At 42.2% G+C, this 144,179-nt stretch overlaps 1 protein-coding gene across 2 annotated transcripts; it reads right to left on the bottom strand.

The window, feature by feature from the left end:
* Nucleotides 1-55,507: 55,507 nt before the first annotated feature.
* SLC39A8 (solute carrier family 39 member 8) lies at nt 55,508-133,741 on the bottom strand. 2 transcript variants are annotated; one of them, XM_089680542.1, is made up of 8 exons: nt 133,154-133,741; nt 109,935-110,085; nt 88,651-88,820; nt 84,558-84,680; nt 84,295-84,435; nt 75,208-75,415; nt 63,658-63,842; nt 55,508-56,618 (listed from the first exon to the last, which is right to left on the bottom strand). In XM_089680542.1, exons 1-8 carry the CDS (start codon nt 133,382-133,384, stop codon nt 56,469-56,471), a joined length of 1,359 nt encoding a protein of 452 aa, XP_089536668.1. In that variant the 5' UTR covers nt 133,385-133,741; the 3' UTR covers nt 55,508-56,468. The 2 variants fall into 2 exon arrangements, with proteins under 2 accessions (XP_089536668.1, XP_089536667.1); XM_089680541.1 differs by having other exon boundaries at nt 84,277-84,435; nt 133,154-133,740.
* Nucleotides 133,742-144,179: the final 10,438 nt, after the last annotated feature.

Raw genomic sequence — 144,179 nt, 5'->3', positions numbered from 1 at the left:
GTCTTCCTGCTGGAGCTGCAGCTGGGACACGGAATGTTTTAAACTCACATTATCCTCTTCCAGGACATGGACATATTGCATCAATTCATCAAACTTAGACTCAAGGTGGTCTGTGCGGTCTCCAAATTGGGTAATCTCCCCCCTAAGCTTCTGAGCTAACTTCCCAATTTCAACAGAGATTTTGCGGGTAAGATTGTGTGAAAATAATTACAGTTTGTCCTCCAGGACATCCACAGTCAAAGATGGGACCAGCAGGGTGGAAAGCAAGGCAGCAGAAGCTTCTGTGTCTGTTTCCTCCATGTCCTTGGATCCTCTGGAGCACTCACCCGGGCCGCCACTGCCAATCAAGGTCGGGGATGCAAGCCTAGTGAAAAATCGATCTAGTATGGAAGGCCGAGGGTCCGGAGATGGCGGAATGGGTGGCTTCCAATGCCCTATTTTACCCATATGTGTGCCTGGTGTTGCCCCGAGTCATGGGAGAGCTCTCCCGAATCTATGTCAACTGCAGAGGGCTGTGAACATTGAGGGATGGCAGAGCTCAGCTCACACACGTCCGCCATATTGGATCGCCGCGCATGCACCCGGATTCATTTTTTAAAGCTTTGAACAAAAAAAAAAAAAAGATTTCACTTTAGCCTTCCAGGAAGGTGCATTTGCATTTCATACTGTAACACATCATCATAGTTTCAATTCCATGAACTGTGCTTCTACTTTAATTAGGAAGTTTTTTAAAAGAAATTTGTTGTTCTTGCACAAAATGTGAAGCCATAATTTTGTGCAAGAACAACAAAGAGACAAAAAGAAGTTGCACATCAGCAGGATTAACAGGTGAAGAGGAATGTGAACAGCCTCGGCCTTGAGGTCATTCTGAAGCAGTGCCATAAATTCAAAAGTTCTAGCATAATGGACAATAAATGAGCTACAAACAGATATTGCTAAAACTTCCTTTGTAACTCTTCTAATAAATGCATCCAACCATACACATCAGAATTTCTTCTTGTTCTTGCCAGATATATGAATGTAAGCAGACAGGCTAGCAGAAGCAAGGTTTTGGTGGAAACCAAGCTAGTTAATTTTTTGAAATTTGAGAGTGACACCTCTGATATTTTAGCATCTCAAACCCTCAAAGTAATACCAGATTTTTAATTGGACAAGAAATAATTGGGTTTTCTGCTGATTACACAAATTTGCATATTTTATGTCTTCCTTTAGAACTGCATACTTGACACTGTGTTCTATGACCATCCATGAACTCATTTAATGGGATGATAATTAGGTAGTGAATATGTTAAATATCCCTTACAAATGCAAGGAATTAAAGATAAGTAAAAATGGGAAGTAAAAATAAATGAAAACAGTATTCACAAAGAAGCCATGTGTTTTATCTAAACACCCCTGTTATAGTCGCAAACAAACAATAAAATTGTGGGGGGAAAAAAATTGTTTATAAAAGAACAGTACCTTGCTCCACGACACAGTCCCTGGTCGGTTTCTATTAACAAAGTATGTAGACTTTGCTAAAGATGCTCTATAGCCATTTATTAATAATGAATCTTTTATAAGGATAGCAAAAAAAGAGTATGTGTAGACTAAATGTAGAATCATGAAACTTTTGAAAGTCATAGAGGAAAAAGTTAGAAAGAAAATGAACAGAATACACAGAGAAGGAGAAAAGAGCTGCCAGAATATATACTTTCCAACTGAAGTCCAAGTAAATTTCTTCTTTCACTCTTCTATGACCAGCTCATACCTATGGAGTAGATAAATTTTACCCATGGTGTCCAGGCTCTCCAAACTTCTTTGTAGGTATTATTAGAAATGACTTTTTCATGATTCACGCAGCTCATAATTTTATTAACTTCCTGAAAGTTAAGATTTTGATATTTCCAGGCTTGTGCAATAATGCCTCTCTGATGGATGTTAATATTTAAAGAACTATTTTTGTTGCTCTTTTATTGAGAATGATTTCCTGTGAGTTTTAACTTATTGCTGAATTGTGTTTATTGAATGACATACTCCAAACCAAGCCATTATATTCCATTTCACCAAACATGTTGCATGGTGATTATGACAAGACAGCTCCTGAAACATCCTAAGAAAGAAACTGTTACACATTTGGCCATAACTTGAAGGAATATGAAGTCATAAACAGTAATGGTTTACTTACATATTTGGTGGCTTATAATCGATCTACAGCAGAAATCCAATGTTTTGGCACCACAGAAAGTCACTTTGTCAAAATGTAGGTACAAGTGAAAGGGGATACTCAGCAGTCCTTAAAGCTAAAGTTTAAGTATGCCAATTTTTACATGGTTACATTGGTGTAGCCTGGACCAATGAAGGTATGCATATACCATACCTGTAGGATCCTTGTGGAAGCTGGAAATCACCATAGTAGCCATAACTCCAATGATCTCCACTAGCTTTCAGGGCCTGTGCAGAGCAGCTGCCCTGCTGCACTGTGAACACAGGAGGTGACTTGCTTGGCGAGGCCAGTTAGGGAACATTTTGCATTTTTACAATCAATGCAAAGTATTCTCTGATTGGACCAGGTGGAGAGGTGAGTAAGAGTGTATGTTTTGACTTGCTGAACAAAGTGGAAGCCTAACTGGTTCCCGACCGCACTATAGCCAAAAGACGGCTACAGCACGGTCAGCTAGTTCTGGGAGGGCGTCCATGGGGCATGCACCATGCGCAATATGTGATTGCTGTGTCCTTCGGACACAGATGATCACATGTATAGGTAAAGGGCCAATCAGAGCCGCCTTTTACCATGTGATCAGCTATGTCCAATCACAGCAGATCACAGCGTAATTAGGAAATGCTGGTTATCGGCAGTCCTCTCCTCACGCTGACAGAGCATGAGGAGAGGAGAGACGGTAAGCAGCATTTCTCAGGAGTGCCCTGATGATCAGTGTAGCCCCATCAGTGCTGCCAATAGTGCCCATCAGTGCTGGCTGTCAGTGCCCATCAGTGCTGGCTGTCAGTGTCCATTAGAGCCACCTATTAGTGCCCATCATTGCTGGCTATCAATACCCATGAGTGCCACCTATCAGTGCTGCATATCAGTGCCCATCAGTGCCACATATTGGTGCAGCCTCATCAGTGCCTCCTCACCAGTGCCCATCAGTGCAGCCTATCAGTGCCCATCAGTGCAGCCTCATCAGCGGACATCAGTGAAGGAGAAAAATCACTTATTTACAAAACTTTATGACAGAAACTAAGAAAACCTTTTTTTTCAAAAATGTTGGTTTTTTTTGTTTGTTTAGCAAAAAATACAAATCCCAGTGGTGATTAAATACCGCCAAAAGAAAGCTCTAGTAATCTGAAAAAAATGATACAAATTTAGTTTGGGCAAAGTGTTGTATGACCACACAATTGTCATTTAACCACTTCCCGTCCAATCCATGTACATAAACGGCCGGACAGGAGCAGTGCAGGGGCAGGTGGCCATTTATAAATGTCCTCCCGCTTCCCTGCCTGTGAGCGTTCCTTGGGAAATTTTATAAGAAAAACACTTTTTTTTCAAAATGTTTGGACTTTTTCATTTATATAGCAAAAAAATAAAAATCCCAGTGGTGAATAAATACTACCAAAATAAAGTTTTATCTATCTTAAAAAATTCATATGGGTACAGTGTTGCATGACCGCGCAATTGTCATTCAAATTGTGATAGCACTGAAAGCTGAAAATTGGCCTGGGCAGGAAGGGGGTGAAAGTGTCCAGACTTGAAGTGGTTAAAGTACGACAGCAATGAAAGCTGAAAATTGACCTGGGCAGGAAGGTGGTAAAAGTGCCTGGTAGGCAAGTAACTTGGAATTAGAGAATTAGAGAATTTTATTATGAATTGTTCAAATTGAATTAATCAAAATTTTCCTTAATGCAACTTCACTGAATATAAACTTCACTGTTATAAAGTTTTGTTTATAAAAATATACAAAAGATATCAGAATTGTGAAGGTAACCTTCTGGAGGTTCCTCAAAAATATTCTTTCTATTCTATCAGGCTTTTTATCCAGGACAATATCAAAGTACACCAAGGCATTCATGTTGATAGGAACTTACAACACGTAGATTGTTTCACAATAATGCTCTGACATTATATTTACCATAAATTCCTACTTAAGAAGAAAAAAGATCTTCTCTAAGTGTATTCACCAGTTAGCGGAAAGGCTGCATGCATGCATGTGAAGGTTCACCTGAGAATGATGCAAGATGTTTAAATCCATGGCAGATAGAACTTGAATTGCAAAGGTAAACCAGGCCGTAACAGATCCCACTGCAGATCCAATGGATACAAACTAAAACATCGCTTCCTCTTTGTGAGTAACAAAATGACAGACTTGGGGCCTGTTCACAGCTATATGAACAGGCCCCAGGAATTCCCCCTCCCCCATGAACTTACAGACCTCAGATACAGCACGGCATAGGAGATGTCCTACCTCCCAGGTTCCTCTTCTGACTCGAGGAAGAGCCTAAGGGAAGCTTCCCTTGGCTCTGAAGTGAATTTCTGTGACCGACAGCTGGCAGGGAGAGATGTCAACTACTGCAGTGACAGAAGATTGTGGCATCAGGGTCCCAGGGTGCCCCACAGATTAGTGGCATGTACCCTGTGTGCCCAGTGGTAGTGACACCCCTGGTACAGACAAAGACATTGTGCTTATTGAGCTACAGCAGAGTGCTTAGAAATCCATCTTCTTACTTTTTTGTTGCAAATCCTGCTTTATGCCTTGCCATACCTCCATAAACCCATTTTGTCTAGATAGTATGGTCATCCACTAACTTGGCACCAAGCACAGGCAGTGTACTCCCTAATCAGACACAGAGGTTAATAGTTTTACTTTGAAGTACAGTACAGAGGATATTTTTCTAGTCTTTTGAAGTGTAAGAAAATAATGACTTCCTAAGCCTGTTTCTGTGAAGAATTAACACTGACTGAGGAAATATGGAAGAAACATGGAGGGTCTAGCTAGGAATGAACTAACTAGCACTAAACAGAAGGGAGGTGGTTTGGAAAGAGGAAAATACTAAATAACATAAGTTGTATTGGCCCTAAACCACCATTAGATATTAGCATACATCAGAACGATAGTAACCAGATACAGTTCAATGCAATAACTCCAAAAAACATATAAGTGGGCCTGAAAACTTCTATCATTCTGTGACCTTTTTGAATTAAGAAAATACATGCAGTGAAAAAGCAAAAGGATGTGTCGCATGATGGAGCAAGGTGTGTATCTATCACCTGCGCCCCACCTAAAGCATTCTTTGGCAGCTTTAATGTGGCTAGCATTGTTTGCAGCACAATATAAAAGCTAGTTATGTTCTCTACAGATGCTCCATGATCTCACCATAGCTCAGTGCTGTATATAGTACAACCTTGTCTTCTTTGTTGGTGTTACCACTTCAATGCAAGACACTTTCACCCCCTTCCTGCCCAGGACGATTTTCAGCTTTCAGCACTGTCGCACTTTGAATGACAATTAATAATCATTGTAAAAGCAACCATTGTTTATTAATTAAATCCATTCATTCAGTGTGTACTATTGTTATTAGCTGAGATTGGCCACAGCTAATCACATGGTACAGAAAGGCTGTGATTAGTCCTGTCTGTACCATGTGATCTCTGTGACCAATCACAGAGATCAACACAGTAGTAAACAATGAATGGTTATAAATAAAAAACATTAATTGTGAACAATTGCCATGTGATCTGCTGTGATTGGTCACAGCAGATTACATGGTTAACGGCAGTGGCCCACTACACTGATCTGTCATCCGCTGTGTCTGGCAGGTGACAGATCATGGCACAGCTCGGCAAGTCATTTACGTCCACCCAGGATAAAATTGCTTCCGTCTGGCCGTCATTCGTCTATAGGCAGGGCAGAAGCAGTTAAAGGACCATCAGGTTATGCTCATCAGTACCCTATTTACTGTGTTAGCATACTTATACAGCTGCTGTTTACCTGCACCATGTCTCCTGTACTGCACTAAATAACTCAGCAAATAGGGCTGAAATCAAGAACATAAAATGCAACTGAGGCATTTATCTTTATATTCAATCGAAAATTACTATTTACCCTTTCAGTTCCAGATTAATGTTTCCATTGCAGCACCCTGGTCCTGTTAGACTAAAGTTAGTTATTGGCTCTACTGTAGTCAGTGGAGAAATGATCTGCTTTTTTTCTGGTCAGGATTTCCTAAGCTGGGTGATTGATTGCTCCTGCCTGTTTCTGGAAGGCTCAACTACTCAGTGCCCAGAAGGTGGCTGTGGAGGTGATTAATGTCTGGTAGACATGCTCAAAGGGTTCTTGTTTCTCTGCAAGGAGGGTTCCAGCTCTCCTGGGGCTGCTGCCCCTGGGATGCAGCTATACTGAGACAAGAATTGCAGTTTAAGCTTCAGGAGATGCTGAGCTGATGGCCTGGAGAAAACTACTCAAGAAAACCTCTGAAGCGCATTGCTTTGGGAGCCCTGGTCTGGAGAAAGATTATTTTTGTCTCCCTCACTGACGAGTGCCATATGGAAGCTGGGTGGCAGACAGGTCCTGGGACATCGTAAGACCCGAGTTTGGAACTTTCATGTGTGCCTGATAAGAATTTTGCCCTCCTCTTGGTTTCTGATATCGTTTTAGAGTATCCTACACCATTATTTTGCTTGCTGGACCTTCGACTAAGTGGACATTTGATAAGTGACATTAAAAAACCAGAGTGGAAACCAGTAGATTAAAACAGGAGTCTACTAACCTGTAAGTGACACCTGATATTTCCTATTAATATTGTAACTGGGATAATGTGTGCTAGCAGGGTGGAAGGTTTTGTGCAGTGCACAGTGTGCCGCATGTATGCAGCAATGGAGCAACAGCTCCAGGATGGATACCGCTGCGACAGATGTGAGCAGGTTGCCCTTCTGGAAACTCAGGTTAGAGATCTGGAGGAGCAAGTTGCAACACTGGGCAGAACCGGCAACCTTGAAAGGGGTCTTCTGCTCTCTGAGCAGGTAGCTAATGGGATTGATGTGGAAGGCGGTGGGGCTAATCAGGATTATCAGGTAGGAAGATGGGTTACTGTAATGAGAGGGAGTGGTAGGGGCTCACAGAAAAGGAAGGCCGGCCCTGGGTTTGTGCACCTAAACAGATTTGCCAAGTTGGGGTGGCAAGCTCAGGGGTGGCAGCCCTGGATGTCACTACTATCCCTAACAGCCATCTGGGAGGGGTGGTGAGGGTAGTGCAGGAAGGCCTAGACAGCTGGCAGTAGTAGGGGATTCTATAATCAGAAGAACTGATAGAACAATTTGTCACCAGGATAGCCTCAACCGAATCGTTTGCTGTCTCCCTGGTGCTAGGTTTCAGTATGTGGTGGGCCGGGTTGATAAATTACTGGGAGGGGCTGGGCATGACCCAGCTGTCTTGGTCCATGTTGGAACCAATGACAGAATACATGGAAGGTGGAGGCTCCTTAATAATCAATTTAAAGAACTAGGCTACAAGTTGAAGGGAAGGTCCTCCAAGGTGATAGTCTCTGAAATATTACCTGTGCCATGCGCAACTCAGGAAAGACAAGGGGAGATTAGAGAACTCAATGCATGGCTAAAGACCTGGTGTAAGAGGGAAGGACTTATGTTTCTAGAGCACTGGGCTGACTTTTCATTGGGGTGCAACCTATATGCTAAAGATGGTTTGCACCTAAATATAAGGGGGCCTGCTGTGCTGGGGGGAGAGGTTTATGGGAAGGCTGGAGGATATTTAAACTAGGATCGAGGGGGAAGGAGAATTAGATTATAACAGGGTAGACAGATCAGACAGGGGTCAGTACTTATTGGTGGGTGGAATGGGGAAAGATGGGGGGAAGGCTATGGCATTTGATAAGTAGGTTCCCATGTTACAAACAACCAGTGGAATTGGTACCATTTGTATGAAAATAAAAAATATGCAAAACACATGGGAACAAGGTGTCAATGAATTAAAGTGTTTGTTCACCAATGCCAGAAGTCTGCCAAGCAAAATAGGTGAGTTGGAAGCTTTGGTGCATGAAGAGAACTATGATTTAATTGGTATTGCTGAATCTTGGCTTCATTCTTCACATGACTGGGCCATTAATATTCCTGGTTATGTTCTATTTCGGAGAGACAGAGTATATAGGAAAGGTGGTGGTGTCTGTCTTTATGTGAGAAGTGATCTCAGAGCGAGTGTGAAAGAGGATCTAGTTGATGGAGAATGTGATAAGGCTGAAGTATTATGGGTGGAACTGCACATGGGGGTGCGTACTACAAAGGTAATCATTGGAGTTTGTTATAGGCCTCCCAGATCGAAAAAGGCTGCAACAGCTGGGACAGTGATAATAATGGGGCATTTTAACTACCTGGAAATTGACTGGAGTAATGGTACTGCAGGAACAGTTAAAGGGCAACATTTTTTAAACCTACTACAGGACAATTTTATGGTACAGTTCATAGAGGCCCCAACTAGGAATGATGCTCTGCTGGACCTGGTAATCTCAAACCATGCAGAGCTTATTACGAATGTCCATATTAAAGAACATCTGGGTAGCAGTGACATAACATGATTTAATTTATTGTTAGCTGTAAACAGCAAGCACGTACAGGAAAAATAAAAACGCTCTATTTTAAGAGAGCTAATTTTCCAAGTTGCTCTCCAAGACATAGCCTGGGAGGGAATATAGGCATCAATGAACACAACATAGAAATGGGAGTTCTTCAAAAAGACTGTATGTGAACACACTGCAAAATATATTCCCATGGGCAACAAGTTTAAACGGCTAAAAATCAAACCTATGTGGCTTGCGGCCAAAGTTAAAAAATCTGTAGATAATTAGAAAAGAGTCTTTATTAAATGTAAAATGAAGGAACACTATCATCATTTAAACATTACAAAGAGTATAAGAGAATATGCAAAAAGGAAATAAAGGCCGCAAAAAGTGAAAACGAACGACAGATTGCAAAAGATAGCAGGACCAACCCCAAAAAATTCTTTAAATATATTAATAGTAAAAAAGGTTTGGTCCAAGCATGTAGGCCCTTTACAAAATAATCTAGAGTGGGTGACTGGGGACAAAGAGAAGGCAAATGTATTAAATACCTTTTTCAGCTCTGTGTACACAAAGGAGCATGGGGGAGCTCTTGTCTATAATGGGCATGGTATTGACACAGCTCCAGATCATCCACATTGGTTCACAATTGAAATGATCCAAAAATATTTAGACAGAATAAAAGGTGAATAAAGCACCTGGACCGGATGGCATACAGCCACGGGCCCTTAAAGAATTGAGCTCTGTCATTTCAAAGTCATTGTTCCTCATTTTTAGGGACTCTTTAATGACTGGCATAGTACCACTGGATTGGCGTAAGGCCAATGTGGTGCCAATATTTAAAAAGGGGTCAAAATCTTTACCAAGTAATTATAGACCTGTTAGTTTAACTTCTATAGTTGGGAAGATACTTGAGAGTTTAATAAAAGACCACATAGATGAGTTCTTGCTGGAAAAAATTATTTTCAATACCGTGCAATTTTACACCTGCCTGCCCAGGCCATTTTTCAGGTTTCAGCGCTCTCACACTTTGAATGACAATTGCGCGGTCATACAACACTGTACCCAAACTAAAATTTTATCATTTTCTTCACACAACTAGAGCTTTCTTTTGGTGGTATTTAATCACCGCTGGGGTTTTTATTTTTTGCTAAATTAACAAAAAAAGACCAAAAATTTTGAAAAAAAACCACATTTTTCTTTGTTTCTGTTATAAAAGTTTACAAATAAATAATTGTTCTTCATAAATTTAGGCCGAGATGTATTCTGCTACATGTCTTTGGTGAAAATAACCCAAATTAGGATGTATTTTTTAGTTTGTAGGAAAGTTATAGAGTTCACAAACTATGGTATAGATCTGAATATTGATCAATCCTGAAGTACTGACAGCCATTTTAATTTCTTGAGGTCCAAGAATGTCAGAACAGTACAGATATCCCCCAAATGACCCCTTTTTGCAGAGTAGACAGTCCGACGTACTTCATAAGAGGCATGGCGAGTTTTTTGAAGTTGTATTTTTTTGTCATAATTTTTCGGAAAATTAAAAAATTAAAAAAATTATTTTCACTATTTTTTTTTTTACATACTGTCACCAGTGCAGTACAACGTCATCATATAACTGGCATGGCGGTTAACAGGGACACTGACTGGTGACAGTATGAAAAAAATATATATATATTTTTTTTTTAATTTGTTTTTATTTTTTTATTATATTTAATTTTTTATTACATTTTTTTTATTTTTTTTAAGATTTTTTTTTCATATTTTACTATGACCAAAGTAGTACAATGTTACCATAGTAACATTGTACTACTTTGGGGAAGTGATCAGTATTTTTTTTTTTTGCACAATTTGCTTATAGCAAAGAATTACTTTGCTATAAGCAAGCATTTACCTGAATGAAATCGATTCATTCAGCTTTTTTTTTTTTTTTTTGTGCTTAGCTGTGATTTGGTCACAGCTAATCACATGACATGTGCATGTGATTAGCTGTGACCATTCACAGCTAGGCACTAGTATACAATGGATGGCATCATGAATGAAGCCATCCGTTGTATACAACTGTCATGTGACCTGCTGTGATTGGTCACAGCAGGCCACATGGTACCAGCAACGGGAGCCGGTACTCGGATCTGTCATCGGCCATGTCCGAGGTGCACGGCCGGTGACAGATCGCACTGCTGCGCTGCTCTGCATTAGCGCAAACTGCGCATGTGCGGGAGCACGCCAGATGGCGTGCACCCGGAGTGCAGAGACACATTTGAAGCCGCCAAACGGCCATTGGCCAGGCGGCTAATGGTTAAGCAACAAACAGCATGGATTCATGAAAGACAGAAGTTGTCAAACAAATCTGATTTCTTTTTATGAGGAGGTGAGCAAAACCGTGGAGGGGTGGTAGTGGACGTGGTATACTTGGATTTTTCAAAAGCATTTGACACAGTTCCCCACACATGGCTAATGTGTAAGGTAAAGTCTACAGGCTTGGAAAAATCTGTATGTAAATGGGCAGAAAACTGGCTAAAATATCGTATTCAAAGAGTAGTGGTTAATGATTCATTCTCTGAATGGTCTAGGGTTGTCAGTGGTGTACCCCAAGGTTCAGTGTTTGGACTCTTACTTTTTAATATATTTATAAACAATATAGGGTCTGGGATTAAAAATCCCATTTCAGTCTTTGCAGATGACACCAAGCTGTGCAGAGGAATAACGTCCATACAGGATGTCTGACTTACAAGCCGACCTCAATGCACTGTTTAACCGTTTCAATACCGTGTGATTTTACACCTTCCTGCCCAGGCCATTTTTCAGGTTTCAGCGCTCTCACACTTTGAATGACAATTGCGCGGTCATACAACACTGTACCCAAACTAAAATTTTATCATTTTCTTCACACAACTAGAGCTTTCTTTTGGTGGTATTTAATCACCGCTGGGGTTTTTATTTTTTGCTAAATTAACAAAAAAAGACCAAAGATTTTGAAAAAAAAACCACATTTTTCTTTGTTTCTGTTATAAAAGTTTACAAATAAATAATTGTTCTTCATAAATTTAGGCCAAGATGTATTCTGCTACATGTCTTTGGTGAAAATAACCCAAATTAGGATGTATTTTTTAGTTTGTAGGAAAGTTATAGAGTTCACAAACTATGGTATAGATCTGAATATTGATCAATCCTGAAGTACTGACAGCCAATCTAATTTCTTGAGGTCCAAGAATGTCAGAATAGTACAGATATCCCCCAAATGACCCCTTTTTGCAGAGTAGACAGTCCGACGTACTTCATAAGAGGCATGGCACGTTTTTTGAAGTTGTATTTTTTTTGTCATAATTTTTCAGAAAATGAAAAAATTAAAAAAATTATTTTCACAATTTTTTTTTTTACATACTGTCACCAGTGCAGTACAGCGTCTGGCATGGCGGTGAACATGGACACTGACTGGTGACAGTATGAAAAAAAAAAATTTTTTTTTTTTTTTTTTTTTTTTTTTATTATATTTAATTTTTTTATTACAATTTTTTAAAGATTTTTTTTTCATATTTTACTATGACCAAAGTAGTACAATGTTACCATATAACATTGTACTACTTTGGGGGAGTGATCAGTATTTTTTTTTTTATACACAGTTTGCTTATAGCAAGGAATTACTTTGCTATAAGCAAGCATTTACCTGAATGAAATCGATTCATTCAGCTTTTTTTTTTTTCTTTTTTTTTTTGTGCTTAGCTGTGATTTGGTCACAGCTAATCACATGACATGTGCATGTGACCTGCTGTGACCATTCACAGCTAGGCACTAGTATACAATGGATGGCATCATGAATGAAGCCATCCATTGTATACAACTATCATGTGACCTGCTGTGATTGGTCACAGCAGGTCACATGGTACCAGCTACGGGAGCCGGTACTCGGATCTGTCATCGGCCGTGTCCGAGGTGCACGGCCCGTGACAGATCCCGCTGCTGCGCCGCTCTGCTGTGCCGCAAACTGCGCATGTGCGGGAGCACGCCAAATGGCGTGCACCCGGAATTTAGGAGCGCATTTCAAGCCGCCAAACGGCCATTGGCCGGGCGGCTAATGGTTAATTGGGCAACTATGCGGCAAATGAGGTTTAATGTTGATAAATGTAAAGTTATGTACTTGGGGGCTAAGAATATGCATGCATCATACATACTAGGGGGAGTACAACTGGGGGAATCAATGGAGAAGGATCTAGGAGTTCTGGTAGATCACAAGTAGAGATGAGCGAATCGAAGTATCCGAAGTGGAATTCGAGTCGAATATCGGAAAAATTTCGATTCGTGCCGAATCCGAAAAATAGCCTAATTCGGACGCGCGAATCGAAATTTTACAGAAAATGGCGGCTGACATGTGCGGCGACGGAGCAGGGATGTCTGGGAAGGCGCGCAGACAAGGCGCGCTGACCCATAATGCATTCCTCAACTACATGTGATCGCATCAGCCAATCAGCAGCCAGCCAGCCAGCACTGTGTAATGGTCGAGCTATAAATAGCGGCCATTTTGGAATTCTTCATTTGCCTGCAGTTATTGAACAGAGGCAGACCGCTCTGTACTAGGGACAGGGACAGAGTTAGGGCCACAGAAACGATAATTGGGGACAGAGAAAAGTTACTTAGGGACAGAGAACCATTACTCAGGGACACAGACTTGTTAATGAGGGCCACAGAATCGTTATTTAGGGACAAAGAAACGCTAGTTAGGGCCACAGAATTCATACTCAGGGACAGACAGAATTGTTACTCAGTGCCAGAGAATTGTTACTTAGGGCCACAGAAACGTTATTAGGGCCACAGAATTTTTACTCAGGGACAGAATTGTTACTGAGTGCCAGAGAATTGTTACTCAGGGACAGACAGAATTGTTACTGAGTGCCAGAGAATTGTTACTTAGGGCCACAGAAACTTTAATTAGGGCCACAGAATTTTTACTCAGGGACAGACAGAATTGTTACTGAGTGCCAGAGAATTGTTACTCAGGGACAGACAGAATTGTTACTGAGTGCCAGAGAATTGTTACTTAGGGCCACAGAAACTTTACTTAGGGCCACAGAATTTTTACTCAGGGACAGACAGAATTGTTACTGAGTGCCAGAGAATTGTTACTCAGGGACAGACAGAATTGTTACTGAGTGCCAGAGAATTGTTACTCAGGGCCCCAGAAACTTTACTAAGGGCCACAGAATTTTTACTCAGGGACAGACAGAATTGTTACTGAGTGCCAGAGAATTGTTACTCAGGGACAGACAGAATTGTTACTGAGTGCCAGAGAATTGTTACTTAGGGCCACAGAAACTTTACTTAGGGCCACAGAATTGTTACTCGCACAGACACAGAATTGTTACTCGCACAGACACAGAATTGTTACTGAAGGCCACAGAACTGTTACTTAGGGCCACAGAATTGTTACTCGCACAGACACAGAATTGTTACTCGCACAGACACAGAACTGTTACTGAGGGCCACAGAACTGTTACTTAGGGCCACAGAATTGTTACTCGCACAGACACAGAATTGTTATTCAGGGCCACAGAACTGTTACTTAGGGACAAAGAAACGCTAGTTAGGGCCACAGAATTCATACTCAGGGACAGACAGAATTGTTACGGAGTGCCAGAGAATTGTTACTCAGGGCCACAGAAACTTTACTTAGGGCCACAGAATTTTTACTCAGGGACAGACAGAATTGTTACTGAGTGCCAGAGAATTGTTACTCAGGGACAGACAGAATTGTTACGGAGTGCCAGAGAATTGTTACTCAGGGCCACAGAAACTTTACTTAGGGCCACAGAATTTTTACTCAGGGACAGACAGAATTGTTACTGAGTGCCAGAGAATTGTTACTCAGGGACAGACAGAATTGTTACTGAGTGCCAGAGAATTGTTACTTAGGGCCACAGAAACTTTACTTAGGGCCACAGAATTGTTACTCGCACAGACACAGAATTGTTACTCGCACAGACACAGAACTGTTACTGAGGGCCACAGAAACTTTACTTAGGGCCACAGAATTGTTACTCGCACAGACACAGAATTGTTACTCGCACAGACACAGAACTGTTACTGAGGGCCACAGAACTGTTACTTAGGGCCACAGAATTGTTACTCGCACAGACACAGAATTGTTACTCAGGGCCACAGAACTGTTACTTAGGGACAAAGAAACGCTAGTTAGGGCCACAGAATTCATACTCAGGGACAGATAGAATTGTTACGGAGTGCCAGAGAATTGTTACTCAGGGCCACAGAAACTTTACTTAGGGCAACAGAATTTTTACTCAGGGACAGACAGAATTGTTACTGAGTGCCAGAGAATTGTTACTCAGGGCCACAGAAACTTTACTTAGGGCCACAGAATTTTTACTCAGGGACAGACAGAATTGTTACTGAGTGCCAGAGAATTGTTACTCAGGGACAGACAGAATTGTTACTGAGTGCCAGAGAATTGTTACTCAGGGACAGACAGAATTGTTACGGAGTGCCAGAGAATTGTTACTCAGGGACAGACAGAATTGTTACTGAGTGCCAGAGAATTGTTACTTAGGGCCACAGAAACTTTAATTAGGGCCACAGAATTTTTACTCAGGGACAGACAGAATTGTTACTGAGTGCCAGAGAATTGTTACTCAGGGACAGACAGAATTGTTACGGAGTGCCAGAGAATTGTTACTCAGGGCCACAGAAACTTTACTTAGGGCCACAGAATTTTTACTCAGGGACAGACAGAATTGTTACTGAGTGCCAGAGAATTGTTACTCAGGGACAGACAGAATTGTTACTGAGTGCCAGAGAATTGTTACTTAGGGCCACAGAAACTTTACTTAGGGCCACAGAATTGTTACTCGCACAGACACAGAATTGTTACTCGCACAGACACAGAATTGTTACTGAAGGCCACAGAACTGTTACTTAGGGCCACAGAATTGTTACTCGCACAGACACAGAATTGTTACTCGCACAGACACAGAACTGTTACTGAGGGCCACAGAACTGTTACTTAGGGCCACAGAATTGTTACTCGCACAGACACAGAATTGTTACTCAGGGCCACAGAACTGTTACTTAGGGACAAAGAAACGCTAGTTAGGGCCACAGAATTCATACTCAGGGACAGACAGAATTGTTACGGAGTGCCAGAGAATTGTTACTCAGGGCCACAGAAACTTTACTTAGGGCCACAGAATTTTAACTCAGTGACAGACAGAATTGTTACTGAGTGCCAGAGAATTGTTACTCAGGGACAGACAGAATTGTTACGGAGTGCCAGAGAATTGTTACTCAGGGCCACAGAAACTTTACTTAGGGCCACAGAATTTTTACTCAGGGACAGACAGAATTGTTACTGAGTGCCAGAGAATTGTTACTCAGGGACAGACAGAATTGTTACTGAGTGCCAGAGAATTGTTACTTAGGGCCACAGAAACTTTACTTAGGGCCACAGAATTGTTACTCGCACAGACACAGAATTGTTACTCGCACAGACACAGAATTGTTACTGAGGGCCACAGAACTTTTACTTAGGGCCACAGAATTGTTACTCGCACAGACACAGAATTGTTACTCGCACAGACACAGAACTGTTACTGAGGGCCACAGAACTGTTACTTAGGGCCACAGAACTTTTACTTAGGGCCACAGAATTGTTACTCGCACAGACACAGAATTGTTACTCGCACAGACACAGAACTGTTACTGAGGGCCACAGAACTGTTACTTAGGGCCACAGAATTGTTACTCGCACAGACACAGAATTGTTACTCAGGGCCACAGAACTGTTACTTAGGGACAAAGAAACGCTAGTTAGGGCCACAGAATTCATACTCAGGGACAGACAGAATTGTTACGGAGTGCCAGAGAATTGTTACTCAGGGCCACAGAAACTTTAATTAGGGCCACAGAATTTTTACTCAGGGACAGACAGAATTGTTACTGAGTGCCAGAGAATTGTTACTCAGGGACAGACAGAATTGTTACGGAGTGCCAGAGAATTGTTACTCAGGGCCACAGAAACTTTACTTAGGGCCACAGAATTTTTACTCAGGGACAGACAGAATTGTTACTGAGTGCCAGAGAATTGTTACTCAGGGACAGACAGAATTGTTACTGAGTGCCAGAGAATTGTTACTCAGGGCAACAGAAACTTTACTTAGGGCCACAGAATTTTTACTCAGGGACAGACAGAATTGTTACGGAGTGCCAGAGAATTGTTACTCAGGGCCACAGAAACTTTAATTAGGGCCACAGAATTTTTACTCAGGGACAGACAGAATTGTTACTGAGTGCCAGAGAATTGTTACTCAGGGACACATAATCGTTGAATTAAAGAGTATGTCAGACAACATGCAGAGGAGTGGCAGAGGAGGCAATTTTTTAGGAGCGAGCAGACGTGGCAGCAGAGGAAGGGGTCGAGGCAGCACTATTCGCAGCCAGAGGCCAGTGCTCCCGGTGTCATCCAGCGGTCGTGTCTCCACCGACAACCCTGCCGTCATTGATTGGTTGGCTCGGTCATCTTCCTCTTCCCAGGTCACCTCTGACACCTACAGCCAACGGTCGGTGGGTACGTCAGACACAACCGTTAGTTGGCATGGCCCGGGAGCAAGCCCACTGAAATCACATGTCCTCTACCTGCCCCTGTCCTTTGCTGTTCCCTCACCAAGCGAAGTATCGCATGCTGTGGGCTCAGCCCCACTGTACAGTGAGGAAGAGCTAACAGAGGGCGGTCAGGAACGGGGGGAGACATCGGCCTTTTCAGCAGCCAGGCGAAGAAGTACTGGCGAGGAGAGTGACATAGGGTGCTGGCAGATTACGGACCTCCCATAGCTGCTGCCAGGCCCCTAATCTGCCATGGGCCCCTATATACCGCCTCCTCATGCTGCTGCCAAGTCCAGAGTCTCTCATGGGTCCCTGTACGGCCTCCCATTGCTGCTGTCTCCATCGCCACACTCTGCCATGTGCCACTTTCAGGTCTCCTCACACACTGCTGGTGTGTAGAATTTTTTGACATAGGGTGCTGGCAGATTACGGGCCCCCTATAGCTGCTGCCAGGCCCCTAATCTGCCATGGGCCCCTATATACCGCCTCCTCATGCTGCTGCCAGTTCCAGAGTCTCTCATGGGTCCCTGTACGGCCTCCCATTGCTGCTGTCTCCATCGCCACACTCTGCCATGTGCCACTTTCAGGTCTCCTCACACACTGCTGGTGTGTTGAATTTTTTGACATAGGGTGCTGGCAGATTACGGGCCTCCCATAGCTGCTGCCAGGCCCCTAATCTGCCATGGGCCCCTATATACCGCCTCCTCATGCTGCTGCCAAGTCCAGAGTCTCTCATGGGTCCCTATGCGGCCTCCCATTGCTGCTGTCTCCATCGCCACACTCTGCCATGTGCCACTTTCAGGTCTCCTCACACACTGCTGTTGTGTTGAATTTTTTGACATAGGGTGCTGGCAGATTACGGGCCTCCCATAGCTGCTGCCAGGCCCCTAATCTGCCATGGGCCCCTATATACCGCCTCCTCATGCTGCTGCCAAGTCCAGAGTCTCTCATGGGTCCCTGTACGGCCTCCCATTGCTGCTGTTTCCATCGCCACACTCTGCCATGTGCCACATTCAGGTCTCTTCACACTGCTGGTGTGTTGAATTTTTTGACATAGGGTGCTGGCAGATTACGGGCCTCCCATAGCTGCTGCCAGGCCCCTAATCTGCCATGGGCCCCTATATACCGCCTCCTCATGCTGCTGCCAGTTCCAGAGTCTCTCATGGGTCCCTGTACGGCCTCCCATTGCTGCTGTCTCCATCGCCACACTCTGCCATGTGCCACTTTCAGGTCTCCTCACACACTGCTGGTGTGTTGAATTTTTTGACATAGGGTGCTGGCAGATTACGGGCCTCCCATAGCTGCTGCCAGGCCCCTAATCTGCCATGGGCCCCTATATACCGCCTCCTCATGCTGCTGCCAAGTCCAGAGTCTCTCATGGGTCCCTATGCGGCCTCCCATTGCTGCTGTCTCCATCGCCACACTCTGCCATGTGCCACTTTCAGGTCTCCTCACACACTGCTGTTGTGTTGAATTTTTTGACATAGGGTGCTGGCAGATTACGGGCCTCCCATAGCTGCTGCCAGGCCCCTAATCTGCCATGGGCCCCTATATACCGCCTCCTCATGCTGCTGCCAAGTCCAGAGTCTCTCATGGGTCCCTGTACGGCCTCCCATTGCTGCTGTTTCCATCGCCACACTCTGCCATGTGCCACATTCAGGTCTCTTCACACTGCTGGTGTGTTGAATTTTTTGACATAGGGTGCTGGCAGATTACGGGCCTCCCATAGCTGCTGCCAGGCCCCTAATCTGCCATGGGCCCCTATATACCGCCTCCTCATGCTGCTGCCAAGTCCAGAGTCTCTCATGGGTCCCTGTACGGCCTCCCATTGCTGCTGTCTCCATCGCCACACTCTGCCATGTGCCACTTTCAGGTCTCCTCACACACTGCTGGTGTGTTGAATTTTTTGACATAGGGTGCTGGCAGATTACGGGCCTCCTATAGCTGCTGCCAGGCCCCTAATCTGCCATGGGCCCCTATATACCGCCTCCTCATGCTGCTGCCAAGTCCAGAGTCTCTCATGGGTCCCTGTACGGCCTCCCATTGCTGCTGTCTCCATCGCCACACTCTGCCATGTGCCACTTTCAGGTCTCCTCACACACTGCTGTTGTGTTGAATTTTTTGACATAGGGTGCTGGCAGATTACGGGCCTCCCATAGCTGCTGCCAGGCCCCTAATCTGCCATGGGCCCCTATATACCGCCTCCTCATGCTGCTGCCAGTTCCAGAGTCTCTCATGGGTCCCTGTACGGCCTCCCATTGCTGCTGTCTCCATCGCCACACTCTGCCATGAGCCACTTTCAGGTCTCCTCACACTGCTGGTGTGTTCAATTTTTTGACATAGGGTGCTGCCAGATTACGGGCCTCCCATTGCTGCTGCCAGGCACGTAATCTGCCATGGGCCCCCGTACCGACTCCTCATGCTGTGACGTTGCAACAAGGTGGAATTCAACCCTACATATGTTAGACCGCCTTTACGAACAGCGAAAGGCCATCACAGATTTCCTGATGTTAAAAGCGGATAAAGGTACTCCCTGTGTAACTTAGATGTCAGCCATTGGCAGCTCATGCGTGACACCTGCCGCTTGCTCAGGCCCTTTGAGGAGGCCACGCTATTCGTGAGTCGGCAGGACTATGGGATGAACGACGTCATTCCTCTGTTGCACGTCCTGGAACAAATGCTGTTAACAATGGCTGGTCAGGGTGCGGTAGACGTGGCGCACAGATCTCAACGCCACATGACCCCTGTGGGGGCAGGACAGGAAGAAGAGGAGGAGGTAGAGGAGGACATTGGTGCTCAGGAATTATTGAGTGAAATGGGTGGTTTTTCCACTCAGCGGACAGGAGTGGAGGAGCAGGAGCATCTGGTAGAGGAGGAGGAGGAGGAGACAGAGGACCCAGACGCACCGTGGCAGTATGCTGTGGAGATGGAGGCAGGGAGTCCCTCGCATTCCTTGGCACAAATGGCCCATAGCATGCTCGCTTGCTTGCGTAGCGACAGCCGAATAATAACCATCAGACAGAGGGATGACTTTTGGCTGTCCACCTTGTTGGACCCTCGCTACCGGTCCAAAATGGTGGCCTTTTTCACACCTGCTGAGAGGGAGGCCAAAATTACGTACTATAAAAACCACCTATGTAGTCAGTTGGTCTCTGCCTTTGTGCGCCAACGTCCATCCTCAGACACTGTGGGCCCTGTGCGCTCGCGTTCCGCTGGCATGGCAGCAGGGGAGGGGTGGGGTGGTAGGAGCAGTGGCAGCTCCACCAGCAGCGGCTGCCTCAGTCTGCAGTCGATGATGAGTAGCTTTCTTCACCAGCGCAGTGAGGAAACTACTAACCAGCCGCAGCAGCAGCAGCAGCAACAGGTGGACCTGGAGCAGGAGCTCAAACAACAGGCTTGGGCCTACTTGGAAAGCACCCTGCCAACCGAGGTAGACAATCCCCTTGACTACTGGGCAACGAAACTTGACCTTTGGCCCCAACTAGCTGAATTTGCCCTTGAAAGGCTGTCATGCCCGGCCAGTAGCGTGGCATCGGAGCGCGTGTTTAGTGCGGCAGGAGGTATTGCAACTCCGCGGAGGACACGACTGTCCACCCAAAGTGTGGAGAGACTCACGTTTGTGAAAATGAATCAGGCGTGGATTAGTCTGGATTTCAAACCACCAGTTCCTGACACAACTGACTAAATCCGCCATGAATCATGCCTCAAACATGTGCCACTTTCAGGTCTCCTCACACACTGCTGGTGTGTTGAATTTTTTGACATAGGGTGCTGGCAGATTACGGGCCTCCTATAGCTGCTGCCAGGCCCCTAATCTGCCATAGGCCCCTATATACCGCCTCCTCATGCTGCTGCTAGGTCCAGAGTCTCTCATGGGTCCCTGTACGGCCTCCCATTGCTGCTGTTTCCATCGCCACACTCTGCCATGTGCCACATTCAGGTCTCTTCACACTGCTGGTGTGTAGAATTTTTTGACATAGGGTGCTGGCAGATTACGGGCCTCCTATAGCTGCTGCCAGGCCCCTAATCTGCCATAGGCCCCTATATACCACCTCCTCATGCTGCTGCCAAGTCCAGAGTCTCTCATGGGTCCCTGTACAGCCTCCCATTGCTGCTGTCTCCATCGCCACACTCTGCCATGTGCCACATTCAGGTCTCTTCACACTGCTTGTGTTTTCAATTTTTTGACATAGGGTGCTGGCAGATTACGGGCCTCCCATAGCTGCTGCCAGGCCCCTAATCTGCCATGGGCCCCTATATACCGCCTCCTTATGCTGCTGCCAAGTCCAGAGTCTCTCATGGGTCCCTGTACGGCCTCCCATTGCTGCTGTCTCCATCGCCACACTCTGCCATGTGCCACTTTCAGGTCTCCTCACACACTGCTGTTGTGTTGAATTTTTTGACATAGGGTGCTGGCAGATTACGGGCCTCCCATAGCTGCTGCCAGGCCCCTAATCTGCCATGGGCCCCTATATACTGCCTCCTCATGCTGCTGCCAAGTCCAGAGTCTCTCATGGGTCCCTGTACGGCCTCCCATTGCTGCTGTCTCCATCGCCACACTCTGCCATGTGCCACATTCAGGTCTCTTCACACTGCTTGTGTTTTCAATTTTTTGACATAGGGTGCTGGCAGATTACGGGCCTCCCATAGCTGCTGCCAGGCCCCTAATCTGCCATGGGCCCCTATATACCGCCTCCTCATGCTGCTGCCAAGTCCAGAGTCTCTCATGGGTCCCTGTACGGCCTCCCATTGCTGCTGTCTCCATCGCCACACTCTGCCATGTGCCACATTCAGGTCTCTTCACACTGCTTGTGTTTTCAATTTTTTGACATAGGGTGCTGGCAGATTACGGGCCTCCCATAGCTGCTGCCAGGCCCCTAATCTGCCATGGGCCCCTATATACCACCTCCTCATGCTGCTGCCAAGTCCAGAGTCTCTCATGGGTCCCTGTACGGCCTCCCATTGCTGCTGTCTCCATCGCCACACTCTGCCATGTGCCACATTCAGGTCTCTTCACACTGCTTGTGTTTTCAATTTTTTGACATAGGGTGCTGGCAGATTACGGGCCTCCCATAGCTGCTGCCAGGCCCCTAATCTGCCATGGGCCCCTATATACCGCCTCCTCATGCTGCTGCCAAGTCCAGAGTCTCTCATGGGTCCCTGTACGGCCTCCCATTGCTGCTGTCTCCATCGCCACACTCTGCCATGTGCCACATTCAGGTCTCTTCACACTGCTTGTGTTTTCAATTTTTTGACATAGGGTGCTGGCAGATTACGGGCCTCCCATAGCTGCTGCCAGGCCCCTAATCTGCCATGGGCCCCTATATACCACCTCCTCATGCTGCTGCCAAGTCCAGAGTCTCTCATGGGTCCCTGTACGGCCTCCCATTGCTGCTGTCTCCATCGCCACACTCTGCCATGTGCCACATTCAGGTCTCTTCACACTGCTTGTGTTTTCAATTTTTTGACATAGGGTGCTGGCAGATTACGGGCCTCCCATAGCTGCTGCCAGGCCCCTAATCTGCCATGGGCCCCTATATACCGCCTCCTCATGCTGCTGCCAAGTCCAGAGTCTCTCATGGGTCCCTGTACGGCCTCCCATTGCTGCTGTCTCCATCGCCACACTCTGCCATGTGCCACATTCAGGTCTCTTCACACTGCTTGTGTTTTCAATTTTTTGACATAGGGTGCTGGCAGATTACGGGCCTCCCATAGCTGCTGCCAGGCCCCTAATCTGCCATGGGCCCCTATATACCGCCTCCTCATGCTGCTGCCAAGTCCAGAGTCTCTCATGGGTCCCTGTACGGCCTCCCATTGCTGCTGTCTCCATCGCCACACTCTGCCATGTGCCACATTCAGGTCTCTTCACACTGCTTGTGTTTTCAATTTTTTGACATAGGGTGCTGGCAGATTACGGGCCTCCCATAGCTGCTGCCAGGCCCCTAATCTGCCATGGGCCCCTATATACCACCTCCTCATGCTGCTGCCAAGTCCAGAGTCTCTCATGGGTCCCTGTACGGCCTCCCATTGCTGCTGTCTCCATCGCCACACTCTGCCATGTGCCACTTTCAGGTCTCCTCACACACTGCTGTTGTGTTGAATTTTTTGACATAGGGTGCTGGCAGATTACGGGCCTCCCATAGCTGCTGCCAGGCCCCTAATCTGCCATGGGCCCCTATATACCGCCTCCTCATGCTGCTGCCAAGTCCAGAGTCTCTCATGGGTCCCTGTACGGCCTCCCATTGCTGCTGTCTCCATCGCCACACTCTGCCATGTGCCACATTCAGGTCTCTTCACACTGCTTGTGTTTTCAATTTTTTGACATAGGGTGCTGGCAGATTACGGGCCTCCCATAGCTGCTGCCAGGCCCCTAATCTGCCATGGGCCCCTATATACCGCCTCCTCATGCTGCTGCCAAGTCCAGAGTCTCTCATGGGTCCCTGTACGGCCTCCCATTGCTGCTGTCTCCATCGCCACACTCTGCCATGTGCCACATTCAGGTCTCTTCACACTGCTTGTGTTTTCAATTTTTTGACATAGGGTGCTGGCAGATTACGGGCCTCCCATAGCTGCTGCCAGGCCCCTAATCTGCCATGGGCCCCTATATACCACCTCCTCATGCTGCTGCCAAGTCCAGAGTCTCTCATGGGTCCCTGTACGGCCTCCCATTGCTGCTGTCTCCATCGCCACACTCTGCCATGTGCCACATTCAGGTCTCTTCACACTGCTTGTGTTTTCAATTTTTTGACATAGGGTGCTGGCAGATTACGGGCCTCCCATAGCTGCTGCCAGGCCCCTAATCTGCCATGGGCCCCTATATACCGCCTCCTCATGCTGCTGCCAAGTCCAGAGTCTCTCATGGGTCCCTGTACGGCCTCCCATTGCTGCTGTCTCCATCGCCACACTCTGCCATGTGCCACATTCAGGTCTCTTCACACTGCTTGTGTTTTCAATTTTTTGACATAGGGTGCTGGCAGATTACGGGCCTCCCATAGCTGCTGCCAGGCCCCTAATCTGCCATGGGCCCCTATATACCGCCTCCTCATGCTGCTGCCAAGTCCAGAGTCTCTCATGGGTCCCTGTACGGCCTCCCATTGCTGCTGTCTCCATCGCCACACTCTGCCATGTGCCACATTCAGGTCTCTTCACACTGCTTGTGTTTTCAATTTTTTGACATAGGGTGCTGGCAGATTACGGGCCTCCCATAGCTGCTGCCAGGCCCCTAATCTGCCATGGGCCCCTATATACCGCCTCCTCATGCTGCTGCCAAGTCCAGAGTCTCTCATGGGTCCCTGTACGGCCTCCCATTGCTGCTGTCTCCATCGCCACACTCTGCCATGTGCCACATTCAGGTCTCTTCACACTGCTTGTGTTTTCAATTTTTTGACATAGGGTGCTGGCAGATTACGGGCCTCCCATAGCTGCTGCCAGGCCCCTAATCTGCCATGGGCCCCTATATACCACCTCCTCATGCTGCTGCCAAATCCAGAGTCTCTCATGGGTCCCTGTACGGCCTCCCATTGCTGCTGTCTCCATCGCCACACTCTGCCATGTGCCACATTCAGGTCTCTTCACACTGCTTGTGTTTTCAATTTTTTGACATAGGGTGCTGGCAGATTACGGGCCTCCCATAGCTGCTGCCAGGCCCCTAATCTGCCATGGGCCCCTATATACCGCCTCCTCATGCTGCTGCCAAGTCCAGAGTCTCTCATGGGTCCCTGTACGGCCTCCCATTGCTGCTGTCTCCATCGCCACACTCTGCCATGTGCCACATTCAGGTCTCTTCACACTGCTTGTGTTTTCAATTTTTTGACATAGGGTGCTGGCAGATTACGGGCCTCCCATAGCTGCTGCCAGGCCCCTAATCTGCCATGGGCCCCTATATACCACCTCCTCATGCTGCTGCCAAGTCCAGAGTCTCTCATGGGTCCCTGTACGGCCTCCCATTGCTGCTGTCTCCATCGCCACACTCTGCCATGTGCCACTTTCAGGTCTCCTCACACACTGCTGTTGTGTTGAATTTTTTGACATAGGGTGCTGGCAGATTACGGGCCTCCCATAGCTGCTGCCAGGCCCCTAATCTGCCATGGGCCCCTATATACCGCCTCCTCATGCTGCTGCCAAGTCCAGAGTCTCTCATGGGTCCCTGTACGGCCTCCCATTGCTGCTGTCTCCATCGCCACACTCTGCCATGTGCCACATTCAGGTCTCTTCACACTGCTTGTGTTTTCAATTTTTTGACATAGGGTGCTGGCAGATTACGGGCCTCCCATAGCTGCTGCCAGGCCCCTAATCTGCCATGGGCCCCTATATACCGCCTCCTCATGCTGCTGCCAAGTCCAGAGTCTCTCATGGGTCCCTGTACGGCCTCCCATTGCTGCTGTCTCCATCGCCACACTCTGCCATGTGCCACATTCAGGTCTCTTCACACTGCTTGTGTTTTCAATTTTTTGACATAGGGTGCTGGCAGATTACGGGCCTCCCATAGCTGCTGCCAGGCCCCTAATCTGCCATGGGCCCCTATATACCACCTCCTCATGCTGCTGCCAAGTCCAGAGTCTCTCATGGGTCCCTGTACGGCCTCCCATTGCTGCTGTCTCCATCGCCACACTCTGCCATGTGCCACATTCAGGTCTCTTCACACTGCTTGTGTTTTCAATTTTTTGACATAGGGTGCTGGCAGATTACGGGCCTCCCATAGCTGCTGCCAGGCCCCTAATCTGCCATGGGCCCCTATATACCGCCTCCTCATGCTGCTGCCAAGTCCAGAGTCTCTCATGGGTCCCTGTACGGCCTCCCATTGCTGCTGTCTCCATCGCCACACTCTGCCATGTGCCACATTCAGGTCTCTTCACACTGCTTGTGTTTTCAATTTTTTGACATAGGGTGCTGGCAGATTACGGGCCTCCCATAGCTGCTGCCAGGCCCCTAATCTGCCATGGGCCCCTATATACCACCTCCTCATGCTGCTGCCAAGTCCAGAGTCTCTCATGGGTCCCTGTACGGCCTCCCATTGCTGCTGTCTCCATCGCCACACTCTGCCATGTGCCACATTCAGGTCTCTTCACACTGCTTGTGTTTTCAATTTTTTGACATAGGGTGCTGGCAGATTACGGGCCTCCCATAGCTGCTGCCAGGCCCCTAATCTGCCATGGGCCCCTATATACCGCCTCCTCATGCTGCTGCCAAGTCCAGAGTCTCTCATGGGTCCCTGTACGGCCTCCCATTGCTGCTGTCTCCATCGCCACACTCTGCCATGTGCCACATTCAGGTCTCTTCACACTGCTTGTGTTTTCAATTTTTTGACATAGGGTGCTGGCAGATTACGGGCCTCCCATAGCTGCTGCCAGGCCCCTAATCTGCCATGGGCCCCTATATACCGCCTCCTCATGCTGCTGCCAAGTCCAGAGTCTCTCATGGGTCCCTGTACGGCCTCCCATTGCTGCTGTCTCCATCGCCACACTCTGCCATGTGCCACATTCAGGTCTCTTCACACTGCTTGTGTTTTCAATTTTTTGACATAGGGTGCTGGCAGATTACGGGCCTCCCATAGCTGCTGCCAGGCCCCTAATCTGCCATGGGCCCCTATATACCGCCTCCTCATGCTGCTGCCAAGTCCAGAGTCTCTCATGGGTCCCTGTACGGCCTCCCATTGCTGCTGTCTCCATCGCCACACTCTGCCATGTGCCACATTCAGGTCTCTTCACACTGCTTGTGTTTTCAATTTTTTGACATAGGGTGCTGGCAGATTACGGGCCTCCCATAGCTGCTGCCAGGCCCCTAATCTGCCATGGGCCCCTATATACCACCTCCTCATGCTGCTGCCAAGTCCAGAGTCTCTCATGGGTCCCTGTACGGCCTCCCATTGCTGCTGTCTCCATCGCCACACTCTGCCATGTGCCACTTTCAGGTCTCCTCACACACTGTTGTTGTGTTGAATTTTTTGACATAGGGTGCTGGCAGATTACGGGCCTCCCATAGCTGCTGCCAGGCCCCTAATCTGCCATGGGCCCCTATATACCGCCTCCTCATGCTGCTGCCAAGTCCAGAGTCTCTCATGGGTCCCTGTACGGCCTCCCATTGCTGCTGTCTCCATCGCCACACTCTGCCATGTGCCACATTCAGGTCTCTTCACACTGCTTGTGTTTTCAATTTTTTGACATAGGGTGCTGGCAGATTACGGGCCTCCCATAGCTGCTGCCAGGCCCCTAATCTGCCATGGGCCCCTATATACCACCTCCTCATGCTGCTGCCAAGTCCAGAGTCTCTCATGGGTCCCTGTACGGCCTCCCATTGCTGCTGTCTCCATCGCCACACTCTGCCATGTGCCACATTCAGGTCTCTTCACACTGCTTGTGTTTTCAATTTTTTGACATAGGGTGCTGGCAGATTACGGGCCTCCCATAGCTGCTGCCAGGCCCCTAATCTGCCATGGGCCCCTATATACCGCCTCCTCATGCTGCTGCCAAGTCCAGAGTCTCTCATGGGTCCCTGTACGGCCTCCCATTGCTGCTGTCTCCATCGCCACACTCTGCCATGTGCCACATTCAGGTCTCTTCACACTGCTTGTGTTTTCAATTTTTTGACATAGGGTGCTGGCAGATTACGGGCCTCCCATAGCTGCTGCCAGGCCCCTAATCTGCCATGGGCCCCTATATACCACCTCCTCATGCTGCTGCCAAGTCCAGAGTCTCTCATGGGTCCCTGTACGGCCTCCCATTGCTGCTGTCTCCATCGCCACACTCTGCCATGTGCCACATTCAGGTCTCTTCACACTGCTTGTGTTTTCAATTTTTTGACATAGGGTGCTGGCAGATTACGGGCCTCCCATAGCTGCTGCCAGGCCCCTAATCTGCCATGGGCCCCTATATACCACCTCCTCATGCTGCTGCCAAGTCCAGAGTCTCTCATGGGTCCCTGTACGGCCTCCCATTGCTGCTGTCTCCATCGCCACACTCTGCCATGTGCCACATTCAGGTCTCTTCACACTGCTTGTGTTTTCAATTTTTTGACATAGGGTGCTGGCAGATTACGGGCCTCCCATAGCTGCTGCCAGGCCCCTAATCTGCCATGGGCCCCTATATACCACCTCCTCATGCTGCTGCCAAGTCCAGAGTCTCTCATGGGTCCCTGTACGGCCTCCCATTGCTGCTGTCTCCATCGCCACACTCTGCCATGTGCCACATTCAGGTCTCTTCACACTGCTTGTGTTTTCAATTTTTTGACATAGGGTGCTGGCAGATTACGGGCCTCCCATAGCTGCTGCCAGGCCCCTAATCTGCCATGGGCCCCTATATACCGCCTCCTCATGCTGCTGCCAAGTCCAGAGTCTCTCATGGGTCCCTGTACGGCCTCCCATTGCTGCTGTCTCCATCGCCACACTCTGCCATGTGCCACATTTAGGTCTCTTCACACTGCTTGTGTTTTCAATTTTTTGACATAGGGTGCTGGCAGATTACGGGCCTCCCATAGCTGCTGCCAGGCCCCTAATCTGCCATGGGCCCCTATATACCACCTCCTCATGCTGCTGCCAAGTCCAGAGTCTCTCATGGGTCCCTGTACGGCCTCCCATTGCTGCTGTCTCCATCGCCACACTCTGCCATGTGCCACTTTCAGGTCTCCTCACACACTGCTGTTGTGTTGAATTTTTTGACATAGGGTGCTGGCAGATTACGGGCCTCCCATAGCTGCTGCCAGGCCCCTAATCTGCCATGGGCCCCTATATACCGCCTCCTCATGCTGCTGCCAAGTCCAGAGTCTCTCATGGGTCCCTGTACGGCCTCCCATTGCTGCTGTCTCCATCGCCACACTCTGCCATGTGCCACATTCAGGTCTCTTCACACTGCTTGTGTTTTCAATTTTTTGACATAGGGTGCTGGCAGATTACGGGCCTCCCATAGCTGCTGCCAGGCCCCTAATCTGCCATGGGCCCCTATATACCACCTCCTCATGCTGCTGCCAAGTCCAGAGTCTCTCATGGGTCCCTGTACGGCCTCCCATTGCTGCTGTCTCCATCGCCACACTCTGCCATGTGCCACATTCAGGTCTCTTCACACTGCTTGTGTTTTCAATTTTTTGACATAGGGTGCTGGCAGATTACGGGCCTCCCATAGCTGCTGCCAGGCCCCTAATCTGCCATGGGCCCCTATATACCACCTCCTCATGCTGCTGCCAAGTCCAGAGTCTCTCATGGGTCCCTGTACGGCCTCCCATTGCTGCTGTCTCCATCGCCACACTCTGCCATGTGCCACATTCAGGTCTCTTCACACTGCTTGTGTTTTCAATTTTTTGACATAGGGTGCTGGCAGATTACGGGCCTCCCATAGCTGCTGCCAGGCCCCTAATCTGCCATGGGCCCCTATATACCGCCTCCTCATGCTGCTGCCAAGTCCAGAGTCTCTCATGGGTCCCTGTACGGCCTCCCATTGCTGCTGTCTCCATCGCCACACTCTGCCATGTGCCACATTCAGGTCTCTTCACACTGCTTGTGTTTTCAATTTTTTGACATAGGGTGCTGGCAGATTACGGGCCTCCCATAGCTGCTGCCAGGCCCCTAATCTGCCATGGGCCCCTATATACCGCCTCCTCATGCTGCTGCCAAGTCCAGAGTCTCTCATGGGTCCCTGTACGGCCTCCCATTGCTGCTGTCTCCATCGCCACACTCTGCCATGTGCCACTTTCAGGTCTCCTCACACACTGCTGTTGTGTTGAATTTTTTGACATAGGGTGCTGGCAGATTACGGGCCTCCCATAGCTGCTGCCAGGCCCCTAATCTGCCATGGGCCCCTATATACCGCCTCCTCATGCTGCTGCCAAGTCCAGAGTCTCTCATGGGTCCCTGTACGGCCTCCCATTGCTGCTGTCTCCATCGCCACACTCTGCCATGTGCCACATTCAGGTCTCTTCACACTGCTTGTGTTTTCAATTTTTTGACATAGGGTGCTGGCAGATTACGGGCCTCCCATAGCTGCTGCCAGGCCCCTAATCTGCCATGGGCCCCTATATACCGCCTCCTCATGCTGCTGCCAAGTCCAGAGTCTCTCATGGGTCCTTGTACGGCCTCCCATTGCTGCTGTCTCCATCGCCACACTCTGCCATGTGCCACTTTCAGGTCTCCTCACACACTGCTGTTGTGTTGAATTTTTTGACATAGGGTGCTGGCAGATTACGGGCCTCCCATAGCTGCTGCCAGGCCCCTAATCTGCCATGGGCCCCTATATACCGCCTCCTCATGCTGCTGCCAAGTCCAGAGTCTCTCATGGGTCCCTGTACGGCCTCCCATTGCTGCTGTCTCCATCGCCACACTCTGCCATGTGCCACTTTCAGGTCTCCTCACACACTGCTGTTGTGTTGAATTTTTTGACATAGGGTGCTGGCAGATTACGGGCCTCCCATAGCTACTGCCAGGCCCCTAATCTGCCATGGGCCCCTATATACCGCCTCCTCATGCTGCTGCCAAGTCCAGAGTCTCTCATGGGTCCCTGTACGGCCTCCCATTGCTGCTGTTTCCATCGCCACACTCTGCCATGTGCCACATTCAGGTCTCTTCACACTGCTGGTGTGTTGAATTTTTTGACATAGGGTGCTGGCAGATTACGGGCCTCCCATAGCTGCTGCCAGGCCCCTAATCTGCCATGGGCCCCTATATACCGCCTCCTCATGCTGCTGCCAAGTCCAGAGTCTCTCATGGGTCCCTGTACGGCCTCCCATTGCTGCTGCCAGGAGGCAGCAGGGTCGCAGCAGTGTCAGTGGAGGCAAACGGCCACGGAGTAGAGCACCAGCTCCACTGCAGCCTACCACCACGGCCAGTAGTGGTGCCGGTGTGCACGGAGGAAGTAGCAGTCAGCCAGTGAGGAGTAGAGGAGGCAAAGTTTCCTACTCTGCGGTGTGGCAATTTTTCGTCAAGCCGCCCGAGGAAGTAAACGTAGCCGTATGTCGACTATGTGGCCAGAAAGTCAAGCGTGGCCAGGGGGCCCATGTTGGGACTACAGCGTTGCGTCAGCATATGCAGCGTCGCCATTCGGTGGCCTGGGAAAACCGTGATAAAGATACGGCGGTTCTGCCTGCCCCAGCCCAGGGTTCCATTTTGTCATAGGGTGCTGGCAGATTACAGGCCTCCCATAGGTGCTGCCAGGCCCCAAATCTGCCATGGACCCCCGTACCGCCTGGTCACGCTGCTGCTGGGCCCACAGTGTGACCTGGGTCCCTGTACCGCCTCCCATTGCTCCCACTCTGCCATGTGCCACTTTCAGGTCTCCTCACACTCCTGCTGGTTTCCATTTTGTCATAGGTTGCTGTATGGCCTCCCATTGCTGCTGCCTCCACCGCCACACTGTGGCTCCAAACACTGGTTTTGGCCCCGTGACTGGCCAAATGAGTGAAGTGTGCGGTGATTCTAAGATCGACGGCACTCATCTGCATGTCATACTGAGTGACAGTATTATTTCTCTTCCCCAGCAGACTCCAAGGGCATTTAAATTAAAGGTACAGTGTTCTGCACTAATATTAAGTCTCTCTGAAGCCTAGAAACACCCTTTTTTAAGTTAAATTCACAGCGAATTTATTCGACTCGAATCGAATATTGTCCACGAATTCGCCGAATCAGTCGAATCGAATTTTTCATTTCTTCGCTCATCTCTAATCACAAGCTTAATAATGACATGCAATGGCAAGCTGCAGTTTCTAAAGCAACCAAAATCCTCTCTTGTATTAAAAGAGGTATAGACTCCAGAGAGAGAGATATTATTTTATCCATGTGCAAATCTTTAGTAATACCTCATCTGGAATATGCAGTTCAGTTTTGGGCACCAATTCACAAAAATAACATTGGAGAACTGGAGAAAGTACAGAGAAGGGCAACCAAACTGATAAGAGGCATGGAGGAGCTCAGCTATGAGGAAAGATTAGAGGAACTGAATGTATTCTCTCTTGAGAAGAGGAGCTTAAGGGGGATATGATAACATGTATAAATACATCAGTGGTTCATATAGTGAACTCGGTGTAGAGCTATTCACCCTGAGGTCATCACAGAGGACAAGGGGGCAATCTTTGTGTCTGGAGGAAATGAAATTTAATCTCCAAACAGGGAAAGGTTTCTTCACAGTGAGAGCTGTGAACATGTGGAATAGACTCCCTCAAGAGTTTTTTCCGGCCAGCTCAGTGGATTGCTTTAAAAAAGGCCTGGATTCTTTCCTAAATACACAGAATATAACTGGATACTAACATTTATAGGTAAAGTTGATCCAGGGAATATCTGATTGCCTCTCGGGGGGGGATCAGGAAGGCCATTTTTTCCCTGCAGGAGCAAATTGGATCATGCATTGCTGGGTTTTTTTTTTGCCTTCCTCTGGATCAACTGTGGGTATAGGATTATAACTTGTTCTTTTTTAATGTTTTACTGGATGGACTTTTGTCTTTTTTCAGCCAGACTTTTCCAGTTGTCTACCCTGATATACTGTAGTCTAATGTGCTCCAGGGTTCACAAAAAAGAAGGAGGCAAGCGGCAGCAACATGGAAAAAGGCAGGAACAACAGGTAGCGTTGGTAACGTAGGAGTTAGTAGAAACTTTCCAAATATAGCAAAAAAGATATAAAACTGGTTAAAAACTTACAAACCTTAAACAAAATGTAAACTTACACTGAAACAAAAACATTACAAACTACCCTTAAGTGGTTGCTTCCTCAACCTTCCTGATGGTGCTTTTGCTGGCTTTCTGGATAAGGAGTGGACTGTCTGACAGCCCTGTGTTTAAAATTCTATTTATTCCATGATCATCTAATAGTTTATATTTTAAAGCTCTACTGTATTTGCAGGTTTCATTTATTTCTATGCCAGATATGCATATGTCTACTAAACTAAGGGAAGAGAACAAGAGAGTGCATTTCTATTGTCAATAACTGTACATTAATTTTTATTAATAAAATTATTTCTTCTCTATACTAGTAATACATCTAAAGGCGTTTAATATGCTTTCATTAAAAAAAACAGACAGCATTTTAATAAGGCATCATCACAGAATGGTGTGGTAATTTATAGAAATAATTCAGATCAAAGCTCTTTACAAATATTGCTTTTAATAATGGAATGTCTAGAGGGATATTATGAAACACCTAAACAGGACAGAGTTGCTTCACCAGCACTTGCAGAGGAAATTACTCCATCAGATAAAAACATCCATATAAAAAAATAGCTGAAGCCTACAGATCTTTTAACATCATAAATGTCAGCAGAAGTCAACAAGTAATAGGTATGGGGACAGTGGCAAAACTAATCATTTAACTGCCAAGAAACTTCAATAGCTTCCACAGATTTAAAAATGGTGCAACAAAAAGCAAAATGGAATCTAATAAACTTGAGAGTCAAGAGGAAAGAACTTTTCCAATTACTTAGAAGTGCTTTAAAGTAATGCTTGACTTTTTGGCAAGCACTTTTTAGATATAATTGAGGGAAACTGCAAGGAGCAGTTAAACTCAGACATAAATAAAGCAATTAAACACCTAAACACTATGACTGAATAGCTCAATAGGAAAGTGATGGCAGTATAAAAATATTATCCTATTAGCTGGAAAAACAAGACAAACATACATTATGTGAATAACTCATCAAATATGATGACCAGAAAAACAGGATGAAAATGATGAACATAAGCAGGGGCGGACTGACCATTCGAGCACTCAGGCACTGCCCTAGGGCCCGGGGTCAGTAGGGGGCCCCATGAGATGCCCCTGGTACCTTTCATTGGCTTTTTCATAGGCTTTTTTGGGTGTTGGCGAGGACACAGGGGCCCCAGGATCCCCTATTGCCCCATGAGTTGTCAGTCCGCCCCTGAACATAAGTATTCCAAAATGAATTCAAAGTAAAGGTCATGGATTTTTTTTCCAATATTTATTTCACTATTATTGTTGATTTAGGAAAACAGGACACAGGTGGAATAATTTGCACTAGAAAACAAGGTCTAATTTAAGATTTTATCTGTATAATCCATCACAGGCGATTACTGTAAAAAGCATGGTTAGTTAAAGAGATATAAATACAGTAAATATCTCCTAAAAGGGCACAGTTTAGGAGATATTTACTTTAGTAGCAGCTGGTGACATCACCGATGCATGCACATTGTGCTATCAATGGACAGCATACCATCCACTGAGAGAGCTGCGCCATGGTTGTGACTATTGCACATATGCACAGGAGGGATCAGGGGTGGACTGACAACTCATGGGGCCCCCAGGCAATAAGGGATCCTGGGACCTCTGTGCCCTTGCCCAAATTCAAAAAAGACTATGAAAAAGGTACCAGGGGCATCTCATGGGGCCCCCTACTGACCCCGGGCCCTCGGGCAGTGCCCCAGTTTCCAAATGGTCAGTCCGCCTCTGATCAGGGCAGAGTGGATAAGATCTATGACTTGGAAGGTGTTGTCACTAGCTTGTCATTGTAGAGTAAAGACGACTTGATCTGCATGAATAATTGCATGCTGATCAATTCTGTAGGGTAGGGTAGGAGTCTGCTAAAATTTTGTAGAAAAGTTTTCATTCAAAATTCAGGACAGTGATAGGTCAATAGCTACGATAATGGGTAGGGTTTTGGTCCACTTTAGGAAGTAACTTGCTATATACCCTGTGTTAGGTGGGGAGTAGTGACCTTCTGTAATTGAATTATAGGACCTCAGAAAGTATGGCAAAATGGGGTCTTGAAAGTTTTATAGTAGTTGAGGGGTAGACCATCAGCAACTGATGCTTTCCCAGTCTTAGAAGAGGCAATAGCTTGAATTCCTCCTGGGTAAGAGGTTCTTCCATTACTCATTGCATGCTGAGGTAACAGTGAGAGGCCTTGCATGTTGCTATGTTTAGAGAACGTTTATTTCCCCCACAGTATTTTACTTTTATCAGTGTAGTATACTAGAGAGTTTAGTCTTTCCCATTGGGCCTGTAGGTCTTTTTATGTTGAAATAGCTTGTTACTTTTCATGTATAGCCTCTAGGTTTCCTGTGACCGTGCATGAGTGGCCAGTGCGGGAAGATGTACTGGTATGTCCAACCGCATCAGTGCTACTCCTTTCCAGCCAATGTAGATAAGCAACCTGACAGGGCTCAAGATGATAATGTATATGTGAACCCTTCCATTATAAAACAACCTGCTCTGTTTAAAATAAAAATGCAAGGAAATCCATTTGTGTATACAATATATATATATATATATATATATATATATATATATATATATATATATACACAGTGGGGATCGAAAGTTTGGGCACCCCAGCTAAAAATTTGTATTAATGTGCATAAAGAAACCACGGAAAAATGGAAAAATCTCCAAAAGGCATCAAATTACAGATTAGACATTCTTATAATATGTCAACAAAAGTTAGATTTTAATTCCATCATTTACACTTTCAAAATAACAGAAAACAAAAAAAAGTTTGGGCACCCTGCAGAGTTAATATCTTGTACTGCCCCCTTTGGCAAGTATCACAGCTTGTAAACGCTTTTTGTAGCCAGCCAAGAGTCTTTCAATTCTTGTTTGAGGTATCTTTGCCCATTCTTCCTTACAAAAGTCTTCCAGTTCTTTGAGATTTCTGGGCTGTCTGTCACGCACTGCTCTTTTAAGGTCTATCCATAGATTTTCAATGATGTTGAGGTCAGGAGATTGTGAAGGCCATGGCAAAACCTTCAGTTTATGCCTCTTGATGTAATCCCCTGTGGATTTCGAGGTGTGTTTAGGATCATTATCCATTTGTAGAAGCCATCCTCTCTTTAACTTCAGCTTTTTCACAGATGGCATCAAGTTACCATCCAAAATTTGCTGAAATTTTATTGAATCCATTTTTCCTTCTACTCGTGAGATGTTCCCTGTGCCACTGGCTGCAACACAACCCCAAAGCATGATTGATCCAACCCCATGCTTAACAGTTGGACAGAGGTTCTTTTCATTAAATTCTGTGCCCCTTCTTCTCCAAACGTACCTTTGCTCATTCCGGCCAAAAAGTTCAATTTTAACCTCTTCGGTCCACAGAACTTGTTTCCAAAATGCATCAGGCTTGTCTATATGTTCATTTGCAAAGTTCAAACAATGATTTTTGTGGTGAGGACGTAGAAGAGGTTTTCTTCTGATGACTCTTCCATGAAGATCATATTTGTACAAGTATCTCTTTATAGTGGAATAGTGTACCACAACTCCAGTGTCTGCCAGATCTTTCTGGAGGGATCGTGCAGTCAAACGTGGGTTTTGAATTGTTTTTCTCACAATCCTGCGAGCTGTTCTGTCTGATATTTTTCTTGGTCTTCCAGATCTTGCTTTAACTTCCACTGTTCCTGATGACTGCCATTTCTTAATTACATTCCGAACAGAGGATATTGACATCTGAAAACGCTTTGCTATCTTCTTATAGCCTTCTCCAGCTTTGTGAGCGTCAACTATTTTCAGTTTCAGTTTTCTAGACAACTGCTTAGAAGAACCCATGGTGCTGATTGTTGGGGCAAGGTCAGATGAGTCTGGGCATTTAAAACCTTTGAGATTGACATCACCTGGTCTTCCCAGACGATGATTGAGAACAATCCATGACACTGGCAGGTCTCAGCTTTGCAAAGGGGGCAGTGCATGCTATAAATTCTGCAGGGTGCCCAAACTTTTGCAGATGACATTTTTTTGTTTTCTGTTATTTTGAAAGTGTAACTGATGGAAATAAAATCTAACTTTTGTTGACATATTATAAGAATGTCTAATCTGTAATTTGATGCCTTTTGGAGATTTTTCCATCTTTCCTTGGCTTCTTTATGCACATTAATACAAATTTTTAGCTGGGGTGCCCAAACTTTTGATCCCCACTGTATATGGCAGCACAGTGGCTAAATGGTTAGCACTTCCACTTGGCAGTGCTAGGGTCGTTGGTTAGAATCCCAGCCACCGCAACTCCTGCCTGGAGTTTGCATGGTCTCCCTGTGCCTGCGTGGGTTTCCTCCAGGTTCTCCAGTTTCCTGCCACACTCCAAAGTCATGCTGGTAGGTGAATTGGATCCTGTCTAAATTGTCCTTAGTATGTGTATGTATGAATGTAAACTAGGAACCTTAGATTGTACACCCCTTGAGGGTTAGGGACTGATGTGAATGTACAATATATCTGTAAAACACTTCGTAAATTGATGGCGCTATATAAGTACCTGAAATAAATAAATATAATTATAACTACTCTTCCTTCTGTTAATATCAGTGGCATAAGGGGCTGGGCGGAGCCTGCATAGGTTGCATAAGGTGGGGGTGGAGCCTGCAGGGGGGCATATCAGCAGGATGCAGAGTAATAGCAGTACTCCAATCAGAAAACTAATTATACTGGGATGGATTTGCTTCCATGCCCTGGTGTGGTCAGTTTGAAATAGGAAAGCAGGGGGAATTGCAGGATCACCAGGTATTTCACACAAAGCAAGAAATTAAAAAAGAACATTACACTTTTTAATACAAGTTGTAACGGAACCGGTACCCGACCACTCTTGGGTATATTCCGTTATCCCGCAGCTTCCGCTGTCCGAACACCATCCACGGACCCCACCCTGAAATCCCTCAGGAAAAAGACAGCACCCAGCTCTTCTTGATATAGGAAGCCAACTCTACTTTATTTTAACCCAAAGCACAGGATATATACAGAGGGCGGGGAAACACAACCAAGAACAGGAAATACGTCATCACCCCTCCTCATCCCACCAAGACACAGAACAATGGGATGAAGCACATGGCAAAGGACATTGACCAACCCCCACACCAATACACAAACAGTACATCCCATAATAGTTGGCTGGCCAGCAAGGCACAGCACAATGGGGGGTAGCACATGGTAAACAAACAATGGACAGCCATGTGGGCTAGACAAAGGAAAACACACAAATGCACAAGACTGGGACATTCACATACACACCCTGTACCCTTAAACAGGCACAGGGTGGATTAAACATAATGATTTGGGGAGATGATACAGAGGTCCCCCACCCCCAAAAAAGTACATGGTAACGCATACACAAATCAGGAATATGAAATGTTGGGGTAACATACACTAAGAAAATAACCAACCTTTCAATATGTGCATTAATCACTGCATCATCATGTCATACTTTGTATAATGCAGTTTTTTTTAGCTCACAAGAAATGTCCACTGTCAGTAAAAGGCCTGTTGGTTGTGTTTACCTCCAAAGTCCTTTAAAGTATAACTAAAGGTAAACTTTTTTTTTTAATTTTGGACAGAGTGAAAATGGATTAGAACCCCTGTCAGTTTTTGCTGCTTTTTGTGCCCCTGTTAAGGAGATTCTCCCTCTATTAGTCCTGTTTACCATTATCATTGAAAGTGAAAGTAAAAGAAAATCCCACATTATGGGTTGACCCCAGAAAAGTAATAGAGGGGGACACTAGTTCTGGTGACCTGGGGGTCCCCAAAGAATTCCCTTAATTTGCAGGGATTTCCTCTCACTTATTGTTGGACTATGGGACAGGAAGTGAAGGGAAATCTCCACAGATTGTGAAAAAAATCTGACTGGGATCATAACCTTCACTTACACTATCCAAAAAGAAAAAAAATGTTTTGCCTATAGTTCAACTTTAGCCACTTGTACGTACCTCCGTACATAATTTCTGAAGTAATATTTTAAAATGGCACTGCAGAAATCATGCTCAGATGGTCAGTGCACCCTTTAATGGCTGTGAACCAAGCTATCATTGGATGACACAGTTCACAGACACAATGTACAGATTTGATCTGAGCGACTCTGTACCATGTGATAGCTGTGATGACTAGTCACAACAATTACAAATGTAAAGAGGTAAGTGTTTATATTGCACAGCCTGCCCATTCCTCTTACAACAGATGAAGAGAAAAAAGGCACAATTAATGAATGAATGGCTCAATCATTCATTAGTTCCAAATCAGCATATTAGCATATCCTAAGGTTGTGGGATAATTTTCAACCATTTCACCAACCTCCTTTCCAGTGTATTTCAGTCCTAACCTTGTCTCTGTAGGGACCTATGTATTTACCATGCTACCTCCCTTATTATGTCTGTACATTAACCTCTTCACCTCCATCCTCCCACTGTATGTAACCTGTACATTAACCCCTTCACCTCTACCTCCTTTTGCAAATGACCTGTACTTGTATTGTATCTACTGTAGTACACCATTACCAAACACAATGTTTTAAATCCCTAAATACCAGAATGTTCCTCCATTTCTAAAATACTGAGATCACCTTGGGTTATTTAACTTCCAAAAAAAGGATTATTTGGGGGTGTCCATACTGTCCTGGCATTTTTATTTGAAATGTTTTCTAACAGAAAGTAAGCAAAACAATAATTTTTTTCAACATTTTTGGTCTTTTTTTTTTACATTGAATGCAACCTTCCAGTGGACACCGTGGACTTCCTCGAACCATGCCTGCTACCTACCTGGTTTTCCCCAGCTTCTACTCTCTGAGATATGGAGGTCACGTTACCATTGGGTTTTTTATGAGCCTGTAACCTTACTTCACCATGTAAGTTGCTTTATTTTAATTCCATTAAAGTTGTGGGAAGTCTACATGCTGGCACTGTTGCCTTCTCCTTCTGTTGGTTGTTTTGATGCTATATATAAAAGTACATAAAAATACATGTATAAACAAATGCCACATAGTGACATTAGGATTAATCTGGCTCAACAAACACTGCAGTTTGCAAGTTCACATAATAAAATTTGCACTAAATTGTATAGGTTCTTTCACACTGGCAGTAATGCACAGTGGTTAGCAAGCATTCAAGGATGCTACTGAGACCTATTTTATTTTTACTTTTTTAAAATTGCCAAATGGCAATTTTACATTGTGGACCTGCACTGCAACTGTGAGCGAAGTGTTTGACAGTTGCAGAGCGGAACCATTGATCTCAAAAAGCAAATCGTACTGGCAGTGCCATCTGTCAAACTGTGCAGCACAATTTAAAATTGCCATGGCCAAACAAAGTATTATAGTTGTGGCATGCATATAGCCCTGTTAGGTTGTAATGTTAGAATGGTGGTGGGAGGCCATGGGTGTTAAAATAGTGGCTCAACCACATGGTTTTTTGTTTGCGGTTTTAATAAATATATGAAATGGTTTTACGCTATGGGAGGATCCTTCTCCCCTTTTTTCCTTATGAGTGAGAGAGGTATATCATTTTAAGAAGTCAATGAAGAGAGGATTGCGGGGTGCAGACCGTTATGCTCAGAGTAACAAGTGCTTATGCTGGTCTATAAGATCACCATCATATCTCTCTGGTGAGTTGATCTAATTCATCTGGTGGTGGATAGAGCACTTTTTGGTGCTGTCATTGACATGATGGAATTTGCACAACAAGTAGCACTTTATTAGTAAAGAATTTCATGTATTGGATGGACACAAGGAGTTATGTTGGACTTTGTGATGATGTGACTATGTCTAAAGCTATATAATGGACACATCCCTTGCACTTTATTTATTTGATTGCACTAGTCACTTTAATAATGAATAATATTGTTTTATACATTATATTGTACTTATACTGTATGTGAGTTAGAGGCACAGGTGGGTTTGTTATATGTATACAGTGTTAGTTTTTACACTTTCTATTCAGGGGGATAATTTTAATATACATTTATTCTTTTGAGTTATGGATTAGGTGCGCTCTGAATGCCAATCATAGCCCTTGCCACTAAACAAAATGGTTAGCTTACAGTCCTGTTTACACGTTGCATTTGCTTTGGTTCAAAAATTATACACCATGTCGCTTTCATAGTGCTTCAAAGCATCTCCAAAGCCTCTATAAAAGTCTTGACAAAGCTTGCTTGCAGCACCTGCAGTTTTTTAGAGGCTTTTGTTCAGCTTTAGCTTCACTTTGTTTTGGAGGTATTGCAAGTATGACATATCCCAGGAAGCACTAGGAAAGCAAAAAGCGGCCCTTTTCATCCAGGTTTAAAGCTAAAAGACTTTTAATTTTAAAATATGTGTGCTACTGAGGAAAATAATATATTGGAAATAAATTATATATATATATATATATATATATATATATATATATAAACACACACACATATACATATATATATATACATAGATATATACACACACACACACATATATATATATATATATACATATATATACACACACACACATATATATATACAGTGCTTAAAATTTCAAGTCCTGAGCTACTAGTCAGGCCTTAAGAGTAACTCGCCACCAACAAACACACACAAACAGACACACCTGTACACACACACACACACACACAGACAGACAGACATGTACATACACACACACATATACAGTTGTGGCCAAAATTATTCAACCCCCACTGAAATTGAGTGTTTTGGCCAGTTTGACATTGCTTTTGATCATTCAGTCATCTTGCTTACATTTACATTAAAGAGGCACTTGTAGGTCAGACAAATATAACATAACAGTTATAATGAAATAACCACAAATGTCTTTTCTGTGCTCACAGCATTATCAGTTTTATTCAACCCCCAAGTGACATTCAATCTTAGTACTTAGTACAGCATCCTTTTACAGTTATAACAGCTTTTAAACGTGAAGCATAGCTTGACACAAGTGTCTTGCAGCGATCTACGGGTATCTTCGCCCATTCTTCATGGGCAAAGGCCTCCAGTTCAGTCACATTCTTAGGCTTGCGCACTGCAACTGCTTTCTTTAAGTCCCACCAGAGGTTCTCAATCGGATTTAAGTCTGGTGACTGCGATGGCCACTCCAAAATGTTCCAGCCTTTCCTCTGCAACCATGCTCTAGTGGACTTGGAGGTATGCTTGGGATCATTGTCCTGTTGAAAGGTCCAACGTCTCCCAAGCCTCAGGTGTGTGACGGACTGCATCACGTTTCCATCCAATATCTCCTGGTACTGAAGAGAATTCATGGTACCTTGCACACGCTGAAGCTTCCCTGTACCTGCAGAAGCAAAACAGCCCCAAAGCATGATTGACCCTCCACCATGCTTCACAGTAGGCAAGGTGTTCTTTTCATCATAGGCCTTGTTCTTCCTCCTCCAAACATAGCGTTGATCCATGGGCCCAAACAGTTCTAATTTTGTTTCATCAGTCCACAGAACACTATCCCACAACTTTTGTGGTTTGTCCACATGGCTTTTGGCATACTGCAGTCGACTCTTCTTATTCTTTGGAGACAGCAAGGGGGTACGCCTGGGAGTTCTGGCACGGAGGCCTTCATTACGCAGTGTGCGTCTTATTGTCTGGGCTGAAACTTCTGTACCCACATCTGACAAATCTTTTCTCAGTTCCTCAGCAGTCACACGGGGACTTCTCTCCACTCTACGCTTCAGGTAGCGCACAGCAGTCGAAGTCAGCATCTTCTTTCTGCCACGACCAGGTAGCGTTTCAACAGTGCCCTTTGCCTTGAATTTGCGAATGATGCTTCCTAAGGTGTCTCTTGGTATGTTTAACATCTTTGCAATCTTCTTATAGCCATTGCCCTTCCTGTGAAGAGAAATCACCTCTTCTCTTGTCTTCCTGGACCATTCTCTTGCCTTCACCATGTTTGTAACCACACCAGTAAATGTCTAGAAGGAGCTGAGTATCACAGTCATTTTAAAGCTGCCTAATTGGTGCTTATTATGCTTGATTGCTGCTCGGTGACATCCACAGGTGTTTTCAATACCTGATGGAAAGCACCTGTATGAACCTCTGTTCTTCAGAGTGGTAGTCTTTAAGGGGTTGAATAATTGTGGCAATGAAGAAACCACATAAGAACCATTTACTACTGTATTACATAAACAATTGATGTCATTTTAGTTGCATTTGGGTAGTTACAACGTCCTTGTAGGATTTGATTCTGAATACAATTCCAAATGTACACTATAGTCCCTAAACCCCTTTACAGCATTGGGGGTTGAATAATTTTGGCCACAACTGTAAACATGTACACATACAGACACTTGTACACACACATATACAGACACATGTATACATACACAGGCACGTACAGACATGTATACACACAGATACATGTATATACACAGAAATACACATGCACAGACACATGTACATACATACACAGACACATGTACACACAGGCACATGTACGTACATACACACACACAGACACATGTACACACACACAGACAGACACATGTACACATACATGTACATACACGCAGACACGTGTACAGATACACACATGTACATACACACAGACACATGTACATGCATACACAGACACATACACGTACACCCCCCATACAAAGTTGCAGTACTTCGTTGTTCACTCATACAGCCGGGTACTGCACTCTAGGGAGAGGCAGAGAGCACAGCACACACTCCATCCTTTGCTTTCACTGCGCTCAGCTATTGAGCAGTCTGACGGCTCCCAGTGCCAAGGACAGATCCGGCCTGAGCTCCGAGCCTGCTCAGCAAGATGGCCCTGGGGGACACACTCGCCCCCACCATAATTTCCACTCGCCATTGGAGAGCAGGCGAGTGGAAATTTTAAGCCCTGTATATATATATATATATATATATATACATACATACACTATAATATTATATATTATTAAGGCTTTTCTATCTGTGTATGCGGTCTCCCTTTTCACTGGATAACAGGTTACGCTTTCAAAAGTAATGTAACATATACACTGCTCAAAAAAATTAAAGGAACTTTGAAACCACATCAGATCTCAATGGGGAAAAATATCATGCTGGATATCTATACTGATATGGACTGGGTAATGTGTTAGGAATGTAAGGATGCCCCATCGTTTGATGGAAATGAAAATTATGAACCTACAAAAGAACTGCATTCAAAAGACACCCAAGAATCAAAGTGAAAAAATGACGCAGCAGGCTAGTCCATTTTGCTGAAATGTAATTGCAGTAACTCAAAATGGTACTCAGTAGTTTGTATGGCCCCAGGTGCTTGTATGCATGCCTGACAATGTTGGGGCATGCTCCTAATGAGACGACGAATGGTGTCCTGGGGTATTTCCTCCCAGATCTGGACCAGGGCATCACTGAGTTTCTGACCAGTCTGAGATGCAACTTGGTGGTGTTGGATGGACTGATATGATATCCCAGAGGTGTTCTATTGGGTTTAGGTCAGGCAAGCATGGGGGTCATTCAATGGTATCAATTATGCATCCTTCAGGAATTGCCTGCATACTCTCGTCACATGAGGTCGGGCATTGTCGCGCACCAGGAGGAACCCAGAACCCACTGCACCAGCATAGGGTCTGACAATGGGTCCAAGGATATCATCCCGATACCTAATGTCAGTCATTCTAGAGGTCAGCTAGAGGTCTGTGTGTCCCTCAATGGATATGCCTCCCCAGACCATCACTGACCCACCACCAAACCGATCATGCTGAACGATGCTACAGGCAGCATAATGTTCTCCACTGCTTCCCCAGACCCTTTCACGTCTGTCACGTCCGGGTGAACCTACTCTCATCTGTGAAAAGCACAGGGTGCCAGTGGCAGACCTGACAATTCTGGTTGTCAATGGCAAATGCCAATCAAGTTCTATGGTGCCAGGCAGTGAGCATAGGACCCACTAGAGGACTTCGGGCCCTCAGACCACCCTCATGAAATCTGTTTCTGATTGTTTGGTCAGAGACATTCACACCAGTGGCCTGCTGGAGGTCATTTTGTAGGGCTCTGGGAGAGCTCATCCTGTTCCTTCTTGCACAAAGGAGCAGATACCAGTCTTTCTACGGCCCTATCCAGTTCTCCTAGAGTAACTGCCTGTCTCTTGGAATCTCCTCCATGCTCTTAAGACTGTGCTGGGAGACACAGCAAACCTTCTGGCAATGGCACATATTGATGTGGCATCCTGGAGGAGTTGGACTTCCTGTGCAACCTCTGTAAGGTCCAGGTATTGCCTTATGCTACCAGTTGTGACACTGACCCTAGTCAAATGCAAAACTAGTGAAAAGCAGTCAGAAAAGATGAGTAGGGAAAAAATGTCAGTGGCCTCCACCTGTAAAACCATTCCTGTTTTGGGGGCCGTCTTATTGTTGCCCATCTAATGCACCTGTTGTTAATTTCACTAACACCAAATGAACAGAAACTGATTAACAACCCCCTCTGCTACTTAACTGACCAGATCAGTATCCCAGGAATTTAATTGACTTGATGCTTTACTCTGATTAAAAAGTGTTCTTTTAAATTTTTTGAGCTGTGTATTTCTAGCTCCTACACTATATAAAGGTTTGTGGGCAACTGAGGTTTTTAGACATCCCATTCCAAATCATAGGCATGTTGCCACTAACCTCTTTCCGCACCTCCCCCCTTTCTTTGTGGCTATAGCTGCCTCCATTCTTCTTGGAAGGTTTTTAGAGTGTTTCTGCTATTGTACAACAGCAGCTGGCTCTCAGAAAGACATCTGCAGTCACTTATGGTTCATGTGTATATAATCTGGGAAGACCTCACATCTGCACACTGCACACAGCAGCAGGAAGGTGAGTGGGGTCTGGACTAGAATGGAGCAGAAGGCACACATGGTGTGCAGCATGGGAACACAATAGTAGAAGGTGAGCAGGGACCAGAGTGAGAGGACTGAGCAACAGAGGCTCAGCAGATATTGATACCATGTTGGCTTTTTGCCTATCAGCCATTCCAGTCACTAAGCCGTCCTTAAAAAATAGGAATAACAGTCTGGCTACAACCTGGCTAAGTTCTTTCAGGGCTCTCAGGTGAAAGCCATCTAGTCCTGTAGATTTATTTACGTTAATGTACAACAGTACATTCCGTGTTGTGTTACTAATGTAGCGTTACCCTCGTGAAGGTCACTGTTTAATGCGTATCCCTAAGCCTCCCTCCACACAGCCAGGCAACAGGTATTTCTTTCACACAGACGTTCATCCAAAGGCAGTGACCAGTCCATTGGCTTGGTTTTGTTATTTTATTAGGGGAATTCAGCTTAGATAAGGAAATAGGGATTATGGAATGTTCTGTTGGCTTGAATCAATGGAAGGGGATGCACTTCCTTCATAGCACCCTCCTAGTCAGCTAGGGGGAGAAAAACTCCAATTTTTAGTAAGGAGGGCTGAGTAGCAGCCTTGGTGTGATAGCTAGCATGGGGTCAAATTATGGTCAGAGCTGAGAAGCTCTGCAGACCAGCTTTCTGGAATTTCCCCAAGCTCTAGAACTTTGGAGGTCTAGAAGCAGTGGGTGGATCTGAGGAGTGACTGATCTGCACTTTTGAGTAATGCTGGCCAATCCTCAACAGGAGGCTTGGCAAGGGGCCAGGACAACCCTTAAAAGTGAGAGATCCTGCTCAGCAGCAGGAGAGCTTGGGTGGAAGATAGAGAGGATGGGAGGCTGGAGAGAGGAGCCTGGGAGGGGGCCCAGATGGAGAAGGGCTCACCTACAGGCAGTGGAGCTTGGAAGGAGGAAAGCTCAGACCTTCATCGGCCCTCAAAGTGAGAACCACCTCTGTAGCAGGGAAGGAGCAGCCCAGCTAGAATGCCTAGTAGTAGCCAGCAACCCACCAGCCGCACAGGAGAAGGATTAAGTGAGTTGACCTACACCCTTGGGATCTTTCAGGCATGACCGGTTAAGTGACATTAGCTGACAGCGGGTTTCAGCCATCTGTCGGCTGAAAACGGGTCACAGGAGTGCAGAATGAACTGCACTCCTGTGATCCACAGGAGAAGTACAGCCAAAAGAGCTTTTTTTTTGCATTCCTTGTAGTGCTGGAATGCCAACGATGACCCCATAGACTTATATTTTTTTAAAGGCCATTTTTTTCTATTTAATACGTCTTATGCTAAAGTATAGCTACCCAGGGTTATCCTTAGCTCTTTTATATTTGTTGCACATTGGAATGTACTGGCTAATGTCATTATTTAATAGGTTGTGAAAGCTCTCCCATTTTTCCTCAGTGTTTCTAGAATTTGATCCCATTTAATAGCTTGTAGTATGGAGCACAATTTAGAAAAGTTGTCTCTTTTGAAATTAAGTGTTCTTGCACTACCCTCATGACTCCATTTCCTATGCTTGATGCTGAATGTAATTAATCTGTGATACTTGTTTCCTAGGTTTTCCCTAACTTCCACATCTGTAATCATCTCTGTGTTGTTTGTAATTAGCAGATCTAACTTAGGGCATCCACCAATTGACAAATAAAGTTGTCCTGCAAGACATTTTAGAAATTGCAAGCCTTAGATGAGTGAGCAGTTTCATCTGCCCAGTCAATATCTGGAAAATGTAAGTCCTCCATTATAATAACAATGCCCTGCCTTGCCACTACCCCTAACTGTGGCAGGAGATCAGACTCCTCCTCAACCTGCAGGTTGAGGAGGCCTGTAGCAAACACCCGCTATTATTTTCCATTTGTTTCTTTGAAGCTCCAGCCACAGGGATTCCACCTCCTCCTAAGCCTCATTAGCAATGTTGTTCCCGTGTTCATAGCTAATCATTCTTGACAGTCACACCCTTCCCCCTCTTCTTCATTCTCTGTCCCCCCAACAGAAAGGGTACCCCTAGACAGTCGCAAGCCAGTCATGTGAGCTGTCAAACCAAGTTTCTGATATTTCCACAAAGTCAAAATCCTCCTCTTGTATCAGCAGGTCCAGTTTTTCCATTTTATTAGCTAGAATTCTAGCAGTCGTAAACATGCCTTTTAGTTTTGTACAATTGCATATTATTTTCTCCTTATTTGGTCTGAGACTGCAATTGGATTCTGTCAACTTATACACCTTGGGTTTACATACTCTAGGTACACTACCAGTGTTGCCCCTAGTAGCACTCTCTGACCTTTGCTCACTGCCAGCTATAACTTCCACTGATCCCTCCCCCCACCACCTAGTTTTAAACTTTCCTTCAACTTTTTGTCCATCTTCTCTTCCAACAGAGCTGCATCCTCCCCATTTAGGTACAGTCCATCCCGTTATAGAGTTGGTAACCCACCAAAAAGTAAGCCCAGTTCTTCATGAACCCAAATCCCTCCTTTCTGCACCAATTCCTCAGCCACTAGTTAAGTTTCCTAAGCTCTTGCTGCCTCTCTGGTGTGGTTCGAGGTACAGGCAGTATTTCTGTGTTTACTGCCTTGGAGGTCCTTTTTTCAATATAGCTCCTTAGTCTCCAAAATCATTTTTAGGATGCTTCCTAAAACTTTGTCTGTATCACCAATCTGTAACATGACAGCTGGGACCTCCCCAGCCCCACCCAACAGTCTGTCCATCTGATCCGCAATGTGCCAAACCCAAGTGCCTGGTAAACAACCTACTGTTCAGTGTTGATGGTCTTCGTTATTAGTAGGACAGATAGGGCAATCTATCACAGAGTACCCTACCATGAGTATCTGCCTATCCTTTCCTGTAACCTTGCCCCCTTTACTGTAGGATTTGTTCCCCTGGGAGCTAGGGGAGTCACTGTGCTCCAGCAATGCCTTCTCTGAACTGACATCCCCACCAGCACATAACCTGACATACTGTATTTATTGGGATGTGTCAGCTTAAGACTGGCTTCTCTAACATTCTTCCCTCTAACCCATCTGACTGTCACCCATCTACTCTCCTCTGGTGCCTGCACCTCCATGTCTCCACCCAGCTCTGCCCCTGCCAGCACCTGACGGGTATGGTTTAACCTTGTCAGATTGCTTTAACTGACATCATCTTTCTTTTTATTTCCCTCCTGAAGAGTGTTGTTGATAAATGTTGAATCAGACTGCTTTTTTGACAACAGCACCTGCTAGAGCTGCTCTGTGTACACCGCACATGCACTTTTTAACCCATTCCTGCCTGGCATAAGTCGGTCCCCTTAGACTCTCTGAGTACTATGGGCATGGTATCCTTCCCAGGGCACCAATGCAGGAGCACCCCTGGGAGGTCCACAGCCTAGCTTAACAAACACCATCACCAACCCATTCTATGCCTTCCTTAGACCTTATGGACCCCAATAGCAAATTTTCCCAGCACATGTTTGTTTATAATGGACCTCCCTATCTAGAGGTCAGAAGAAAACAGAGTATCCTGTGATTCCAGGGCACCATGAGTAGCATTAACCAGAGCCTTTGCACGCACATACGATAGTGCAGATAGGGACTGATGCCCTGATGCATCCAAATAAGTCACATGATAAGATCAGGTGTTTGACTTTAGGAGGTTGTGTTGGCTTTTTTTATTTTGGCCTGATGATTTTTTTTAAAACACAGCAAAATATGGTCTGGGGAGCCCAACCATCCAGTACATACATGGGGTGATGCTGCTTTAAATATATAGGTAGGGTGTAACAAAAAACATGTACAACCAAGAGAAAAATAAGCATATACACCCATACGGTTACCTCCTCAAAAAAGTAAAAAACAGACAAATTGTATATATGCATCACAGGTATGTCAACCTGCTCCCCACCCCACAGCCCACCCAAGAGTGTAAATTCCCTGCCCCACGATGATGTCAATTGTGAAGAAACGCATAAGGGAGAGCTTACACTCGTGATGTCACCATGCTGGCTGCAACAAGGAAACAAACCAGATCGTCTCCTGGGACTGATATTTTCAATTTATGACCGCTTTTATATTGTATGACACTAGGTGAGCTTCCCTGCCTCTCTCTCATGTCATAAATGATTACTTGTTATCACTGGATATGGTACCTTATTGAGCATAAGGAGAGTTGTAGAGGTGATATGAAATTTGGCATTCAGTTTTGATGGGCTCACATGGAGATGTGGAGGAGATAAGAGGTCCACTGCAGAGGATATATTAAATAATATGCCTTTCTGAATCCTTTAGCAAAAGAGTCCACATGTTCCTGTAAGACTCCTCTAAACCTATGGTGGTGGTGCACTCATTTATCTCATTTATTTGTTTCATGCACTTTTTTCTGGTTATATGATTTATTATATGTTCAGGATTCAATACTTGTTACTTAATTTAGCGCAGCAATTTATATAGTTGTACACCCAAGGGACCACTGCATCATCAGCATCCTCTTAAAAGGACAGTAATATATATAATTAAAAGAAAAAAGAACATTTAGGTAACTGTATAAAGAATTGTATGAAAAACGTACAAAAATACAAAAAAAAAAAAAAAACTTCAACAGATAGGAGGGGGAAATGCCAGGAGAGAGAGGATGGAAGGCAGATTGCAATCTTCCTAATCATAAACCATCACTACTACTGCGATACATTGATGTATTGGCATACACTACAAGCACCCCAAAAGAAAGGTTATATGTTAGAAGTTTTTTAGTCCTCCCATTATCTCACTAGAGAGGGGGATGGACAAGGGGTACTGGCACAACTAGGGGATCACAGATACCCCACCATCAGCATCTAACACACATATGAATGTAGCTCAGATGATATAATATATGAGTGGAGAGGGCCAGTACTGAACAGGTTCCAGTATTTAACAGAAAGCATTGTAGAGACAACTCACAGTTAAGTCCCTTTGAGATCATTGCATACAATGTAAAGATCCACTTTGCTTCCTTTTGTAAAAGTATCTTGTCCCTATCCCCCTCCTTTCAGATAACTCTAATTTACAGATGATAAAACATTTAAACCCCTGAGTGGACACCCCACGCACATCTCTAAAGTGTATGGCCAGTGGTGATTTATTGTCTTTTGAAGATATGCTGGTCAGATGTTCACCCATTTTCTTACGGAACTCTCTTCTTGTTTTTCCAACATAGATTTTGCGACATGGGCCTGTGATCTGATAAACCACAAAGCTAGTAGAGCAGTTGACAAAAGATCGTATATGATATTTCTGTGTTCCACTCGATTCACCAAAGGTTTTTGTCATGACCACATATTTACAAACTCTACAATGCCTGCATGCATACATCCCCACAACAGGTGTACTGAAGGGGATACTTACATTCAATTTTGTTGTTGGAGTATACTCACTATGAAAGAGAAAGTTTTCAATTGTTGAAGCTGTCATTGTGATCAAGTTAGGTCGAGGGCCCAAAATATTCCTTGACCTACTATCCAACAGAAGAATATGCCAGTGTCTATTCAAACACCAGTTAGAGCTGATTCCAGTGGGTGCTAAAAGTAGTGTTTATGCCAACCCTTTCTTCTTTTATGTTTGAACTGGCAACTGGTTCAGGCTGTTCATCCTTTCTACATAAAATAGCTTCTCTATTCCTATTTCAGGTCTTTCGTTTACCTTCTCTAATGACTGAGCTAGGATAGGCCCATGCCCTAAACCTCACTTTTAGTCCAACACTCTCTTAATGAATGTCTTGAATATTCTAGCAGTTCCTGAGAATTCTTAGCCCTGTGTGGATGCCCCTAAATAGGGGCCAAAGATGACGGCTGGTGCCATGGAGGAAAGTGTTTCCGGCTGTCGACTTTCTAAAAGTTTGAGTTTCTACCTTAAGGCCAGATTTGCAGATCAATAGATTAAGGAATTTAATCTAATGTGAATCCACCATATATGTCAGGTAGATATTTTTCTCATTTCTATCAAGATCTGCAATAAATCCCTCTAATTGTTCCACAGACCCTCACACCACAAGGACATCATCTGTCACGTACCTGATGGGAGACTGAAATGACGAGGTCGGCCTCACTTGTGTCACTATCCCTGACCCCACTGGATTTGGAACAAAGGGAGTCTAGGACCCAGGGGAACAAGAGCGCCAGTAGTTGTTGTTTGCAGCTCTTGCAGATGATGACTCTGGAAGACTGATGATCTTCTGATTCAGGCACAGTAGTAACAAGCAGAGCAGGTCTTCTAGATTGCCAGGTGTGCACCAGAGCAAGGCAGGTAGTGAGGGTAAGAGACAGGAGCAGTGTCATGGGAATAGCCAGGGTCATCAACAGTCGGGCAGCATGGTACAGAACCAGAATGAAAGCCAAGGTCAGGAGCAGAGCCGAAGTCAGGAACCAGTATCAATCAGGAGAGCAATCAGAGAGTCAGGTGAGGAACAAGCCGAGTCAGCATTAAAGGAATCAAACAGGAACAAGCAGGACACAGGGGAGCTGAAGACCAGTCAGCACTCAACATGGGCAGAGACACTCTTTAAATAGGCCGTCTGGCGCCAATCTTTACCATGCGTGTGCATGTGCGCATTTCTGCACGCATGTGCACGACCGGTAATTCTTCTCCGGGAATTCCTATGCGCGTGCGCATTTCCGATATTCGTCTTGACAGAAATCCCTTACATCATCTATGTAGCAAATCCACAAGATGACATGCTTGTTGAATGCCAGGTGTGTATAGACGGCCTCCCTCTCCCACCATCCCAGATGAAGGCACACATAAGAGGGGGCACAAGCAGCTCCCATGGCAACTCCCCTTATTTGACAGAAATATTTCCTGTCAGAATTTTAAAAAGTTGTTTGTGAGTACCAGTTCCAATGTTTCAAAAAGTAACTAATTATGGGGTCCTGCTAATGGATGCAGGATCCCGAGCCATTAAGTAACCGTGTGTACCCTACTTCATGAGGGATGGAGGAATACAGGGATTCAACATCTATACTAGCTAGGACAGTCTTCAGGAATAGTGAGATCACCTAGTCTACATAGAATATCTATTGAATCAAGTACAAAGGAGGGGAGTTCTCTCACAAGATGTTTGATACGTTGGTCCACATACTTCTCTATCCGTTTCAGTGGACACCCCTGAGATGATCGATTGTTCCGTTAGTTTATTAAAATTTTTATGCACCTTGGGGGTGATGTAAAATGTAGGGATATTATATTCATCAACTTTGAGATATTCATATTCCTTCTTTATTAACAACAACACCTCAAATTCTTAGTGAATTTGATAATTAATCTCATTAGCCAATCGTGGGAACGGATTATTTGGACATCTGTGATAACAGGTGGGGTTCAAGAGTTGCCTATAGATCTCATCTATATAATCCTTTTCCTGCCAAAGTACCATGTTGCCCCCCCCCCCCCTATCACTTGGTTTGATTATAAAGCCAGGCAGATTACTCAATTGCTTCAGGGCTGCCTGTTCCTCTGGAGTTAACTTATCAGGAACAGGTTGTATTCACTCCCGGTCAATGGAACATAACTCTTGGGTAACTGCACCCATGAAAATCTGGAGGTATCTATTGGTACCAAAACTAAGAAACAATTTAAATTTATCAGCTAGCCAGGATGCTGGTGGGGCATCAATGAGATCAGAATTTATAGTATTGCTCTTAATGCAAGCCATCATTTCTACTTCCACTTCTCATCTACTCCTTAGGTTTGCTTGTTTGCATCATTTCAGTTTTTTTAACACTATACATCAATTTAAAAATCACTTGCCGCAAAAATAAACAAATATCTTCATATATGAAGCACTCTCCTAGTTAGCTAGGGGGAGCTCTAAATTTAATTGTTAGATAGGAGTGCTGAATAGCAGCCTGGGTGTAATAGCCAGGTGGATCAAATTTAGGTAAGAGCTGAGACCTGCAGACCAGCTCTCTGGGATTTCCCCCTGATCTAGAACTTTGGAGAAAGATCTAGAATCAGTGGGCGGAGGTGAGGAGTGGCTGGTCTATACTCTTAGAGGATCCTGACCAACTCCCAACAGTAAGAGCCAGGACAGTGTTTAAGAGTAACTGAGCCTGCTCAGCAGGAGGAAATCTGGGGGAGAGTTCAGGTGGAAGATGGAGAGGAAAGGAGGCTGGGAGGGGGCCCAGATGGGAGAAGGCTCACCTCCAGGCAGCAGCATCCCATACACCCCTAACCCTATCCCAATTCAAATCCCCTAATAAAACTTCAAAACAAAGCTCAAGGACTGGTTACTGTCTCCTGGATGCAAGTTAAAGTGAAAATGCATGTTGCCTGGCTGTGCAGGACTATAGGGCGACCCAAACTTCAGCAACTCCTAAGTGGGTACTCCTACATATATTTCAAAAATATTTTCTTTATGACATGGTGAAAACCCAAGACCCTTACTAAATAGGGACAAGTGATCTGGCTCAAAGGGAAAGTTTGTTAAATTAATAACAATTCCTCCCTGTTTGTATCATCTGGGGGATGTTTTGATAAAAAAAAAAAAAGAATGATTTATTTCCCTCCTGACCAGAACCCTCTCTCTCCCAACTCTGCTTCCTAAATCTGCTCCAAGACCTACTTCTTCCTCTCTGCCCTTCTAAATAAAAAATTTGGCCACTATCAAGGTCAGCCAAATCTCCTTGAAACTTTTTCTGTTTGCCTGCTTTTCTGTTCTTTTTGAAACTCTTTCCCTAATCTATCATTACATTTTTCAAATTGCTCCAAATCTGATATTCATCTAACAGTTTCAAACTGTCATGTAACTGCTCCTTCAGCTCTTGTAGCGGAATCTTCTCTTCCTCAATAACAAGCTTTATCAGATGCAACCCATTTTTAACCACCTCCTCTTTCCAAACTTTTAAGAAGCAATCATTGTGCAGATGCTCTGCAGGGATTACTAGCTCCCGTAATCCACACGGGATTAAATTAAATTTGACATATGCCTCAAGAGAAAGGATATTCCACTTCCTCTTGAGGTGTTTCATGGTAAGACTGCCATGTTTTCTAAACAGTTGTTTAAATTCATTTTCTCTTTTAGATGTATTTTGTTCTTCCCTGAAAAACACTGTCCTCATCTCTCTTGACCCTCTCATCAATATGAAAAGCCATAATTACCAATGATGCAGTAAGCCCCATGCCATACAACCACCAACAAAGGAATCTTAGACAAAAAAAGAATAAAAAATGATATTAGTGTATTGTAACGGGTGGAATTCTGCGGTGCATCTAGGGGAGGTTACCATCTTTCTTTTTTTTTGGGGGGGGGAATTAGGAATGGGCTCCCGAACTCCCAGGAAGGGTTGGTAGGCAGGGGGGTGTTGGAGGGGTCCAGGGGAGGACTGACAACTCATGGGGCCCCCGGCAATAGGGGATCATGGGGCCCCTGTATCCTCACCCACACCCAAAAAAGCCTATGAAAAAGCCAATGAAAGGTACCAGGGGCATCTCATGGGGCCCCCTACTGACCCCAGGCCCTCGGGCAGTGTCCGAGTGCTCGAATGGTCAGTCCGCCCCTGGAGGGGTCCCTATTCTGTTAGGGGGGAAGCTTGGGTGCTGTTGAGCATTGGTGTAGGGGGGAGGTCTTGGATGGGCTGTTGAGTGGGGAGCAGGTTCACATACCTGTGAAGCATATATTCAATTTTGTCTCAAGCTTTTTTTTTTCTTTTTTTAGGAGGTAGCCATATGAGTATACATGCCTAGTCTTACTCTTGGTTGTGCACTGATGATTTTTTTTTTTTATAACAACGTGTAACTTGCTGTTGAAAAGCACTAAAAATGTTGATAAACCAGAAAAACTGAAACAATCAATGTTGTCACCTTTAGGGAAGCTCCTTACCCAGCTCCCCTATTATAAATAGATAATCACATCTCAATGGTAGCAAGAAACAAAAGGCAAAATTCATTAAGAGGAATATTTTTTCCTGTTTATTCTTTTTAGAAAAAGATTGTGTCAGGAAAAATGCAAAGTATGGTAAAACACTGAAATATCAGTTAAAATTAATAGCTTCAGTTGTACTCTGTAATAACTAGCTAAGGAAAGTGTTGCACTGTATGACAAGGCACCATAGACAATCATTCCTTTTTCACTTTCTGATATGACGCACGCCAAAATCTATGCAAATATCAATTTTGTATAGGTTTCCAATGCCAATATACTACTATACAGTGTAATGTTTATCATTTATGCAGAGTACAAACAGAAAAGTTTTAACTTCACCCCTTCATAAAAAGGCTCCAAATTCTTATTCCAAAAATAAAAATACATTGGGTCGATCTGTTTGATGACATTTTAAAAAGTATAAAAATAAGCTCAATACACTATGGAGTCCATTTTTTTATGTGGATGAACTAAGACAGTCATTGTTGTTACGTCAGTATTCCTATTGCTTTTCAGTGCAAAAAAAAAAAAAAGGACAATCAAAAAAGATCAATGACAGAACAACAAAAAGCATTATTCTTGAAAAAGTTCATATACAAAAAGTTGTTGTTTTTTTTACAAAAAAAAAAAGACAGTGATTTGGACTTGAGCCCATTAATTTTCCAAAATCACATGTATTAAAGAGGCAAAAGCTGCCAGTACTGTATATAAATCATACCTTGTAACACCGTTGGCTCACTATAACACTGTACAGGTAAAACCTGGTGCAAACATATATAAATATAATTTAATTTAAAGATAGCAGCAGTTGGTTGTTTATGCCTTGAATCTGCTTTCAAAGTCTTTTCATCTAAGTGTGCATTAAAAAAAAAGAATAAAAAAGATTATCTCTTGAGGTTTGAAAATAGAAGGTACATGGCCATGTTATATTTCTATTTCTTTCTCTTGTAGCATCTTGCGTATTTAGTCCTTAGAGGAAGATATACTAATTTAGTTTAATTTCTCCAGCATAAAGGGTTATCAATAGAATGATAGCAAACCCAGAAAGCAATCCAGCATTCTGAATGGCAAAATAGATCATGTCAGTTTTCCTTCCTTTTATCTTATCAGTGAGCATTTCATTCATTTCAGGAAACTGAAAGACAAAGAAAATACACATAGTTAACATGCTATCTATCATCAGGCAAGCCAGCTATAGTTCCCCAAACACCCTCTAGGTGACAGCATACACAAGGTTCTTACATTATTTTGCATCTCAAGGACTTGTCACTTTATTAATTTAAAGAATATGGAAAACTTTCTGTGCGTGTGTATAACACATGTCACACACTCATATATATATATATATATATATATATATATATATATATATATATATATATTATACACACACAGTGTGAAAATCACAGAGAAGTTGTCAACATATAGTGTGGGATTTTTGATTGACTGGGACGTCTTATATATGCGTTTCACTTTTTCATGTTATCTGTTAATGGTTCTGAAGAAACTGTTTTGAAATCTATTGATACAAGTGCCTGTATTCTTTTTTGACATAGCAAGTGATAATATGCAAACATGCGTTGTATATAATGACATGCAATATGCATATGCACCGGAATTTTTCCACTATTTTTTTTGTTTTGTGGTTCATTTTCATATTGGTGTTTAATTTTTAAGTGCACAATATATAGAGTGCAGCACTTCACCTTTTTTAATCATTATAGTTAAAAGATAATTAGGGGTTTTTTTTTATCGTAATGCATTCTCTGCATTAAGGTAAAAAAACCCTTCTGTGTCCAGGATCCCCCCAGCCCCCTTTTACAGTCAGGTCCATAAATATTGGGACATCGACACAATTCTAACATTTTTGGCTCTATACACCACCACAATGGATTTCAAATGAAACGAACAAGATGTGCTTTAACTGCAGACTGTCAGCTTTAATTTGAGGGTATTTACATCCAAATCAGGTGAACGGTGTAGGAATTACAACAGTTTGCATATGTGCCTCCCACTTGTTAAGGGACCAAAAGTAATGGGACAATTGGCTTCTCAGCTGTTCCATGGCCAGGTGTATGTTATTCCCTCGTTATCCCAATTACAATGAGCAGATAAAAGGTCCAGAGTTCATTTCAAGTGTGCTATTTGCATTTGGAATCTGTTGCTGTCAACTCTCAAGATGAGATTCAAAGAGCTGTCACTATCAGTGAAGCAAGCCATCATTAGACTGAAAAAACAAAACAAACCCATCAGAGAGATAGCAAAAACATTAGGCGTGGCCAAAACAACTGTTTGGAACATTCTTAAAAAGAAGGAATGCACCGGTGAGCTCAGCAACACCAAAAGACCCAGAAGACCACGGAAAACAACTGTGGTGGATGACCGAACAATTCTTTCCCTGGTGAAGAAAACACCCTTCACAACAGTTGGCCAGATCAAGAACACTCTCCAGGAGGTAGGTGTATGTGTGTCAAAGTCAACAATCAAGAGAAGACTTCACCAGAGTGAATACAGAGGGTTCACCACAAGATGTAAACCATTGGTGAGCCTCAAAAACAGGAAGGCCAGATTAGAGTTTGCCAAACGACATCTAAAAAAGCCTTCACAGTTCTGGAACAACATCCTATGGACAGATGAGACCGAGATCAACTTGTACCAGAGTGATGGGAAGAGAAGAGTATGGAGAAGGAAAGGAACTGCTCATGATCCTAAGCATACCACCTCATCAGTGAAGCATGGTGGTGGTAGTGTCATGGCGTGGGCATGTATGGCTGCCAATGGAACTGGTTCTCTTGTATTTATTGATGATGTGACTGCTGACAAAAGCAGCAGGATGAATTCTGAAGTGTTTCTGACAATTTTATCTGCTGATATTCAGCCAAATGCTTCACAACTCATTGGACGCCGCTTCACAGTGCAGATGGACAATGACCCAAAGCATACTGCAAAAGCAACCAAAGAGTTTTTTAAGGGAAAGAAGTGGAATGTTATGCAATGGCCAAGTCAATCACCTGACCTGAATCCGATTGAGCATGCATTTCACTTGCTGAAGACAAAACTGAAGGGAAAATGCCCCAAGAACAGGCAGGAACTGAAGACAGTTGCAGTAGAGGCCTGGCAGAGCATCACCAGGGATGAAACCCAGCGTCTGGTGATGTCTATGCGTTCCAGACTTCAGGCTGTAATTGACTGCAAAGGATTTGCAACCAAGTATTAAAAAGTGAAAGTTTGATTTATGATTATTCTATCCCATTACTTTTGGTCCCTTAACAAGTGGGAGGCACATATGCAAACTGCTGTAATTCCTACACCGTTCACCTGATTTGAATGTAAATACCCTCAAATTAAAGCTGACAGTCTGCAGTTAAAGCACATCTTGTTTGTTTCATTTCAAATCCATTGTGGTGGTGTATAGAGCCAAAAATGTTAGAATTGTGTAGATGTCCCAATATTTATGGACCTGACTGTATATGTGCCTGAGCCCGATTTCAATCTAGCGCTATGCATGAGAGCAGTGGCTCTCTCAACTCTCCCACTTCTCACTGGGCAGACTGATAGCAGCCGGAGTCATTGGCTCCTTCTGCTGTCAATCAAATCCTATGATGAGTGAAAGAGTGGAAGCAGCCAACAGGGCTCAGGATCTAGCTTGCATGAGTACACCTTGACCTAGCAAGCAGCTTTCTATGTCGGCACTTGGAAGGCAGGAGCAGCCAGAAGCACCAGCGGGAACGCCAGAAAAGGATTGGGGATCCTCTGTGCAAAACCATTGCACAGAGCAGGTAAGTATAGCATGCTTGTTATTTAAAAAAAATATAGTGGTTTAAAATCACTGTAAAATGTATGTAAGCCTAAAAATTACAACATCATAAAATTCTATGCGCAAGGCAAAATGGAATCTCCATGTTATCGGTAGGATACTTGCACCCAGGGGAAGACTGACCATTTGGAAACTCGGGCACTGCCCGAGGGCCCGGGGTCAGTAGGGGGCCCCATGAGATGCTCCTGGTACCTTTTTCATAGGCTTTTTCATGGGCAAGGACACAGGGGCCCCATGATCCCCTATTGCCCGGGGGCCCCATGAGTTGTCAGTCCACCCCTGCTTGCACCTGTACATACCACATTGAATCAGGCAGAAGTGGTGGGGAGGAGCAAGGTGGATGATCACATTATGTGTACTTCTAAAGCCAAAATATCAAGTTTTGGGGAATGTTAAAAAAATCCACAACCCTTCTAGGGACGTTGTCTATTAGACAAGGGCATGTTTACAGGACAGTTTTAAGTGATTTTAATGCTTTTTGTTTTGTTTGTTTTTAATAAAAAATATCACGCTTATCTGTTCTGTGAAATGGTTTTTCACAGAGCAGGACTGATCTCTTCTGAGGTCGTCCGTCAGTGCTCCTAGCTCCTCCTGCTTTCTGAGTACCCCCTCCCCCACTAGGGAGGGTACTCATCCAGGCTCACTCTTGAGCCTCGCTGGCTGCATTCATAGACATACTCCCTCATCATAGGATCTGATTGATAGCTGTAGGAGCCAATTGTTCCTGCTGCTATCAGTCTGCCCTCTGAGGAGAAAGAGAGACGAGAGAGCTGTTGCTCTCATGCACAGTACTGGATTGAAATAGGACTCAGGAAAGTAGAAGGGGGAATAGTAGGAGGATCCTGGGCACAGAAGGTTTTTTACCTTAATGCAGAGAATGCATTAAAGTGTTACTAAACCCAGAACCCTGCATTCACAATATCTGGTCTCCCACAGTGCACAGTGACTTCTATCAGTGTTCAGCAGAGCACTGGTTAAAGCTTGTAGAAGGAGTTTTCTTTCTGCTCTAGGAGGATGCAGAACCCCTGACCTGTGTCTGGACAGTGCTGATCACATGCACTCTCCCAAGAAAAAAAAAAAAAAAAACCCTCTCTAGCAATACACGCCAAACTGAGCCTGTGTCGCCACACGATATGTCTTATCAGAAGATAAGAGGGGGACACTTAAAGAAGGGGAGGATCAGAGAAGACAGAAGCGTGCTTTTCTGCATATACAGACGGATTTTACTGTTGTGAACTTAGTAACACTTTAAGGTAAAACATATTAAGGCTTTTAAAACCACTTTAAAAAAAAAAACTAAGTTAGTTAAAACTTTTCTTTGACAAATATCAGCACAAGGGATGGTGCTTCTGAAATGTCCTTTGTGCGCTTTCTATCAGTCCTTTTCTCCCCTCCCATACCCCGCATCATAATCTTCCAGTGCTCTGAAGGTTAATGGAGGAGAGTGACTTGTCACAGGCATTCACCAAGAATGCCCAACTATTCTCACACTTTGGCCCCCCCTCCTCCATTCATATAAGTTGTACTATAGGTTCTGCAAATGAAAAGCTATCTATAAGATGAATGAAAGGTCCCCTGTACTCCATTCATAGAGTGCTTTTTGTTCATGGAAGCTATGGTACAGCTTCTGTGAACATAGGAAGGGGGCAGAAAGGGCAAGTATAGTTGGTACTCTTGATGAGTGCCTGTGACAAGTCCCTTGCCTCTATTAAGAAATATGGAAACACAACATTTCATATTCCTAATATATCTGCTGTTTCATGTACTTGTATGAAAAAGTATCCTGTTTTCTTTGTATTGCTACATTTGTGTGAAATACTTGGCATTCCTGGCAGTCCCTCTGATTTCCTATTAAAACTGACCACACTAGTATGAGAGCACATTATGGTCAGTTTTCTAGCTGTGCTGGGAACACAGCCTGTTCTCCTTCTAATGATCAGACTTGTCCAGACACGCAACTCCCCCTGCACAACCATTCACTGGGAAGACCAGCATGCTGCTGTTTCTCCTCCCCTAGCTCTTATGCAGCTGAAAACAGAAGGTATGTGATCACTTATCTAAAAAGGGAAAAAATGTATTTATAATTCTTTTATATGTATACACATGTTTTGCCTTTTATTTCTATTTTAAACTGAATGGGTTGTTTTACAAGGTGATGGTTTACATATACTTTATTTCCTGCCACATCAGAAGATTATGCGTATGGGAGAGGGAGAAGGACAGAGGATTTCAAATATCACCAGGATTGGGCTGATTTGAAAAAAAAAAAAAACAGCTACCTAAGATTGAGACAGGAGTGGCACAGAAAATGGGAAGGGATAGCAGACACAGGGGGGCTAGTTGGGGGAATAAAGACAGTGGTTAGAGACATAGGCAGTGGTGTATTTAGGTTTCTTGCTGCACTAGGCAACACAAAAATTGCCCCCCCCCCCCACAGAGAGACCCTGACACTGACCAACAGCCCCCTCCCCCAAAAAGAGAGCCTGACATTGACCAACAACACCCCAGCCCCCACCCAAGAGAGCCTTCCACTACCACCGCCACCTATACACTGGCAACCCCCCACCCCAGCAAGAGAGAAGACACTCACCTTCACAGCTCCAGACATCCCCAGGAACAAGAGTCCGGCTCTGCATACACCATCAAGCGGCCCGCAGCCCCTCTCAGATCCCACCTGGTCCCCATGCTGTGTGTGTCCCTTCTTCCATCCCTTCTTTCATGGGGTGGCGCTGCCTTCCTGAAAAATGCCTCTGCCCCCCTGAAAAATGTTGTCCTAGGCAAATGCCTTGTGGTAAATACACCCCTGGACATAGGAATGAAGCAAGACTCTATCATGCCATATTTATGGGCCTAATTTGCTAAAGTGTAAACTAGGGTAAAATGATGTAACTTGTCTTCACTGCAGACATTTCACAAAGTCTACGTTTTCCTGCACAAGACTGGATATTTGATAAGAATACAGCTACACTTCACTTCAGCTCAATTTAGACTGTAGTTTAGGGAGAGTTTTTGTAAGGTTTAGTCTGAGGGTTATGGGTAGGGTTACTTTGAAGGTTAGTGTTGGGGTTTAGTGTCAGGGTTACAGGCAGGGATATTGCAATGATTAGTATGAGGATTACAGGCAGGATTAATGTGAGGACTAGTGTAAGGATTGCAGGCAGGATTAGTGTGATGTTTATTGTTGGGGTTACAGGCAGAGTATGTGTAAAGGTTACAGATAGGGTTAGTGCGAGGATTACAAGAAGGATTAGTGTTAGGGTTAATGTTAGGGTTCCAGGCATGTAGGCAGGTGTAGTGTGTGCTCCCCTCTGCAAATGGCACTGTGTCATACAGGCAATACAGTAGGGGAAGGAAAATGTGGGGAACTTAGTTCCGCTATAATTTCCTTCAGTCACCTGGGAGCAGCTGTCCGATTGGACAGGGTGCCCCACGTGATCCCTGCGTCCATCTTAGGCAGGGCAGGACTTATTTAAGTCCCTGACCCGCTGATTTGGTGTGCATAGTGAGAATGTGTAGTGTTGGGACAGAGTTCCTGTCTGTTAGGGACAGCACTAGTGGCAGAGAAAGGTTCCAGAGGAGTAGGGAAAGCACAGGGACTACGCTATGTTCATTAAGGTGGCCTCCCAACTGGGTTGGACAAGCCAGGCCACATTCCCTCTCTTTGTTGAAGAAGCTATCCACATCATTCAAGCTACTGGATCACTGTTGTGCATTCCATAAGTGGCTCCGAGACTCAAGGTTCCATTCTATGCATAAAGGTAAAAAAAAAACACCTTCTGTGTGTAGCAGTCCCCCAGAACCTCCTAATACCCTCCTGAGGCCCATCATGATCCAGCGATGTGCACGAGAGCCTCGGTTCTCCAGGGACTCTCCTTTCCTCAATCAATCCTGTCAATCACAGTGAGCCAATAAGAAAAATGAGGGGGCGGGACCGAGCTGCAGCTCTGTGTGAGAATGGACAGGCAGAGCAGCAGCTCAGGAGAGAGCCTGCTTGGCTGCCTCTATAACAAGCTTTTTGCTCTGGGTTCACTTGGCAGGAAGGAGGGGCCAGGAGTGCCGGGGGGGGGGTCCAGAGAAGAGGAGGATCTGGGCTGCTCTATGCAAAACCACTGCACACAGCAGGTAAGTATGACATGTTTGTTATTTTTTATTTCCTTTAATATCATTTAAGGATACAGGTAATAAATAATGTGAGGATTAGTGTTGGGGTTGCAGACAAGGTTACTGTGAGGTGGACCTTAGGAAAGTGAACTTTCTGGACCAAAATGTACCAATGGCACTGAAAGCTAATGCAATGTAGTTTCAGCTATGCAAAACAATCTTTGTACACACAGGGAAAGCAAAAGTTTTGTCTTACCATATCTGCCAGTCCAATATACAGAAACATGCCTCCAGCAAGTCCAAATATTATATTTGGTTCAAAGTTGTTTCCCACTAGAATCCCAAAAATCATACCAATGTAACAAGTGCAGGCAGAAATAAAATTGAAGAACATCGCTTGGGGAATACTCATTCCTGCATTCAGCAAGATTGCAAAATCACCTAAAAAAAAAAAAAAAAAAAAAAAACTTTATACATTTAATTGTTTCATACAGTCGTTTGCTTTTGCATTTTTTTTTTATACTGTATCCAATATTTCAAATATTTTTAAAAACTGGTAAATATAGTTCATCTATTTTAATTTACACAAAATGTAGGTAGCAAAACTATTATAAACATTTTAACTGTATTCATATGGACACCAATAGGATGCCACCACAAATGCAACAACAGAACATATTATAAAAGCACTATTCCCACCCTTTCCTTTTCCAAAAAAATGAGAAGCTATATCTAGGGTACAATAGTTGGAGGGAATGGAGAGGGTGGGAAGCTCAGAGATAAAGAATGCAGAAAATGGTGTGGTAGGGAGGGGAAAAGAGGTGTGACTGGCAAGGGAAATGTAGACATATGGGCTATGTGTTTCATAGCCCATACAAACTGTTTGTTTGTATAACCAATGACCAACCAATTCAAGGACCTGACATTAAATATAAGGTGACAATAAATGCATTGTTGGCAACAAGATTAATGGTTTCATGGCAGAGAATAGTTCAATCTGATAAATCTAATAGATGCCCAATCAAGGTTTTAAAAGTCAACCATAAAAGCTGGTATATGTGTTGCATTTTGTGTAATAGTTCTTCCATATTTCCATGCTGGTTGACCCATACAAGCTATTTACTCAGAGTTGGGGCTGTAGGTTGTTTTCAGTACTTAGGCCCTGTTCTCACATACTGCAGTGACCTGTGTTTTACTGCACTGGAAGAATGCAGGTCACCACAATGACACACAGAAAATGATTGTTTTCTATATGTCCTGTTCACACCATAATGCTGGTTTTATGTGCAGTGCAATGGGTTGCTTTAAAATGCTACATGTGAATGCACTTAAATGTATGCAAATGCACATAAACACAATGCAAATCTAGTTACTGTGTCCCTTACAAAGACCCATAGCAATTTAAAGCACAAAAAACAGGTGTCAACATGTGTTAACACACGTGTCAATGCACATAAAAATGAAAGTCAATGGAAGGCAATGCATATTTTTTTGAACATTTTCTTGCAATTTGATGCACTTTAATGTCTGAGCAGGCCCTTCGGGATGAAGTTTTTGGGCATGTTTAAGGGTTAAGGAGTGAGGGGTTTTTGTTTTTTGAAATGAACAATGGATAGTTGAGTGAAAGTAGATTACCCAAAGGATCTGCATTACAGGAACATTTAAGGTGTTCAAATATTTGCTTCCACGAAGCCTGTACAATAAGAAAAGATCGCCAGTTGTGCAAAAAGAAAGCAATATGGCCACATCCTTCAACATTTATCAGGTAGATGGGGCCAGATTTTAAGTGGAATTCGTTGTCATCTTCCAAATAACTGATAGATTTTTCAATTTTGTGCTAATGGAGGAGACATGTACTAGGGCAATCATTTCTGAGATTGTTAAAGAGAATTTGAACCTGCACAAAAACAAATCAGATATTTACAAAATAATGGAGAAGTCTCTGGACAGTAAAATTTTGTATAGCAGTGAATGTTCCTCTAACTTCTCTAACAGGGGTGGAAGAGCTTCTCTAAAGGGTAGAATTCCACGGAAGATTGCTATCCTCTAGAGAGAAAATGTGATCCTGTATTTCACATCACAAAGGTTATCGGACAAATATCACACCCCACTCTTTGACATAACTGTACTGAATAGTATTATACTTTCTGAATAGGATAGCAACTATTCTGCTCAGGTTCAGGTTGATGACCCAAACTCTAGCTGTTCAAGGTTCACCAAATGGGTAAACTAAATGGCCAGATTTGGTCTGTTTACCTGTGTAGAACCTCTGGCTGCTAGGGAAGCCATTAATTTAGTGAATTGAGATATTATTACTGGGAAAGGTTTTCACAGCTGGCCTACTGGCTTGTTTCACATAGTAAACAAGTCAACGGGTATCCTGGGTGAAGGCATTGGCAAAATATTGTCATGACAATATTTGGTCAATGATGTCAGGGAATATCACCAGCCATCATTTTTACATTGAGCAATTGTTTTAGGAGCTGTCAGTTGTGGCAATAGTCCTTCAGGAAGAGAATTTTCATGTAGGGGGTCTTTAAATTTTTGTCAGCAGGCCATTGGGGGGGGGGGGGCGGGGGTTCCAAGATTGCTTCCACTCCCTTTTCTGACTAGCTAGGCTATATGCTCAAATAAGAGTTAATTGTGGATTTTGAGGTGGGGGGAGCATACTCTTTTGTGTTGATATTTTTGCATCAGGTCCTCCCTATAAAATCTATACAGACACTCATCATGGATAAGGGTCTAGTATGAATTTTGGGTGGACTTTACCCTACTTTTACTATAGCACAGGTGCACCACTTCATGTGCATGTTTAAGGCATCCCCTAATTAGGTTATTCAAACCAATTGCATATTTTTTATATTGCACTGCAAGCCTTTTAAAAAGACCCACTCCCCATCGAATGGTATTTGTTAGCTTTTTTTCTTTGATCCATGTTCTTTGCTGATGCCCCGCTATGCCCCTTTTAATAAAAAGCTTTGAAAAATGGCCTTGAAAAAGTTCTGAAAAGAATAAAATAATTACTTTGACGAACCTCCAGCAAACTGTATTTTACTCAGTTCACTTATTACTATCGATTGGGCCAATGGAGTCACACTTTATAACCATTACTAATGTTAAAAACAGGATCCCACTTGGAGGAAACAGAGTTCATCGTGGGGAAGGGGCTCATTCTTTCTTTGAGCACAATCTTTGGGGAAGTGGATTGCTGTGCCGTTAGTAAACTATTAAATGATCCTTTGGACCACTTTTTACCAGTTAAATAACATGCTGGGTAAATAGAATATTTGATTGGCAGAGCACATGGTGTTCTGCAAATTGCTAGTGAAGTATATTGTCCATTTCACAGCACAGACAGCAACATTCTAACCTATCATCCATGTATTAGAAATATTGTTTTTTTTCCAATTCCTCTGTCTCCATTTCATAGCTTTTCCATTACTTCTTGTCCCTGTGGCACCATGTTAACAGTAAAGGCAATTAATGAAATTTTTGATGAAAATGAAAAACCTAACAGAGTTTCTATACTTTCCAACTACCAATTGGTTCCCAAGGAAATTGGCCAGAGGGAGATGCGGGGCATGAGGACTGGACTAGGGGTCGTTCACTGGATAATGGGGCTTTTATTGAATGATCAACCTTGATCCTGATCTAGAGATTACTGCACACGAGTCTGATATTGGGCGATCAATTATCTAAGTGTTTGCATTCACTCATATCTCAGTATTGTCGGTGACCCCACATTTTGCAGTGACCCCAGTGTTAACATTCATTGATCTCAGTATTATCAGTCACCCCAGAATTTGCATGATTCTAAGTATTAGCAGTGACCTCATTAGGACCATTCAGCATATTATTATTAGTGACCCTAGTATTGACTGTGACCTCAGTATTATTAGTAAGCCCAGAATCTGCGGGGCCCCAAGGATAGTCGGTGCCCCCAGTATTAGCAGTGACCTCAGTATTATTAGTCACCGCAATATTATTAGTGACCCCCAGTATTATCATTTATTGATCTCAGTGTTATCAATGACCCCAGAAGTTGCAGGGACACCATTATTAGCAGTGACCTCAGTATTAGTGACCCCAGAATTATCAGTGACCCCAGTATTATTTCTTGACCCCAGTATTTTTTGTGACCCCCCAATGTTCTGATGAATTGATCTCAGCATTATCAGTGATATTGATTAGAGATGAGCGAATCGAACCAGGCGAACCGGAATTCGAGTCGAATTTCAGGAAATATTCGATTCGCGGCGAAACCGAAATTTTGCCTACTTCGGGTGCGCGAATCGAACATTTCCCGATCAGCCGGCAAAAGTGTCCCTGCAGTGAGCTCCGCTATTTCTGACAGTTCTCTGACAGAAGGAACACATGTTTAGCGGTTGAAACATTGTATCTATTAGTTTACATTTAGGATACAGATGTTTCAACCACTGTTCATGTGAAGAAGCTGTGAGAGAACTGTCAGAAATAGAGGAACTCTGCACATACACTTTTTGCCGGCTTGGAATTATTCTTCTTTTCATCCTACTTCTTCTTCTTCTTCATCTTCATCCTCAGAAGAAGAGGATGAGGATGAGGATGAAGAAGAAGAAGAAGAAGTAGGATGAAAAGAAGAATAATTCCAAGCCGGCAAAAAGTGTATGTGCAGAGTTCCTCTATTTCTGACAGTTCTCTCACAGCTGGAAACTAATAGATACAATTTGTATCTATTAGTTTCCATTTAGGATACAGATGTTTCAACCGCTGTACATGTGAAGAAGCTGTGAGAGAACTGTCAGAAATAGAGGAACTCTGCACATACACTTTTTGCCGGCTTGGAATTATTCTTCTTTTCATCCTACTTCTTCTTCTTCTTCTTCTTCTTCATCCTCATCCTCTTCTTCTGAGGATGAGGATGAGGATGAAGAAGAAGAAGAAGCAGTAGGATGAAAATAAGAATAATTCCAAGCCGGCAAAAAGTGTATGTGCAGAGTTCCTCTATTCTGCAGATACACTTAGAGGAGCTCTGCACATACACTTTTTGCCTGTTTGGAATTAATCTTATTTTCATCCTACTTCTTCTTCTTCTTCTTCTTCTTTATCCTCATCCTCAGAAGAAGAAGAAGAGGATGAAGAAGAAGAAGAAGAAGAAGAAGAAGAAGAAGTAGGATGAAAATAAGAATAATTGCAAGCCGGCAAAAAGTGTATGTGCAGAGTTCCTCTATTCTGCAGATACACTTAGAGGAGCTCTGCACATACACTTTTGCCGGCTTGGAATTAATCTTATTTTCATCCTACTTCTTCTTCTTCTTCTTCTTCTTCTTCTTCATCCTCATCCTCATCCTCAGAAGAAGAAGAAGAGGATGAGGATGAGGATGAGGATGAAGAAGAAGAAGAAGAAGTAGGATGAAAATAAGAATAATTCCAAGCCGGCAAAAAGTGTATGTGCAGAGCTCCTCTAAGTGTATCTGCAGAGCTCCTCTAAGTGTATCTGCAGAATAGAGGAACTCTGCACATACACTTTTTGCCGGAAACCGCTGTATGGAGGGAATGTCCCAGAACTGTCATTAATAGTCTATTTCTGACAGTTCCATGACATTCCCTCCATACAGCGGTTGAAACAGCTGTATGGAGTGAATGTCCCAGAACTGTCAGAAATAGACTATTTCTGACAGTTCTGGGACAATCACTCCATACAGCTGTTTCAACCGCTGTATGGAGGGAATGTCATGGAACTGTCAGAAATAGACTATTAATGACAGTTCTGGGACTGTCCTTCCATACAGCGGTTAAAACATTGTATGTATTTGTTTCCATAAATGGATCCATTTATGGAAACAAATACATACAATGTTTCAACCGCTGTATGGAAGGACAGTCCCAGAACTGTCATAAATAGTCTATTTCTGACAGTTCTATGACATTCCCTCCATACAGCGGTTGAAACAGCTGTATGGAGTGAATGTCCCAGAACTGTCAGAAATAGACTATTTATGACAGTTCTGGGACATTCACTCCATACAGCGGTTGAAACATTGTATCTATTTTTTTCCATAAATGACATTCTGCAGATACACTTAGAGGAGCGCTGCAGATACACTTTTTGCCGGCTTGGAATTATTCTTATTTTCATCCTACTTCTTCTTTTTCTTCTTATGAGGATGAGGATGAAGAAGAAGAAGTAGGATGAAAATAAGATTAATTCCAAGCCGGCAAAAAGTGTATCTGCAGCGCTCCTCTAAGTGTATTTGCAGAATGTCATTTATGGAAAAAAATAGATACAATGTTTCAACCGCTGTATGGAAGGACAGTCCCAGAACTGTCATAAATAGTCTATTTCCGACAGTTCTGGGACATTCACTCCATACAGCTGTTTCAACCGCTGTATGGAGGGAATGTCATAGAACTGTCAGAAATAGACTATTAATGACAGTTCTGGGACTGTCCTTCCATACAGCGGTTGAAACATTGTATGTATTTGTTTCCATAAATGGATCCATTTATGGAAACAAATACATACAATGTTTCAACCGCTGTATGGAAGGACAGTCCCAGAACTGTCATTAATAGTCTATTTCTGACAGTTCCATGACATTCCCTCCATACAGCGGTTGAAACAGCTGTATGGAGTGAATGTCCCAAAACTGTCAGAAATAGACTATTTCTGACAGTTCTGGGACAATCACTCCATACAGCTGTTTCAACCGCTGTATGGAGGGAATGTCATGGAACTGTCAGAAATAGACTATTAATGACAGTTCTGGGACTGTCCTTCCATACAGCGGTTGAAACATTGTATGTATTTGTTTCCATAAATGGATCCATTTATGGAAACAAATACATACAATGTTTCAACCGCTGTATGGAAGGACAGTCCCAGAACTGTCATAAATAGTCTATTTCTGACAGTTCTATGACATTCCCTCCATACAGCGGTTGAAACAGCTGTATGGAGTGAATGTCCCAGAACTGTCAGAAATAGACTATTTATGACAGTTCTGGGACATTCACTCCATACAGCGGTTGAAACATTGTATCTATTTTTTTCCATAAATGACATTCTGCAGATACACTTAGAGGAGCGCTGCAGATACACTTTTTGCCGGCTTGGAATTATTCTTATTTTCATCCTACTTCTTCTTTTTCTTCTTATGAGGATGAGGATGAAGAAGAAGAAGTAGGATGAAAATAAGATTAATTCCAAGCCGGCAAAAAGTGTATCTGCAGCGCTCCTCTAAGTGTATTTGCAGAATGTCATTTATGGAAAAAAATAGATACAATGTTTCAACCGCTGTATGGAAGGACAGTCCCAGAACTGTCATAAATAGTCTATTTCTGACAGTTCTGGGACATTCACTCCATACAGCTGTTTCAACCGCTGTATGGAGGGAATGTCATAGAACTGTCAGAAATAGACTATTAATGACAGTTCTGGGACTGTCCTTCCATACAGCGGTTGAAACATTGTATGTATTTGTTTCCATAAATGGATCCATTTATGGAAACAAATACATACAATGTTTCAACCGCTGTATGGAAGGACAGTCCCAGAACTGTCATTAATAGTCTATTTCTGACAGTTCCATGACATTCCCTCCATACAGCGGTTGAAACAGCTGTATGGAGTGAATGTCCCAGAACTGTCAGAAATAGACTATTTCTGACAGTTCTGGGACAATCACTCCATACAGCTGTTTCAACCGCTGTATGGAGGGAATGTCATGGAACTGTCAGAAATAGACTATTAATGACAGTTCTGGGACTGTCCTTCCATACAGCGGTTGAAACATTGTATGTATTTGTTTCCATAAATGGATCCATTTATGGAAACAAATACATACAATGTTTCAACCGCTGTATGGAAGGACAGTCCCAGAACTGTCAGAAATAGTCTATTTCTGACAGTTCTGGGACATTCACTCCATACAGCTGTTTCAACCGCTGTATGGAGGGAATGTCATAGAACTGTCAGAAATAGACTATTAATGAAAGTTCTGGGACTGTCCTTCCATAGAGCGGTTGAAACATTGTATCTATTTGTTTCCATAAATGGATCCATTTATGGAAACAAATAGATACAATGTTTCAACCGCTGTATGGAAGGACAGTCCCAGAACTGTCATTAATAGTCTATTTCTGACAGTTCTATGACATTCCCTCCATACAGCGGTTGAAACAGCTGTATGGAGTGAATGTCCCAGAACTGTCAGAAATAGACTATTTATGACAGTTCTGGGACATTCACTCCATACAGCGGTTGAAACATTGTATCTATTTTTTTCCATAAATGACATTCTGCAGATACACTTAGAGGAGCGCTGCAGATACACTTTTTGCCAGCTTGGAATTATTCTTATTTTCATCCTACTTCTTCTTTTTCTTCTTATGAGGATGAGGATGAAGAAGAAGAAGTAGGATGAAAATAAGATTAATTCCAAGCCGGCAAAAAGTGTATCTGCAGCGCTCCTCTAAGTGTATTTGCAGAATGTCATTTATGGAAAAAAATAGATACAATGTTTCAACCGCTGTATGGAAGGACAGTCCCAGAACTGTCATAAATAGTCTATTTCTGACAGTTCTGGGACATTCACTCCATACAGCTGTTTCAACCGCTGTATGGAGGGAATGTCATAGAACTGTCAGAAATAGACTATTAATGACAGTTCTGGGACTGTCCTTCCATACAGCGGTTGAAACATTGTATGTATTTGTTTCCATAAATGGATCCATTTATGGAAACAAATACATACAATGTTTCAACCGCTGTATGGAAGGACAGTCCCAGAACTGTCATTAATAGTCTATTTCTGACAGTTCCATGACATTCCCTCCATACAGCGGTTGAAACAGCTGTATGGAGTGAATGTCCCAGAACTGTCAGAAATAGACTATTTCTGACAGTTCTGGGACAATCACTCCATACAGCTGTTTCAACCGCTGTATGGAGGGAATGTCATGGAACTGTCAGAAATAGACTATTAATGACAGTTCTGGGACTGTCCTTCCATACAGCGGTTGAAACATTGTATGTATTTGTTTCCATAAATGGATCCATTTATGGAAACAAATACATACAATGTTTCAACCGCTGTATGGAAGGACAGTCCCAGAACTGTCAGAAATAGTCTATTTCTGACAGTTCTGGGACATTCACTCCATACAGCTGTTTCAAACCGCTGTATGGAGGGAATGTCATAGAACTGTCAGAAATAGACTATTAATGACAGTTCTGGGACTGTCCTTCCATACAGCGGTTGAAACATTGTATCTATTTGTTTCCATAAATGGATCCATTTATGGAAACAATGGATCCATTTATGGAAACAAATACATACAATGTTTCAACCGCTGTATGGAAGGACTGTCCCAGAACTGTCATTAATAGTCTATTTCTGACAGTTCCATGACATTCCCTCCATACAGCGGTTGAAACAGCTGTATGGAGTGAATGTCCCAGAACTGTCAGAAATAGACTATTTCTGACAGTTCTGGGACAATCACTCCATACAGCTGTTTCAACCGCTGTATGGAGGGAATGTCATGGAACTGTCAGAAATAGACTATTAATGACAGTTCTGGGACTGTCCTTCCATACAGCGGTTGAAACATTGTATGTATTTGTTTCCATAAATGGATCCATTTATGGAAACAAATACATACAATGTTTCAACCGCTGTATGGAAGGACAGTCCCAGAACTGTCATAAATAGTCTATTTCTGACAGTTCTGGGACATTCACTCCATACAGCTGTTTCAACCGCTGTATGGAGGGAATGTCATAGAACTGTCAGAAATAGACTATTAATGACAGTTCTGGGACTGTCCTTCCATACAGCGGTTGAAACATTGTATCTATTTGTTTCCATAAATGGATCCATTTATGGAAACAAATACATACAATGTTTCAACCGCTGCATGGAAGGACAGTCCCAGAACTGTCATTAATAGTCTATTTCTGACAGTTCCATGACATTCCCTCCATACAGCGGTTGAAACAGCTGTATGGAGTGAATGTCCCAGAACTGTCAGAAATAGACAGAAACTGTCACAGAACTGTCCTTCTTCTCATCCTTCTCCTTCTTCTCATCCTTCTTCTCATCCTTCTTCTCATCCTTCTCCTTCTTCTCATCCTTCTCCTTCTTCTCATCCTTCTCCTTCTTCTCATCCTTCTCCTTCTCCTTCTTCTCATCCTTCTCCTTCTCCTTCTTCTCATCCTTCTCCTTCTCCATCTTCTCATCCTTCTCCTTCTTCTCATCCTTCTCCTTCTCCTTCTTCTCATCCTTCTCCTTCTCCATCTTCTCATCCTTCTCCTTTTCCTTCTTCTCATCCTTCTCCTTCTGCTTCTCCTTCTCCTTCTCCTTCTTCTCATCCTTCTCCTTCTTCTCATCCTTCTCCTTCTCCTTCTTCTCATCCTTCTCCTTCTTCTCATCCTTCTCCTTCTTCTCATCCTTCTCCTTCTCCTCATCCTTCTCCTTCTTCTCATCCTTCTCCTTCTCCTTCTTCTCATCCTTCTCCTTCTCCTTCTTCTCATCCTTCTCCTTCTCCTTCTTCTCATCCTTCTCCTTCTCCTTCTTCTCATCCTTCTCCTTCTTCTCATCCTTCTCCTTCTCCTTCTTCTCATCCTTCTCCTTCTTCTCATCCTTCTCCTTCTCCTCATCCTTCTCCTTCTCCTTCTTCTCATCCTTCTCCTTCTCCTTCTTCTCATCCTTCTCCTTCTCCTTCTTCTCATCCTTCTCCTTCTTCTCATCCTTCTCCTTCTCCTTCTCTTTCCTCATCTCCAAGGGCATTTAAATTAAAGGTACAGTGTTCTGCACTAATTTAAAGGCTCTCTGAAGCCTAGAAACCCTTTTTATAAGTCATCTTTGTAGCGAAGAAATTCGCATCGAATCGAATTTCACACTGGAATTCGCCGAATCAGCCGAATCGAATTTTTGAGAAATTCGCTCATCTCTAATATTGATGTGTTCTTACAATTTGAACCTCCCACATACAATCAGCACTGATCACTGTAATAAGTTGCAGAAGTCTTTGTCCTGGCACACAGTGGGGTTGTTTTACTGAAACTGGAGAGTGCAAAATCTGGTGCAGCTGTGCATGGCACCTTCTAACATGTTCAAGCTTGTCCAGCTTGTTCAGTTAAAATTTGGCAAAAAAAAACCCCTTGAAGCGGATTCTATGCAGAGCTACACCAGATTTTGCACTCTCCAGTTTTATTAAATAAACCCCACAGTGACAGTTCCAATTGATGGGGCAGTAGAGGGGGTTAATAGGACTCCATATGGTTGTTGGGGGGTCTTAGGACACTAGGCTGAGGTGCAGTAAGATAAACCTTTGCCTGTGTAGACAAAAATCCTTGTACTGGCCCTGGTTGCTTCTAAAGCTGCAACACACCTGCAGAATTTCTAAAGCCATTGGTTCTTCCTGCAAGAGTTAGGCCAAGAAAGTGGATGCTGAAAATTGATAGTGCAATAGCCCTTATGAAAATTTTACCCTTAGAAAAACAAAAGAAAACCGGTACACATCTTCTCCCCCTTTGATGAAAGGTACAGACCTCCATCTTCAAAGCCCCTACCAGTCAGCTGGCAGTAGTGCTGCTTGTTGAACTGTCATTTAACATCCCTTAATGGGAAACCAAGGTCTGCTGGAACCTGCACTCTGCAGTTCATTGAAAAAAATTGTAGTTGGCCATATAATAAAGTAGGAAGCCAAGAAAGTATAAAAACACAAATCTGTAATAGCTATACATAGTAGCCAAACAGCTCCTAGCAGTAGTAGTATTCAAACTGCTAATCAGTGGGCATTTAGAATACATGTCACTTACCAAACTCATGGGGAAACTCTTCACACACAATGGCGATAGATGTACTCAGCCCTTGCAAAGGAGATAATGTAAATGATGCCCCAATGGCGAGCCCATCAATAAAGTTATGCATGGCATCGCTAAATGTAATCATCCATGCTAATGTTCCAATCTCCTTCAATGGAGTCCATTTTCTCATTCTGCAGCAACATCTACCTTCATCTGATTCCTAGAAGGAACAGCACATGTCAGTGAGAACTACATTTTATAATATGCACATGAAAACATCTCCCTGCATTCTACTTCTGTCCAGAAACAACATGATTCTTTGATTGTCAGATTAAGCGCTGATTCTCATTAAAGAATATGTGAACCAAACATTTCATACTCCTGATATGTGCCTGCTGTACCATGTACTTGTATGAAAAGTATCCTGTTCTCTTTGTATTGCTTCCTTTGTGTGAATTCCTTGTTGTCCTGCCAGTTCCTTTGCTTTCCTATTAAAAACTGACCACACTAAACAGAAGAACACACCGAGGTCAGTTCTCTAGCTATGCTGACAACTCAGTGTGAGCTCCTCCAATGATCAGACTTGTCCTGACAACCCCCCACTCCCTCACTTTCCGCACAGCCATTCACTGGGAAGTCCAGTGTTCTGCTGTTTCTCCTCCCCCAGCTCTTATGCAGCTGAGAACAGAGGGAATGTGATGACTTAAAAAAAGGGGAAAAAGATATTTATATTTTTTTTAGATCTATACATACAGTATATGTTTTGCCTTTCATTCCTATTTTAAACTGAATAGGTTGTTTTACAAGGTGAAGGTTTACATATACTTTAAATAAGACCCACCCTTTGTTCTAGTAAAATTTTTATTTTCTTTTATATTTCCAGAGACGGAGACATAAATGCTATATTTGATCCATACTATTAGCAATTAACACCTGCATTTCTAATAGAAGACTTCAGATGTGTTTGTCTTACCTTTCCTTTACTGTAAAGGCTTTTATAATAGATGGAAAGCGAAAATAAAAACTAATAAAAACAGGCAGGTATATAAAGCCTCCAGTAACCATCTACCAGTTATGGATTCTTTAAAAAAAATTAAATACATAACTGAATCTGTGTTAATACCTTCCTACTGAAACCTCTTGCACAACAGCACACATGCTAGGAAAGAGCTATTCAGGTTCTGATGAACTGCATAGCATGGTTTGTAGCGCTGAGGCCTCATTCACACCGTACGTGCAAAAAAACTGATGGAAACTGACGCACAAATTTCATTTGCAGAGACATCTGTTTACATCTCAGCAGTGCCACAGGCTGATCGCCTCTTTACCACGCCGCATTCGTGCGAAATGAGCCCCAGCCAAGTGTTGAGTGTATACTATTCCGTACAATGCCATATTTTTAATTAAGCCAACATTTCTGTATTAAAAATCCTTTTTTCGTATATGTAATATTCAAATTTTCTGAGATACTGAATTTTGGGTTTTCACTAGCTGTAAGCCATCTTAGATTGTAAGCTCCAAGGAGCAGGGCCCTCCTAACCCTCTTGTATTGAACTGTAGTGTTGCTGTATTTTCTCCCATTATATTTTAAAGCGCTGAGCAAACTGTAAACTATATAAATCCTGTATAATAATAAACAAAATTAAAAGAAATAAATACTTGAAATATATCACTCACTCTGTGTGTAATGAATCCATATAATATATGAGCTTCACTTTTTGAATTGAATTACTGAAATAAATTAATCTTATGATGGTATTCTAATTTATTGAGATGCACCTGTAGATTAACCATTAGCCGCCCGGCCAATGGCCGTTTGGCGGCTTCAGATGTGTCTCTTCACTCCGGGTGCACGCCATTTGGCGTGCTCCCGCACATGCGCAGTTTGCGCTAATGCAGAGCGGCGCAGCAGTGCGATCTGTCACCGGCCGTGCACCTCGGACACGGCCGATGACAGATCCGAGTACCGACAACCGTTGCTGGTACCATGTGACCTGCTGTGACCAATCACAGCAGGTCACATGACAGTTGTATACAATGGATGGCTTCATTCATTATGCCATCCATTGTATACTAGTGCCTAGCTGTGAATGGTCACAGCTAATCACATGCACGTCATGTGATTAGCTGTGACCAAATCACAGCTAAGCACAAAAAAAAAAAAAAAAAAAGCTGAATGAATCGATTTCATTCAGGTAAATGCTTGCTTATAGCAAAGTCATTCTTTGCTATAAGCAAATTGTGTAAAAAAAAAAATATATATTGATCACTTCCCCAAAGTAGTACAATGTTACTATGGTAACATTGTACTACTTTGGTCATAGTAAAATATGAAAAAAAAATCTTAAAATTTTTTTTAAAAAAATGTAATAAAAAATTAAATAGAATAAAAAAAAAAATATATATATATATATATATATATATATATATATATATATATATATATATATTTATTTATTTTTTTTCATACTGTCACCAGTCAGTGTCCCTGTTAACCGCCATGCCAGTTATATGATGACGCTGTACTGCACTGGTGACAGTATGTAAAAAAAAAAATAGTGAATATAATTTTTTTAATTTTTTCATTTTCCGAAAAATTATGACAAAAAAATACAACTTCAAAAAACTCGCCATGCCTCTTATGAAGTACGTCGGACTGTCTACTCTGCAAAAAGGGGTCATTTGTGGGATATCTGTACTGTTCTGACATTCTTGGACCTCAAGAAATTAGATTGGCTGTCAGTACTTCAGGATTGATCAATATTCAGATCTATACCATAGTTTGTGAACTCTATAACCTTCCTACAAACTAAAAAATACATCCTAATTTGGGTTATTTTCACCAAAGACATGTAGCAGAATACATCTTGGCCTAAATTTATGAAGAACAATTATTTATTTGTAAACTTTTATAACAGAAACAAAGAAAAATGTGTTTTTTTTTCAAAATTTTTGGTCTTTTTTTGTTAATTTAGCAAAAAAATAAAAACCCCAGCGGTGATTAAATACCACCAAAAGAAAGCTCTAGTTGTGTGAAGAAAATGATAAAATTTTAGTTTGGGTACAGTGTTGTATGACCGCGCAATTGTCATTCAAAGTGTGAGAGCGCTGAAACTTGAAAAATGGCCTGGGCAGGAAGGTGTAAAATTGCACGGTATTGAAACGGTTAAAAATGGCAGATATCCCCCTCCTCTGCACTAAACCTGTTCAGCCCATACTTACATTTTATATATATATATATATATATATATATATATAAATAAAGAGAGAGAGAGAGAGGGGGGGGGGGCAGCGCGCAAGTTTTCTATATAATAGACAAAATTGCAGGAATCAAATCCACAAAACATATAAATAAAAAGGTCAGCAGATTATTTACAGAATAAGGTGCAAAGACTGGCAGTAAAGGGAATGTAAACCAAAGGAAATAAGTGTTGTAAATGTTTTCCGAAATAAAAAAGATATATAAAAATACAAGGAAGTACCTGCTTACAAGGTCAAGACCTTTCACACAATCTGCCCCTGGCTTTGTTCATGACACAGATTCTTTATATGTGCTCTAGAACATTTTGCTGCTACAGCAGTTTCTAATAGTATAATTAAGCCTGACATTTAGCAACACATGTACTATGCTGTCAAATGAAATAAGCTATAAAAAGAATCTTAACACCTTCACATATTTTAGTGGTTTATTGCAGACAGCATTTTGTCAGCATTAACTTAATCTATTGTAAAACTTTAATTACAATGACTCTAAGGATCTTATCTTTTTTACTGTCAAATGTGAAAAAAAAAAGTTGCTGATAAAAGGTGTATACTTTGCAGAATACAAAAATAGACACCCTGAGAATGCTGGTAGACTAAAATGTGAAGTAGTGAAATAAAGTGGGAATGGCTATTCATGCCATTATAGAGCGAATTGTGTTAGGAAATGCCATACAGAGTTGAAGGGGACTATATACAGTATAAAGATTTTCGGGAATGGGAGGGAGGGGGTCACGTCGGCTATATGGTGTGTTACGGGGGATGGCCTAGTGCCTGAAGAGTGTTTGTATGGGTAAATAGGACTTTCCAATTAAAGGATTAATACAAGGGTCTCCAAACTATGGCCCTCCAGGTATTGAGGAACTGCAAGTCCCATGAGGCCTTGCAAGAATGATGGGACTTGTAGCACTTCAACAGCTGGAGGGCCATAGTGTGGAGACCCCTGGATTAATTGGTGATGTAGTATATCTATTATTTTAACTCCTTAGAACCACAAGGAGTTGGTTGAAACAGGCTCAGTAAAGACATCTTGTGTGCTTATAAAAAAGTGCATATCAGCTATATGCAGGGGCGGACTGACCATTCGGAAATACGGGCACTGCACGAGATGCCCCTGGTACCTTTCATGGGCTTTTTTGGGTGTGGTTTGAGTGTGGGCAAGGACACAGGGGCCCCATGATCCCCTATTGCCTGGGGGTCCTATGAGTTGTCAGTTCACCCCTGGCTATATGTATGCTGAAAGACATCTGATTCAGTAAGAACTTGGAGTCTGCTAAATTTGGAATATATGGAGGCTAAATTTTGGATGACAACATTATTTAGTCATTAGCCATGTGTACATTTCAAAAAGACCACCAAGGATGGCCTGGCATAACCCTTGTCACCTCAGTGCCTGCTAAGGGAATTTTTCTACGCACTGGTCATATCAGCATATTTTCACTTACAATATTGTGAAATGATGTAGTGCCAGTGAATATAACAAAAGCATAATAAATAAACAGTATGCAAACGTAAAGTTAAACTTCAAAATTAAACTTCATATATACTCAGATAAAGATCTTCCACCATCCAGTAGATCGTTGTAGTGTAATGAAAACACTAAATACCACCACTTTAATCAAATGCACACTCTCCAGACCATAAGCTGTAATAAGTACAGCAGACACAGCATGTTTCTTAGGTACAGATCCACCCCATGTGTATGCACTTTCACTCTGGAAATATTCCTCTTATGAAGCAGCAAAAGCCAACTCCCACTAGAACAAAGAGAGCTCACCAAGGAGCTGAGAGAGCCGCTGACGATCCGGAATCGCAGTTCTTAGGTTTGGGTATATCAAACTTTGTTTGCCAGCAGCCACAAGTGTTATCACAACACAGACTCATTATAATACATTTATATTTTTATTACTACAATGTTTCCTCTTTTGTACTGATGAAGCAGTAATGGGAAACGAGTCGACCGATGAGGAATATTCCCCAATAACTACCATGTTGTATTTTATGTTTGGAATTATTGAATGTGGGGTAGCAGTGGTAATCAAACAATGGGATGTACTGTTGCAGCACCAATGTTTTTAAGACCTATGATAGGTATGAAATTGTTTTTATTATTATATTACTATTATATCATCATGTAATAGAATTTTGTATGTTTTTACTACAATGAGTGTCCCAATATATATGTGCCAGCAAAGTCTGTCATGTTATGCCTTTCAGCTTTAAGTCTTTTACTATATTAAAAGGGAATTACAGGAGGCCTTTAATTTTAATAACAGTGGTAAAGTGGTTTAACTAAGGCAGCTGTGCACTGTAATGGTGCAAATAGCTTTCTTATTAGCTTTTATGCCTTGTTTTATCGGGGTCTCCATTCACTTCAATTGTGTGTTCAGTTTTGAATCATTTTTTTTCTTAATCCATGGTCAGTGGGAGATGGCCATTAATGTAAGGGTTTGCAGAGGCAATTATGGATTTTTTTGTGGTCTTTCGGGGGTTATGTCATCTTTCTATTTACCATTAAGTCAAGAGTAATTAAAAACCAGGAAAAAATTTTTTTTTCCAGTTTAACCAGTTATATTTTGAAACAACTAGTGTAAATTCAATAGAATCAAGTTTAAAATGATGTTTATAGTGCAACATAGAATGAAGTGATTCATAAATAAAAATACTTTTTTCAATTGTCTCTTTGCTTTTTCTAAAAACAACAAACAACAAGAATAACAAACGTAAAAACACATTTTGAGTATGAGAAATAGAAAAAAATATTTTTGAGGGTGAGGGTTATGTAGGGGTAATCAGGGTTAAATATTTTTTCTTCTTTTTAAAGTTTATTTTGTAGGTTTCTGCAGCTGATGTTATAGAGCATATCACAGGAAAAGCCTGTAATCTACAGGTAGCAGCTTCCATCAATTACATTGTAACAAATACAATATTTCTATCTATATTCACTGTAGGAAAAATATGACACTGCACTGTGCAGTGTCACAAAGGCCTCATTTAGGTGTGCAGTTAAAATGTGCAGTTGAGCCACTCCTTTCTCCCCCTTAAGCTGAAATAGTCAGTTGACAGGGACTGGGGCGGACTGACCATTTGGAAACTCGGGCACTGCCCGAGGGCCCGGGGTCAGTAGGGGGCCCCATGAGATGCCCCGGTACCTTTTTCATAGGCTTTTTTGAGCTTGGGCAAGGACACAGCGGCCCCATGATCCCCTATTGCCCGGGGGCCCCATGAGTTGTCAGTCCGCCCCTGGACAGGGGTATATACATGTCACAAGTTGCATTGCTTTTCTTCAAGTCAGTGGCAAAAGCTGCCCTCCCAAATGCAACCAATTCATGTGAACGAGGAACTGAAGCACAAACCACATAACCGCATACAATGCATGCAGTTGTGGCAAAAAAAAGGGATTGAAACAGGTAGTGGGGAAGCATCACAGCACCTTCTCACCACCTGTCATTCACCTCTGAAAAGTGATCTGAACACAGATCATGCTTCAGAGAACCCATTATTTTTGTACACATACAGTTGACAAATTTTCTTGTTCAAAATAAAAGTGAATGTGATCAGCTTATTGTAAATCATCTCAGCAATGCATGTTTAACTAGTTGCAGACATTGTACACAGGGTGTGTATAGCATGTCAAGTGTCTCTGCCCTGGTCTGTCCTCCAACTCCTCCTCCCACAGTATACCATGATTGTTCGCTGTGATTAATCAAAGCTGGCATTGCAGTATCATCGGAGAAGTCAGCATCTCTAGCTGTCAAAAAAGCAGCCTTAGCCTAGGTTCACACTAACGTGGTGCGGGAAACGCCATGATCCCTGCACATTTCCCACACTTCATTCCAATCACACCGCCCTTGTGATCTGCTGTGGGTGTCAATACAAAGTTAATGACACCTGAAACACAGGTCACAAATGCAGTGCGTTTACCTACACGGGATTGCATGGTACAAAATGACCCAGTGATCCAGTTGTGGTGCAGCTCCAAAAAAAAAGCATGTACATCTTTGGGGCGATGCAGTGCAAAATGAGCCCTTTCAATTTGAATGGGCTTAAATCGCAATGCACTACATTGCATGTGAATTACACAGGAATGCAGTGCAGTTCATGTGCAATTCACAAGCTGTTTATAGTGTGAACCAAGGCTGAATCGGGTTTTATAAAAAAAAACACTGCTCCAGACCGCGATTATACAAAGGGGTAGATTCACTAAAACTGGTGCACTCAGAATCTGTTGCAGCTGTGCATGGTAGCCAATCAGCTTCTAACATCTGCTTTTTCAGTTAAGCTTTGGCAATAAAACCTGGAAGCTGATTGGTTCTATGCAGAGTTTCACCAGATTTTGCACTCTCTAGTTTTAGTAAATAATCCCCATAGTTACATATTATATCATTCTATTAATTCATCTGCAAATCAAAGGAATGAACTTAAATCTGCAGATGATTTCATTTCAAGCAGCCTGACAATTTAAAAAAAATAAAAAACAAACTTTTTTTTTTAACTCTTAGTTTAGACTAATCAGCCCTGATTGATTTCTTATTCTCCTTTCAACTATTATTTTTCTGCTGATTTGTTTGTTTGTTTATAATTTTATTAACTAAATATTTCAGCTTTTTTTATTTTGTTTGTTAATATTTTTACACATTAAACATATATTTACACATTTCCTATTTAAAACAACACAAAACTGAAAAAAAAAACCACTATATTTCATTTGTAAATCACTTTGTAATGCTTTGTACCAGAATCATCATTATAGTGTCATTTTAAAGAGGACAAATTGCAGAATAAAATGTGCACATTTTATGTGCAGTAACATTATTTATTTTCTAAACTAATACTGCTTATAAAAAAAAGTGTGGTGTGTTGCATGTTATTGTTGAAGGATTGTAACAAAAAAAAAAAAATCAATATTGCAAGACAATATCATGAAAAGAAAGCCTTGTTTCTCCTTAAAAAAAAAATGATATATGTACTACCTTGTTTACTTTAGTAATGGCAAAGTTATTGCTAAATAAACAGGTCCATAGCAGAAATGTAAAAATCGCTCTGGTCCATAGGGGTGAACGGGTGTGGGAGGCGAAGTGGTTAAAAACTTTTTTTCTTAATGTGTAATATTAAAGTAGAATTCCAGGCTAGTTGTAACAAAGCTTAAAACTGCTGCAACCCCCTTTTAATTAATATTCTTACTACCCTGTAAAAGGAAGATGCTTATACTTACCTATTCTCAGGGCACTCCAGTCCGGTCATGTGATCTACTCAGCGTCTGGCTTCAGGGGAAAAGAGAGAGCGCCAGAAATGATTGGAATGCCTGGGTGGTGGCATCACACATAAAACTTACTATGGGCCATCCGTTGTCAACCGTCCCTTTCCCTTGAAGCCAGTTGCTGAGAGCGGATCATGTGACCAGATTGGAGCGCCCTGAGAATAGCTAAATATAGACATCTTTCCTCTACAGGCTAGTTAGTATAGGACTTACAGTGGGGTGGGAGAATGTTTCAGCTTAGTTAGAGCTAGCCTGGACTTCCACTTTAAATATGAATGTAAATTGGGATATTAGTACATTGAGACAGCCACAAGTATGGGAAATGAATGCTGGAACCATCACCTGGTGAAGATTTAAGTGATAAAAGTGACATTAAACTCTGGTAAATAAAAAAAAAACAACAACATTCAGGTATGTATTCTTAACCCTAAAGGTCCCTTCTATTGCTTTCCGCCTCTTCCCTATATAAATGCTGATTAACTTAAGATTAACTTCAATGTGAATTTTATTAATTATAGTTTTCATAAATCGTTTATTATTAAACAACTGATTTATCTTACATTTGAGACCACACTAACTTGATCAAGGTTGACAGTGCCATTCATTTCTGTTATCGCTGAATTTGCAAACATGGTGGCTCCATTGGTAGTTGTGCATTTTTCGTGCTCAGTATGAATTTCCCTTGGTGGTTTGTCGATTTCTAAGTGGTTATGATGTCCCTGTGATAAAAACATTGGGATTATTAGTAAGGGGTTTCACTGTTAGGGGCAAAGTAGCCATTTTTTTCATAAGACATTTTCAAGTAGTGGGCCTATAAGTAATGGTAAAACAGTTTTCTTACTTCACCATAGATGTTCAGACTCATTTTCAGCACCCTCTCAACAAACAGTAGAATGTAGAATCCTCCAAAAATAGCCACTGCTTTTGAAACGTAATTATCAATTTTAGGATCAAATCCAAATGCCTGCAACAAAATACACAATTTTACACTGTAGTGCATCAGCTTTGAGACTACAACAGTGACCATTTGTCATGTGTGCCTAGACAGTCTGTAGTACAGTATCTCACAGAAGTGAGTACACCCCTCACATTTTTGAAAATATTTTATTATCTTTTCATGTGACAAACACTGAAGAAATGACACTTTGCTACAATGTAAAGTAGTGAGTGTACAGCTTGTATAACAGTGTAAATTTGCTGTCCCCTCAAAATAACTCAACACACAGCCATTAATGTCTAAACCGCTGGCAACAATAGTGAGTACACCCCTAAGTGAAAATGTCACAATTGGAGCCCAAAGTGTCAAAATTTTCTGTGGCCACCATTATTTTCCAGCACTGCCTTGATCCTCTTGGGCATGGAGTTCACCAGAGCTTCACAGATTCCGACTGGAGTTCTCTTCCACTCCTCCATGATGACATCACAGAGCTGATGGATGTTAGAGACCTTGCGCTCCTCCACATTCCATTTGAGAATGCCCCGCAGATGCCCAATAGGGTTTAGGTCTAAAGACATGCTTAGCCAGTCCATCACCTTTACCCTCAGCTTCTTTAGCAAGGCAGTGGCCATCTTGGGAGGAGTGTTTGGGGTCGTTATCATGTTGGAATACTGCTCACTTCTGTGAGATACTGTACATGCATACATTCTGGCTTATTGATACAAAAATTGCAATAAAGTATACAAAAAGGATGTAACCTATAGCATATTAACCCTGATCATTTTATAACCAATAGATCAATTAAATATAATTGTTTGGTGCTATGTGCTACTTTTTCCTGTTTTATTTAACAAACCTGTTCATGTGTTTAGGATATTTTAATAGTTGTCTGAAAAAAAAACCTAATAGTAGCAGTCTGAGTATAGGCTCAATTCACAAAGCTTTACAAATCAATCACCGTATGTCTGGACTGCAGCAATTTTCCAGGGTATGGTCACCTCCCCTTTTTCTCATCTACACAACATAGAGAAACCATGTTTTGCAATTCAAAGAGATAGCTGGGAACAATGTTACCTGATAAGAGTACACTACAGTTATCAGCTCATAGAAATTCTGGCAGAATCAACAGGTACAGTATTTGTGTTTTACAATTATCGAACAGATATGACCAAATACTTTTGAAAAAGGACAAAATTGAGCAAATAAGGGAAGCTAATTGTTAGGATTTACCTATTCTTTGAATATAAAATACCTTTATCATTGTGTGCTATCTTTGTGAATTGAGCCTCATGTGACATAATGCCCAAATAGATCACATTAATGCTGGCCATACATGGCTTGAATCTGACCGATTCCTGCTGAATCTGCAGAAATTTGAACCATGGGTGGCCCCGTCAGCACAAACTGGCTTGACAAACTTTGATCTGAGAATTCTCAGTCAGCCAGTTAGATGCAGTTCAGTTATCCTGGCCATACATTTATTTATTTCAGGTACTTATATAGCGCCATCAATTTACGCAGTGCTTTACATATATATTGTATTCGCATCAGTCCCTAACCCTCAACAGGCGTACAATCTAAGGTCCCTAACTCACATTCATACATACACATACTAGGGACAATTTAGACAGGAGCCAATTAACCTGCCAGCATGTCTTTGGAGTGTGGGAGCAAACCGGACGAACCCGGAGGAAACCCACGCAGGCACAGGGAGAACATGCAAACTCCAGGCAGGTGGTGCCGTGGCTGGGATTCAAACCAATGCCCCTAGCACTGCCAGGTGGAAGTGCTAACCATTTAGCCACTGTGCTGCCCCAACATGGATAAAGTTCAGCCGGTTCAACGGGGACTAGCCACATTTCAATCCTTGTGAGGCCACTGTAGTTGATCAGAAGTTGATCTACTGATCAGCTTCTGTTCAACCGTCCTGTTGGATTTAGCCACTCAATCAGTGTTTGCAGCCTATAGCTGCAGCACTGATCAGTTTATTCTGAGAACAGGGAAGTCTCCCCACTGACATAATACAATAGTGCAGCACGGAGCACACAAATGAGGTGCATGGGGGAATTGGTTCAGTTTTTTTTTTGTTCAGCCCCCTGGCTGAAAGATAAAAAAAACTGAATATTGTGTGGCCAGCTTTATTCTCAAGCAGTGGTTGTCAGAATACAAAAGCCAACAGGGGAAATTCCTCCAACCACATTGTGAATCTGGGTAGGGAGAACTTGCTTTCTCTCGTTCAGTCCAGCAAAGCCCTGCATTTCATGCAGTGACTAACCTCCTTGCTTCCTAAATAGGAGACACCTGTTCCAGCTTTAGTTATGAGGACATTATGCTCATCAGGGACCGGCCATATTTTCATCCATGTATGGGCAGGCTGATTGACTTGGATACAACTAGCCTGTCAGATTTTTCTGCATGCGATTACTGCCAGTGACTATAGCTACTAGCAGTAATCATTGCATTCTGCTGGCCAGGAAGTTTTCCCCCGCCAGCAGAATACAATAGCACTGCGGGAGGGATTCCCTCATCAACAATGACTGTGTTGATGGAGGAATTGAGCTAGAAAATCAATTAATCTATGGCTTGCCTTAAAGGCTGGTACACAAGGACCGAATATTTGCTGGTAACAGCTGGTTCAACAGAAACTGGCCAACATTTGGCCAGTTTGTACAGCGGCCTGTCCAACAGAAGCTGGTCTAATGACTGGCTTTTATCAAAGGGGCATGCTGGAACACCAGCATCCAATCAGAGCTTGCAGCCAATGACTGTGAGCGGTGGTCTCCTTGTCAGAACACAACAGCCCAGCAGGGGAGATTGCCGCACTAACATTGCTTAGTTCGTACGGTGACCTCTCAGTTTTTTGTTTTGTTCATCTCACTGGGTTAAATGAAAAAAAATCCCTGTGTGAACGTAGCATAAGACTAGGTATACATTTGCAGTTGCAGGGAATTAGGAACATGTGGCTGAATGGGACTATACTGCACCTGCTCGGCCACCACAAGAAATGCATGCATTTGAGGAGCTGTGGCGTGAGTTTTAGGGGTTAAAACTGTCAGTGAGGAGGTACTTCTCACACTTGTCAAATGACCTCTGAAAGCAATCTGCAGTAAACAAGCCCTTAGAGGCTGATTTACTAAAGGATTTGAGAGTGTTCACACAATAAAATGTGCGAAGATTCACTTTAATTATCCAATCATGTGCGGATAAAAAAAAGCAAACAAGAATGTTCTTTTTCACATGATTGGATAATGAAGTGGAACTTCAGACATTTTATTGTGAGAACATTCCCAAATCCTTTAGTAAACCAACCTCCAATTGTACAATCTCTGTACAGTCTTGTAGGAGATTGAACAAGTAGGTTGTAATGTATGTGATCAGCCTCTGATCTATAAAATATATGTAGTGCAAGGGCCCACTTAAATAGTCACTTTACTTTATTTCCACTCGGAGCACCCTCAGACAACATACAGTAGATATTGGTAGATCCAAAAGTAAAATATACAATCAGATTATAAGTATATGATCAACTTAAGTGTATGTTTTTAGGAGTTGCCCTGTGTATCTTAAGTGTAGAAGTAGGAGAATACACAGAAATATGCACTTCTAATGCTAACCACATATTGCCCAATTTTGCGTATTTTTTATAATTAAACTTTCTATCAGCTTTGAATTAAAAGATATCAATTATGTCAATTAATTGTCTATAAAACTAAAAATGTCCAAGGGCGTGGCCAAAATAGGGCTTCTGAAATAGAGCAACATCACGTTGCAGTTTAATGTTGCTATCAAGACAAATTTTATAAATCTGTCAATCTCACTGTATCACATGATCCCCTTTCCTTTAACAATCACCATGTCATGGCTGATAGACATGTCATCATACCACCCATATAGAATATAAAACATGTATCCCCCCTAAATACACACATTTTTGTTTGAGTATATGCATGTATGTATTTACTTTTTCACTTTTACTTTTCAGTTTCAGACCACTTACCTCTGGAATCAGTTGAAATATTGCATTTGAAAACAAAGATCCAATGGCCAGTCCAATAAAGTAAGTCAATATCTTTGGGAAGTAAGGCTTCTTTACAAAGGGGGTTATAAATAGTCCAATCATTGCCGTCACGTTAATAATGCTTACAGACAAAATACTGAATCCCCAAACTAAAAAAAAAAAAAGCTTAATTATTCGACATCATTGAATGATTCATTGCAAAGTTATTCATATTTCTATGAAAGTATTAATATAAATCAATATATTTGACTAAAGCTGTATTGGCCTTTATGTTACGTATGCAGTCCACAACTTGTTGCCTTAGACCAGCCTTTTTCAACCAGGGTGTCCAGGCACCCTGGGGTGCTTTCTGGGTTCTTCAGAGGTGCCTTGGCAAAATGCTTATAAATTGTCCCAAATTTCCCAAAAATTGTCATTCAGCCAATGGATGGATCAATTGGACAAAAAAGGGGAGGAAATAGCCACCTAGCATGACACGTAAATATGTGTCATATAAATATCTCCGTCTCACTAATAATTAGTGTGGATTTATAAACCCAATATACTGAACATAAAAAATAGAAGTATGACAAGTGCAGTACTGCTCACACAAACTGATTATTAGAAAAACCAAGCGGAGTAATATGATTAATAATTACAAAAAGTTTTATTCGATCACATGGATCATAAGGAAGTTAGACAGAGTCTGCGGTGATTGGTGGACGAAACGTGTCAACGTGATGACATCATCACGCTCGGCATCTCCATAGGGCGCGGTGCCCACGAGGAAGGAAGAAGCGGTTTGCTTCAGCTCCACACTGGAAAGGCAGGAGACACTCAAATTAAGATGAGGACATCATCTTAAGCAGCCCGCACATGGCAATTCTGAGTCACAGCCTACTTCCACCGGTGGCAAGTTTGTAGCCGTTCGGCTAAATTAGGCTTTAGTGCTATTTCTATATACGGGTAATATACCCTCATATTTTGGAAATCCTGTGCCTCATCATTGGGGGAATTTTTTGAACTCCTATTGGAGAAATACGTATACAATACGCTATATATGTGTTGTGGCATGCAAAAACAGTCTCATATATATTTTTAAGGAACCGCACTACTTTCTCATTATTGAGCAATTTTTGGAAACCCAGATTTGGGTCTATATATCTAAATATACATAAACTGTATCAACCAGTCTGGACTTTATACATTAACCACCTGGCTTCCCACCCCCATATTCACTTTTTCATCCAGACCTGATCTTACTTCAAGTGAGGAGGAGTCCCGTTGATCTTTTGTATGGTAATATTCAAAGATTTTTACCCTTATTTAGTTCCATTCAGGTTTGCTGGTAGCTTGATATTTATGTCTCATATTTATACACTTTTAGAATCACTTACTACTGTGGATACATTTCCATTTGGGGTGGTTACCCAGGAAGGCCATATATCCATCCTTTCATGATGGTCAAGCTTATGAGAAGGTAATGGAATAACATATATACCTGATGTGGGGTTACTTTGTTATTGCATATGGTTAGTGCATATATCCTATTTTTTGATCCCTCTACTATGATCCTTTCTTTTCTGGTTTTCCATTTCAGGAGGTCATTCTATTCATTGTGGTGGTTACCAAAAACAATTTTTTGAAGAATGTTCTCCCTATGCAGATATCGTATGGAAAATATGAAAATTCTTTGATCAAGTAGTTAGGAACTTCATTCCCTTATGTGGATTCCTGATTGCCAAATAACTATTAGATCTGGAGACGCTGAATGTTTTTAACCTAGTGATTTTATAATTACTTGTTTACCATGTCTCTGTCTAACCTCCTTATGATCCATGTGATCGAATAAAACTTTTTGTAATTATTAATCATATTACTCCGCTTGGATTATCTAATAACCACTTTGTGTGAGCAGTACTGCACTTGTCATATTGCTATTTTTTATGTCAATGGATGGATCAAGCCTGCCTTTTGTTACATAAAGCTACAGGTTTTCATTGTACAACATTACAACCTTGGGCATTGTGTGGGCCAGCTGCTAATACCCTAACAATCCCTGATGTCATTGGTTGATAACGAGGACTTTGAGCACCTGCACAGCATGCTTTTTGACCCCCTTGTTCCCCCTTCCCCGGGGCCATGCTAGTTACTTGGGGGAGAGAAAACGAGGGAGAAGAAATGCTGGAATACTAATCAGTACCAGTGCGCAAAAGTGTATTTGCTTTGTAGGAATAAATTACCTCTAATGTTGGATGTCTTACGTGTGTGGAGCCTGCATGCAAAACTATAGGTTTAGTCTTTTAAATTTTAAAATGGGGTGCCTCAAGATTGTGCATAAGTTTAAAGGATGCCTTGGATGGAAAAAGATTTAGAAACATTGCCTTAGACTGCTTTCATATGGGTGTTTACCAACACTGCAAATCTACTGATTCTTGACATTGACAGTTGTGTGCGAATACGTGCACCTACCAAGTCTATATAGTGCAACATATGCACAGTCACCTGCTATAGGCCAGTGTTCACTTTACCTAGTTCTGCATTGTTAAAGTGTTCTATAGTTTGATGATAATTTTTGCACCGTTTACCTGCTTTGATATTATACATTTAACGAAAGTGGAACTGCACTGCTTCTGAATACCACAAACCAAAAATGCTATATAGTTCATTTTTAATATTCAAAACAAACTCCTCCATCCATCCATATCTCCATGCTTTATTTTGAAGAGAAATCAGCCTCCTGGCTTTTCTGGCAGTAGTCATTTTGAGTAAGGGCAGATAATTCATGTACAAGTTACTTCCTGGAATCCACCTGTCCTTAGCTCAGACATTGGCTAAGCTGAGAACCCTCCCTTTCTGAAGACTCCTGGGATGTATGACATGTGCCTCGGCATGGAAACCAGGACGTAAATGAAGGAATGCAAAAAAAAGGTTAAAACAAGTAAATATATTGTACTTTCTTAACTATTTACTAATGCTAGCAGCATAAGGATTAGAAATAGTCCATGGTGATTGAGAGAGTGAAGTTCCACTTTAACCTACAATTCAGTAGTTTATGACCCTCTACCTATAACCAGGTGTGCCAATGTGGTCAATGCAGCTTTATGGTAGAACAAGGCACCCGTCATCACCAGTGGCTCCTGCAGATGGTAGTGCTACATAGTTTTTTCTGCTGACGGAATCTCTTTAAGCCAGATTTTGGGGTTGATTTACAAAAACCAAATAGGTTTTTCACTTTGAAAGGCAAGTTGCAGAGTATATTGAGTGTAAAATTTCACTATGCAAATAATACCCAATCGAGTGCAAGGAAAATTTTTTTTTCTTTTTTTGCTTGCACATGATAGAACATCAACAGAGCTATCCCCCATAAGCTCTGGGGAAAATTCCCATGCAAAGTGCAACTTCCCTTGCAAGGTAAACAGCCTTTTTGCCTTTAGTAACACAACCCCTTGGAATTAATGTTTTGTCATTTATCACATTCAGTCACTAAACAATCTCTTTATTGCCCAGTACAACATACCTTAATTACTGAGTACACCAATCCTTCTATTTGTTATTATTTATTACAGGTACTCATATAGTACCATCAATTTACGCAGTGCTTTACATATATTGTACATTCACATCAGTCCCAAACCCTCAAGGGGTGTACAATCTGAGGTCCCTAACTTACATTCATACATACACATACTAGGGCCAATTTAGACAGGATCCAATTAACCTACCAGCATGTCTTTGGAGTGACTCTAGTACTGCCAGGCAGAAGTGCTAACCATTTAGCCACTGTGCTGCCCCTTCTAACATAGTTACATAGTTGGTAAGGTTGAAAAAAAGACATCAGTCCATCCAGATCAACCTGTGTGGGTGTAGGAGTGTGTATGTATTTACATCTCTACCCTCTCTCATATCCCTGTATATTGTGTTTGCTAAGGTGCCTATGTAAGTATTTTTTTTTTTTTTTTTAATTATCGACAGTCCTCATTGACACCAGGGATTGTGGAAGGGAGTTCCACATCCTTACCACTCTAACAGTAAATAACCCCATGCACCATTTATGGCCAGATTCCTCTAAATGATTTGAACCCCCCCCCCCCCACGACTGTTCTCTAAAATGTACAGACAAAATTTGCATATTATGAAAGGATCTGACTACTGAGCAATGCACTTCCCACCTAAGAAGATGCAGATATGTCATATATGCATCTACATCTCTGTGTCCATGCCACACTATTAGTACCATTGTTAGCTCAGAATATAAATAATTTCAGGCAATGTGGTGCTATAACCCTTAGATATTACAATTATGGCCCCGGCCTGCAAAAGTTTGAATGAGTGTTGATGCCTTGAACCTTTTGTGATTTTCATATACATTTGTTGTGTAGTATAATGTTTCTGAGTATAGTTTCTTCTTTACCTTCACATAAGGTTATATCTGTCACTATCAGGGGCGGACTGACCATTTGGAAACTCGGGCACTGCCCGAGGGCCCGGGGTCAGTAGGGGGCCCCATGAGATGCCCCTGGTACCTTTTTCATAGGCTTTTTTGAGTTCGGGCAAGGACACAGGGGCCCCATGATCCCCTATTGCCCAGGGGCCCCATCAGTTGTCAGTCCGCCCCTGATCACTATGTATACCTTCACATTGGATACAGATAAATTAAAAACATTAACATTACATATTTTATATGCCAAAGTAAAATACTGAACGGACATGGGTTTTCATTTACAACTGCCTTGAAAACCGCACTGTAACTTAAGATTCTCACATAAAAGCTTCTGTAAATGAAAGCAATTCACTTTGATGCCAAATACTGGACTAGTAACAAAATACATTATAATAGTAGCTTACAGTATGTGGCTTGGAAAACAGCTATTAAAAGCGTGTCATGTTAAGTGAAAATAAGTAACCGTGACTACACAAAATGAGTCTTCTGTACAGTCAACACTTGAATGCTGAAATGCTGATACGGGCAGTTCTAGGAATAAAAGCTTACAAAAAGAGCAACGGTATTAGCCATACTGTACTCAGGTAGTGCAGTCTTGGCAGCGGCACCTACTGCACCTGTTAGCATTTCAGAGACCTTTGGAAAATATGCAATAAATCTTGAAACACAAGTATTTTTCGTTTAACATGTCATAATGATCACTCTGTACTTTTTAACTGATTTCATAAATGACACAGAAGTCTGTACTGATTTGAATGATTTAACTATACGTTGTAGTTCACTTGACCTTAACCCTGATTACTATTCAATTAGTGTCATAAATATTATATTTACTATCAATTAAAATCAATCAATATATCAAATGTTTTATTTAACATGAGGCAATAAAAAGGTACTGACTTTAGACCAAGTTAAACTTTATGAGTAGCACATATATATATATATATATATATATATATATATATACACACCTGTGCTAAATGGTATATGTAATATACAGTACATAGTTATATAACAATTTTTCATAACAATATAATAAAAAAATGGACTAGCAAAATAAAAAGGAAAACTAGATTACTGTAGTACAAAATAATGACCCCTTCTCACCCAGCCTAGGCTACCTTTTATGTGGGTCTTTACACCCAGTCTGGCAGATACTGCCCAATCAGATTACCACTGTGTATGTGATCAAAAAAGTGCAGTGCTGAAAATACATCCAATAATATTATTGCTAAAAATAGTGCAAATAATTCATAAAGGGCAAAGTTCAGATATATTGTGTGATTATTTGGTATGACCATATAAGATAAATAAAAAGTCCATATGAGTGTGATATATTGTCCTTAATTATTGATGTAACGTGAAAATCCTGTGCTCAGGTGAAGATACATTCCATGTGACATTTATTCCATTCGGTGAAGTGCAGGGAATATGGTAAAAATGCACACTCACCAGAAGCGCATTTAAAATACGCAGTACAATATATAAGATGTAATCAGCCAGAGGTTCCCTTTAAGGTGGAATGGGTGTACAGCCTGGAAAGGATCTCCCTCCTCTGGATCTTGGAGCTGCCCTGCAGCTTAGGGTCACATGGGATTCTGTAGATTAATTGCTCAATGAAGAGTCATTCCTTAGATAAGGATTTTTCAGGTTAGGTACATTTTTAGCAAGTGCAGAAAATACCTGCTCATCTCTCCACAGAAGAGAAGAAGGGACACACGCGGCATGGGGACCAGGTGGGATCCGTGAGAGGCTGTGGGCTGCTTGACATGGTAGTGGGTGTACAGGGGCAATGGAAGACTCTCTCAGCCAGGGGGTTGGTTGGTGTGGTCTGCTTGACTGTGTATGCAGAGCCTGACTCTCATTCCCGGGGATGTCCGAAACTGTGAAGGCGTCACTCTCTCCACGGTGGAAAAAAGGGCGCTGATTTTTGTGTTGCTTAGGGCAGCACAAAACCTAAATACACCAATGGTGCAGAGTGCACAGTGAGCACACTCACAGCACAGAAACCTTGACTGTCCATGGACTTATGTGTGAAGCACCTGGGCATTAAAGCCCACCTTCTTTTTATACGTTATGTGGGAGGCAACCGGTTAAAGGGTAAGTTCATAAATACGTTTTTTCTGAACCAGTCTGACTAATCTGTGTTTGCAAACATCCGATCAAGAGAGGAAACATTCTTTTTTTTCCATTTATTTAAAGCGTAACTAAACCCACCTGTCCTTTTCAGCCAAGGAGGTTGCCATCTTAGCCTCGGTTTCATTTGCAATTGCCATGGAACTGCACCTGTGACCAGTTATGACTTAAGCCATTTGATGATTTGACAGTGTGTTTGAAATCACAAGCAAATGTGACAGCAATCCCAGCATACCAAGAATGTAACAGATTTTTGGAAAACATTGAATTGATGGGTTTAGTTCCACTTTACGTTTCTTAGATGTTGCTATGTCTAGGCACTGGGTCACATGACCTAGGTCTCCTTTAAATTGCAAAAGTCCCAGGCCTGCAACATCCCACTTTGTCATCCCTGATTGTATAGTGCTAAAAGAAAACTGCAGCCCAAAGATATTTTCTAATTTTGAGTAGAGCTGGGTTAGAACCTCTTTCATGTTTGTATTGCTGTCTGTGTCTCCCTGTTGGTGGAATTTTATCACTTTCTGGGCCATTGACTGTTGTCACTGGGTCAGAAAAAGTGAAGGAAAGTAAAACTTTTTATAGATGACCGGAGGTATAGAAGAAGAGAGCACATCCCTGACTTTTTCCCCACTTTAACTCAGCATTCATATATACGAAGAGAGTTCCCCACCCCAGAAAGCTGTCTTCAAAGCTTGCAGCTATAATCTATTCCTTTATCCAAAAAGGTACCATTCAACTTTGTGCTCTATATGTACTGGAGAACAATGTAATATTCCTGCTGTTTACTGCATGGATAGTTTATATATCTACTTTCCTGCATACTTCATTCACCTGCAACGTGATCCTTAGACAGTATTCCTGCTAGTATCTGTGTAGTAAGTGGAAGATCTCCTGTCTTAGCAGTAACATTTTACAAGACAATGTTTTATGGTAGTTACCAATCTTCTAGAACATATTGCCCTATAAAAGGTGAAAGCATCATGTCATGAGAAAAAAGCTAATTATGTTCAGTTTAACATGTGTTGTAAGGCAATTCATACTTGGAATCTAGCAGTATAAAGTACAGACATAAATCTTTAAAAGTCATGCTTTAAAGAAACTTTGATATGGATCGATTTTAGGAATGTATGTGATCTCTGACACATATACATATTATTATCTCGCCTTCACCTAAAGTGATTTCAAAGGCTTAAAGTTTTTTGCCTTAGTGCATCAATCCAGCACTGTGCCCAAGAGCAGGGACTCTTTTTGCTCTCTCTTCTCCGAGGGCAGATTGATAGCAGCGACAGCCAGTGGTTCTTGCTGCTTTCACTCAAATCCTGTGATGAGGAAGGGGGGCAAGGCCAAGCCAGGCTCTCTACCCACATGAGTGCGCACATCGGAAGCAACTTCCTATGGGGGCACTCGCTGAAGAGGTAGAGCCGGAGGTGTTGGCAGGGGGACCCCAGAACAGGAGGATCAGGGCTGCTCTGTGCAAAACCATTGCACAGAGCAGGCAAGTATGACATATTTATGATTTTGACACAGACAAGAGGACTCACTCTATCGTCACTGGAGTTTGATGACAGGAGCAGGAGCCAATGGCTTCCACTGCTATCAATCTGCCCAATGAGGGGGGAGACAGGGGCGAGAGCTGCTATCATGCACGTCACTGGATTCAATCAGGATCAGGTAAGAATAAGGGGGGCTGGGAGAGATCCTGCAGTTGAGAAGGTTTTTTTATCTTAATGCATAGAGTGCATTAAGGTAAAAAACCTTGAGCCACTTTAACCCCCTCTCAAAAAACTATAGTTTAAAATATACCTGTCATGATAGCAATACAGGAGCTATAGCTGCTAAAATCTCTCTGAAAATGCTGCTTACTTGATTAATATGGTGACATTCTGATTTCAATACTAGTCATCCTATTAACTTCACTGATCCAGAACTTTAATATACATCTTATGTTCTCATTACAGTATGTTCAGAGTGGCAACAAGTTCAAAAGAACATTTTTATTACCTTTATAAAGTTATTTTATGGGAAGCCAGCATAATTTTTTTTTTTTATACTGCTGTTTACTGCGTTGATAGTATATGTAGCTACCATTCCATACTTCTTTCAACAAAGGTCTCTTGCAGTTTCTGTCATTGCTGAAACTCGACGCTAGCAATCTGAAATTTTTTAAAGACCTCACTGAAACTTTTGAACTGCCAAAAGACCACTTCTTACACTATCTACAATGTTCTGATTGTGGAAAATCTTGCTGCCTGGACAAGCCTAAAGGATTCAAGCTCTCTCTAATTGACCGCCTGATTCAATAGCAATCTTATTTTATCTTGAACATCTACCAACCACTTAAACTAAAGTTACTTGCATCTTCATCTGGCTCCAACTGGACTAAGGAGTTTCCTGATGATGCACTTGCCAACACACTTATTGGTGGATAAAATAAAGTACAGAAGTTGGTCACTAACAAAACTTGGAGAGAGTCACAATTCACCTTACTTCATATATCCTTTATCCCATTTCTATAGGCAAAAGGCAAGCCTCAGTTGTCTACTTGTTATTTGTGCTGTTCTTCTAGGTCTTCTCTCACTCATCATTTCTGACCATGCCCATGAATCTCCAACTTTTGGGACAAGGTGGCTAGCTCACTGTTCTGTGCCCAAGAATCCTTTGCTATTGCTATTCGGATATAGTTCACCAATTGGGCACCCTGCCTCAAAGCATTCTAGGAGATTTCTCCAATACCCACAATGGATCTCTCTCTGCCTATTGTTTGATCACAGAGCAGGGGCGGACTGATATTTGGAAACTCGGGCACTGCCCGAGGACCCGGGGTCAGTAGGGGGCCCCATGAGATGCTCCGGTACCTTTTTTATAGGCTTTTTTGAGTTTGGGCAAGGACACAGGGGCCTCATGATCCCCTATTGCCCAGGGGCCCCATGAGTTGTTAGTCCGCCCCTGTCACAGAGCCATACTTAAGAAATTGACTTCTTCCAAAGTGCCAACTATCTCTGATGTTACAGATGACCTTAAAGTTCTGTTATACAGGGAGCTTAATATGGAGTTGAAAAACCTTATTCCAGTTGCATGCTTTGCCTACAGATGGTGGGCCTTTATGGATTTCACCTTGCTGGACTCAGAAAAAGCTGCTCTGGTGTTTGCTTTCTGATTTACAAATCATTGTGATAAAGCCTCTCCTGAAGCACCAAAAAATGGTCCTCTCTCCCACTATAATTACAAACAAAATTGTCCATGCACTAGTGATGGTATGAATCCTACTCCCACTTCTATTCTTGAGATGCAGTCTCTAATTCTCAATTGTTTTTTCCCTTATTCTCCCCGTTCTTCCTCTTCCCTTGCAGGTGACATTTTATCTCTTTTTGTTTTAGCTTGAGCCTCTTAGGGCTCACCTCAACTCCTTTTTGGTCTGGGGTGACCCCTGGGGACCCACCATCCATGCCTCACTACTCTTTGAGAAAGGCACTTAGAACTTTGTAATCTCTGGGCATTTAAGGATCCTATACGTTTGTGATCTTGAGTCTTTTGAATTGGTCTTCAATGTACTGCTGTTCTTTTCCTATATAAAACTTCATAAAAATGTATTTAAAAAAAAAAAACACAACACACAATCTACTGAGCCGGTCAGAACTAGTTCTTGAGGGTATCTATTCCACATTTTCACAGCTCTTACTGTGAAGAAGCTTTTCCATATGCAGAGGTTAAATCTTTTTTCCTCCAGGTGTAAAGAGTGCCCCTTTGTCCTTTGTAATGACCTCTAAAGTAAATACCTCTACACCAAGTTCACTATATCGACCACTTGAGTATTTATGCATGTGGTGATCATATTGCTCCTTAAATCCTAAAGCAAACATTTATCATATTGCAGCTTGCCAGTTCTCACATGTGACGGCTGCAATGGTTTTATTTTGTAGGCTTTCTTTCCATTTTTATAAGGTGATACTGCTAGTAAGTCTGTTTTTTCAAAAGAACAAGCTCTCTTGCAGTTACAGGGATCAGACAAGCAGGACTGCTTAAAATGATCAGATTTTCTTATTTATGAAAAACATTTATACCAAAAAGGAAAAAATACTGTTTGCTGTAACTGCTTGTAAAGTATTAGCTGGAATTTGGCTTCAATTTGTTAAGTGTATTTAAATCTGCTATTCCATTTAAAACTCCCCTCCCCCCAGACTGACAATGCTGCCTTCTCTGCTCATTCATACATAGTTGTGAAACTCTAATATACTGGCCAGATCACCAAGTGAGAGAATGGGAAAAAAAGCCTAAAAAAGAAAAACTAATGTAGCTACCACATCTAATGATTGGTAAGCTGCAATATATAATTTTTTTTGGTTTTGGATTTAATTCTCAAGTGAGAAAGAGTCACTTCAGCTAAATTTTCTTCATAGCTGACCTCCCCCATGCCTCTTATCAGTTTGGTTGTCCTTCAATATCCTTTTTGATATTAAAGTGATTGTAAAGGCAGATTTTTTTTAAATGCCAAACATGTCATACTTACCTGCTCTGTGCAATGGTTTTGCACACAGCATCCCTGACCCTTCTCTTCTTGGGTCCCCCAGGCTCTCTTAGCCATCCCTGCTGCCAAGTGCCCCAATTGCAAGCAGCTTGCTATATGGGCATGCAAGCAGGCTAGCTCCCGAGCTCTGCTCTGTTTGTCCATTTACACACAGACAAGGCTTGACTCCGCCACTCGCTTTCTCCACATTCACTCACTGGCTGTGATCTACAGTAGCGGGATCCAATGGCTCCTGCTGCTGTCTCAGCCAATAAGGAGGGAGAGACCTGGGGGATCGGAGGCTCTCATGCACATAGCTGGATCAACATGGGGCTCAGGTAGGTATTAAGGAGAGCTGCTGTACACAGAAGGTTTTTTTACCTTCATGAATCGAATGCATGAAGGTAAAAAACCCTGAAATTTTATGACCACTTTAACATGCTAGTGTTCGTTACTATATAGATCTTAGTTTATATGATAGCAATCAATCTTCTAGAACATATTGCCATATAAAAGGTAAAATGTATCATGTTGTGATACAAATTGCTAATTATGTTCAGTCTGACATATTTACAACTCAAACATGTGTTGTATACCTGCAACCTAGTGGTACAAAGTACAACTATAAACAGTAAAAAGCCATTATTTGAAAAACTTGCATTTATAGATTTGACTGCCCTACAGCTACACATATTGAACAATTTAATTGTGTATGTGATCTCTGACACATATACAAGATAAGATCTCCCTGCACTTAAAGTAATACTAAACCCAGGACCCTGCATTCACTATATCTGGTCTCCCACAGTACAAAGAAAATGGAAATGCTATTATTTTAGTAAATATAAACTGCTAAATACATTTTCACAGCAGCAGTTAGAGCAGTCTTGTGACTTCTATCAGTGTCCAGCAGAGCACTGGTTAAAGCTTGTAAGAGGAGTTTTATTTCTTCTCTAGGAGGATGCAAATCCCCTGACCCTCTGTCTGGACAGTGCAGATTGGCCCTGTGCTGATCACATGCACTCTCCCAAGAAAAAAAATCTCTAGCAATACACACCACACTGAGCATGTGCATGTGACCACGGGTTCAGTCTGATCCTTTCTTCTCTGCCCCTCCTTTTGTTGAAATGACCACCTGATACAAACAGCCTTTTTACAGAATGCAGAAGATTAACCCCCAAGGTTCCACAATGAGTATATCAAGCATGCTTTACTGCATATACAGACTTATTTTAGTGCTGTGGGTTTAGTAACAGTTTAAAGTCAATGTGAAGTGTTTTTGTTTTGTTTTTAAATAATGGACATGTTATACTTACCTGCTCTGTGCAATAGAATTGCACAAAATGCCCCAATCCTCCTCTTCTGGGGTCACCCACTGGGGCTCCTGGATCCTCCTCTTCTAGGAGTGCCACCACAGGAAGCCACTTCTATCTTGGTACATGTGCATGCTCAATCCCAAGCTGTGCTGCTTGCATCCATAGACACAGACAGCGTGGCTCGACCCTGTCCCATGATCCCTTGTTACAGGATTTCACTGACAGCAGCAGGAGTCAATGGCTTCCACTGCCTCAGCATAGCCTGTGAGAGCGGGGAGAAGACAGAGCCATTACAGATGGGCACAGCAGTGGATCAAGTGAAGGCGCAATATTAATTCCCAAACATTTTTTATCCCAATGCAGGGAATGCATTAGGGTAAAAAAAAGTTTAGGTTTTGAATTACTTTAAAGTGGAACTTTAGGCAAAAAAAATAAAAATGAGCAAAAAAGACAGGATTTTTAATGCAGAAGAGACATGCTTTGTCTCGTTTGCATTAAAGCTATGTGCCTGCCTATTCGCCCTTCCACACTGAGCTGTGCAAGTGCAGCTCACTGTACAAATTCAGCAACACCAAATCGGACTGAACTCTCGCCCATGCGTGGAAGTGACATCATCCCCACCTGGCCAATGACAGTGGCACGCTATCGAGACCCAGAAGTGGCTGGGCGGAGAGCACCAGGATATTGCATCACTGGAGCCAAGGATGGTGTAGTGCAGCTTAAAGCATGTATCAGCTGCCTGAACATCTGTCAACATTATATCAGATTTCAGCACCAGAATTAGTTTTTGACACTGGGATTTTAGTGGTAAACACCAACTAAACTACAATTTTTCTATCTCTCAAAGCTGAAAAATGTCCCTAACACTCAAGCACCTCCTAACACTTAATCCTCCTCTTATCTGAATCGCTAAAATTTCACTCAACTGCAAAAATAATGAATAAAACTTAACACTTAACCCTTTACTTCTACCATGAATCTAACACTCAAAGCTAAACTGCAGGCTTTTCGTATTAATAAAAAATGTAGAATGGGTACAGGGTGGAAAGGGTCTTTTTCCTCCATTAAAATTAGCTTTTACTCCATTACTGACCCTTAGGCCTCATGTGAGGGCCATGTTTGCCCACACAACGATGCACAGGTGTTCCACGCGTCCCCATGCAGGCAGTCCCATCCATGTCGATTGGGACTCCACGGATACAGCACGGATACAGCTGCTCCCAATTTGACAGCCGAGAAAGGGTCGAGTGCACTGCCCCAAACACAGTGTGTGTTCAGAATAAACCCAATAAAGCATGGTCCAATTTGCCTCAACAAGGAAAAAAATAAATACCTTCATGATCCTTCTGAAGAAAATCAGACATTCTCTGCAGAAATAATTCTTGGTGTTATTACCTATAAATGTTAAGGTCTACTTATATTTTTTACTTTCAGGAATGCATCCAGATTGCCCTTCAGAGAATTTACCCCCCTTCCTGACCAGGCCATTTTTTCTGTTACGGGGCTGCGTTACTTTAACAGACAATTACGTGGTCATGCAGCACTGTAATTAAATTAATTTATATCCTTTTTTTTCCCACAAAAAATTTTTTGGTGGTTTTTGATCGCCTCCGTGTTTATTTTTTATGCTATAAACAGAAAACGACAAAAAAATTAAAAAAAAAAATGCAATATTTTAAATTTTTTTTCTATAAAACATATCCTATAAAAAAATCTAATTTCTTTATAAATTTAGGTCCAAATGTATTATGCTACATGTCTTTGTTAAAAAAAATCTCAATACATGTAAATTAATTGGTTTACGTGAAATTTATAGAGTTTACAAATGGCAGTATAGATACTGGAATTTTTTTTTTTTTTTTACAGACTAGAAACTTATGGCAGGACTGCGGCGGGCATTCTGACAGTGGGTGGGAATTGACTAACTACCACTGACATCCCCAGTGACACTTACACAGTGATCAGTGCTAATAAAAAGCACTGACACTGTACTAAAGACACTGAGCAGGAAGGGGTTAACATCGGGGGAGATTAAAAGGTTAACTTTGTGCTGTGTGTGTTTTACATTGTGTGCTGTTTTACTAGGGAGATCGGCGGCTTTGTATCTCCCTGCTGTGCAGAGAGATGCAAAGCAGCATGTCCATGCTGACAGCATGTTGTTTACAAACAGGTCTTTCCCCTGTAAGCTTTGCCCGACAATCACCCGCCAGGAATCGCTGGCAGTTGACATCTCTAGGCGCCAATAGCAGCGTGCATGCCCCCAACCCAGAAATGCAAATCACGTACATACGTGATTTTCCACAGCCCTACCGCCCTGTAGCAGTACTTCTTCTATAGGGTGGAGGGCAAGCAGTTAAAACAATCTACTGCGCTGGCCAGAACTAGTTCCTTTGTAATGACCTTAAAGTGAATAACTCTGCACCAAGTTCACTTGTATTGTATGTATTATGTGTTTATATATGGTGATCATTTTCCTTCTTAATCTCTTCTAAAGGAACTATCCTATCTTGCCTGCCCAGGAAAATGGGGAATGAGAGTGTGCCCCTCTCCTTAACTATACCAAGACTCTTCCTTAATAGGGGGGGGGGTGTTTCCCTGGCAAAACCCCTTATCCCTAGGTCGATGAGGACAAGGGCATCTTCCCCACCACCCTTGCCCAGCTGTTGTGGGGTCTGCGAGTATGGGTTTGTATAAATCTGGAAACCCCCATTGAGAATAGGGGGGGACCCAGATACTGGCCCCAAAATATTGCCTTAATCTTGACCTCCTCTCTTCCCTAAAACGTATCATTTAAAATAAACCTGTCATGAAAGCAAAGCAGGAGCTACATTTGCTGAAAGTGCTAGTTCTCCTTTGCTGAAAATAAACCCATCACAAGAGTAATACAAAAGCAACATTTACTGAAAATGCTAGTTCTCTTTTCTAACTAGTTGGTGTTGTCTGTACTATGCAACTAAATATCCTCCGGGGGCCTGCTGGAGTGAAAGCTGTACTTGAGAACCTGCAGCACAAACATCTCCCTTTTTCCCCTCATCCATTCAGTGGATCTGTTCCTCTTCCTCTCCCACTCTGTATTTTGATCTCCGCTAATACTGCCTATGGATCTGTGCTTTCTCCACCTCTACTACTACCTTTGATTTTTTTCTCCCCATCTTGTGTTGCTGTCTGTAAATCTTTATGCTCCGCCATTTCTTTTGCTGTTTATTGACACCTACCCCTTGCTGTTCTACTGCTCTGTGGACATATGACTCCTCCAACTCTCTTGCTACCTATTGATCGTCCCCCTAATCAATCATCAGTTCATGAGATCATCAATTATCAAGGGTCTGGGAGGGATTCAAGCTCTCCCTATTTGACTGTCTGATTAAAAAAATGATCTTACTCTATCTAAAACATCTATTAGCCACTTATTGCCCCCTTATTGTTAATAAGGGTTCCAGATTCTCATAAGCCCCACCCACAAACCCCCACAACCACTGGGCCAGGGTTGTGGGAAAGAGGCTCTTGTCCCATCCCCATGTTAAGGAAGTGTCCTGGTATAGTTAGCAGAGGGACGCACCCTCATTCCCCATCTCCGTGTTTCTGCTTCATTTAGTTCATGAGATCATCATTCACCAGGGGGTCTGACATGAAGAAGCAACACTGCGTTCCTCTCCCAAGATAGCCTCATCTACATAGAGACCCCATGCAAAACAAAGCAGGTAAGTCTCAAGCCATGGTAACTCTCAGGAAAAGATCAGCTGTAGGAAACCTACAGGCAATACTGGTGACTAGTACTTGGCCCTCTGCTTGATGATGGTACACCTGAGATTACTGTGCTACAATGGTACAATTTAGTGACACTAAACAAAAAAAAAAAACAAACACAAAAAAAACCTATTCAAGTATGTATTTTTACAGCTTACTCCAAATCTAAAAATTCCCTTTTCTTTGCTGCTGTGACCTGACGTCCTGTTAGAGGATGGCTTTGTTTGTTCTCCATGGTCCCATTGTATGTAGGAATGTTATCACACTCTCTTGCTCCCTCCAGGGATAGAGTAGGGAATATAAACTATGAACTATGGGATTTGTAGTATGCATAGGAGCAGTGCACACCTAACCACAACTAACACGTACTGCTCATTCCAAACAAATGGAAGTCAGTGGGTGAAGGAAAGGTTTGGGAGCTTACACAGGATGTTTCATGGAGGGAGAAAACAGTAAGAAACAAGCAATTTCATAAAAAAGAGAGATTACAAGTCTATTTAGTAGTGGATGTTTATGGAGTATTTCTGCTGGATAGGACATATTTTTGTGCCAAGGTTTGCAATAAGTACACAGTACCATTAGATGTGCCATGATGGCACAGTCCCCTCATGTTTTTCATACTAGAACAGTATCTTTACGTTTGACACAATGGCACAGTATCATCAGGTTTACCACAATGGTATAGTAAAATCAGATTTGGCATGATTGCACAGTACCCTCAGGTTTGCCATGATGCCACACTATGTTCAGGTTTATCACTACAATGTAGTGCCTCCAGACTTGCCACAGTGCCCCAGACTGTCCAGAGTACATTGATTGGTAGGAACATTAAAGCACAGCTACCATGTAGCACCTTTCATCAGTATGCACAGTCTAAATATTTAATATGTGCAATGGATGCCCCTTGCAAATCTATTTAAATATGAAGAAAAACTTTGTTTTAAAACATTGATATACATTGACATGGGTATTTAAATTATTGTGTCAGTCCACCCTAAAGTGATATTTTAGATGTAGCCCATACTATTACTTGCAGTACATTAAAATGGACAGTGGTCTGTTCAGGGTCACTCACATTATTATTATTACATCGAGTTTATATAGCGCCAAAGGGTTTGCTCAGCGCTGTACAATATGGGGGACAATACATGGCACAGTACAACAAAGACAGACAGTGTACGAGGGGTAAGAGGGCCCTACTCTTTCAAGCTTACAATCTAGGAGGGAGGGGGTAGTGGAACAATAGGAAGTGGCTGAGGGGAATGAAGTGGCTGAGGGGGATGAAGTGGTGGGAGGAATGAGGGAGGATGGCCGTTAGGTGAGGGTGGGGTAGGCTTCCCTGAAGAGATGGGTTTTGAGGGAGCGCCTGAATGTGGGGAGGGAAGGCGACAGTCGGATGGATTGAGGCAGTGAGTTCCAGAGGATAGGGGAGGACCTGGAGAAGTCCTGCAGTCGTGCATGGGAGGAGGAGACCAGGGAGCAGGATAGAAGGAGGTCCTGTGAGGAGCGAAGGGTACGGGTAGGGTGGTACTTGGGGATCAGGTTGGTGAGGTAGTAAGGGGCAGTGTTATGAACGGCTTTGTAGGTCAGGATTAGAAGTTTAAATTTGATGCGTTGGGCAGTGGAGGGAGAGGCAGAGGGGGGTGGCAGAGGTGGAGTGGGTGGTAAGGTGGATGAGTCTGGCCGCTGAGTTCAGGATGGTCTGGAGCGGGGAGAGCCTGCACTTGGGTAGGCCAATGAGAAGAGAGTTGCAGTAGTCAAGGCGTGAGATGATGAGGGAGTGTACAAGAAGTTTGGTGGTGTCTGGGGTGAGGAAGGCACGTATCTTGGCAATGTTGTGGAGATGGAGCCTGCAGGTGTTTGCAAGTGATTTGACATGAGGGAGGAAAGAGAGGTTCGAGTCAAGAATGACGCCAAGGACTTTGCTTGCGGGGCGGGAATGATAGTGGTGTTGGTGGTGGTGATGGATAGGCTGGCGGGGGGGGGTGGGCAGGGGGAAAGACGAGGAGTTCGGTTTTGGAGAGGTTAAGCTTGAGGAAATGGAGCGACATCCAGTCTGAGATGTCGTTTAGGAGGTGAGTGATGCGGGCGGAGATAGTGGGGGTGAGGAGAGGGGTGGAGAGGTAGATTTGGGTGTTGTCAGCATAGAGGTGATAATTGAAGCCATGGGAGTATATGAGTGTGCCCAGGGAGGAGGTGTAGATGGAGAAGAGAAGGGGTCCAAGGACAGAGCCTTGGGGGACCCCAACAGAGAGGGGGAGGGAGGGGGAGGTGGTACCATTGTAGGTGACGCTGAAGGAGCGTCGGGATAGGTAGGATGAGAACCAGGAGAGTGCGGTATCTCTGATGCCAAGGGAGAGTAGTTTATTAAGGAGGAGGGGGTGGTCGACTGTGTCGAAGGCCGCAGAGAGGTCCAGGAGAGGAGGACAGAGTAGTCGCCCTTGGCACATGGACAGCAGAGCCCTCTGGAACTTGTATGCTGTACAGCAAGGCTCAGCTGGTGAGCAGGGCAGTGCTGAGCTAGGCCGTAGAGCCGGAGTTAGGGTTCATGTACACTGCAGCTGATACTCACGTTCAGGAGCTTGTCTGCGTTTTTTCAGCAGCCCCTGAACTCTCCCTAATGTTTTCCTATGTGTCCATGTACACTATGTCGTTTACAGTCATTTACAGGCAGTTGCGTTTACAGTGTTTTTTGAACACACCAAACTTGCGTTCAGAAGTAGATTTTATCAGCATTTCAAACGCCAAATGCATGTAAACGCGGCTAACCGCATTTATAAGCGTGTGCATTTAGAAGCGTTTTTTACCTGTTCCATATCCAAATGCTGTCCAGAGACTTTTTTCATCATCAGAAATGCATGCAAAGAGTTTTCCGTGTATTCAAACAGACCTAGAACACCAGCGCAGTCAGTTCCAGGTTTTGTGTGAAGGAAAAAAAATAGTAGAACGTGCTGCATTATGCTCATGATGGGATCCATAGTGAATACAACCAGAAAAGAAAGGTCATCTCAACACATACTGCTCTCTCTGCTTCTGCTCTCTCTATTTCTCTCAAAATGTCTGAAATAGTTAATTTGTTACTGTTTTTCAGTGCATTCTGGGCAATTTGGAAGGTCTCCTGGGGTTATCTTAAAAAAAAACGCTTCTAAAACACAAACACTCATAAACACACATAAACGCAGTATGCAAACACGGCTAAACAGTCGTTTTTTAACTGACATTTTCCAGCAGTCAGTTTCCATCGTTCAGAAGTATTTTCCAAACGTCCTGTGTACATGGAGCCTTAGCAAGAGAGGAAGAGCAGAAAGAGCTTACTGACCACCCGGTATGCCACGCTGCCCAGCAGGCCAATTTGACAGCAGGAGACCAGACAGGATTCCGAGTCTGAGCCGGAGAGTCCGTGGACTGACCCAGTTTGCAGAGACGGAGACAGACTGCTTCAATCTGCCAGACTACTTAATCGAGTGAGAGAGACCCATGCATCCACTAACCAAGTGAATACTGATAGTTCGCCACCTCAGTTATCTACCTTTGCATAGTTGTGAACATTACATGAAGTTGATTCAGTTTTAAGTCTAGTTCTTGCAGCCGCCATTGTTCAGATACATCTAGATTGTAGTTTCTCATACAAGCTTACCGCAGGACATACAGTTGCAGGCCAGAATACAGCAGTGTCCACTGAAACAACAAGTTTCCCTTCCTCAACAAAGCAGGTTTCCCATTACTGTTAGCTTTTGCCTTTGATGTGCAAAGGGAGCTGTCTTTGCTTATAGACATTTATGCCAATTGTTGCCATTCATTACTTAGAAGCGAGCAGCTTGCACAGTGAGTGCTCTGTATTCTGTGGCCAGACTTCAAGTTCTTACACTGTTGCCGTTAAAGCACATTGGACCTATCTTCTGTTAAAGAACACCTCTCCCTCCAGGTCTGCATCATTTCTAAGCTGGTATCATGGAGTGTGTAATGGTCTCCACCAATTCAGCAGTGTCGTCACCTCACTCCCAGTGACAGTGTTTGTATATTACCTTAGGATTCTCCATAACTTCATACTTGTCCTCCTCCAAAGGCCTCACTATTTCACCTGTGACTAACAGGTTTGGTCTCTAGGTACTTTGTGCCATGAGGTCAACCCCAGTATGTGGGGAACTGGTCACCAGTGAAGGATCCAAGCAGAACACTCCTTCACTACCAGCGCATCCATCACCTCTACCATGTCAACCGTTTCCTTGCTGGCTGGCTGTGTTAGCAAGTGACACAAATATGGTAGGCGTTAACAATAGCAATATAGCTTCCTCTGGACAGCTCAGTGCTTGTTAGACTTCTTGACTGTATCTTCTCTAACCTTTCCAGTCACCTGTTGTAAGCCCTGTTCTTACATGCACCCCCTTAGAGACTTCAGACCAGGCAATTAGAAGAACAATAAAGATCTTTTACTGAGGCAGTTGCAGGTAACAAGCAAACAGTTCCCAAAGACATCTTCCACACGCTTTCCTGTACAAAGTTCTCTAGTGCCCTAAAGTAGTGCCATGAGGTTTTTATACCTTAGACTAAAAAGGTGGCTAAATCCATAGGAGTCCTTCTCAAGGCAAGAGTCCATAATAGGCAGTAAATCCACATGAGGTAGCAACAATCCATAATAGGGTCCTGCTTGAGGTAGAACAATTTCACAGGCTCCAGGCCCCACTGGGAACCCTAACTGGGTGGTTCAAATTGACAGCATAAAGGCTATGTTTGTGGCAAAATTTCCCCAGGCTGATCTCTTAGGAGACTAATGACCCCTATTTATATGGTATGACCTGCAGGGGGCGGTAACCTTCCTGAAAATATGTCCAGCACCGTTAACCCTTTCTTCTCAGGAACCACCAGCTCAGCAGGTCAACCTAAGGACAACCTAAGGTGCAGCAACTTTACATTGTAACAATTAGCTTTGACACATAAACATAGTTAACCTGATTACCCCAGAGCATGAACACTGTAGAAGAAAACTTTTAATACTTCAGAATCTTTATGGAAGCACCTGCTTACAAGCCTTCTTAGATACTTCAAAATGTTTATACAATCATGGGACAAATGCTGGATAAACAATCACCACATATGTTGTGTTTATCATGATATGTTTGTTCAAAGTGGTATGTACCTTGAGCAGGAGAAGGCCTCTGATTGGTTGTCTCTTCATAGTCACATGGCTTAGAATAAACTAGGTATAACAGAGCAGGGCAGGCAGTCTGAAAGTTTTCTTCAGTAATTTTGTTTCCATAAAGCGCAAAGATGTTTTCTCTGGATAAACACTAAAAGAAAGAATGGGAAGGGGAATAAGGTAATGCAAGTAGGACATGCAAAAAAGATGAAGTACACAGAAGGGCTGCATGGAACCAATAACATCCATCTTCTGGCACATGTATTGCTCTTTTGTAAACTATGGCATTATGTTTTATAAAACTACTTGTTGACTTATGCTACCAATTCCCTATAACAGGGCAATAAATAAGAATAAACTAACTTTATTTACATACTGCAAAGACAAACACAACAATGATATTAATGACATCTGATCCTTTGACAGTTTACAGCTGTGACATTTTACAGCTACCGGTTATTTAGCCAAGACAATTTAACAATCTATAATAATTATGTTTTTACAGAATAAATGTTAATTAAAGATGGTATTTAACAAAATGCATGGATTTCTGATAGCATATGTGCCACAAATGGCCCTGAGAGTCTAAACTAACTGACATCTTCTCCAATAATAGAAGTACTCTGTACAGGATGTGATTTTTTTAGTTTTTTTCCCTACAGATATAACTGATGCAATTGGGTAGTATAAAGATTATAATGCAAAGTAAATTGAACAAGTATGTGCAAGTAAAGTCCCCAGAGTCAATTTTTAAAATTTTCAAGCATGACTGAAGTTTTGTTCATTATTCATTCTGCAATCTAGCACTCAGGTAAAGCCATTCTAAATGGGGTATGAATCTTTGTTCCTAGTATGAAAGGGTATATCTTTTTTTAAATCATATATGACTTTTGTGTTGGCATTCTTTAAAGCTCGTCTATTCAATTTACCAATACTTCTTTTTACACCCTAAATTACAAGTTTTGATTGTACAGCTCTTCCCACTGAGCTGCTAGAAAAAAATAATTTTCTAACTTGGTTGAAAGTAAATAAGACACCATTTTTTAAAAACAAGATACTAAGGATGTTGTCATCATCATTATTCATCATTAGAATTATCATCATTTTTTATATTTTCTAGACTGAGAAGACTAACCCAGACTTTTAATTGCCTGCCTGGGCAATAAAGCTTTTCCTAAGAAATAGTAAAATTGTTACTAAACCAGTGGAAAGATGTTCTCTGGTGTGTTTTGGATCTTCATTTTATAAGGAAGATCATACTCGAGTATACTCAACATAGGAAATCCCAAGGAAATGCTTCAAAAATTTGAACAAAAATGGATATTTGCAACTTAGACATTCAAAAAAAGAAATGCAGCTTGATTGATCAGCTACACTGCCAAGTAGCCAGTTCTACCTAGTGAGGGGGTATTCAAGATTTCTTGCCTGCATACAATACATTTGGAGGGGGGGTGGAGGTATACTTTCTTGATGGCAGTATTTCATAGTAATTTTATCTATGTTAAGAAAGCCAGTTATAGCCCAACATCAGCCACAATTTCTTTAGCATTAGATTGAGTAGGCAAGAGTTCAAATTTCATTCAGGTTTTCCCACACTTCTATCCTCATAATGCCTATACATAAAATAGGAGTGTAGCTGTCACTGGGAAAGGAAGCCATTGACCGCAGTAAAAACAATGTCAGACACTTATTCCCCTTCACTCTACTAAAAATGTGTTTTTCTGTTTCTCCATTGAAACTATTTACCATTACTTCCTATTCGGATAGGTAGTGAGAGGAAATTTCCCAAATAGGAACACAAACAGTAATGAAAACCTTACAGCCACTATTACTTTTCATTGCTGTTCCCAAAACCAAACAAAACATTTTAAATGGAGTTGGGCTTTAAAAAAAAAATAAAAAATAAAGTGTCTGCAGCAAAAACCGTAGACCATTCCAGCTCTCTAGTACACAAGCCATAAACACATAACAGGTTACCCTTAAAGTGGAAGGCAATTCAAAACCTAACTAATCTAACTAATCTACTCCCATCCCCATTCTATCTATCCTGTAAAAGGAAAGATGTCTATACTTAGCTATGCTGGTCCATTCACATGACCGGTTTCCAGTGCCAGCTTTAGTATAGGGGAGGGACAGCTGACTTAGAGGGAGAGTTTTCATTCTCCTCTGACTGTCCTATGAGGCTGCATGACCCTTGACCCTCTGTCTGGACAGCGCTGATGGGCCCTGTGCTGATCACATGCACCCTCCCAAAAAAAAAAAAACACACACTCTATAAAAACACACCAAACAGAGCATGTGCAGACTTTCCACTGTTGCTCTAACTATGGCATATGGATTGGGGATGACAAAAGAAGGAGAGGATCAGAGAAGACAGGATAAAACAGCTTTTTCACACAATGCAGAGGAGTAACAGTGAGTATCCCATGCATGCTTTTCTGCATGTACAGAATGATTTTACTATTGTGGGTTTAGTAACACTTTGATCCCACAGAAACGAATATATCATCAGTGGGATTTGGGGATTAGAAAGGGAGATTTCACCTAATCCAGAAGACAGCAGCACAAAGAACACATCATATGCCCTTAGCAGATTTTATTTTTTTGTTGTTGTTGTTAAATCTTAGGTTTAGATAAGAAACAACCAACCAAAACATATAAGTTAAAACAGATTTTTTTTACATGTGGGGTATAGAAAGAGCGTTAGTACATCTGTCATTGTTTTTTTCTGTTGTCTGTTTCCCCATAGGGGAGGTTTTTTTTTAAATTTAATATTGTGTCGTCAAGACAGACTCTCCAATGGGGAGACAGAAATCACTTTCATTGGTAGAATGGAAAGAATAAGAATCTCAGAGGTTTTGTTGCAATATGTGTCCCCATTAAAGAGAATATTTTCATTTCCTGTCCTGGTAACACAACAGGAAGCAAAAGATAATATCACATACGCTCTAATCCGCTCTCTCTTTCAATATCCATAACTAAAATAAAAGGTTTTTGGCTGGAGCTCCACTTTAGCACAACTAGTGATTAAATACACTTCAAAAGAAAATCATTTTAAAAGGTTGTCTATCCATTGGGTGCATATGGAAGCAGAGGTGTTGTGTCTTGGATTAGATAACAGACTGTCTGCAAATGGTTTTCACACATCAGATACCATAGAGGGAGTGACTTTAGAATTTTTGAAAACTGATGACTGCAGCATTTTTTTACAGATAACTGCATCTCACTATGTCTGCTAATAAGGCTTGGTAGATAAGAAACAAAATTCATTGAGTATTTACCTTCTGTGTTTCTTTTCAGACAAGCTTTATTTGAAAACAATAAGCATCCCCATGAGCCAACATACACATTACTACCAGAATGTTAATAACACTGTACAATGTATGTAACACTAATGAAAGCATTTCTAAACCAAAAGCAAAATGTATTATATTGAGGCTTACCAATCCTTAAATGTGGTGCGTTTGTTTCCTTTTTCTTTTTTGCTTTTTGCCTTTTATTGTACTTGGTGATCCAGCCACGTAAGTCTGGGTTTTTTTTTTTATTTTCCAACTGTTACTTTAACTGGTTTCAGAGGGTTAAGACCAAGCATTTAACACGAACACTCTGCTTACAATGGTCAGCTTTTATTCATTAATATAAAAAAAGGAAAAAATAATGTTGCTGTAACAGCTTAAAAAGTGTTAGCTCAAGTTCGGCTTTAATTTGATAGTCAAGACCACGGGTGTCAAACTGGTGGCCCTCCAGCTGTTGCCAAAGTCCCATGAAGCATTGCAAGATTGACAGTTGCAAGCCAAGCATGACTCCCAAAGGCAGAGGCATGATGGGACTTGTAGTTTTGCAACAGCTGGAGGGCCGCTAGTTTGACACCCCTGGTCAAGACCATCTAAATCTGCTAGTATAACACTACCCTCTCCCCAGACTGACAATGCAGCAGTTCAAAGGTGCCTCTGTTGCTCGTCCACCCATAGTGAAGCCAGCCTAAAGGCGGCCATAGATGGATCGATTCCGACTAAGTCGATGTCAGGAAGTGATGTCAGACGATGTAGCTGGAAGTTCTGAATCGGCCATCTTGGAAGTGGTTTATCCATCTGGAAGAAAGTGAGCTTTATACTTTTGCTGCTGGTTGTTTTTAGCTGCGCTAACTCTGCAATTTTAAATGCAAGCAATTCTATTAAAGTGCCTTTAAGTTCATTGGAGGTCTTGCACTATTGCTATTTTTTTCTCTTTGAGGTACCATCATTATTGTGAGGAGCATATGAAGACAGGATGCGGGATAGCTGGTGGTCTATTCGAAGCCCTGTTTACCTGTCCTCTGGTAAGGTGCACTGGATGACAGATTTTGGATCACAGAAGACACGTTTTTCACTATTATTTGAGTGTATGAGTTCACATCATCCATTTTGTTTGCAATTGAAGGGAGGATTTGCAGCATGTTTTGTACTTGGTTTCCTTTGTCAATTTGTCCTTTGTCAATTTGGTAAGGTACATCGATTGACAGGAGATCTTGTGTTTGGGTTCTTGTTTTGTTAGTGCATTCACTTTCACTTTTTCTTGCTGTGATCGATTTTCACGTTTGCAGTCACTTCGTGCTGGTAGCACATAGTGTTTTGATTTATTTATATATTTTTCCCACACAGGTACACTGAGGTGTTTTGTGCACTATGCTTATTTCTTTATTTTGAGGTAATATGGGAACAAGGAAGAACTGTGTATGACTACACATATCTTTGAACTGTTCACTGCATAAGAAAAATATTTTTTGGACACTGGATGATTTTTAGTGACCTTTTGGATTTATTTAGAAGACAGTGTGTTATTGGCCGAATTACAAGGAAAAATAAATGGGAAATAAGGTGAAAAAAAATAAAACTAGTGCAGCCACCACATTAATGGAATTGTAATCTGTAATATATTACATTTTGGTTTAGATATGCTTTAGGTAAATGTGTTACTAGATGGAAGACAAAAGCTGGCCAAAGACTTGCTGAATTTTCGATGCCACTCAACAGATGTTGGTCTGAGGATTGACTTCTGTCAAAGGGGAATGTTGGAAAACCTTTTTCTTGATCGAGTCCCCACTGTCAAAATACAATTTCTAAGCAGGAAGGAATCTTCTGTCCACCTCATTTGTGTAGATGGAGGATTACCTTCTTTAAAAAAAAAAAAAAAAAATATCCTTCTAAAGGCCAACTAAAGATTAGCAGATTTGCATTTCCGATTGAATCAATTTTGTTATTTAGTTAAAATTCTAGCCCACTTTTTTTCAGTTTGGGATAGAAGTCTGTAAGGTCCATGCATTATATAAAAAAAAAAAACACCTTTCTCTAGCCACCTAAAACTAAAACTATTGGCAATTGACTTATTACACTACTTATGATTTATGTCTATATAGCAGGCACTTAAGACTGACATGATATGGGAGATTTGTTAGTAGTGTTCGAGATTCAGAAGTGTTTCATATGGTCGGAAAGATCTTCAGTGACTCTCACTCTTTATTCACCCTTCTGACTCATCTACAAATTGCTATAGAAGAATAGTTTGTAGCAAAACACAACCCATAGCTGTAACAACTAAATTGCTAGTTGGCATTAGCAATTTGAAGCAGCAATTAATCTCTGCTACAAAATTGCACATGTGATTGTTAGCTTAAGGGTACCTAAAAACATCTTGCTGAGAGTGCTAAGAGCCCATAAACCCTAGCTGTTTAATTATACGAATATAAAAACCTTAGATATAATGCTGGATCCTCCGCTTTCTGTAGCCCTCTATCAGCCAATGAAACTCTCAGTCAATGAATATATGACATTGGGCTCCTATGTAAACTCATAAAAGCAACTCCTAATAACATTTAAGAGCCCTGAGTTGGAGATCTCATATTCCCCCCACCCCTTTCTACCCCTTGTACTCTAGTACAGTTATCTTTTAATTAACCCTGACCACCCCAACACCTGCACCAGTATATACATCTATCCACACCCCTGAATGATCCATGCTGTAATGGCCACCAGGAGCATTACAGCTATCTCTTAAAACTCTCCTGGCTGTTCCCTTCCTTCATATTCACATCTAGGGAAGGGCTGTTTCTCACTTTGGCACATGATAGATAACCTTTCCATAGGAACAAATGGATTTTTTTGTATGTGCACAGAAGCAAGGGACCATCCTGGGAGTATTCAGTAGTAGCTGTACAGCCTTCATGTGGGCGACACACTGCATGGTTCTGGCAGGAGCATGGACAGATGAGTATAAGACTTTGGGGGGTGGTGTCCTGTGGAAAATAAAGGATCACTGTACATTTTTCTGTTCAAATCTATACTAAGCAATGTGATTCTGCTTTCTCATATAGACAAAGGAGAACCCAGAAAGCATTTAAAAAGTGTATTTAAAGTCCAAACTTTATTTTCGCTTCAGCTTCTTGATAGACTGTAGAAGGGTTACAACCTCATGGTTTTATTGCTGTCTGCATCCCTGCTGGGGAAAATTCACCCTCACTGTTAGCCCTGGTGACCATTGTTTCTGGAAAGTGATAAAAAAATGCAAGACTTTATAGCTGTCACAAACAGTAGGTGAGAGGAAATCACCCAATGGGTAAACTTGTTTTGGTGATGCTGTCTAAGAAGAGAAACATCCTTGCTTTGAAGGGATCTCCTCTTACATGCTGCCATGGCCATGGGGCAGAAAGTAAGGGGAAATCTCCACAATGGGACACACTGGGTGACAAGGGTCAAGGAACATTGACAAGAATCTAAAAAGGACTCTAAAAGCATAGTAAAAAACTAAATAAATGCAATATATCCAAATATACCTTCAGTCTCTTCCTTCATTCCATTTCTCAATAGCAAGTTTTTCTGCTATTCTCAGACTTCCTCTTCTAGGGTGGCTACACTTGTTCCCCATGTCCCCTTTTGAACGTGGACATAGCCACCCTCTTTGACTGCAAATCTATGTGCAGACACATTCAGTTCTATGATAATTGAGGTATGCATAGAGAAGAGCATGTGACCAGAAATATCAGCACTGCTTGCTTTACAGTAGTAGCAGTTAGGTGCATCAGTGGAGAATAGGGAGAGCACTCATCACAAAAAAAGAAGCCTGAAAACAATGGTAAAAATGTTTTAAAAAATGAGCCATGGTATACTTGATAATTTAAAATAATTGAGGTAAAAAATTGAGTTTGTCACTTTAACTATTCCGACAATGGCTGCCTCATAGTAAGCCTATGGGTGATGCCATCATCACCCAGACTATGCAGCCTTTCATCTACACCAAAGCCCATGATAGGACCTGATCGTGTGACTGGACCAGGGCGGCTTCAGAATAGGCAAGTATAAAATGTAATTTCTTTTACAGGGTAGATAGAATAGTCTTAGAATGGTGATGGGAGTAGCTTTAGGCTTAGTTAGAATTTGAGTGGAATTCCATTTCAAGTCCAAACTTATTGTTTGACAAACTCAAATTATGTTGTTGCTACCAAATTTAATAAAGAAAGAGGGGAAGTTCCACTTTAAGGTTTTTTAGTTGAGTTGGCAACAGTTTGAGGGAAATCAAAGTAGACCTGCAGAGAATCAATTATTTTTATTACAAGTCTTTGTGTGATTGAGCTTTTACTGGAGATACACATTAACTAAATTACTTCCTGTACTATGCTACCTTTAATTCTATGAAGAACCCATATCAAAGTCGGGACTGAAACAGAGAAAATAAGAAGACAGAATATTAAAGTCAGGTCTTACTAGACTAATAAATAGTTGAACTTTTAACAACTATTTTATCACCAGCTGAATACACTTTCCAAACACCTCTTATATAAATACAATGGCTGCATGTCTTGTAAAAATAACTTGAACTGGACGTTATTTATTTTGGAGTTTGTCCAATGATGATATTATTTCAGCATGGACAGTACAACCAGTCATTGTGTAAGAAAATTAAATCTGTAATTTTGCAGCAATAGATCCAAAACAGAACGCATCCTGTATAAAGAAACACATTGTTACTTTTAAGACATGATGCCTATTGGAATTACCATTCGCCTTATGATATGATGCCATTATGCTTGCCACATCAATCAGTTGGAGACAAAAGAATGTTGAAAGTGCAAATAGGAGGAACTTTCCTGTAAATGTTTTCAACTCAGGTGCACCTTTTTAAAGTAATCCTCAAAATTCACAAGAGTAATGTATTTTTGCTTCTAGTACAATTAACCACTTGCCCTCCAGAGGATTTACCCCCCTTTTCTGACCAGGCCATGTTTTGTGATATGTCACCCAAATTAAATTTATGTCCTTTTTCTCCCACAAATGGAGCTCTCTTTTGGTGTTATTTTATCCTCTGTGCATTTTTAATTTTTTTCGCTATAAACAAAAAAAGACCTACAATTTTGAGAATAAAAACTAAATTTTTGACTTTTTGCTATTAAACATGTCCAGTAAAAAAATATAAAAAATCAAATGTCTTCATAAATTGTGTAATTAATAGGTTTACGTGAAAGGTATAGCATCTACAAATGGTTCACTCCCTTGTCATATCACGCCTCGACTACTGTAACTCCCTCCTCATTGTCCTACCTCATCATAGACTATCCTTCCTCCAGTCTATCATGAACGCTGCTGCCAGACTCATCCACCTCACCAACCGTTCCGTATCCACCTCCCCTCTCTGCCAATCCCTACATTGGCTCCCAGTTGCCCAACGGATAAAATTCAAAACTCTTACAATGACATATAAAGCCATCCACAACAATGCCCCAATTTACATAACCGATCTCATCTCTAAATATCACCCAAACCGTACACTCTGCTCCTCGCAAGACCTCTTACTCTCTAGCTCCCTTGTCTCCTCCTCTCATGCTCGTCTCCAAGACTTCTCCAGGGCGTCTCCCATCCTCTGGAACTCCCTACCCCAATCTATCAGATAATCACCTACTCTACTTGCTTTTCGGCGTTCACTAAAAACCTCTCTTCAGGGAAGCCTATCCCGCCCTCTGCTAATTCTGTTATCCTCTACTCTTCCAACCACCCCATCCCCCACAGTGACTACCTACTGTACCACTCACCCCTCCCTCCTAGATTGTAAGCTCCAAGGAGCAGGGCCCTCTAATCCCTCTTGTATTGAACTGTATTGTTACTGCATTGTCTCCCACTATAATGTAAAGCGCTGAGCAAACCGTTGGCGCTATATAAATCCTGTATAATAATAATAATGGTGGTGTATATACTGTTTTTTTTTTTTCTTAATACTAGTAATGGTGGCAATCAGCAAATTATAGTGGGACTGTAGGACTGCGGCAGGCATTCTGACACTGGGAGGGAACTGACTAACTGCCACTGACATCCCCAGTGACACTAATACAGTGATCAGTGCTAATAAAAAGCAATGACATTGTACTAATGACACTGGGCAAGAAGGGGTTAACATCTGGGGTGATCAAAGGGTTAACTTTGTGGTGTGTGTGTGTTACTATGTAAGCACATTTCTTTGTATTTCTCTGCAGAGCAAAACAAAGCAGTGTGCTAGAGCTGACAGAGGAGAGATCTGTATTGTTTACATACAGACTTCATACTAGTCAGTGATACTCCACGATTGCTGGGTGCCGGCGGGGAATCACCGATCGGACCCGGAGATCAACAACTGAAGCCGCCAATGGAGGTATGGGTAGGGCACGCGACATACGTGATTTTGCGCAGCCCTGCAGCAGTATTTCTGCTATAGAGTGGCGGGCAAGTGGTTAAAGTGAAACTTTACCAAAAAAAAACTGCCAACAGGCAAGATTTTCAATGCAGAAGAGACATGCTATGTCTCCTCTGCATTAAAGTTATTTACCTGTCTGTTCACACTACGAATTTTGGGATGTGATCGCGACCAGGCCAATGGAAACAGCTGGGAATTGATACTTGGAAGCCACTGGGGTGAAGACGTCAGCAGCCGGTTGGGAGCTTCACGACATTGCAGAGCTGGAGAGAAGAGCAATATCATTTTTCCCTAAAGCTTAAGCTGCTTATATTTTAAGTTTCCCATTTTACCTCTTCATTAATATACTATTAGAAATTTTAAATAAAGCTTGTCCATTTTCATGACATACTTTACTTTATATCTAGTGACATCTCTGGGTCTCTGTGCTTTGCTGTGAAATGCAAACAGGTCATAGCTGGTGGGAAAGTCTGCCAATAGAACACACAAACGATGATCTGAAAGTTCTACACGTTCTGGAAATGCTCAAAAGAACTGTAAGGAGTAAGGACTGATGAGGGAAGGTCAGCTCACTTTGAGATTAAAGCTCACAAGTTACCCGATTCACTAAATGCCCTCCAACAGGTCCAAGAGGAGCAAACCTTGTCTGGATCAGTACTATCTTCTGCTGCTAGGGTCTCCATTGCCATAATGTCACTGAGTACCTAGGACCACACTAATATATGGAGGAGAGGTTTATTTCCAGTGGGGGGAGATGGCAACATGAGCAGCCAACAGGCAATATCCTAAGATGTCTTTTTTAATTTTAGAGAAGGAGCCAGGAATCATTACCAGGAATCATTACCAGATATTATTTTAATGAAAGCTACACATTTAAAAATTCTCCTCTTACATACTGTAACTTAAATTTATCTTTCTTCTATCCAATCAACTGACATTCTAGGGTCTTTCCTTTTCTGCTCCCGTGTCCACCTTCTCCTGTGTGCCCAGGCCGCCATGATGATGCACCCCCAGGGGGTATGTCCTTGACAGCCTGGGATCACAGGAAGGGAGTTAAATAAGGGTAAACAACCTGGGCACTCCAGCTGTGGTAAAAACTACAAATCCCATAAAGCTTCTCCCTGGGAGTCATGCTTGGACTGACATGATGCATTGCAAGCCTCTAAGACTTGTAGTCCCACAACAGCTGGAGTGCCTACTCTGGCTTCAGTGGTGCTAGGCTCATAGGAAGACATGAAGGGCAACAATGGAACTTGGTAAGGACAAGGAGGGAGAGATTTTTTCTCGATATAACTGCAGATATGCTCCAGGCTGTCCCCTGGTTCTGGCTCGTCAGCTGCTGGAGGGAGAGGTACAGGAGCATCACTCTGCAGCTGCCCTCCCCAGCATCGATTCTCCTGCTGTCTGGGCCACTGCAAGGGTACCAGTGCGACCCTTCTGCTGGCGGCCCTGCATGGCTCTGGCTGCTGCTGCTGCCCAAAAGGTCTCTTCTTCCAGGGAGCGGTGCGGCCCCCCTAAAAATTGCCGCCTTGCATCGTGGTAGATACGCCCCTGCCCTGGGGGATACACTCGCCCCCACCATAATTTCCACTTGCCATTTGCAAGCAGGCCAGTGGAAATTTCAAGCCCTGACATTGCTATGTTAAACTTTATATAAGAGTTTACTGATTGGGTCTACATACTTAAACTGAACTTTACTTGGCCATGACAAGATGTTTGAAATGGACATGGGTTACTGCCGTGCTCTTCAACTTACTTCAATCATTAGTAAAATCATATAATATAATAATAATATAATATACTATAATATAACAGGTAACCATTAGCACAATGGATTTGTAGTGACTGGTAATATGATATAAGAAGCTGAAATGCATACCAGGAAGTATGAGGAAGAAGATATGCCACCATAAACTCTGTGGGGGGGGGGGGAACTTCTATATTGTGTCCTAGACACTTTTTAGAATTCCATTACACCTTTTCCCCTGAAATTTCAGAACAAATACATAATTCTGTATTTGAAGGTGGCGGCAATGAAGCCAAAAGAGGTTATTTACTAAAACTGGAGGGAACAAAATCTGGTGCAGTTCTGCATAAGAACCAATCAGCTCCCAGGTTTTAATGCCAAAGCTAAATTGAACAAGCTAAAGTTAGAAGCGGATTGGCTATCACGCACAGCTGCACCAGATTCTGACCACTCCAGTTTTAGTAAATCTACCCCAAAGTGTCTATATCGGACACTCCATCCTCAGTGCAACTCAGAATTACAGAGCTCCCTTCTCGGCCATTGTATCCATCACACAGATAGGTGCATGGCCGAGGACTTTTCTAGCAAACTGGAAGATGTTTGATGGGAACTGAGAGACTAGTTCCCGATTAGGTCCACCTTGCTTTAGATTGAGAGAGCAGTGCTGGCTCTGAGTCTATGGATGGGTGGATGCAGTCTGATAGAGAACTCGGAGGTTCTCCATCAGGTCCACCTCCTGTATGAATTGTCATTGGCCAAATATAGGTAATGACACTGGCAAGTATCCCATACCCCTTTGTTTACATTCAGCTTAAGGCTCCGTGTACACTGGGCTTTAAAACGCCTGTTTCCTTAGCAGAAAAATGCAGATATAGAGCATTTTTGTACACATTTTAGGCAAGTTTTTTCTGCCAGCAAGCTCCCATCAAAAATGCACACCAGAAGGGTTTTCTTTCCTGTCTCTAAAATGTTAAGCTTAAAATATGCCTCTAATGGTCCTAATGTGTATGGACACATAGGATAACACAAAAAACACAAAACTCCTGTAGAAGCAGCAATTTTTAAGCCAGTATGCATGGAACCTTAGGCAGATTGATCCTTGAAAGTCTTTTGTGACATAGGCTGTGAAGGTTGGATCCTCTGACCTCCTGGGTTGGGGGGGCAGTCAGCAAGTGGAAGGTTTTTACCCTACATTATAATCTGACTGAACAATCTTCTTTAGATCTATGTACAACCTTATAGAACAAGGGCATGTTTGATTGTATAAAAACTGAAAGGATTGTTTATTTAGCCCTCTTATTGCATTGATTTTGTAATTTTACATAAGATTGCTTAGAGATTGTACAATCAGATTGTAAGTTGAATGCCATCTTTAGATTAATGTAGTTTAACCCCTTGACGCCGACGTAACACAAATATGTGGCCTCACAGAACTGGGCTTTTTTCCATGGGGCCACATATTTGCGTACCTGTCTTTGTGCTGGGAGAGCACCGCAGGGCGCATTCCAAGCACAAAGGCCACAATGTCACTGAGAGCCCCAGGTCCTCTAACGATCGGGACACGGGACTCCTGATTCTGGGTCACATGATCGCTGTGATAGCCTCTGATTGGCTATCACAGTGATCAGTCACTGTACAGCCCAGCCGCCTTGTTTTTTTTTTTCTCTCTATGAATGGAGGAGAGAGATACACTGTATCTCTCTAACTCCTGGCATAGAGGGAAAAAAAATGTTTGTAAAAAAAATAAAGAAATAATACCTAGATCAAGGTTTGATCTAGTTCAGTCCCAGGGTAAAAGGACAAAAACAAATGTGCACTATTATTTCTGGGCTGTACTACAGATACAAACAACAAATAACATACACATATATGGTATTGCTGTGGTCGTCAAGAGCTGAACAATTTATTTTGGGTTGTTCTTTGGTGGTAGGTTATGGTAGTAACAAGAAACACAGCTAAATAAAAGAAAAAATGATTTTGGCCCAGTTTTCCTTCAATAATAGAACAAAAAAAAAAAAATCAGGAAATATCCATTACCATTTACCACCAATTGAAAGTCCAATATGTCCTGAATGTACAAAGTAGTTGTGATGATATGGACGGTTTTACTAACACATGTCAACGTTGCAAAATTGTGCTTATTTAGATTTGTTTTACCCTTAGGCATGAAAGGGTTAAATTAACTCTGATTTTAGCAGATTTGCACAGTTTGTTGATTTCACTTGTTGCTTGGGAATACTCTTTATAAAAAAAAAAAAAAAAAACTAAAAGCCAGTCATACACAGTTTGAATCGAGTCTGGTCCGCGCTGAACCATCTATGGGCAGGCTGAATGTCCCCAAGTCGATCAATCAATTTGGGTTCAAACAGCCTGTTGAACTTTACATGCGATTATTGCTAGTGGCTATTATAGCTGCTAGCCGCAATCACTGTGTTCTCCTGGCGGGGACGGCTACCTCCACCCCCGCCTGAAGAACACAGTGGTTCCACGGAAAGGATTCCCCCATCAACACTAACTGTGTTGATGGGGAAATTGAGTGATTTTCTTTCTTGCAACCACGGGTTGCAGGAAAGAAAAATCGCTCCATCTATGGGTGGCTTAACAATTTATATTTGATCTTTCTGTGACCTAATAGTCTAGCTCAGGGGTTGGGCAACTGTGGCCCTCCAGATGTTGAACTACAAGTCCCATCATGCCTCTGCCTTTGGGAGTCATGCTTGTAACTATCAGTTTTGCAATGCCTCATGGGACTTGTAGTTCTACAACAGCTGGAGGGCCACAGTTGCCCACCCCTGGTCTAGCTTATTGATTTTATAACCGAAAAGAGATTTGACCAAGCTACACAGTAATTATCTGTATGCAAATGATGATACAGACAGGCTCTTATTAGATTTTAGTGCTTCCTTGTTTGCATTGGAGGACTATCTGGTAGAACAATATATACTGCCTTTTAAAACACAGTAGTTATGTAAATTTAAGTTAATCCCTTTAAAGTTAATCCCTTTAGATACAGACACTCCCTACAGTTAATTTATAACTATTGGTTAACCATGGATCCACCAATCTTTATAAAGATGAAAAATTCTAATCAACAGCGTCTTTTGTGCTTGTTAAAGTGGAACTAAACCCTCATATTCTTTACAGCCAAGGAAAATGCACATGTGACCAGTTATGATACCAGCCATTTAATGGTTTGATAGTTTGGGTGAGAGCACAAGCAACTGACATTTGTCAGCAAGTGAACGCAATTTCTTTGATAAACAGATAAATTGCTGGGTTTAGTTCCACTTTAAAGCAATATTTTAATGATCAGTTAGCCAATAGATTACTCAGGAAACTTAAACCAGTAGTAAACTCAAAAACAAAAAATAATATTCTGCAGTTAACCTGTTCTTAGATGTGGTGTCTGAATTTGTTTTCTTTTTCTAGGCCTTTTTTTTTTCCTTTATTTTCACTTGGTGATCCGGTTTATTTACTAAAGCTAGTGCAATCAAAATCTGGTGCATCTGTGCATGGTAGCCAATCAGCTTCTAACCTCAGCTTGTTCAATTAAGCTATAGCAATGAAACCTGGAAGCTGATTGGTTTCTATGCAGAAGTGCACCAGATTCTGAATGAACCAGATTTAGCAAATAAACCCCTTCCTGTCTTTGGGCTTGTTCACACATGACTATATTTCTAACTCTTAACAAATGCTCCTATATCATCAGTATGGGCGTTAGACAGGCATTAATGAGCTTTAGTATGGATGTTAGACTGGCGTTTTACAAGCATTAAAACGCTCCTCAGCCTTATGCGCAATTTTGATGCGTTTTATAAGTGTTTTACAAGCGTTAAAACTGCACCACAAATGCCTATAATAAACTGTAGTTATATTAATGCCCCACAACCGCACTGCAAATGCCTGCCAGTGCACTAGTGGAATGTCACCATAGACTTGAATGGGAAGCGTTGAAAGGCTTCAAACTTTTCCAGACTCAACATGAGGCTTGTATTTAGAAGCAACACAACGCTAACACTTCATGTTTTGATAATGGGAACAGCACAGTGTGCTGTCCATAGTATAATTTGCATAGCTGTTTGAGGAGCGTTAAAAATGCCCATCAAATACCTGCTTTCAATGCCAGTGTGAACTAGGCTTAGGGTGTCTCCATTCTGGATGGAGAAGCAACAGGGATACCTTTGGAGAGCGGCATTGTCTGTCTGGGGAGAGGGTAGTTTAAGACTAGCAGATTTAGATAGTCCTGACAAACCTATAGCAACAGTTTTTTACCTTCTGGGATAATTGAATAAATAATCTTTAATAAGCTCTGATGATTGTAAGCACTCCTGCCAGCATTAAATGGTTTGTCTAAACTGTCACTTTGTCTGGTCAGCTTGGTCTGTTAAAAGAACGTTGAAAAAGACCACCAGGTGAAAAAAAAAAGGAAAAAAATACTAATTCAGCCACTACATCTAAGAATTAGTAAGCAGCAATATTTTAAATATTTTTTTTTCTGTTCAATACCACTTTAAACACTGATGTTTAGTATACTTTTTTGGGGGGATACAGCACCATACATATTAAGTATGTGTAATGGTGTGTGCCCCATTACCTGCAGTTGTCTGCTTCTACTACAAACCTTCCCCTCTTTGCCTACTCACAGGTACTCAATACCATCCTCATGGCTCACAATTTTGAGATGGGAACAAGGGCACCAATTAGCAAATGTATGTAGGCATAGGACTCACCCCCTGCCACGCACCCTTAAAGGAGAATTAGACAAAAAGATTAAACCCACATTTTGGGGGTTTTTGTATCACTTCTACTCCTTTTTACTGGCTTTTGAAGTTTGCAAATGCAACAGTTTAGAAACTGGATGACAGGTTTAGCACTGTGAATGTTTTTGAAAGATATACAGTGCATTTTCTATACAACTATATAGATCAGACAAAAATGAGGGACACATGAAGAGGAAAGAGGGACATTGTTCCAAATCAGGGATAGTCTCTTGAAAATCAGGGACAGTTGGGAAGTATGTATCCTCATCAGCTGTCTTCTGGCATCTTACAAATACCTGCAGCCTTAGCTACACTGAAAATTGCACCGCCCAACCACCTCCTTCTGCACTCTCTGTCATGCACTGAATTCATACTACTAGAATCCCACAAAGGATTGCATTCCATGAATGGGTGGTGGAGTAATTTAATGATAGGTTTCCTTCACCCATTCACAGAATATATTGCATTGTAGTAAGTAATGGGATACATGCCATTACACATACTTTATGTGTATAGAGCTTTATCCCCCAAAATGTACAAGAAACCTCACCTTTATTGAATGCTTTTCAAAATATGTACATTTACGTATGTGCACAGTTCCCTTTTGTCTCAGTATTGGCTGCATATTCAATTTTTTATTAGATTTAATTCCAGCCTAAGGCCTCATGCACAATGGGTGGATGCCTAACTCCTCTGAATGCCTTTTCTCCTAGCAGGAGGAATAAAGCATAGAAAAAAAGCACCTAAAGCCTAGTTTTACAAACGCGTTTAGGCGCATCAAGCATTTGGATGTTCATTCAATCCATTAGCCAGAATAATTCATTCTGGTTTTTTGAATTAAATGAATGCTGAAGCATTAAACATGCTTAGTGGTTTATTTACTAAAGCTGGAGAGTGCAAAATCAAGTTCACTTCTGCATAGAAACCAATCAGCTTCCAGGTTTTATTGCCAAAGCTTAACTGAACAAGCTGAAGTCAGAAGTTGATTGGCTACCATGCACAGCTGCAGCAGATTCTGAGCGAACTAGATTTTGTAAATCTCCTCCATAGTGTTTAGGCACATTTAAGTTCATCAGGCATTTTTGCTGCTGAAACACTCCACTCCTGAACCTGCAAGTGATGTTTTTGTTTTCTGCCTCTAAACGCCTGTGAACACATATGTGTGGATGGATACATAGGGTAACAGAGAGGGGTGTAAGAGAGAGAGGCAGAAAAAAGTAAAATACCCTTAAAAGCAGCGTTTTTGTAATACAATATTTTTCTATGGAGGTTTTAAGATTACATACAAGATAGATACTATATATATATATATATATATATATATATATATATATATATATATAGTAAGAAGATAGCTGGATGCCCAGGAGTCCTAAAACTCCTAAAAAGTCCACCGAAAAAGTAAGGTTGTAGTCATACTATAGGTGAAGCCTGCTGGGCTGAAATAGCTCCTGGCTTCCTGTATGTCTTGGATAGTCAAACAGTCAGAAATCTCTGTCATAGTTCTTGCCCTCTTGTGAGCTTTGGGTGTTCCCATCAAGTATTATGTGTTCCAAGGCCTCTTTTTGGTTCTTTACGATATAAAATACATTTAAAAAAATCACCAGGGAACTCCTCATAATGGCCACAATGGGTTTTGTAGACCCAAGAAGATAAAATGAAGAAACCAGTCAGATGGTTTAGCGCTCCAACATCTACTAAAAACTGAAGCATCAAAGCCCAAAGACATGCAAAAAAAAAAACGAATATGACTGGACTTGCACATGACTGGATGAAGAAAGTCAGAAGAGCTTTACCTCATTCACCAAGCTAAGGGAGAATTCCTTTGCAAAGTGAACCGCCTATTTGCCTTTAGTAAATCCACCTCACCTGCTCAGGACCATACATACACCCTGGCAATATATGCACATGGGCAGATTTATGCTCCACTGGGTTTATCCCCATACAAATCTCTGGATTTTGATGATAGATGTCTCTAAGTAACTTTACCCACTGCTGGCATAAATTTATCCACCCACTGGTGGATAAATTGTGTCAAACAGGCTCAGGATGCAGTATAAAAATGATCATTACCATTATTAATAATACGACTAGGCAATACATTTGCTTACTAAGAGGAGATCATCCATGCTACGGCGCATGTGCAGTAGACTCACAGACAGAGATGATGGAGACCCCACCAGCACCATACATAAGGCCCATTGAGTTCACTTGAAAGCAAATAAACTTGTTAAAAAGGGTTAAAGTGGATGTTGCCAAGAGCTTAAAACCTCACAAGGTGTTAAGTCCTTACACGTGATTGGTACAAGATGCATTTTATTACCGAGTCAGTTTTTGTTTTGTATTTTGCCTTTTAAGCATGCAAAAAACATGCTTAAAAATAATCCAGTAGTCAGTAGTCCATTGCTACAGGATCACCGATTACTATTAAAATGCACTATGATACTATGCCAGAAAATGAAATGTTTGATATTGCATTTACAATTACGACATTGAATGAAAGCTATTGTTCACTTTAAACAGCGTAACAGATGTTGGCAGGTTCCCTGAATATCTATAAATAGGAAGGACACATGAACATTCTGACCAAATTCTGATAAATGTTTGCTTATAACTGGAAATGGTAGAAAATAAATATAATAAAACATTTATTGTTCCATGTTAAAATGAACTTGTCATTAAATATCATGCTTTATATGAACCAATACAATACACGAAAGCATAAAAAAAATTATGAGTATTTAAGTAAAAACCACCTTTTTTTGTGAAAAAATTCTGTATCTAAGCTACTTCATGTGATCTAAAACTTAGGCAAAGACCACATGATCTCTAGCTACCAGCACTGTGGACATTTCGGGGTTTATTTACTAAAGCTGGAGAGTCCAAAATCAGACTCCCTTCTGCATAGAAACCAATCAGCTTCTAACCTCAGCTTGTTCAATGAAGCTTTGGCAATGAAACCTGGAAGCTGATTGGTTTCTATGCAGAAGGGAGTCTGATTTTGGACTCTCCAGCTTTAGTAAATAAACCCCTTCAAGTCTTTAGAGGTTGCAGATGGTCTTCAGTGAACCACATCCTGGCTGATGTTAACACTACTAAGACAGCCCATAGATGAGTTTGCTTTTTTTTGTTGGACCAGAATACGACACAGCGGGGAAGATTACCTCATCCACCTTGAATGTGTCAATGGGGAATTTGAGTAAAAAAAAAAAAGAAGAAAAAAAATCTGAAAATGATTCCCCCATCCAAAGATTTGATGTAGATGAGGGAATCCGCCCCTCTGTGTCTTTGTATTCTGACAGTGGTGAGATTTACCTGTCATCAGAATACACTAATCAGTGTTGCAGGTTATAGCCTGCAGCACTGATCGAGCGGGGAGAATCCAACAGGATGGTTGTATAGAAGTTGATTGGTAGAATGACTTCTGTACAACCACAGTGACCATACATGCATACATATATTTGCCATATATATTAAAAAAAATAGAAGTTTTAGCAGCCCTTTAAATGTAAACCTATGGGAAGTGATGGTGTTTAAAGCAAACCAAAATTATTAACGCCCTGTTTCATACTATAAAACTGGTTCATAGTTGCTCACACAAACAAACTGTCATTTTTTATTTCAGGCACAGTAAGTGCAAGGTAGAAGATGAAGGGTAATTGTTCTAATGCATGAGAATGCTGGGAAAACTCTGATTGGCTGCTGCTTTCAACACCTCCAATCTCTATTTCCTCCACCTGTTTAAAGACACCATTGTTTTGGTAGGAAAAAAATATAGCACAGAATTGTTGACATTTAAATTGCTTTCAAATTCAAATTACTACCTACTGATTTACTATGATGTCAGACATACGAAAACAGGTTATTGAGGGTGATTTACTTTAGTAGTTGTTTTCATTTTGAGTTATTTTCATTTTAGTTGACAAAACAGCCAATCATGTTCAGGAGAAGTTCCTCTTATTTAACTGTCTCTGTACATGACTGATTGTTTCAGAACAGTTAACTAAAGCTGGGTATACATTGCGAGTTTTTTGTCGTTCACCAGTGGGCTGAACATATGAAAAACTCACAGGTCGGCTTCTGTTGAACAGAGAAAGCTGCATGGTTCCTGCTGAACCGGCCACATTTTGATACATGTATACCCAGTTTAACCCAATTGAGTGTAATACAAAAGTAAAAAAAAAAAAAAATAACTTCTGTCATGCCCTCCTTGGGAAACAATTGGACTTTCATTCTTTCCATTGCACCCCCAGTAGTTAAGTGGCACAATTAACTATTACAGGGTCTAGACAACTGTGTTACAGCCAAAATCTTTGAAAGAGCAATGGACCCTATAAAAGCTTAATTTTCTACTGGTGGGGTAAAATGAAGAGGCGACATATTTAGGTGGATGCTGCATGTCCCCAACTGGCATGCCACTTTTGGCAGCATACCTGAGCAAGCATCACTATGGAAACACATTCAGCATCCCATAATTGCCTGATAGAGCAGTGCTGATATGATGTGGAGTTGTTCACTAGTGTCTGCTACTGAGGGAAGAAATGCTAAATTTGGTTGTTGCAGGAAAGGGAGATCTTCTAATGAGTAAACCTGTTCTGGTGAAAACTGTCTAGGAGGGGATTTCCCATTTGTAGACAGGGCCAGACCTAGGGGGGGTGGGGTATCAGGAAGTAGAAGGGTGGGGAGGGGTGCAGCGGGCAACCTCAAGGGTGTCAAACTGGCATGGCTATACAGTGCTCTGCCTCTATCCAACACACCGCATAATTTGTTCCTGTGCTGCAGGGGGGAGGACCAAGATGCATGGAATGATTTGCTATTTTTGAAAGGGGGGCTATGCTATGAAGAGGGGGGGGACTCTCTTGTGATGGGGGAACTCTAATGGGAAGGAGGTTATTCTGAAGGGATGGGGTTACTCTGATTTGAAGGAGGCTATGTAATGGGGTGAATGTGATGTTAACGGGGCTGCCTCTGAAGTGATGGGTAAAATCTGATATGAAGGGGGAACTCCCCAATGAGGTGCCAAGTAGTGGGTGACATCATCCAGTGCAGATGTCAGTGTCCTTCAGCCCAATAAATACAGATCAGGATTGGGACGCCTTGGGATTTCGTATACTTTTAAAGGGTGCCATGACCATGACACAGAAATGAACATTGAGAAAGGTTGAGAAACACTGGCCTGAAACATATGCTTTTCATTGCAGCCATTTAGAGATGTAGGGAACTAAGAGAGGAGAGGAGCACACTAAACAATAGTTTGTTGACATTATGCCCCTCTGACTTTTCTACCGCACCCCCCCAATCAGACAGGCCAGATCTGACCCTATTTGTAGAGAAGACCCCTTGGGAAATGGACAGAAAAGAAAAACAAATGAAAATTCTCCCTACAGTGTCCAAAAAAAAAAAATGGCTTTATTCTCACTTTAATAAAGTTAGTGTTAGGTTTTCAAAGATGCTATTAGGGATACAAGAACGTTTAGTGTTACATGGAATGGTAAGGGTTGGTTAGTGTTAGGGTATAGAGAGTAGGGTAGGGTTAAGCAGGGTGTAAACAGACCAAAAATTGGCCAGTTCATCAGGAACTGGATGAATTTCGGTCCATGTGCAGCTGTCTGTTCAACAGAAGCCATCTAATGACCACCTTTTGTCAAACACTCATGGTGAAAACCAGCATTCAAACAGAACTTGCAGCCAATAGCTGCAGCACTGATCTGTGTATTCTGATGTGGAGGGTGACTGGGAGATCCCTCGCTGTCAGAATAAAATAGAACAGTGGGAGAGATCCCTGCATCAACTTAGTCCATGTGGATGTGGGGATCAATCTTCTGGTTGAACGAAAAAAAAAAAAACTGAACTTGTATACCCAGCTTTAGTGTTAAAGGGAAGGTTACGGTTATATTGAGAGTTTGTTTTAGGGTTACAGGAACAGTAATTATTACGTTTACAAGAAAGGTTAGATCTATGGGGAGGATTTGTGTTACAGGGAAAGTTATGCTTTCAGAGAGTTAGTTTTAGGGTTACAAGAAAAGTTAGGGATAGCGGGAGGGTGAGCATTAGGGTTATAGGTAGGGTTACTGGAAGGGCAATATTGCAGTTACAGGGACAGTTATGCTTTCAGAGAGTTAGTTTTAGGGTTACAGGAAAAGTTAGGGATAGCGGGAGGGTGAGCGTTAGGGTTACTGGAAGAGTAATATTGCAGTTACAGGGAAAATTACGCTTTCAGAGAGTTAGTTTTAGGGTTACAGGAAAAGTTAGGTATAGCGGGGGGGGGGGGGGGGGGGTGAGCGTTAGGGTTATAGGTAGGGTTACTGGAAGGGTAATATTGCAGTTACAGGGAAAGTTAGGCTTTTAGGAAGGGCTGGTGTTAAAGTTAAAGGAGGGTTAAGGTTACAGAGAGGACTCATTTTAGGGTTACAGGAAAGGTTAGGAATAGAAGGATGCTTAGTGTTATGGTTATAAGGTAGGTTGGAGTTACAGAGAGGGTTAGTGTTACAGATAGTGTGTGGGTTACAAGGAGTGGTAGCATTAGGAATCCACGAGTAGTTCTGATCTTAGAGAAGGTTAGTATGAGGGATACCTTCAGGTAGGTCCTCACCCTGAACACCAAAAGAAACACCTTTTGATCTCTCAATGTTAAAAGCAAATTTGCTGCACATCTAAATCCATACCCATCAAACCCGTAGAAGAATACTCTCAACTCTCAGTTTTAAACCTCCTTTAGCAATAATGGCAAAAATTAGAATTGGAAAATGGGTTGCACAACAAAGACACATAATTTTAAATAGATATATTTCTGTGCATGTGTGGATCCTTAAAAATATGTACATGTCAACGCTCTGTTTCCCCTTGTATGTTTAACAGGGATATCTGCAGATGTACTGGTGCTCAAATGGATCATATGTGACTGCCAAAAGGACATCCAAAAAATAAGTTTTTTTCATGAAGGTTGTCAGTAACTCCCATACAGTAAATTTTTTTTTCACATTTATCAATTTCTAAGGAAATCACAAAAAAATTCTTACCTCATTAAATTGTGTGTGGAACTCAATTGCCGTCCCGCAACTGTCCACCATTCTGCTCACATTGTTGACAGTAAGGATGTTATTGACTCCAAATGTGTTCAGCACAGCTTGGGTAAACTCTTGCTCCATTGTCAGGTTTTGAATTTCCTCGGAGTTAGCCATCCCCAGCCACACAGCCACAGCCAAGGCTAAGGAAAGCCAGGTATCTAAAGAGTGTCCAAAATGCCTCATATTACAGTAAAAAAAAAAATCTGCTCAGTGATTCAAACTAACTTTTTAGATCAGCACCCACAGATAGGTTGATACCTAATCACACAAAGCTGGCTGGACTGGTTACTGAGTATAAATAGCGTATATATGCAGTAATGCCAGATGATAAAAGCTGGATTAACTGCCAGCATTGGCTGGCTATTTCTCTGCTGCTCTCTCTGCACACACAATTCTATGGCTCCCTGTTGACAGCACAGTGTGCCTGTTAGTATCTATCCTTCCACATGGTCTCTCAGTTGTTTCACTGTCCACTGTCTACTCAGCTAGTTTTTGGACAGGAGCTCCCTCCAGATATAGATGTAGCTCTCTCCTTCAGACCCTGCAAGAGATAAGAAAACAAACACTTTTTTCACTGTTCGTTAACACTCAGCTGAGCTACGCATTAAGAAAAAAACTTCAATTGCAAATTTTGCAACATTCCAAGATTAAATGACATAATAATGTTTTAGCAACAATCTAATAAAAAGGCAAACTTAAGAAGCTTTTCCAAACCCATTCATTGAATCTCTCTTTTCTTTTCCTTCACAGACCTGTGTGTACAGTTTGTTCTTTTCCTCTATTTCACTTCTTGTCCAATGGGGATTTTCTTTCTTTTGACTACTTCAGATATTGCCTGGCATCATGTAACCAGTAAATAGAAGCATGCCAAATTCTTCTGGCTCTGGTCTCTTCAAATGGGTTATTGTTAGCAGAACCCAGCACCATAAAGACAATGTTTCCTTTTTTTGCCTTATTTAACACAGAAATACTAAAGTAAATAATACTATTGGCAGGTTGTTGTCTGACACATAGAGGCTGAATCCTAGGAGCTACCTAGAAAGCTTTACTGTTGTAGAACTCTACTTGTATGAACAAACTTATTTTTTTTAAATAACTATATTACTAAGATTATGTGATTATGTAATACACAATAGCTGAATAGTTGTGAAAACAATCTAATAAGCTGCTTTGTGGTACTTTGCTGGATAATGACTGAAATGTATTGCCATGAAAGAGACTTAAAAAAAACGCATATGCAGAAATTAACCACTCTAGTCTATCAATGTCCATGTTTATATTATATTGAAAATGATTGACTTAGGATGGAGCTATGTTGGTTATCTTTGTACAGGATTAAGGTACATTGCATTATTAAAGTGGATATCTTTCCACAGAAGCAATAGTGATAAAGTAACAGTTTGCAGATAAATGTACTGAACAGGCTTGTGGTAATAGGTATTTATGCAATGTTAATGCCGTTTTTCACTAAAAAGCACTGTAGGAGTGCCACTAATTTTGTAGTGCAGTTTCTATGGAACTGAGGAGCTAAAGTGTTAAGCTGGCCACAAACTAGTACATTTTCAAGTAAAACATTCATGAATACAAATTCGAACATTCATATGAAAATTCCCCCTAAATTTATTTACTTAAATGTTCGAAATTACTTAAAATTTAATTTGCTTTTAACTTTCAATTTTAGGATGGATGTAAAATTCCCAAAATAAACACCCCAGGCTCTGTAAAGGCCGATTCAACAGAAACCAGCCAACATTTGGCCCGTACGCACAGCTGTCCTTCCAATAGAAGCCAGTCGAAGGACCAGGTTTTTTAGAACGGACATGCTGGAAAACCAGCACCCGATCAGGGGTCATGACCAGCATCCGAAAGGGTAATTAATGATTAGTATATTCTCACGAAGGCAACAAACACAGCAGGCACAAGATTACTGTACTAACATCGCTTTGTTAGTACTGCAATATCTCAGCTTTTTCGTTCAGCCTAATGGGTTGAATGAAAAAAAAACTGAATGTGTACCAGGCATTAGAAATTTTTGCATCCATAAAAAAATTCTGTCCTGCTCCTTCTAATTGTCTTGCCAGTATGGTCAAAAAGGAACATTGACTTGACCCCACTAACCTTTGGAAAATCAAACAAATGTTCATAAAACTAAACATTTCAAACAACATTGTACTAGTGTATGACCAGCATTAGAGTTCTAAATAAAAGGCACTTAAAATTCTGATTTCTCTTTCCTGAAAACCACAGTGTCTACACATGCTATACATCACCATGACCCTGCCTTACATATAACATTGTTGACATTCCTTCTTTTTTCATTCCCTTAAAAGTCCACTAGATAAAAATGTTGAGTTCTAAATTATACATTGGGAACAATTCATAAAATATGGTCAAAGGAAAAATAAAATTCTTGCTATACGCATCCAGTCATCTTCATGAGGTACAACTTAGCTTCTTAAGTAGTTTTAGGCATGAATTGTTGCTAGGAGAAAGGCTAGATTTTAAGCACAATCTTTCACCAAAAACACATGTACATGTGTTTTTCATGTGCACCCAGTGAAGTCTATGAAGCCAAAAACTCACTGTGTAGCACCAAAAGAAGCAACAGCACCTTTAAGAAAAAAAAAATCGAATTGCACCATGTTGCACTGATGTGAATGGGTTCCATTGAGAATAATGAGGGAAATGTATCAAAAGTAGAGCAGCCAGAATCTGGAGCATCTATACATGGCAACCAATTAGCTCCTATCTCTTTCAAATCCTAACTGAACAAGCTGAAGATGATAGGTTGCCCAGCTGGTCCAGAGTCTGTCTGCTCCAGTTCCCCTCAATGTGATTTCCATTGTTGTGGCAGCCTGGTGGCAGATGCACACCAAATTTCTCTAATGTGAACAGGAGCTAAGGCTGGCCACAGACGGGTCATTTATCGGCCGAATTGTCGGCCGATGAAAAAAAAAAAACGGTCATTGCTGCCATGGATGCTGCAACCAATGCTGACGAAAAACAGATGTTTTTCGTAGATTTTCCAGCATGACCAATAAAAAGAAACGAGAAGATCCGTGAAAAACAGCCGACGACATTGCCCCACTAACGGTGTGAATATTGGCTGATTTTTCGTTCGGACAAAAATTCTGCCGATAAACGACCCGTCTATGGCCTGCATTACTTTCAAATCTCACGGGATTAAATGAATAACTGCCACATTTTTAAATTAAAGCGGAACTAAGCACATCTATTTAAGGCCTTGTTCACACCATACATGCAGAAAAGCTGATAAAAACTGATATGCAGATTACACTTTCAGACAAATCAGTTCACATCAGTTTTCATGCGTTCCTCAATGAGTTTTATACACATTGCAGATTCCTGCACAGAAAAAATCTGCACGTGATACTAATGTTGTGGTGTGAACATGGCACAACTGATTTTGTTGTGCTCTTGCAGCAGACATACAGAAAAACTGATGTTGCTGCACACTTGTGTGAATGAGGCCGAATAGTTTCAAAAAACAATTCTATGCTGGGAATGTAAGGCTACGTTCACACTAGCGTTGTGTGCAGGCGGCAGAGAGGAGTTTGGGAAGCGCTTTTACCGCTTCGCAAACGCCTCTGACAATTCTGCACATTGCAGCACATGGTGCTGTTCTAACAGGAGCGGTAGCGTCACGGCAAAACGGACGCCTCTGGTTGGGTCAGGAGGCGTTGAAGCCTCCTATTCTAGTCTATAGCGACGCTCCGCAAACGCCCGGCCGGCGTTTGTGGTGCGACTGTGACGCGGTTGCGGAGCAGTAACACCATTTAAACTTCATTATAGGCGTTTGTGGGGCGTTTTTAATGCTCGGTAAATGCCTAGCAACCGCCGCTAAACCGCGCATGTGGCGTTTGCGAAGAGTTTGCCGTGCGTTAAAAAGTGTTCTGCAAACGCCGGACCAAAGTTTGCCAAATGCTATAGGGGCATTTGGCAAGCGTTCGTAAAACAGTTAAGTGTGAACGAGCCCTAACTGTCACATTTGCTTGTGCTCTCACCCAAACTGTGAAATCATCAAATGACTGGTGTCATAACTGATCACATGTGCAGCACCACAGCCTTTGCAGATCAAACAGAGGCCAAGATAGCAGCTTCACTGGCTGAAAAAGATAGGAGGCGTTAGTTCTGCTTAGAGCATTTACACTATATTGCCAAAAGTATTGGAACGCCTGCCTTTACAAGCACATGAACTGTATTGGCATCCCAGTCTTAGTCTGTAGGGTTCAATACTGAGTTGGCTCTCACTTTGCAGCTATAACAGCTTCAACTCTTCTGGGAAGGCTGTCCACAAGGTTTAGGTGTGTGTCTATGGGAAGGTTTGACCATTTTTCTAGAAGTGCATTTGTGAGGTCAGGCACTGATGTCAGACGAGAAGGCCTGGCTCGCAGGTCTCTGCTCTAATTCATCCCAAAGGTGTTCTATCAAGTTGAGGTCAAGACTCAGTAAAGCAGGCCAGTAAAGTTTGACCACCCCAAACTCACTTATCCATTTCTTTATGGACCTTGCTTTGTGCACTGGTGCACAGTCATGTTGGAACAGGAAGGGGCCATCCCCAAATAGTTCCTACAAAGTTGGGAGCATGATATTGTACAAAATATCTTGGTATGCTGATGCCTTAAGAGTTCCCTTCACTGGAACTAAGGGGCCGAGCCCAAGCCCTGAAAAACAACCCCACACCATAATCCCCCCTCCACCAAACTTTACACTTTGCACAATGCAGTCAGGCAAGTACCATTCTCCTGGCAACCGCCAAACCCTGACAAGTCCATTGGATCGCCAGACAGAGAAATGTGATTCTGCACTCCAGAGAACATGTCTCCACTGCTCTAGAGTCCAGTGGCGACATGCTTTACACCACTGCATCCAAAGCTTTGCATTGCACTTGGTGATGTAAGGCTTGAATGCAGCTGCTCGGCTATGGAAACCCATTCCATGAAGCTCTCTACGTACTGTTATGCTAATCTAAAGGCCACACAAAGTATGGAGGTCTGTAGCTATTGACTCTGAAGACGGTTGGCGACTTCTGCACACTGTGTACTTCAGCATGTGCTGACCCCGCTCTGTCATTTTTTGTAGTCTACCACTTCATGGCTGAGTTGCTGTTGTTCCCAGTTGCTTCCACTTTGTTATATTACCACTAACAGTTGACCGTGCAATATTTAGTAGCAAGGAAATTTCATGGATGGACTTATTGCACAGGTGACAACCTATCATGGTACCACACTTGAATTCACTGAGCTCATATGAGCGACCCATTCTTTCACAGATGTTTGTAGAAGCAGTCTGCATGTCTAGGCGCTTGATTTTATACACCTGTGGCCATGGAGGTGATTGGAACACCTGAATCCACTGATTTGGAGAGGTATCTCAATACTTTTGGCAACATAGTGTAATCATGGATAGCATTGTGAATTGAGCCTGATGTGTAGTTTAAAAAAAATACTCTAATTTGTTGCTCGCCCCTCTAAACTCTAATAATAAATAGGAATACAACTTTTATAAATCAGTGCATCTTCACAAAAATGTTTGGATGCTGTTCCCTTTATAGACAGAACTAGGTCATCTGGCTAAATATGTGATGGGTAGGTTCACACCACAGTAACATGTACTAAAACCCATGATTTATCTTGTATTACCACAGTGGAGTTTATTTACTAAAGCTGGAGAGTGCAAAATTAAGTGCACTTGTGCATAGAAACCAATCAGCTCAGGTTTCATTGCCAAAGCATAACTGGACAAGTTAGAGGCTAGAAGCTGATTGGTTTCTATGCAGAAGTGAGCCTGATATTGCACTCTCCAGCTTTAGTAAATAAACCCCAATGTGTAGTAGCACACAGTTTAATGCATTGTGCTACATTACCATTGATTCTGAATGGCACTTGAATGCACATGTACAGTAGATCTAAAAACAGACATACTCTCTGATTTACAGTGTTCTGCATTGTCAGAAACAGTGCAGGTGCCTTTTTCATGAGTTAGGTAGAGAGCTTATTCAAAATGAATTGGCTAGGTTAACACAACATGCCTCAACACACAAAAACACATGTGCATTAACACACACAAAGACATGAATGTGCCTTAAATGTAAAAAAAAAACAAATATGTTTAAAATCAATACAATTAAAATTCAGTGTATTGTTATACAGGATTTAGTATTGTTATACCTTGAATGTAATCATGTGATCTAACTAATGTTCTGAATGGCCCCATATACTCTGTGTAAAGTAATGCACCTACATATCTGCTATGCTATAAAGGTAATTAACATGTGTGATGTCTCACCTGTTCCTTTGTCAGTGCTTTCCTGCCTCTTTGTGAGCTGGTTTATAAAAAGACAAGCCTGATCACATGGTTTCCACATTATTTAATTAATTACACAACAGGTATCTAGTAAAGTAAACTGCAGAGATATGCAAATTGCTAGTGATGTGGACATGCACTATTGTGTTCCATTCCTCCAGTTTTTTTTTTTTTAGAAGGTGAGGAAAGCCAGTCTAACTGCCTAGATTCACTTGTCTCAGCACATTTTTGCAGGAATTAAGATGTCATAGCTTTCTTGGTTAATTAGCAACCACACTCTTCCAATCCACACAATGATATCAGTACTCCATTCTACATTTTCTAATGGTCATGACCATTGTGGAAGCTAACTGCAGCACCTACAGTAGACACAGAGCAGCACTGAGGATTATCAGCTCTCTGTAGCTTTCTTTAAAGTAGTATTAAACCCACAAGCAAACATTTATTATATTGCAGTTTACGAATTCTTAGATGTGCTGGCTGCATTAGTTTTCTTTTTAGGCTTTCTTTCCTTTATTTTCATCTGGTGATCTTGCCAGCAATCTGGTGTTTTTCAGCAGAACAAGCTCTCCTTCAAATGTATTAGTTAAGAGTGTTGAGACAAACCATTTACCACTGACAGGGGTGCTTACATTGAGCTGAGTTTGGCTTCAGTTTGTTAGGCTACGTTCACACTAGCCTTGTTTGCAAGCGGCAGAAAGGCGTCTGGGAAGCGTTTTTACCACTTCCCAAACGCCTCGGACAATTCTGCCCATTGCAGCACATGGTGCTGTTCTAACGGGAGCGGTAGTGGCGTGGTGCGGCAAAACAAACGCCTCTGGTCAGAGTCAGGAGGCGTTGAAGCCTCCTATTCTAGTCAATGGTGCCGCTCCGCAAGCGCTGGCGTTTGCGACGCAGTTGCGGGTGTTTGCGGAGCGGTAACAACATTCAAACTTCATTATAGGCATTTGTGGGGCGTTTTTAACGCTTGGCAAACGCCTAGCAACCACCGCTGAACCACGCATGCGGAGTGTTTGCCGAGCGTTAAAAACCGCTCCGCAAACACCGGACCAACGCTTGCCAAACGCTATAGGGGCGTTTGGCAAGAGTTGGTAAAACAGGCAAGTGTGAACGAGCCCTTAGTGTATTTAAATCTGCTAGTAAATGTAACACTTCCCCCTGATTAACAATGCTGCTGTCCAAAATTCAGACACCACATTTAGATCACCAGGTGAAAAGAAAGGGTCATGCCATTGGAAACCATGTACCCCTACTATCAATGCGCTTTTGATGCTGAAAAAAAATTTATTTGGATTGTATGTGGTGTGAACTTCGCCTTTAGTTACGACTGCAGGGACCAGCATTAAGCTCCCGGTCACATTGACTTGACATGCGATTTGCATGCCCTGCGACTTGCAAATTGTATGCCAAGTTGCACCCTATTGTCCGCTATTAGTGCGGTCATATCCAAGTTGGAGCAGCACCGATTTCTAAAGTCATGCATGCACTACATTTGGTGCACTACATTTGTCAGATGTCTTGCAAATCGCAATGAAATTGGCAGGTCACCGATTTTGAAATCGCACGACTTCACTGTAAGTCGCACAATTTCAAAATCAGCTTTGATGTGACCGGGGTGTAAGTGCATCGGTTGCGTTGCATAGATTTTCTTATGCTAAATACAATATTTTCTTCTACTTGCAAACATGGTAAATGTATTCACCTTTAAAGTGCAACTCCAAGAAAATGTCAAACTATCCCTTGCAGTGAAGCTGAGCCTACACAGCAAGGGTTAATTTCTCTAGAAGAGAGAAGAAACAGGTTTACTTACCTGATCTTCTGCGCCTGTGGCAGATGGCGCTCCTCAATGCTTCGGTGGTGGACTGACCCTCAATGTCAACACACAAAATTGCAGGGTTATGGTCCCTGTTTTGGTCTTGCTGACATCAGGATCCTATACCTCTAGAGCGTGGGGGAGGAGGCTTCAGGGACTGGTCTAGCAAGGTGGAGCAGAGGATCAGATTTTTCTCACTCCCCTCTAATTAGGTCTCAGAAAGGTCAAAATAAGGCACTAAAAAGGCAAAAGATTTTTTTCCTCTAAAGTGATGGCTGGGTTGTAAGGTTCATTTTTACAACACTGAGACTGATAATCGGATTATCTATAGAACTGAAATAGTTTCAATAAAGCTTCTGAAACAGAACTAATATGAATATAGTCAATTTGAGGGGGATAAAGTTTTCCTAGAGGACATGTAGCCACCAGCTATTGTATTCAGGCCCAGCAGCTGCAGCTGCCTGAATACAGTGCACTGCTAAACAATGACTGATAATGCATCTGATATTGTGCAGTCACTGCTTGGACAATCATTTTTGTACCTTTCTCAGTAGATTTTTTGTTGAGACAGGTGGTGCCTACTTAAATGGCAAAAATTTGAGCCATCTATGGAGGTCTTGGGGTTCCGTTCACACAATGAGGGATCTACCATTTCAGTCTGATACACTGCTCACATATATGCACTTTCATCAAGTGTGTTTGGATTCACACCAGTTTATGTATGTTTTCATGTGAGTTTTTATGTGTGATCAGCAATTTATTTATTTCAGGTACTTATATAGTGCCATCAATGTACGCAGCACTTTACATTCATATATTGTACATTCACATCAGTCCCTAACCCTCAAGGGGTGTACAACCTAAAGCAATTATGCATTTTTCCACACTGTGATTCTCTCTCTCTCTCTCTCTCTCTCTCTCTCTCTCTCTCTCTCTCTCTCTCTCTCTCTCTCTCTCTCTCTCTCTCTCTCTTCAGTTGTATCTGACCCTTGGCAATTACATGGACCATCGCTCGTAAGGGACTTATTCCATGAATTCTCTTAACAATTATTTTTACAGGGTAGGCTGCCAGGTCTTTCTCCAACCACTATCATGCAGGAGACGAAACTAGGACAATTTAGGCAAGAGCCAATTAACCTACTAGCATGTCTTTGGAGGGTGGGAGGAAACTGGAGTACCCAGAGGAAACCCACGCCACAACAGGGAGAACATTCAAACTCCATGCAGGAGGCATCATGGTTGGGACTCAAAGCCATGACCCGTGTTACTGCAAGGCAGACATGCTAACCACTAAGCCACTGTGCCGTCCACACTGTGATTAACAGACCTTATAACATGCTCTGATGCACCAAAGAACAGACATAGCACATCAATGCATTGCAAATTTAAAACAAGGCCTCATTCACCTATGTATCTATAAGCACCATGGAGGAAAATTTTTTTAAAAATGAACAGCACACGCTATTTTGTTAATAATGTGTAAATAGTTGTAAAAGTGATATTAAACCCACTGCCATCATTTTGTTTTATATAATGTCTATGTAGCATTACACCTGGATGTCTTTCTCACAGTTTAAAATAAAAAACATCTGAGTACCTTTTTGATGACTGGTACACTGTGGTCATGTGACTTTGTTTTGCTAGCTCCACACTACAATGTGTGATAGTTGGATGGAGCTAGCTGGAGACCTTGGATGCAACCTGCAACAACACTACCGTACACAGGTAAAAGCAATCTGCGAATTGTCCCTGAAGCCTATGCTTTATGTGAAATGTGAGACCAGTAATCAGCCAGAGAAATCCCCTATCAATCAGTTATGACTAGTGCTATCCCGAATCCCTAACTTTGAACCCGCCTCCCTAGCTGACGTAAAATGTCCGGTGAGAAGGCTCAAAAAGAGGAATCAAAGTGAAGCCATTAAAAGGGAAACATTGTGGGTATGCGCAGTGTGAGTGGCAACGCAGCAGCCACAGCATCAGCTGCTTTTGCGTTGCCTAAAGAAGAGGGAATCAATTAGAATCCACAGAATCAACCAGGTATTTATCTAAATATATAAGATGAGGAAAGAAAAGGTAAACAACATAGATAATGGACATCATTAGAAATATAATTTCAAATGGAAAAGGTTTGAATTTGATGACATTAATGCCACTTTTGTTGTACAGTAAAGCATATTGCCTCAACTGTGATACAAGATAAACCATCTGGCCCCCCTTAAACGTTGTAATTTTTGGTAAAGTGAAACAACTCAGAAAATGCATGATGAGATGTACGTCATTACAGTCAACGCGTCTGTTTACATTTATGCTCTGTCATTAAGTGTATTTTTGCTGCATTTTAACCCAATACATCCGTCGTTGAAAAAAAAGTACTTGAAATGCATAAAAAGTGTGAGAAATATGTAAAAATGTACATAACATTTTGAATGTGGAAGTTAAGGCAGTCCTAAGACTGAGTATTCATGATGATTCATTTATGTCTGCACTACTTTCCTGGCATTTGGTAGCCAGTTGAAAGCATTAATAAAGTCCAAGTCTGTCCCCAATTGCTTGAAATAGGCTCTCACATAGACCACTGTAAACACTTGAAAAGACACCTCCTATTCTCTTAGAAACCAATCTCAATGTTTTCAGTAAGGGAAGATGGCAGGTTTAGCAGGTGGTTAGAGGAATCTCAGTGACCATTCATTATGGGGCACCTTCCAGCCACATACATGTATACCAGCTTATTCTTTTGCCAAGAAAAAAATCTCTCTGAGCAGTTAGAAAGCTGCTGAATTGCACATTTACCCCGCAGTCGTGTTGTCCGTGAGAGCTCAGCTGAAGGGTAATTAAACC

This window comes from Staurois parvus, unplaced genomic scaffold (assembly GCF_062004578.1).
Source record: "Staurois parvus isolate SC_StPar_1 unplaced genomic scaffold, SC_StPar_1.0 ptg000244l, whole genome shotgun sequence".
NCBI lineage: Eukaryota > Metazoa > Chordata > Amphibia > Anura > Ranidae > Staurois > Staurois parvus.
The sequence above is the reverse complement of the archived record's forward strand: the minus strand, read 5'-3'. Positions and strand labels throughout refer to the sequence as shown.

Coding starts and splice junctions, on each gene's coding strand:
- SLC39A8 (XM_089680541.1), bottom strand. CDS start 133,384: ATGAGGCATTTTGGACACTCTTTAGATACCTGGCTTTCCTTAGCCTTG. Junction 84,681..88,650: donor TATTTCAACTGATTCCAGAG/GTAAGTGGTCTG, acceptor ATTTTGTTGCAG/GCATTTGGATTTGATCCTAA. Junction 75,416..84,276: donor AAGTTAGTGTGGTCTCAAAT/GTAAGATAAATC, acceptor TGTTCCTTCTAG/GAATCAGATGAAGGTAGATG.